This window comes from Carettochelys insculpta, chromosome 14, assembly GCF_033958435.1.
Source record: "Carettochelys insculpta isolate YL-2023 chromosome 14, ASM3395843v1, whole genome shotgun sequence".
Lineage (NCBI taxonomy): Eukaryota > Metazoa > Chordata > Testudines > Carettochelyidae > Carettochelys > Carettochelys insculpta.
Genome location: NC_134150.1, coordinates 32,335,503 through 32,451,314, shown reverse-complemented (window position 1 = coordinate 32,451,314; position 115,812 = coordinate 32,335,503). Strand labels below are relative to the sequence as shown.

At 43.1% G+C, this 115,812-nt stretch overlaps 1 protein-coding gene across 2 annotated transcripts; it reads right to left on the bottom strand.

Annotated features, from left to right (window-relative positions):
* Positions 1-14,995: 14,995 nt before the first annotated feature.
* VAT1L (vesicle amine transport 1 like) lies at positions 14,996-106,210 on the bottom strand. 2 transcript variants are annotated; one of them, XM_075008545.1, is made up of 9 exons: positions 105,971-106,210; positions 95,620-95,749; positions 88,423-88,638; positions 72,528-72,670; positions 65,556-65,659; positions 64,426-64,481; positions 62,349-62,543; positions 22,227-22,310; positions 14,996-18,071 (listed from the first exon to the last, which is right to left on the bottom strand). In XM_075008545.1, exons 1-9 carry the CDS (start codon positions 106,192-106,194, stop codon positions 17,973-17,975), a joined length of 1,251 nt encoding a protein of 416 aa, XP_074864646.1. In that variant the 5' UTR covers positions 106,195-106,210; the 3' UTR covers positions 14,996-17,972. The 2 variants fall into 2 exon arrangements, with proteins under 2 accessions (XP_074864646.1, XP_074864647.1); XM_075008546.1 differs by lacking the exons at positions 14,996-18,071; positions 22,227-22,310 and adding an exon at positions 29,428-29,551.
* Positions 106,211-115,812: the final 9,602 nt, after the last annotated feature.

Below are 115,812 nucleotides of genomic sequence, written 5' to 3'. Positions count from 1 at the left end.
TGAGAGTCACCGTTTAGACCTTTATGTCAGGGGCAAACTGCAGTCTGAAATGGTCACCTGTCACTGGCAACGGAATGTGGATCTGCTGCCTTAGCCTGCCCTGGCTGCCTCCCTGCAGCCCTAATACCTAATCACTAGGCCTCAGTCTGGGATAATTCAAGCTAGGGGTTCCCTGGCTGAACCTATCTTTCCCCAGCACTGATCTGTCCATGGTACCTCTCTCTAGCAAGCAGCTAGGTCCCTCTCCTTCCAGACCAGGAGCAAGAATGTGCGCAACCTGGCCACGCATATCATTTATAGAGTCCTTCTGAGCTCTGATTGGCTGCCACAAGCCCTCTCCCAACTGGCTCCCAGGACAGCACTCTCTCAGAGCTATTTTAGCCCCTTTTATGCAACTGCCCCATCGCAACACCCAAAACTAGTGAAGAAAGAGAACAGAGAAGTTACTCACTGTAGTAACGGTGGTTCTTCGAGATGTGTCCCCGTGGGTGCTCCACGTTAGGTGTCGGGCTCGCCCGGCGCCGCAGGTCGGATCTTTCCAGCAGTTTTTGCCGGCGCGCGCCGCTCCCTTGCGCGCTCCCAGCCACGTGCACAATCCAGTCCCCGCCAGTTCCTTGACCAACCGCCTCAGATGCTCCTGCAAAACACTAAACAGAGATCCGAAGCGGGGAGGATGGGCGGGTGGTGGAGCACCAACGGGGACATATCTCGAAGAACCACCGTTACTACGGTGAGTAACTTCTCTTTCTTCTACGAGTGTCCCCGTGGTGCTCCACGTTAGGTGACTACCCATCAGTAACCCAAGATAGGAGGTGGGTAATCGGATTATGTGCAGCTTGTCCCCGAGAGGACCGCTGTCGAGAGATGGGTATCCTCTTGGAATACCCTGTGAAGGGCGTAATGTTTGGCGAAGGTGTCATAGGATGACCAGGTCGCCGCTCTGCAAATGTCTTTTAGCGCAACACCCTTGAAAAAGGCTGTTGATGCCGCCACGGCCCTAGTGGAGTGACCCCTGGGCGGGGCCAGTAAAGGAGTCCTTTTGAGTTTGTAGCACATTTTTATGCAGGATACGATGTGCTTCGATATTCTCTGCGAAGAGAGACCTTCTCCTTTTGATTTGGGAGCGAGAGAGACTAGGAGTCTATCCGTTTTCTGGAAGGACTTAGTCCTGTCTATATAGAAAGCCAGCGCCCTCCTCACGTCCAGGAGGTGTAGGCGCGCCTCTTTGTTAGAGTTATGAGGCTTTGGATAAAACGAGGGTAAAACTATAGGTTTGTTAATATGAAACTCTGAAGAAACTTTGGGAACAAAGGCTGGATGCAGCTGTAAGGTTACCGCCTCCTTGGAAAATACTGTGCAGGGTGGCGTTGCCATAACTGCTGCAAGCTCGCTCACCCTGCGAGCTGACGTGATTGCGAGAAGAAAGGTTGTCTTTATCGTAAGGAGACGGAGGGAAACCGTGGCTAAAGGTTCAAACGGTGGTCCCGTTAGCGCACTAAGCACCAGGTCCAAGCTCCACGAAGGTGGAAGCGGTTTCCGAGGGGGGTATAGGTTTACCAGCCCTTTGAGGAACCTGGTAACCATGGGATGGGCAAACACCGTGTGCCCTTCCTCTTCATGTCTGAAAGCCGAAATAGCGGCAAGGTGGACCTTTAACGAGGATAGGGAGAGTCCTCCTCTCTTGAGGTCCAGTAAATACTCTAATATTACAGGTATAGGCACCGAAAGGGGGGCTAGCTGTTTGGTAGAACACCATGCAGTGAAGCGAGTCCATTTCTGCTTGTAGGTCTTCCTGGTGGAAGTCCTCCTGCTACTTTCTAGGACTTGTTGCACTTCCTCTGTACATGTGCTCTCTAGGGAGCTGAGCCATGGATTAACCATGCCTGTAGTCGTAGGCCTCGGGGGTGTGGATGCACTATGGACCCCTGAGCTTGCGTGAGCAGATCCGGTGCCACCGGGAGGGGCATCGGTGGATGGTCCGACATGCGTAGGAATAAGGGGAACCATTGCTGTCGATCCCACTTTGGGACTACTAGGATCATTCGGGCTCCCTCTCTCCTGGCTTTCTGCAAGACTTTGTGGATAAGCACTGTGGGAGGAAATGTGTAAAACAGGGGGCCCCTCCACGAGATCGCAAATGCGTCCCCCAGGGACCCCCATCCCAGTCCTGCCCTGGAGCAGTATCGTGGGCACTTCTTGTTGTGTTGAGTGGCAAACAGGTCTATCTGGGGAAAACCCCATGCGTGAAAGATCGGTCGTAGCAGATCGGAACGGATCTGCCACTCGTGCGTGAGTGTGAAGCGCCTGCTCTGCTGGTCTGCCTTCACATTGTGAGTGCCTGGTAAGTACGAGGCTTTCAAGGTTATATTGTTGGCAATGCACCAGTTCCACAATCGGACTGCTGCCGCACATAAGGCACGGGACCGAGCTCCTCCTTGCCGATTTATATAAAACATGGTGGAGGTATTGTCTGTACTGATCCCGACTACTTTGCCTTGTATATGGTCTCAAAAGTGTCTGCAGGCGTTGAACACTGCTCTGAGCTCCAGTATATTTATGAGCAGTGACTGTTCCGTGGAGGACCACAGTCCTTGAGTCACCCCTTCACCCATGTGTGCTCCCCACCCTATGTGGGAGGCGTCTGTAGTGAGGAAAACCGATATTTGTGGTTGGTGAAAGGGCACCCCTGTTAGCATGTTCTTGGGGTTCACTCACCATTGCAGGGATCTGCGCACCTCCATCGTGGGTGACACCACCCTGTGAACGGTGTGTGCTGCCGGTTTGTAGATGCTCGCCAGCCAGTGCTGCATGCTGTGCATGTGTAACCTGGCGTTTTGTACTACAAATGTCGCTGCTGCCATGTGGCCCAGCAGCTGTAAGCACGTCAGAACCGGCACCATAGGGCTGAAGGTGATGACCTGCACGAGGGAACTGATGGCTTGAAAGCGTGTCTTTGGTAGATAAACCCTTGCTGTGATAGAATTTATACTTGCCCCTATGAACTCTATGTCCTGTGTGGGGGTCTATCTTTGATTTTGCCAGATCGATGACCAGGCCCAGCGAAGAGAACGTGCCTGCTGTGATGCGTATCATGCAAAGTACCTCCTCCTTCGAGGCCCCTTTCAGTAGGCAGTCGTCCAGATATGGGAATATAAACACCCCCTGTCTGTGCAGGTAGGCTGACACCACTGCCAAGGTCTTGGTGAAGACGCTGGGGGCCGAGGAGAGGCTGAACGGCAGAACCTTGTATTGAAAATGTTCTTTGCCTACCATAAACTGGAGAAAGCGTCTGTGAGCCGGGTGGATAGTTATGTGGAAATACGCGTCCTGTAAGTCGAGGGCTGCGAACCAATCTCCATCGTCCAGTGCCGTAAGTATAGAGGCGACTGTAATCATCCGAAAGCGTTGCTTGTGCAGGTACCGGTTGAGGCCCCGAAGATCTAGGATGGGCCTCCAGCCTCCTGTCTTTTTTTTCCGTGAGGAAATATCTGGAGTAGAACCTTTTCCCTCGAAGTTGCTCCGGCACTCTTTCCACTGCCCCTGTGAGTATGAGATGGTCTACCTCCTGCTTGAGTCTCGCTTCGTGGGAGGCATCCTTTAGGTGGGGCCTGGGTGGAGGTCGTGGTGGTGGGAGCAACTGGAAAGGGATCGCGTACCCCGTGGCTATGATCTCTAGTACCCATTTGTCTGTGGTGATCCTTTGCCACTGGTCGTAGAATGGTCGGAGGCGATGGTGGAATAATAGCTTCGGATGACATCGCGCGATGGTAGTGATGGTGCAGCCCTGGATCTGTGTGTCAAACTTGTGGCCTTTGGGCCTGCCCCGAGGACGCACGGCTCTGATGGGAATGTCGCCTGGGAGTTCTGTATTGCTGGTGCTGTTGATGTCGCCCTTGCTCGTAACCCCTGTGGTACTGGTACCGTCTTTGCTGAGGGTAATACTTTTTCTTCCTGTATGGAGGGATGTAAATCCCCAAGGTCCTAAGAATAGCACTTGAATCTTTACTGGAATGAAGGAACGAGTCGGTTGATTCAGCAAACAGCTTCTGCATGTCAAAGGGGAGATCGACGATCTTCGCCTGCAAATCCCTCGGGATATCCGATGTTTGGAGCCAGGACTCCCTGCGCATGACCACTGCCGTAGCTGTTGAGCGTGCTGCCGTGTCCACTACGTCTAGGGCGATCTGAACTCCCGTCCTCGAGGCTGTGTAGCCTTCCTGCACGATGGCCTTGAGCACCGGCTTCTTGTCCTCTGGAAGCGAGTCCATGAGGGAAGTCAGCCTGGAGTAGTTGTCAAAATTATGGTTCGCTAGATGCGCCGCGTAATTCGCCATTCTCAACAGTAGGGTAGAGGAGGAGTAGACCTTTCTGCCGAACAACTCTAGTTTCTTGGCGTCTTTGTCCGTTCCACCTGTCTTGAACTGAGAAGTTGTTGACCTCTGTTGAGACGATTCCACCACCAGAGAATTTGGTTGCGGGTGGCTGAACAGGAACTCCATGCCCTTCGCCGGGATGAAGTATTTCTTGTCCGCTCTCTTGTTTATAGGCAGAATGGACGCAGGGGTCTGCCATATCGTGGTGGCGGACTCCATGATTGCTTCGTCGAGCGGTATAGCTGTTTTGGAGGAGGCCGGAGGTCTCAAGTTTTTGAAGAGCTTATGGTGCTTCTCCTGCACCTCTGCTGTTTGGATGCCTTGCGTAAAGGCCACCCTTTTAAACAGCTCTTGGAACTGTTTGAGACTGTCCGGAGGATGGACGTCCCCTGGGGCCGTGGCCTCGTCAGGGGAAGATAGCGAGGAACCGCTAGGGTAAGCCTCTCTGGACCCCTCTGGGTCCTGTTGACGGTGATACATCCGCTCGCTGGAGGCTTGCGAGGGAAAAATCTCGGGGTTCCAGAATCACCTCCCCTTGAGATGTCTGTGTCTCTGTCCCCATTCGCGATTGCCCTCGGGGATATGGAACTGTCTGGGGGGATCTGTCCCTGGGAGTATGCCTATGGTGTCTATGCCCCGCGTGATAGGGGCGACCATGGCAACACAGGCGCTGCTCCTGAGATGGGGACCTGGACCACTCTCGAGGCACATACCCCCTGCGCCTGGGGGAGCGAGATCATCTGGATAAGTGAGATACTGGAGAGACTGACTTTTGGTAGTACTCCAAAGGTTCAAAGCCCAAAAAGGGCTAAGGTGGTCCGAGCCATGGTGAGGCTGGCTGTAGGAATGGGGATGGGGGCTCAGGATAGGCTGGGGGTGACCCCTGCCTTCTTGTTGGGGTCCGCAGCATGAGCGGAGGGCTCAGAGCGAGCAGCCCTGCAGCCCTGTCTGGAGAAGGGCTGCGGTGCCGGGTTTTCTGTGCTGACTTTCCCCTCCCCTGCGGGGCTGGCTCCGCCCCCTTTCGCATCGGGGATCTCGGCCCTGTTGTCTGCGCCGCGCTCGGCACGCTCCGCTGCGGTGCTGTGCGGGTGGTCTCCCCCGGTGCCTGCAGGCTGCGTGCCTGCGCGTTCTGCACCGCCGGTTCCCTGGGCATCAGTGCCGCTGCCTGCGGTGCTGCCGGTTCCGGCACTTGCCTGGCCGCCGCCCTGCCTGCGGTGCGGGGCGGCTGTTTGATTATCAGAGGCTCAGCCTCTGCCACGTGCGTCTCCGCGCCGCTGCCGCTCAGCTGTAACTGCGGCTGGGGGCTATGCGCTCCACCCGTCCCGCTTGCTGTGGCTGCCGGCAGGGATCAGGTTGGTGAGAACTTCCTCCGTTTTTGCGCTGACGGGGTGAGGGAGGCAGCTTTCCTTTTATGGGCCCCTGCGGGTCCCTCCTGCTGCGGCCGCTCCGGCACATCTGGCTGGAGGGCCTTGTCAAAGAGCAGCATTTTGAGCCGCATCTCCCTGTCCTTCCTTGCTCTGGGTGTGAGCTTAGCGCAGAAGGAACATTTCTGGGTGACATGAGATTCCCCAAGGAACCTTATACACTGACTGTGCCTGTCGGAGGCCGGCATCGCTTTGCGACATGACTCACACTTTTTGAATCCTGAAGAGGACATTATGGTGAGTCTTTGAGATGTTAATAGGGTACTTAGCACCTTCTCTGTGCCTGTTCCCCTCTCTGACTCAGCCTGCCACGGCAGGAGGCCTAATGGCCCTACGTCCCCGGGCCTCCAGTGCTCCGCTTGTTACTAAGACTGGAAGCTTTACTCCTTCCTTTTTTTTTTTTTTTTGGAAAACAATAACAAGCTAACTTAATCTAAAAGACTGAAAAAGAAACTCTAAAACACTTTAAGAACGTTAAATACGCTGACTCTGGCCGTAGCCTGAGCAGATTCCGTCTGCAGCCGATGGCGGTTAAAGAGGAACTGGCGGGGACCGGATCGGGCACATGGCCGGGAGTGCGCAAGGGAGCGGCGCGCGCTGGCGCATGCACGCGCCGGCAGAAACTGCTGGAAAGATCCAACCTGCAGCGCCGGGGCGAGCCCGACACCTAACGTGGAGCACCCACAGGGGCACTTGTAGAAGAACATGTCTTTAATTCTAGGCATCCAAGGGAATTCTCTTCCTTCCTTGGAGTTTTCTTTCTCCAAATACCCACAGAGGAATATATCCCTCCTTAGCAGAGGTGGGTGAACTTATTCATCAAGTAATTCACCCAAGGAATAATGGCATCATTTATGAAATAATTCAACTAATAACAGACAAATAGGTCCTCTCCTCAGATGTTGCTCAGCCAGAACACACACAATTTAATCTTTTCTCCTAAATCACACTCTTTCACCTCTTTATCATCTGTGTTTTTCTCTTGCAGTATTTCTGGCGATGAGGAACTGATCACAATATTGCCACAATTGGCAGGGATCCAGCCAGAAATACAGGGAACCACACAATTTGTAACAAAAGTAAATTGATAGAGAAATGGCAGATAAACACGAGGTGCATGACTTATTTAAGATCAGTCAGATGGGCTCAATCAACATCACAACTGTGGAAACCATCTTGTATAAGAAGCCATTTCACATCCCTTACTTCTGCACGCACACAGGAGCCTGTACTTTCCTTGACCTGTTTGGGAATGGCAGGGAGGATGAGCTCTATGGAATGCATTAATGGACTGTTTGGAGTTAAGGCTTCAGCTCCCCGGTACCTGTTTCTCTTTGTTGATAATGGTTTCTCTTGGAGAAGCGATTTACGATTCTCTGACTAATTACCTCTGACACTGGGCTTTGTTTGTGTAAGGGTATAAAATACTAGAGTTAGCTGCATCAAGCAGCCTTGCTGAACCTGGTTTGACTAGTGTCCAGTTTGGCTCATCTGTTGCCCTATTGAATTCAATAAAGCTGAATGTTAGCTGCCTAAACACAGAGAAGTCTTGTGCTTCAACACAACTCAGACTACAAAGGTAAAATTGCATTCACTTTTAAGCTCCAACTCTGAGAGATGTCATCCAGGACGTTAAAAATGACTTGGAACATAAATGTCTTGTTTGAATAATGGGGATGCAGATGTCAATTATAGCTGGATGATTATCTCTGCTCTCACCTTTTTGAAACCACAGATAAGGCTGTGGCACTAATAGGCTGCCAATGGAAGAAATATCCCCATTGATTGCCTTGGTGTTTGAAGTGTTTTGTACATAGTTTGTGTTGGCAATTATGTTAATAAACAGGAGAATCTATTCTTGGAATGACCACCAGAAATAATTAGTAAACTCATAGGCTATGTCTGCACTACAGAGTTTTGTTGACAAAACTCACTGCACATCCATGCACAAAATTCATTTTGTCGACAGTCTGTCGACAAAACTTGGCATTTCTGCTGACAGCCTTCTGCCACTCTGCAATGAGGAGTAACACCTTTGTCGACAGATGCTGTTGACAAAAAAAACATGTAGATGCTCTGGGCCCCCCTCTGCCTACAGACAGGGGTTCCGGTTCACCAGGCAGCCCTGCTTGCTGAGTTTCTGGCTGACCATTCTGTTGAGAGCAGCGGGACATTCCGGCTGCTCTCTCGATGGAGTGGGTTGCTGTTTTGATCAGCTTTTGTGTTTGGACATGATCTGTCAACAGAAGTATTGCTGGAAGATCTCTTCCAACAGTAACTTCTGTCAACAGATTGTTGTAGTGTAGATGTAGCCCTAAAGAACGAGGATGTTAGGGGAAAATATTAAAACAATTCAATCTACTTTAACTACTGCAAGATAAATTTTGAATTTACTTTGGCTTGATGGGATAAACTACAATTCTGTTACCAGTGTAGCAACCTGTCTGTTACAGAATAAGCTGAGTACAGAAGGCCAGCAGGAAAGCCTCCAAGAGACAGCACTTTGCTGGTAATCACAAGAATTGACAAAGGGCTAAGGTTGCTTGCTTTTGGCCTGATCTTGGCCCTGTGATTAGCTATGGACTGTTTGCTGGCTCCTTATTAAGGCTGGAAATCAGAGAGCAGAAATTTGATATGCTTGCCATCACAGCTGGCATGTGTGCTTTTGGATTATGGGATTTATCCAAAGCTTATTGAAGTCAACAGACATTCTTCCAATGCCTTTAATGTGTTTTGGATCAACCCCTGTGTGACTAAAATTAAACAAAATGGCTCTACTGCTTTGATTATACATCCAAGTCAACATAATTCAGCTATTTACTCCCACCATGCACTAAAGAAGAAAACTTTAAGGATTCTTTCCAAATGATAAGTCATCCCAGTATGAATTTGACAAGCCCACTAGAGTTACTTTCTGATAAGAATATTTGTGGGTTCCTCATAGAACAAGGTTCAAGGCCACTTTTGATCCCCAGGGAATTTCCTTTGAGGTAGCTAAAGGAGAGCCCTCCAGGGTTCGGCTGACTGAACCAGTGCACTAAAAGAGAGAGTGAAGGCAGAGCTTGTTACTCACCTTTGAATAAACTCCATTTTCATGAATAGACATTGGAGCCTTTCGCTGATCAATGCTATACGAGAACGGAAAATTAACAGCATGGAATCCTGAGGTTACTTCTATCTTCAGAAGCATTTTTCATGCTCTTTGGAATAATATGTGTGATATTTCCTTTTGTAAAGTATTCCATGTTCCTTATAGAACATTTGGTGATCATCATTTGGTATGGGCCATTTCATTTTGTCTGTTTTTGTAGTGAGTTTTCACAACAATAAAACTACATATGTTAGTTGAAATGTACCACAAATCGATATATAAAATTGGAAGGTCTACATACTCGTACATAAACTTATCCCACATAAATTACATATTTCAGAACACCAGATTGCTCATTCATTAAAATATTCTTCTACTCCACCCACACCTATTAAGATAAAAATTATAGAATTCTGACATTACGAACTGTGATTTTCTTTTCCAAAGCTTTATAACACATATTAAACTAGACATAAAATCTAAAGCATAGAGTCCCAGTGGATTATTTTTATTACAGAACAGAATGAGGAAACAGAGTTGAGGTTCGACATAATGAGAGCTCTTATATTGTAAAGAAATCTGGAAATATCCATTTTTAAAACGAATTCAATCAGAATGACTTCGTGCACCTTTGGTGTTTAAATTCGAGGAAAACTCCAGAAAATGACTTTACTGGCAGGACTATTCATGAAAATAGAGAATTTTAGACCAAGATGAGAGAAGCATTATGAAAAATTAATTTTGAATTAGTGGGCATGAGTATTCCCAGGCTTTTTAGAGATAATGCTAACACATTCGCAGAGTGGAAACATTCATGTGACGTGTATGTCTAGTCAAAACTAACTAACTGCAAATTTTTTTTGCAAATACTTAGTGCAAAATGCTGACACATAATCAACAGACCAAGGCTATTCAGCCAAAATTTTTTGGCAAATAATTTAGAATGATGAATGATTGTTTTGTAAATACAGAAAACCAAAACCAAAGAGAAGTGAAGTTCACTAAATAATTAATTTACCACCATGGATTAATTAAACTCTAAGTCTCATAAGTGCCACTTTCATGGCTTCACAGTATGCATAGACTGCTTCCTTTGAAGTAAATATGAATTCTGCCTACACCAGGTCCACAGGATTGGCTCTTCTATATGTGCCTAGATCCAGGATCAGCAGCCACCGTCATGGGTGCCAAGAGTAACATGCGAGCTGATTTTCACTGGCAAGGGAAGTAGGAGCTCAGCCCCGTCCCTCCTCCTCCATGAAGCTGGGAGCTTGCTCAAAGCCATGCTGCCTGTCGATTAGCAAAAGACCAGCTAATGCTACCAACCACCACCTATGTAGTAAAGCTCTGCATCTTAGTTTATTTATTAATGAAACTGTTGCGAGTAGGACTGGCACTCGGACCATACCTAGAAGTCACAATGTCAAATTTGGCACTCCGCCTCAGAAAGGATGCTGACCCCTGGCTTAGATATTAATAATCTCCTCAGAAATACCTCCAAGCTTCAGTAATTAAAGTAGCAAAAGATGAAACGGAGTTCCTTCTCTTTCCCCTTGTCCTTCAAATGTTAGCTGTCTCTGAAATAAGGCAGTATCCTGCTTAGCCTTTTAGTATTCCACTTAACTGATCTCGAGATGTGTCCTTCATTATCACATATATTTGTTGTTGCTCTCATTTTCATTTCTGAGTGTATGTCTGCACTTACCACAGTGTCAGCGCTGAGGAGATTGATCTACCATGGTTCCATTTAGCACGTGTAGTAGGGATGTGCTAAACTGAATGCTTAGAGTGTCCCTGTGGTAAGGTGACCATATTTCCATAGGCCAAACATGGGACACCCTGGGAGGCTCCCTGGCTGCCCCACACCTTAGGTCACTGGGAATGGGGCTACTGCCCCATGGGGGTCTTCCCCATCTGCTCCAAGCCTCAGGGTGCCAGGAACAGGGCTGCTACCCCACGGGGGGCCTCCCTGGCTGCCCCATGCCTTGGGGTACCAGAAATGGGCTTGCTGCCCTGCAGAGGACCTCCCTGGTTGCCCCATGCCTTCGAGTGCCCAAAATGGGGCTGCTGCTCCTTCAGGGGACCTCCCTGGCTACCCCTCACCTTGAGGCACTGGGAATGGGGCAGCAGCTGTGCCAGTGTTCCTCTCAGCTCCCCTAAGCTGTGGGGACCTGGGAAACAGGTAGCAGCCACACCAGTGCTCCTCCTGGCTCCCCCTAATTGCAGGTAGCTGGTAACTAGGTGGCAGCTATGCTGGTTCGCTCCTGGGTTCCCTGGGCTGTGGGGAGCCAGGAACTGGGCTGCAGTCACGCCAGTGGCAGCTCCTGGCTTCCCTGAGCTGTGGGTATCAGGGAACTGGGGGGCAGCTGCGCCCCAATGACCAGGCCTCCTGCTGGCTCTCTCCCCCATGTGGCTGGAGAGTACTCACATGCTCTCCAAACAGCAGCTGTGCCTGCACTAGTGGGGGCAGGGGCAGCTCAGCAGGGGTCCTGAATATAGGGCAATTAGCCCCTTTGTTAAAATAAATCAGGATGACTTCCTGGCACCCAAAATACAGATCTGGGCCGGATGGTCACCCTACCCTGTTGACTCGAGTAACCCTTGCAGTTGCTCATTTTCTCCTGTCAACCTCCTGCTATGGGATGACAAAAAAGTCAACCTAAGATATGTCAACTCCAGCTATGCTGTCCTCTTAGCTGGAGTTTCACATCTTAGGTCAGCTTTCTCCCATAATTTAGACCAAACCTAATCTGCCTTTACTCCCTGCTCACATGTACTTATGCCAGTCACTGCCTTTGTACTCGGTCCCTCATCCCCCATCTGATTCTGTTATGGGTTACGTACCAGCCCTAGCAGTATAACTCTTTTTTCAGAAGAGTTAACAACACTTTTCTGCCATAATGCTCTGGCATTGGTAATATATGGTTTGATCAGAGAATGTGCATTTTGGATCTTTAGAATATCCTCACACCTAGGTGAGTGAGTGCTGATATTTTATAAAATGTAACTTGCAATGTGAGGATGAGCAACTCTACTCCAGTGGCCTGTGCTCCAAGACATAGGAGTGGAAGAGGCTTACTACTACTCATGATGGGACAACACACCAAGGCATGTGGGAAACAATCTTATATTGGCATGGAGATGGACAGGATGGTCTAACAGGTATTTTTCATTGAACTTCAGTTATTCATAGAAATGGCTGGTGGCTGTGCTGGTACCTGATAAGCAATCAAAGATGACCTTAGGGCTGGAAACCACATTATTTTTTCAGGCAAAAACCTGATGAAAAAACTAAGTAAGGAATGTACAAACCCTGTCTATGCTACTGGCACTCAGAAGCGTGGCATGGATACCATGGCACACTATAGACAGCTTTCAGTTTTATCTGAAATCTAAGCAGCCAGGTGAAAATGCCAGGCATTCATTATTTCAAAGCAGCTCATTTTAAGCAACTCGGTAGATAGAGGTATGCCTGACTTCGTACAATCCTTGAGCAAGATATTTATCCTCAAATGTCAAGTCATTTGGATTAGATGTGGAAATTTTCTGTGGGAAAAAGATGGGAGTAAGAAGTAATGGTTCAGAAAAAGTTAAGCAGTTAAAATGGGTACCTTAGACATGAACTCAATGGAGAACCGGAAATTCACACGAGAGACTTTTTATGGAGTCACTAAATCAAAAATATCAATTTAAATACAACCTAATAGGCGTCCTGAGAGTTTCTATATACATACAGAGACTGTGTCTATACTACAAAAATAACTTCTAAGTTGCTTACTTCAAAGTGCAGCTTCAAAGCTGAGTGTCTACCTACACCCTCCTTTGAAGTTAAACTTTGAAGTGAGGGGAAATGTGTGTAGACTCTCTGTTGGCTATTTCGCTGTCATTATCACTGTTTTTAACACATAGATAAGCAAATTTGATATGAAATAAGCACATTCCACACACATTCCATTATCCTGGCACAACCAAACCCTCAACTGGCTTTAAATTATGAGACGAGGAAGCTACATACCAAATATGGTGGTTCTAACTCCTGCCTTTTAGGAGGAGTTCTTGAACAAATGGACTCACAGATGGACAGACAGTCGGATGCACATTTCTAAAATACATGACATGTACCCCAATTATTAAAAAAGCACATCCCATATTTAGGATGTGAGTCAAGAACATATTGACAAAACTCAACGTTGCATTCAGAAGACTATATAATCTAATCAACTCACATGAAATAAACACTTGGATGCAAGAGGTTTCATGTTCTTAGGGACACTGCATTTATGAAAATAATTATTAGCACTTATATAGCCCTTTTTCATAAAAGCACTCTACAGACATTGACTAGTTAATACTCACAACACTCCTGTGAGGCAAAAGATGCAGCAACTATGAGCATACCTTTGTGACTTAAAGCAGCAAAAGACAGGAAACTGAAAGCTCAAGTAACCACACACTTTTAACAATGAGAAGTCCTGTGGCACCTGAGAGACTAACAGCTATATTGGAGAGTAACAGAGAGGTAGCCATGTTAGTCTGTATTCTAACAAAACAAAAACAGCAGTCATGTAGTACCTCGCTATATCCGAGTATAAGCTTTCATGGGCAAAGACTCACTTTCTCAGATGCACACGCAGTTTTAGTTCATTGGCTATGCCTACACTAGTCCATATCTTCTAAATGGCCATTTTGAAGATTACTAATGAGGCACTGAAATGCATATTCAATGCCTCATTAGCATGCCACCGGCCACGGCTCTTCAAAATTGCTGCTTTTCGCTGCCACGAGGCTCATCCAGATGGGGGTCCTTCTCGAAAGGACCCTTCCTACTTTCAAGTCCCCTTATTCCTATCTGCTGATAGGAATAAGGGGATTTCAAAGATCCTGGGATCCTTTCGAAAAGGACCCCCATCTGGAGGAGCCTCATGGCAGCGAAAAGCAGCAATTTTGAAGAGCCGCGGTCAGCGGCATGCTAATGAGGCGCTGAATATGCATTTCAGTGCCTCATTAGAAATCTTTGAAATGGACGTTTAGAAGATTTGGGCTAGTGTAGACACGATCGTTGTGTTGAATCCATGTACTGGCCTCAAAGTGGTGACCATAGTATGCAGAAGGGGGCCTCAATTCTGAAAGGTGCTGAGTGCAACACCCTCAGCTTCCATTAGATTGAACACAAGATGATCAGCACCTGAGTTAGGACTTTATCGCCACCTTTTTAAAGGTATTACAGCATTGAAAGATGCAGGTAAGAGCTTGCATAGTTTTTAAAAAGCACCTCTGTATCTAAGTCCCACTGGGAGTCTCTTGAGTAACCACCTTTGTAAATCTCAGCCTAAATGCCTAGACAGCTGGTTGAGATGTGAAAGGCAGAATTCAGCCTTCTGTCAATATCAGTATATGGGATCGCTCCCTTAGAGATTTACTGGTTATTTGTCTAAGTCAGAATCAGTTGAGGAAACTGAGAAAGGGAGCTAGTAAGTGACTTGGTTAAGGTCGCAGAGAAGTTAGTGCTAAGAATAGGAGTCAGGTTTACTTATTCCCAACCCAATACTGTGCACACTTACATGACCCTTTCTCTAACTAACCCCATCTGATTGTTTCATATCACAACCACATATGTAGCTCTTTTATTTACACATATTGGCTCGAATGACTTGGTGAGAGCTCCAGTGTTTAAATGAGGAAGAAAAGGGGAAAACCCCAGCCTCTTAGCAACGAATATCTTATTACTTTCTCAGGGCAAAACCACGGAATTTTACATAAATGCGTATGCCCAGATTTATCTCAGTGAAATCGCAGACAGCACATTCTGAAAGTTGGTGTTTATATGCTGGGAAAGCCACTAAATATTTTCCTTAACACTTGAGGAAAATGCTACTGTGGTAGTCTGATTTTTCTCAAATAAAGTGTTAAAATTACCAATTCCTGGTAATCTCAGAGAACATATTATATTTAAGTTGTTAATGTCCTGTAAGACTGTGTTTTCAACTGGGTTTCATCACATTGGTCCAGTGTATTTTGCAATAAAAATGTTCATTTTCTTAACCTATCTTAAATTACTCCCAAAGAGAAGCACTGCACTGGAATCAGACACTAGTCCAGGGTAATGCTATGCGTAATATTTTATTTATATTTTTATGTAAACAATTTGCTTTATAGGCACAATATAACAAAAGCTCTAAAGCAACAAGACAAACAATGTTTTTGTTCACTTTGATCAGGCTTAAGTTAAAGAGGTTTCACAGTTCCTTAAGGCAAAATTGAGAAATAATTTATTTCAAACCAATCAATTATCTAGACAGAAGTTGTTCAAATGAAAGAAATAGTAAGTGGTAAATGCAAATATTTGCTTTGACTGTGAGCAGGTTTTGTTCAGTAATAACAGACAAACTACTATAATTTTCTTCTGAGTGGCCTGTAACACACCAGACAAGAGAGATGCCACTTTTTGTGAAGTTGCAGTAAACTCTCAGGGCTAGCGGGTCAACTTCTGCTCTCCAGCCCAATCCTGCTTCCACTGAAGCTAACCGCAAAACTCCCATTGATTTCAATGGAAGCAGGACAAGACTGAATTTACTCCAGATTTATATCCGTGTAATGGAGAGTGGGTCCAGAAGAAATTAATTGTATCCAGTGGAGAAATTAATTTCTCCAGCTCTTTAAGGTGGTGTTTTGGAGCTCAGAAACTGGTCCTAAATTGGCATGAGTTGCATCATAAATATTTTTGCCTCACTAGAATAATCAGCGAGAACCAGAAAAAAATGGTTTATTTTGATCATTGTCTTCTACCATTTCTACAGATACTCTGGGAAAGATCATCTTTATTTGACTTTAAAGGAAATTTAAGCATAGTCCTACCAATACTGTGGTATAAATACAAGAACTGGTTTGTTCCTCAGCTTGCCCTAGTTACCTAGGGCCTTGAGAATGCTACTTTACTGCCAGCTCAGGGTTACTAGCAATAGTACTTAGTTTGGCGTAAAATGAAAACTCATAAATTATGTTTTAGGTTGCAGGACAAGACTGCCACCGTAACTTTTAAACAAACACAAACAACCATTTTTCTTATGTTTGTCACCTCATATATGACAAAAACTAAATGGCGATTCTGTCGAAAGCCCAATTTAGCAGTCTTAGTGCATGTTAAACTCTCAATGAATTAATTTTTTCTGCATATTGATGTCAATCTTGGGCCCAGTGTGGTACTAATACCTTAGATAATCATTAGTATGATAAGATGATGTAATTTGCTGAAGTTCTGCATTAAATTATATTAAAAAACCCTCTAAACTTTGGTTTTGAATTTCAACATCAGCTTTTTCGTGGCATTTTTCCTCTTTAAACTATTTGGGTTTTTTCATTATTTGTAATTTTTTTTTCAACCCATGGTAAACTCATTTAAAATGAACATTCTGCGCAATTAACTACTATTACAGCAGCAACTTCATGAACACAGAGTAAAGAGATGGACATTAATATTCAGGCACCATTGATTAAACAGGAAATAGAGGAAAGGAAAAAAAGAAGACAATCTAATACCACATACAAAAAAGTCATCCAGACCTATCTTTCCCATCACACTGAGGAAAGCCTGAGAAACCCATTTTTCACTTCAATCACTATATAATGCTGATAGGTTTAGGAGATCAACTAACTTGGATTTTGGGAGAAGTGTTTTCTTTTATGGAAATGATATTAAATCCAAAAAAGAGCTGTCAGAACATGAAGTCTTGGGGACATTCCTTTACTCCGTCTATTGTGAGTGGCTGCAGTCATAAAAAATAAGACAAAAGAGTTACTGCAGAAGAATTGACTAGCTGCTGTTTGAGTAAATGGAAGAGAGGGACAAGCGTATTTGTTTCATGCTTTGTGTTCATTTCCATTACTGGGAGGTAGATAGTCTACATATTTTTAAGGGCTTGATCTTGCAGACATTTCCACATGTGAGTAACGTTACGCAAGGGAACAGATCTTCAATGGGATTCCTCACCCGTGTAAAGTTATTTATGTGCACAAGTGCTGGCGGAATTGAGGCCGTAGAATTGTGTGCACACTGATTTACACATTGTAGGAGTTCAGCACCGTCACTCAGCTTATTAGTCCACCAGTGATTTCAGAAGTGCAAACTCAGCCAACAAATAACATCTATTGCATGTGCCGGACAATGATCTCCCCCCACCCCAGTGTTAGGCAGCTTTTAAATATTTGAAATAATTCATCTGCTTTGGCTTTTGGACACAGCCAATTCAAATTAAACCTTGCGAGGAGGTGCTGTTGAACCAACAGTACGTTTGTAACAGTGTCATGTGGTTAAGAAGCACTAGGCAGGAAAAGTGGCCCATTGACTGTTCTTTGCAAGTAATTTAAGGGACTTGCACATAGGTTATCAATAGGAAATGTGACAATTGGCACCATGGATCAATTTTCATTTAATTTGTAGTGCTGATGACTATTGTGTTTATTCAATATTAATAAAAGCCACTTGATAATGACTTCTTATGTATTTTCTTTCACACTCTACTATATATTATCTAGATTTACAATGAGGTATTTTTAAAAACTTAAGATAGAACTTATGAGATGAAGTAGTACAATTCAGGAAAACAATTTGTTTTTGCAGCTTCTTTTCTGTGGTTCACAAAGAAATGTTATGTTTTGGCCTTCTTTACTGTAAATCCACTGAAAGCCATTCTTCTCATTACTGGAGCATATCAAACAAAGGGCAGAGAATTAAAAAATAAAGCAAAACAACAATAAAACCATGATGAAAATTCACGTGAGGAAAGATGCCCATCTAAAATTATGCAGTACAGTAATAAGGCTTTTAGATAGGAAAAGAAAATCAATGGGACTCCTACGGACTGGCTGTCACACTATGGAATGTGATAATACTGCACTGGATGGGAATGGCACTTGAGTTCAAAACAACAATGATCAACGACTTATAGCTCAGCTGGCTGCAGACAAATACAACACACACTGTACTACAGCATTTGTTCACCGATGCACAGAATAGATTTCCCAGTCTTGTTCCCTTCTACTCGATCAATCTTTCTGGTTTTCCCCACCTCACCCCATTCTGAGGGGTTACTGGATGAATGGCATGCGTTCTTTATTCTCATTGTCCCCTTCGTGGTCCTCCTCTTCCTCTCCTGCTTCACTTGTCTCTGTGCTGTCATTGGCCATCTGTAGTATATATAAAAAAAAAAGTGAAGGAAATCGGGATGTTTATGGTATTGTTTCAGATATTTTTATTTTAAAGTTGGCTGCACAGCAAAGGGCGCTTTTTTAAAAAAATACAATTTGTTAAAAATGGAAAATGAACATTTGATCTGTGCTATAGGTTTGTCTGCTGCACAATGTCAGTATAAAATCATATACCATTCCTCCAAAGGATTACCCAGCTAAATTATTTAGCAGGAGCTGCTGTGTATGATAATTGTGCAAAAGTGTTCGATGAGTGTATTGGTAGCAAAAGAATATCAAGGCTCCCATGTACGAAAGAAAAATGTGTGGGAGGGTCACAACGTGCATTCGTTATCCATTTTTATGAATCCTTTAGTACAAAGTTGTCTCACAAAAGCAAACAGAAAGATACTTCGGTGAGTGTTAATAGGTGGCATGCAGTCCTACAAATATTCAAGGATGAGCTGTGCCTTGGGACCCACAGAATGGCTATTTGATTAGTACAAATATAAATACAGGACAAATTTTAAAGGACCACTGGGCATGGGACTGTGATTATACTTGCTGTTATAGGATAAGTAGGTGCAGAAGGCACATGATTACCATGGAAACACAATGTAAGATTTCTATGGTATAGAGCAGAGACTTCTCCAGGTTGTAGCTATCCATGCAACATATTAATACATAGAACAGCACAGCATGTTTTTCAGGTTATTATATGTTGAGTACATAACAAAGACGCAACAGACATTTGTACTGCATCTTTCCAATTTGATCGAGGATGACAGGCACAAACAGAACTGCACTAATTTGAAATGTTTCATGAGACATCCTTGTTACAGTCATCTTCAAAGACCACAGATACTGAATTTTCTTGCTAGCTAAAACTATCCTACTTATGACATGCTGAAATCCTCATTTGACTTTTCTAAACCTGCACAAAATAAGGAATTAAAAACCAAACAATATCTTCAAGCTTTGATTTAGTTTTCTACATACAGGATTACAATAATCCATGACTGATGTCAGCCTCAGAGGGTGTATTGAGTGATGGCCCCAATACATTAATCATGCATACCCTACAATGGCTTAACACAGTAAAAAACCTGACTCCTGATTTCACAACAAACAGCTTACCTGGAAACATATATGCGGAAAGAAGACAGTTTTACTACTCACTCTTCTTCCACTCTTTGAAAACCAGAAGAATAAGGTAAAAATGATTACAAGCACATTTCTCCTCGTGCTCCGTGTATATTAATAGGTTATTGTTTCCCTACACAGCAGCCTTATTTCAAAAAAAGCTGTTCTGGAAGACCTATTCTGAAAGATTGCATTTCAAATTAACACAGCTGCACACAAAATGCATTTTGAAATAGCACTTAGCTATACAGCATCTATACACATAGGCTATGTCTACGCTAGAGAGTTTTGTAGACAAAACTGGCATTTTGCAGACAAAACTTGCAGAGCATCTACACATAAAATGGGTTTTGTCAACAGAAATTGTCAGCAAAAAAGCTGTGTAGATGCTCCACGGGGGCCCTTTTGTCGACAGAGCAGATCAAAAGATCAATCTGCTTTTATGTGCAGATGCAATCTGTCGACAGAAGTTTTGTTGGAACATCTCTTCTGACAGTATCTTCTGTAGACAGATGCTTCTAGTGTAGCCATAGACCCTATTTCAAAATAGAGCCATTGGACACACTTTGGCTTATTTCAAAATAGCCACTATTCCCTGCCTTAACAGCACCTACTTTGAAATATTTATTTTAAAATTGGTAAACTTCATTGCACGAGGAATACTGCCTATTTCAAATTAAGTCAACTGCTATTTTTAAATAGCAGTTGCATTGTGTAAACACTAGGGCCGTGTTTACACTAGCCAAAAAATTCGAAATGGCCATGCAAATGGCCATTTCGAAGTTTACTAATGAAGCGCTGAAATACATATTCAGTGCTTCATTAGCATACGGGTGGCCGCGGCACTTGGAAATTAATGTGCCTTGCTGCTGTGCGGCTTGTCCCGACAGGGCTCCTTTTCGAAAGGACCCCACCTACTTCAAAGTCCCCTTATTCCCAACTGCTCATAGGAAAAAGGGGACTTCGAAATGGCCATGCAAATGGCCATTTCAAAGTTTACTAATGAAGCACTGAAATACATATTCAGTGCTTCATTAGCATACGGGTGGCCGCAGCACTTGGAAATTGATGCGCCTCGCCGCCGTGCGGCTTGTCCCGACGGGGCTCCTTTTCGAAAGGACCCCACCTACTTCGAAGTCCCCTTTTTCCTATGAGCAGTTGGGAATAAGGGGACTTCGAAGTAGGTGGGGTCCTTTCGAAAAGGAGCCCCGTCGGGACAAGCTGCGCGGCGGCGAGGCGCATCAATTTCCAAGTGCTGCGGCTGCCCACATGCTAATGAAGCACTGAATATGTATTTCAGTGCTTCATTAGTAAACTTTGGAATGGCCATTTGCATGGCCATTTCGAAGTTTTTAGCTAGTGTAGACATAGCCTAGGAGAGTTTGAATCTCTGCTGTTATTTTGAAATAACTTTGCTGCATTGACCTATCCTAACTCATTTCTTTCTTCCTGACGTTCCTGGGTCTGTTAGGAACTCTTCATCCCAAAGTTCAGTACAGCTAAATGCTTACCTCAGAGTCACAGATGAGTTTGCAATAGTATTTCTGTTTTATTATGAATTAGAACAGACTCATGAAATACTCTAATGTTCACACTGCAGTTTGGGTTCCCAAACTAAGGACAATGACTAAATAAAAACTCTGAGCCGGGGGGGAAGGACCCCAGCCAAAATTATAGATGCTCTGTTAGACTGTTGATAGATATTGAAACCCCATGGAAATGAAATGAAATAAACAAGCACAACCTTATTTTAATGAATACACAATTGACATTACGAAATTACTCATATTTCTGAATAAATTCCCTTCAGTGTTTATGAAAACAGATGACATATCCTCTCATTTTCTAAGTCTGCAGTTTCCACAGACACTAATGGCTGCTAGGCATGTGTGCTATTAGGACAATAAATGGCTTAGTACATATTTATGCAGTGTTGGAAACTCCTCCTCTTTTCTCACTCTATTGCTCTGTCTGTTTTACAGTTTTTGGACCCAGTTCAGTGTGTGGTACCAAATAGTGTCTGGCTTCCATGTGTGAGACTCCAATAGACTAAGTCAGGTTTCCTGGTGTCGCATGAGTGTTAAACACCCTATTAAGTGACTTGTTGTCAATTTTATACCAGGGCCCAAACTGCAATCCCACACCCAAATGTCCTCTGCCCAGCAGGGAAACACTTCAAATCTGAAGCCAAACCATTCATATTAGGCTCATCTCTAGTTAATTCATTCCTGCTTTTCTTCTATTACTCTTTCCAGTGTCAACAGACAAGATTTGAGCTTGATCCTTCTGATTTCTGCCCATCAAATAAGCTCTGTAACCTTTCAGTCTCAGCATCTTTATGTGCCAGGCTCAGTCTGAACACATTCTCTCCCAGGAGCCGTCCAGTAACAAGTACAGTTATTACTATATTATGGCATTATCCAAAATGGCAGCATACCTAGCATTTTCAACAGAATTGAAAGAAGTCACTACCTGGTTCCTAGCCAAGACACATCCTGTCCTTCATATGGCACTGGGAAGGCAATCCCTCAGATATGCAGGTGTAAGGAGAGAACTCTTCTTGTGTTTATAGGCTAAAGATAAGTTCATTTGGTCTGTTTGGCTTTAATCCAGTGCATTAATCTCCACTAATGTAGCAATTTAGTATTACATGGAACAGCTATTTGTTATCCACTGGAGACAAAAATAGATGCTGTGGGATTTTTTCCCCCAATCAAAATAATCCAGCAAGATTTTTCCAGAAGGAATACTGGCTTGTATTTTGAGAGACAGAGATGGCCATTTTACCTATCAAAGAGCTGCTGTCTATATATACTGCAAGTCTCTTTCAGAATAACTAAAATTTGTACTGTACCTTACAGGAATAATTTAAAATTGTGATTATTGGTTCTGGTGTTGTCTATTTAGGTGATATATACCTGTTAGAAAACAATAGTCAAAACAACTAAGTGTCGCAGACACCCTGTACTTTCTGTGATAACAGTTGTTATATATTCAATACTTTGCACTCACCAGTGGAGTGGGTGCCTTCTCCACATCCAGAATAAGTTTCCCTATATTGCCCCGGTCATGGATTCGCTGCATGGCTTCCTTCACCTGTAAGACAAAAAGTGTTAAATTCCAAGGACGTAATAATGCAGAAACCAAAATTTTATATTCATACTAATTTGACAGTATATCACATGGAAAATGCTATTCTCCACGACGCCTCAAGTTGTCCCTCAAAGAAAAATGAGTAGAACTAGACAGGAAATGGCTCTCATCCTGTGACTTCATAAACTGTTCCTGTTCTACATTGGAACAGAACAGAGACCTTTCAAATGTCCTTAGAAAACCACAGCCACACCTCTGCCAGAATAACAAATAGCCCAATGTTTGAGGCAGTCACCATGGATGTAGGATGGCTCTAATCCCATACCCAAATCAGTCAGAATAGGGATTTGAAACTAGGTCTCCTACAGCCCAGGCAAGTAGTTTGTCTAGTGGGCAATTAGTTCAGCTGTGACTTTTTCTTCTCCTTGACTGTCCCCTCTGATTTTAACCAGAAAGTCCTTCATGGACCTGAAAGGCTTGTCTGATAAAAGTTCCTTCAAACCCAGCACATTCTTATAAAAAGAGTCAATGAACTGATAGATTGGACAATAATAACCAGGTTTTAGTTTAACTAGTTCCTGTCAGCTCTAAAATTTATATATTTGGCACGATCTAGTAAAAGTAGACAGCAATTCTCTTCTGCATAGCAGCTAACACAGCAGGTGTCACTGTCTTGATCAGGGGCTAGAGATGCTACTCTAATACAAATAAATTATACTCTAGTCATCTGAATAGCAAACTAACATCTAGAAGAAGTGATCGGTCAGTAATTCCCCCCAGAACTCATTCAGCCTCTTTTTCTCTCCAGAATATTCTAAGCAGACTTCGTTCTCACTTAGGCTACATCTACACTACTGTGATCTGTTGACAGATGTTACTGTTAGAAGATATCTTCTGACAAAACTTCTGTTGACAGATTGTGGCCACACATGAAAGCACACTGCTCTGTCAATCTGCGCTGTCGACAGAGAGCAGCCAGACTGCCCGGCTGCTCTCTCGACAGAACGACCAACCAAAAGCACAGCCGGTGTCCTGGAAGCCCTGTCTGTTGACAGAGACCCCCCCAGAGTGTCCACACTGGCTTTCTGTTCAGTGATTATGCTGAGAAAGGTGTTCCACCTCCTGGGGGAACTACAGACTTCTGCCAACAGAAGTGCCACGGTCTATCAATTTACTGTTAACAGAATGCATTCGTAATGTGGATGCTCCATGAGTTTTGTCGACCAAACACCAGATTTGTTGACAAAAATCTCTAGTGTAGTCCTATCCTTACTGTATTCATTAAATTAATATTCAATAATATTCAAACTACCATATTTTCAATTAATACCTTTTATGCATGCAGAACCAATGCTGTATACACTAAACTTAATGCTTAACTGTGACTAATGCCATCATTTAAGACCTCAGTACAAAAGCCGTGTGAATTTCCAATTTTTCACGTATTTTAGATACCACTGAAAATAGACATTTAACAGCTGAATGTAATTAGTATATGTGAGAAAGGAACAAAAACTCCCTCAGCTCACCAGTGTATTGGAGGGGAGCTTATTTTGATGTATGAAGTTTCAGAACTCCTGGGAGCTGTGTGTTGATGACATGAAATACTGCGTTTGTGTGTGTTTTACTGGCTATCTGAGGCACAAAATATTGACATTATTTAATAGTCAAGTACTGGAAGAGGCGTAGATACTTTCTTCGCTTTAATGCTGGGAAACTTCAGTATCTGTGAACATTGAATATAAAGAGAGTGTTTCATATCACTGTAACTTCATTTTTTGCCAGACCCATGGGATGTGTTGAGGCAAGAAAGTAAAACGTGGAATTGTATATTAATAAGACCTACCACTTGTGACATAGCTTTATTACATTATTAAGCAGGCTAGCATGTAAATCTGAAACTAAGCACTGCTCTAGGAACAAAAAAACCTTGCACTAACATTTACGGGTATAAATCTAGACCTGGATAGCTAGGGAGGTCAGTTCGGGACAAAATGTGGATGTAGGTAGTTAACTTTAAACATCTTGGCTTCACTCTTGAAAAATACCTCAGATGGTAGACTACCAAGTTCTACAGAAATCCAATGAGAGTTGGATCCTTAAATTCCTTATTAAATGCCAATTCTATGTTTGAAAGTTGGAACCAATAAACTCAGTTCTGCAACCCAAGTATTGTCCAATGGAGCCTGACATTGGAAAAGGTGGGACTTTAAAAATCAGTGAGAACATGAATGAACAGGTACATTTCTAATGTAAACAAACGTACTACAAATATTAAAGGTTTTCCAATTAGTGACACTATTGTAACTTAATGTTGTAAATCTTCAGTTTCCTTAGCAATCTCAGATGCTTTCCCCAGAAAGTAGTGTGTTTCACTTTTAATGGTGTGCATGGAACCCATACTAGCATCTATGAAATAACTGTATAGTGATCAGTAAGCTCAATTACCCTCTTCAGCTTTCTGTACTGAGCAGGACACACTGTGAGCCTAGGAATTCTTTCTAGAACCACCAATGGTCTCCCTACAAAAAGAAGCAGTTTCATATTTTTTTAAATCCCTTTAATCTAAATCTAGCTCTGAGGTGTCCAATACACTATCTGTTTGCTGCATGTGGCGAACTAGACACCGCAGTGTGGTGAAGCTACTCATCAGAACCTCACATGAGGAGCGTCCTCCTCCCACTCCACACACATGCCCCACATGTGGTGGGACAAACGCATGGTGGCAGTGGCAGAGGCAGTTCCTCCTGCAGCTCTGGCAGTCCTTTAGGGCTCACGGTGCTGCACCAGGTTTGACCTCCAGGTGCCATAGCAGCTCCAGTGGTGGGGTAACTCAAGCCACGGTGGCTCCAGGGAGTCACCAGCAGTTTGCACAGTGTATGTGTGTGCCTGGCTTTGAGGCAGGGGTGCACCTGCATTTGGGGGAGAGGCAGCACCTGGCTCGGGGTGGGGAGCTGGGGCGATTGTTATATTTCATTTGGACACCACTGATTTAGTCTTTAAAAAGGTGACAGAACAATATCAATAATCCAAATGAAAAATACGGAACTGAAGGAACCAGAAAACCCAGCAGTTGAAACTTATCCCCAGAAAGGCCACATAAAACACAAGGGCACACAACATCTGTTTATCATCTGCACGACCTCACAAATCAGTGAAACAAATTTGGAAAAAAAAAAAAAAGTGCTCTCCCAGCATATTTTCTGATGCCCAGTATCAGGTTTAAGACTCTGGAGACAGGCTCAGGAGTGTTTCTAGGATACCCTTAAGTAGCTTGCAAATATAAACAGCAGGTGGGAGGAGATTTCTAAAAACAACTCTGGATATGGGAGCCAGGTAGAGCAATTCAGAATATTAAAAAAGGAAAAAAAAAAAGCTTGACTGAAAGTTTGGAAGAGTTGCAACAATATCACATTGTGCATGAGAATGTCATTTATAACTTGCTTGCCTAGCCAATGGGCTGATGCTGCCCTTAGCTGTATCAATGCAACTCCTTCTGCTACTCAGTATCTAAATCAAGATGCTGCATAATTCATGCAAGTCGAAGACTCTCCCATGTATGGCTACCAAATGTTCGTATTTGTCAAATAAGGTTGTGACAACTTATTTTCTCAAAATAGGAAAAGAGAAAACAAACCATTTTGTGCCATTTGATCTCTCTGCTGTTGATATTTGTTATAACTGTTATAAGAGCAACCTGTGTGGTTGCCTCTCTACTGCATATCAGGGCACCCTGGGGACATTCACTCCAAAAGAGAGGCCCTCTGTAAACTCTTATTTATCACACTACCCCATTTAAGTTGAGTCCACTGATCTCAAGTCATAAAGAGAGCCCAATGCAGACTTGCTGAACTCTGGTTGAGTTTCATCCAGCATGGGCTCCATTAACTCCATCAAGGAACCGCTGGAGTTGTGTAGCCAGGAGAGGCTGAGTCGACTTTCTTGTCCACAAATTAGTGGTCAGTGATCATGCTGTGAGTTTTGCCTCTGCATTTGTCAACCCAGACAGTCAAAACAGATAAGTGAGGGTCACTTTACTTTCTGTAGTTCAGTCAATCTCACTTTCTGCTTGTTGCACATTAGCATTGTGAGAGAATGTTTGGGTTGCAGATGCTGCTAGGGAATGTTTACTAAATTAAAAAATGCTGTCCATGCTGATCGACATGCTTCTATACACCCTAACCTTGAACCTGATGGGGCTTTGTTTTTCAGCCACCATGTATTGATTTGAGTCCCAAGAGGTTCACCAAAGACACAATGGCCCTCACAGAGGCATTACACTGAGCGCTGGCACCAGATAAACATCTGCCGGCACTCAAGGACAACAAGGAAAGGCTGCTTTTGCCAATGTGCTTGTGAAGAAGCACAATGTGAAGCATCTCCTCCTGCGTAGCTACGCAGGAGGAGATACCAATGAGTAGGATACCTCAATAAAATGAATCCCTGGAGTTCTCTCGTATCAATTGAATCTGATTGAGACCTATTTCCCTCTGGCTCCCCAATCTGAGATGAAAGCTGGGGGAAGTAGCAGCAATTGGAGAAACATGCACGGTGGGATGGTAAATGTAGATGAGGTATTGAAGGTTAAATTATGATTGTAGTGGGCCAGGGCTCTATTGGCAGTCTATGTCCACAAGCAAACACAGCTGCTTTTAACAAGGATTTGATTTACTTACAGAAAACACATTCATGACACATCACATACCATCCATTTTAAAGCAGGATTCCTTAATGAGGCCTAGAACGGAACCATTAAAAACAAATCCACAAAGCTGCTCAAGAGATGGCCTAGGGCATGAGAGCCTATCCCAGGACATTATCCTGTGGGGGGTGTTATGGTTGGGAGTTTAGAACTGTTGCTGTTGGATCAAAGCCATTTCTGTCCAGCTGTATTGTGCAGCATGCTGAGAGGAGCAATACCTACAGTCAATGGACCTTGGTAGAAGAGGCAGTTCAGAAATGCATTTGCATTAAAGGTCAGAAGAAGTTCTGAAATAGGTTTTTTGACAGCTGTGTTTTTTGGAGGTGGAGGGTTTGACAGCTGTGTCAAATCTTCTCCAGGAACACCATGCTGAATCTGTTGGGATACTCCATAAAAAACACAGGGATTTTTCATTTGCTATCTTTACTGCTTGTTGTTATCCTTTTTTTAAAAAATATATACTCACATTCCCCTATCCCCCAAATATTTTCACTGTGAATTATACCCACAATAGCTGAACAATCAATCTGGAATGTGGAACCTTTCTAGTCATCCAAGCAAAGCCAATTATCTTAATTAACAACTGCAGTTTGTGGAAAACTGCCTGATTTAATACTCTCATCTCCTGCCAAATTAGATTTCCTCATTCTTTTTATGAACATGTAATATCACTGAGTCCTCAGATCATATTTCGACAAAGAAGCTCTCAAAAAAAAAAATGACGAGACACTATGTAAACTGAAAGCAGAAAATTGAATAGGAAATCCAGGTTGGCTAGAGGTCTTAGGTGCTGGAGTTTTGGGATTGACCAGTACACAGTGTTTGTGTGTTTGAATATCTCAAATATCTATATTTGAATATCTATATTTCTTCAGGGAGAACCTGGGTGGCACTACATTTTAAAAATGCGATTCCTAAATTAGAAAATCCACTAGGCTAGGTTTGGTCTATGAGGCATTTGAAAACTAGAGTTCACAAAGGGCTCGACAAATGTTCTTTAGTGAAGAATCAAGCATGGTGGAAGGTTAGATTAGATCAGCAGCTTGCTCTTTTGTGGTCCTTATATGCCCTGGGACTCAGTGGCTGGGTTAAATATCACTCTCAGCTGCCACCTTCATATACCACCCCAGTTCAGCACCCTGTCCCCAATCCCCACTTTCACAGCACAATCATTCTACAAGTAAGCCACTCAATGTGCAAACCCCACAGGATTTCTGGGCAATACAAGGATGTTTAGCATAAGCACAAGAACTGTTGTTGCAGAGTGAATGGGGAAGCCAAAACAACATCCCCGAGGCAGTGTGAGCCAGAGAGAAAGAAAAAGAGAGAAGCAACTTGTTTAACAATGAAAGTTATTTATTTCTGGGTAGTGAATCTCACCAATCTCTGGAGCTTGCACTGATCAGGGTTCCCAGATGGTGGTGGTAGCTGGAAGTCCAGAGGGCAGGAGACAAGCAGAGCCCCCGGCACAATTAGGCAGAAGATGAAGGACTCTCAATGGAACTGATGTAGAGTTTACATTCAGGCATCAGAACAGTTTCTTGAGCAAAGATTGGTGTTTTTGTAGGGACAGGACAATAGTTCAAGAAGAACACTGGATTTGATTATGGATAAACAGAGGCAAGATCATAGAGATTGACCATGCCTGGCTATGGGTAATGTTCCTTGAAGGAACTCACAGTGCAACTAGGCCATTTTAGTATTTTGGTTATCAATATGATCTATCACTAGAATAGGGTTATACTGACTAATTTGGGTGTGAGCAGGCCTGGGTACATTAACATCTGGAGCAAAGATTTTCCATCAGATTTCCCATTTCTCTGCTTTCGGTATCCCATAGTTCAGTGTGGTTCCTGCTTTGGAAAAGCTGCTCTCCATTCATATGCTAATGGAGGTGTCTTTCTGTTCAATCTTCAATGCAGATGAGGCTAGGGGTATTTCCTTAATCCAATCACCCTTGTTGGGGGGATTTAGCTGTGTCTACCCCTGCCAGTTTCAGTGCTTTGCCTTTGAGTCAAGCAGAGGCCTAGGGGAAGGGGATTTGTTTTCCATGAGTATCACTCCCTGGCTTCCCAAGAGCACAGGACTGAAGGTGGTCATGCTCTGGTTCCCCAAAAACACAGAGCTGGTGGGTAACAAATTTTACTTCATTTTGCTTCCCGTCCCCTCAGGCAAGGCTGTTAGTACTAATGAGAATTCTGATACTAATTGATTGTGTCAACACCCGCATGCAAGCACAGAAGCTATCCTGCACCACATGGTGACTGGGAGCAGGATGCTGCTCTGCTTCACTGTGTTAAAAAACAAAACCATTTAATTCATAAAACCATTATACTGCACAGGATGGCCATCCCCGGTTCCTTACATGCACAATAAAAAGAATCATCATACACAGATCCACTGTATCTCAGGCCACATCCCTTGTGCAGGCCTTTATGTGGTTGATTTTTTGGATGAACCTAGGCCAGTCAATTCTGCAGTTTTAGCATGTAGTATTCCAGAGATCCAGAGAAGCCGGGGCCACTTCCAGCTTTTGAGGCCCCTAGTCATAATAAAAATAAAATATGATGACAAACGAAAACAAAATAGTGAGACATAATGAATTATTTTAATGTAAGAAATACTTTTCTAGCTTTTTTCTGTGCAAATGCACTACTTATTGAAGAAAAATCTAGCTTAGATGCCCTCTTTGAGCTTGAAGCTAAGGGGCCTTGTATCCCCTTATTCCCCATATCAGTCCTGCTCTGAAGTTGTAGGGAAAAGCTTAGTATGAATCAAAGAATTACTCCAACACTTGACTACATTATGAAAATCTAAATGGAGCATGGGCTGTTGCTTTAAATTTTGAGGAACTTGTGTTAATTATGGAGTAATTAATGATACTGATAGAAATAACGTATCCATGGTAGTGAATGCTGGAACGTAACAAAGTGGAAGTCGAAGTACTTAAACATTAATTAAACAGCTCTCCAATCATCTCCACAGGAGGTTTTAAAAGTATATATGTTAAAACAGTTATAATTACAATAGCTGTGCCAAGTTGTCTAATGAAAATAAATACACGTGCTTAACTGGCATATTATTACACCATTTTAAGATGTAGAGTAAAGCAGTAGAAATTCAAAGTATTGTTACTGTACATTTCCCTCTAACAAGGATACTTTGAATCTGTTGGATTATCTATTAGAGCAAAGGGAGTGTTCTTGTGTCACATTAGCTATGCTAAAGCCCAGTAGGAAAGTGGTTCTTTGGAATTGCAATACTTTTTCTATTAAAAATGCTCAATATCACAGAATAACCAAACATGATTTTTCTCCAGCGACTAGCATAGTGAAGCATATTATGGAGTCAGGATGTAATTACTCTTAAATGAAGGCCCTGAAAGCAATTATACATGAAAACAAATTAAGAATTTAGAGAAAAAAATTAACATTAAAAGTAAAATGTCAGAATTTAGCAGGTTATGGACAACAATCTACTCCCATGAATAAGCAACTTGAGTACGATCATTTATGGTCCCTATGCTTAACTGTTTCTTTATCTATTTGAACATGAATATAAATATGGAATCCATTTCTGATTAGAAATAATGACTTTTTAAAAGGCTGCTGAAGTAATTACCTTGGTCTACGTTATTGCTATCAGTTCTAAAATGAGACTGTAATGCAACTAAGGAGCCAATTTCCTTGTAATCATTCCATCTCTTTCAGTAATCACACTATATCATTGTTGCTACCCACATAGTATCCATCCATCAGCTGTCTATCTATCATTAGTAAGGCCTGCAAAACTGCAGCTCCTGATTCATTTGGAATATCTATCGTCAGGAGAAGTGGTACAAGGTTAAATACAATGTTTGCTTAGCTGCAGCCACTCAAATTAGACATAATTAGTAATTTCATTTTCTGATTTTCAAGATGTAGTTGTAGCTGTATAAATTTCAGCAACTCTACAATCCTGGAAAACCAGAAATGTTACCAATGGAAGAATAATTTTTTAAATATACTGTCAAATTATGAGAATTATCAATTTGGTGATTAATTTGTAAATTAAATTTAGTTTTAATCTTGCTTTCTCAGGTATGTTTGATGGGCTGGTTTAAAACGTTCCCTTGAAATACACAGAAAATTGAAAGGCTGGATATGAGTAAACAGTGTGCCCTTGTAGCCAAGAAGGCTAATGGCATATTGAGGTGCATTAGGAGGAGCATTTTGAGCAGATCTAGAGAAGTTGTTGTTCCCCTGTATTCAGCACTTGTGAGGCCACATATGGAGTACTGTGTCCAGTTTTGGGCCCCCCAGAATAGAAAGGATGTGGATGTGCTGGAGTAGGCTCAACCGTGGCCAATGAAAATGATTACAGGCTGGAGCACGCGACCTATGAGGAGAGGCTGAGGGATTTGGGATTAGTTAGTTTGCAGAAGAGAGGAAGATTGAAGAGTGATTTAATAGCAGCCTTCAACTTTGTGAAGGGGAGCGATGAAGAAAATGGAGAGAAACTCTTCTCAGTGATGACAGACAGCAGATCAAGAAGCAATGGTCTGAAGTTACAAAAGGAGAGGAGTAAGTTGGACATTAGGAAAAACTACTTCACCAGGAGGGTGGTGAAGCATTGGACTGCGTTGACTAAATATGTGGTTGAATCTCCATCCCTAGAGGTTTTTAAGCCTGGCTTGATAAAGTCCTGGCTAGAATGACTTAGTTGGGTTGAGCTGGCTTGAAGCAGGGGGGCTGGACTCGATGACTTCCTGAGGTCCCCTCTAGTCCTATGATTCTATTAAATGGGTTTTTGCTGAAACAAAAACATTTTGCAGAACTTGTCTGCTCTCCCTACTTTCTGGAAAATGTTTGCATTAATTTTTTGTTGTTAATTTTCACCTGCAAAATTTCAGTTTTTTGTTTCCTCACAGTAGTGAGGAAATTTTCCACTGACAAATCTGACACTAAGTAGGATTTTTCCTTATCTTTTTTTCTTCCATAACGCACCATGTGCCCTAATCCCACACTTTCTATCAGCTCTAGATTTTAGTACTTTCCTTTTACTTATGGATCAATCCTTCAATGTGCTGAGCACTTTCAACTGTTACTAAACCAGGAGGAACTGAAGGTGCTGTGTTTCTTGCAGGTGGTGCTTCATTAATGAACTTCAATACGATACCAATTCAGAAAAGTAACAGAGGGGTAGCTGTGTTAGTCTGTATCCATGCAAAAAAAAAAAAATTCAATTCAGGAAAGTGCTTTAGTGCCTGCTTAAATCTCAACTTGATATGCTTAAGCAGCCTTTCTGAATAGGGATGCTTTCCTTAATCTGGTTCGGATACCCTAAGGACATCTTATACCTGGAGCTAATAATCCAAAATCATTGCTCCATCTCTGCTTCTTTATTTTCTGTCCCCACAAACCCATCAGTTGTTCCGCATTTTAAAACAGGATTCAGCTGTATATTCAGTTGAGGTGCTCATTGATGCTTGCTAATATTCAGTTTCCTTTGGAATTTCATTATATGCACACCATCATTACAGTAACGAAGGGTCCTGTGGCACCTTATAGACTAACAGAAAAGTTTAGAGCATGAGCTTTCGTGAGTTAACTCACTTCTTCAGATGCTGCATCTGAAAAAGTGAGTTAACTCACAAAAGCTCATGCTCTAAACTTTTCTGTTAGTCCATAAGGTGCCACAGGACCCTTCATTGCTGCTACAGATCCAGACTAACACAGCTACCCCTCTGATACTTGACATCATTACAGTATAACCAAAGTAATTTACTTGCTATAAATATACAGTAAGTGTTTAATAATTTGCTATCCAAATGGAAAAAAATGTATTTCTAATTATCTCTGGTATCATTTGGCAGTGTGGAAATTAAATGCAGCTTTCCTGTGAAACAATGAGTAACGCAGCATAATTATGAAGTGCCTCTTGCAAAATCCTCTTTTGAATATTATTGGCATCAATAGGCTCCATCTCCGTCACATGGCTCAAATTATGAAACAAGCCTTTGGGAGGTTCAAACAAAAATCAGCCTCAGTGTAGCTGAATGCAGAAACATATTCAAGTCAAAGTAGTTATCAGGCACCATTTGAACATTAAATTGCTCCCTGTGACAACACACCACGACAGAGGCTTTATATCCCTGTTACTAATGTGGACGTTTGGTACAAAGACAACAAATACAACATACCATGGGAGAAAACTTCTTTGTAGGAATGTCAAAATAAAATTGTTCCATCATCTGAAGAAAAGCTGATCAGCTCAATAGTAACAAATACTTCATAAAGCTTATTTTGGGGGAATCACTACACTGTGTCCTGGAACTCAGCCTCTGAAGCCTGGGAGTGAGTTTGAGACCCTAAGTTCCAACCCAAGATACAACGGTAAAGAACTGACTAAACGGTACTAGTGCAAGGTCTGCTAGCACAAATTTGTGGATCCAGGCTATGAGGCTTGTTCCCAGATTCAGTGTAGACATGCCCAGTAAGACTGTATATATCCTTTATGAAAACAGAAACTGGGATAGAAGGTTATTGGCACAGAGGAATGATTCAGTATGTTTTTCCTACACTGGGAAAACTGACATCTACAGGTTGTAAGTTTCCATCTTTAAAACTTTCAGGTCCTCCTCCATCCACATACACCTCCTTTTATAAGAAGATTTTTTGGACGAATTTTGTACTGATGATTTATATTATTGATTTTGTCCCTTGGGTCACCCTAGTGTAAGTGATTCTTCAGGTGGTAGATGAAGAGAAACCAAGAAGAGGACATGAATCCCTCTTTCCAGCCTTAAGTGATAGGATGAATAACCCAGCAGCCCCTTCCTTAACTCTTCAATGCAGCTACATCAGGACTAGTGCACCAGTGTGAACTAGAAGCCTGTCAAGGAGCTGCTTGATACCAGCACCTATCTGCTGCTACCTCCCTTCCATTCCTTAAGGTAGTCCTATTGAAAGGAGGAACAGATTAGACATTCAGCCACAAAAAATAACCTTCCACCAAGAAAGAGTGCAAGCTTCCCAGAGAGATGATTTTATCAAAGGGTGGTGATTTTTGCTCCTCTCCCTCTCAGCGATTCAAGACCCACAGAAAGTGGGTACATATTAAGCAGTGAGGGGCCAGGGAGGACTGGGGTGAGATTCTCTAAACTCTTCCTGAATCCGAACAAAATTGTCTTTGGATCACATGTGTGAAGGTTTGGCCAGTTCTAGATGTTTCTCAACATGTTTGTCCATTTCCTAGTTTGAGTTTGGCTTAGCCAGCAAGTGGAATTAGTTAAGAACACAGGTCTGGAATTACACTTTTGGTCTCGCATCATATAATCCCTTCCATGAATCAATAAAGCTCTACCATAAAAATCTGTCAGGTTCCTTGTGCTCACTACTAATGGGAGACTATTCCAGAACCTCTCTCCTCTGATTTTCAGAAACCATCTACTCCCTCCTAAATGTACTCTTAACCTGTTCAGTAATCTCCAAATAGTTATGGATGCTGGACAAGCTTTCTGCTATTTAAGCGCTGATCTCACATTTCAGTGAGGTGTCAGGCAACACCACTGGCAGGACATAAGCAAATGCAAAATTTGCGCAGTTGTCTCCATCCTTTGCAGGGGTAACTGTGGAACACACCACAATTTTGTAACCCAGCTCCCTAACCTGGCCCTCTTTTTAGACCCACACATCTAGGAAGCATCTAAATGTTGCTGCTTCTCTAAGATCCAGCCTTTTCCCTCTTTTTTCCCCCACAGTGAAAATTCTCATCCAAACCCTCATCCTGTCCTGTCTTGATTACTACAACACCTGCCTGTCAGGCCTTGATAAACACCATGTTGATTCACCCTCCTCTTGTAATCCTTCTAAACTTTCTTGCAAAGAGAATCTTCACTTCACTTCTCTGGTTGGTTTTCCTTCCACCACCTCCCCTGACTCCTTGCTTCAAACACAAACAATTTGTCCTCACTTTTAAGGAATTTTACCATTCAGTCCTAAATTACTTATAACTTCTGACACAGTAATGAGCCATCAACTGCCACCTCTTCTTTGACAAGGCCAGCCTTTATCACCTAGCAGTCCAGTCTTCCTTTAAACACTTTTTCCTTGCTGCCACTTTTGTGGAAGTGGAGCTCCCCCTAAAAACACACACACACACACACAAATCACTAATTTAGTGACCATTAACACTGGCTGTCATAACAGTTTTCAAATTTCTCTTTCAGTCACGTCTGTTGTTATGTCTACAAGATATTTAACAATGGCTAAACAGCTATGAGCCAGAACTGTTGCTTGGTACAACAAGCATAATCATCACACCCTTACAGAGTGCTCTCCCATCTGCTTGTTGCTGTCTCCTTTCTTATGGTAAACTTGTACACTTCTTGAGGCATAGACTTTATTTTTGTTTTATTTCCTCAGAGGGGTCACTGTATCAGTCTGTAGCTTCACAGAAAACAAGTAGTCCTGTAGCACCTTAGAGACCAACAAAATTATTTAATATGTAACACCCACTTCAAATTTGGAGCAGATAATAAGAATCCAGGATTTATATAGCAGGGTGTGGGGAGGGAAGTAAGGAAGGAGAAGGAAAAAAAGGAGGGGTGGAGTCATTAACAGATTGACAATTATTGTCATTAACAAGGGAGTCAATGACTCCCTTGTTTTATATCTTAATGGTGTCATGGAACCCTCATCCATTCCTAAATATAGCTGTTAAGACACTACTGCTATACAAATAAACACTGAAGAGCAACACCACTATTTTATATCCCACATTAGTTACAGCTTCTTACACAGAAAATGATGAGACACTAAGCTTTGTACAACTGTTAATGTTTGTCTTGAGACTCCCTTTCTACCAGCCATACACCCTTGAAAACCATGGCAGGAAATCAGCAAGAATAAACACAACCTTTGGAATTACAACAGTATAATCCTAAACCATGTAACCATCTAAGGCAGAACCATGGTTTTGCTCCAAAACTAAATGGTTCTCTCCGATTATTACCAGCAGATGCTTGGCTGCTTCAGGATCCCAGGAGAGAGGGCAAGAGCAGCAATATTTTAAAATATTATACATAATATATGGTCTGGCCAAGAGACAAATGAATTTTGCTAAAAGTACCAGATTCATTATAGACTATCATAGAACTGTACATTTTCAATTCTGCTTGTTATTAAAAAATAAATCAACAAAACCCAATCCCAAATGCCAGAGCCCACAATAAGCGAAGGATAGTTTTGTGGTTAAAATACAGGTTGTAACTCCCTCAGCCAGCACCCTTGAGACCTGAGTGGTCATGAATGAGGGGATTTGCTGGAAGAGGGGCGGTTTGGCCTCCAGGCTGCCTGGGAGGGGGCCCACTACTGCAGCGCTTCCACCAAAAGTCTGCTGGGCTCGCCTGGCTCTGGCCAAGGTCCCCACAGCTGCAGGGCTGCTGATGGGGCTCTGTGCCCCATCTGGCTCCATGACTCAGGGCTACTGGGCTCCCCCAGACCCAGCAGGGGTCCCTGCAGTTGAAGTGCTGCAGGTGGGGCTCCATGCCACATCCCAGCTCCCTACTGAGTCCATGCCCTGGGGTTCGTGGCAGGACTTCCCCCTGTGGGGTTCCCACACCTCAGCTGGCTCCCTGTAGTGAGGATCCCTGACCTGGCTCCCTGCCATTGGGCTCCCCAGAGCAGGCTGCCTGCAGGGCTCCCCGACACCAGCAGGGCTCCTTTGCACCCTGCACAGCTGGAGCTCTCTGGTCCAGATAGTCTATGGTCCAACAACATCCATGGTCCTCCCAGATGAGGGATGTTGCTGGATGAGAGAGTTTCAACCTGTACTAAAAAACTCCAGAAATCTGAGTTCTTTTCCTGGTTCTAGCACAAGCTTCTTGGGTGATCCTGGCCAAATCATTTAACATTGTCTTTCCTCAATTCCTCATCAGCAAATGAAGAATAGGAGTCCTCTGTCCTCAGTGGCTCTCAACTTTTCCAGACTCTTGTACGCCCTTCAGGAATCTGATTTGTCTCATGTACTCCCAAGTTTCACTGAACTTAAAAACTACTTGTTTACAATGTACTCAGACATAAAAAATTGAAAGGTGTCCCAGACACATTATTACTGAAAAAAACCTCTCATTTTTACCATATAATTATAAAATATCTCAATAGGAATATAAATATTGTACTTATGTTCGTGTATAATATATACAGCCACAAACAAGCCGTTGTCTGTATGAAATTTTAGTTTGTACTGGTTGAACCTCTCTAATCCAAAATTCTCTCATCCAGTAACAGCCATAATATGGCATGATTTTAGTCAGTCAGATGACCGTTTACCTTGAGTGTGGTTAAGTTTCCTGCAGACCCATAAAGTTTGTTTGCAGCCCACAGTCCTGGCTCTCAATGTTCTGTGCTGTTATTATCTGTAACTTGCAGTAAACTCTATCTGGCAGTCCTGCAAATGGGAGGTAGCCGGGTATGCAAATATTCTGAATTGCCAGCTGCTTCACTAGGGGAGGTCCATATATTTAGGAAATGGGGACAAACTCTGCTCTTAGGCTGTCTACACAAGGCAAAGTAAATTGACTGCAGATATGCAATTCTAGCTACGACAATTGCATGTCTAGAATCAACATATCTGCACTTGGCTTACCTAGCCATCCTTAGTGAAGAAGCTCTACAGGAGAGTTTCTCCCATTGATCTCCCTTATTCCTTATACCTCCTGAGGCATACAGGGGTCAACTGAGAACTGAGAGGTCTACCATGCAAAATTGAACCCTGGAAGACTGACCCTGAGCAAGTCACTCTTCCGGGCTAGCGCAGACATAGCCTCAGTTACACCCATCCAATGTTACTGACCTTAGTCAGGTTCCAAGGGTGTGGAAGATGGAAAAGAAGTAGGAGAGGGGGTAATAAGTCCACACGTCTCTGGACTGATACAAAGTTTACCATCTGGCGTGTTTAGATTAAACAGGTTGAACCTCTTTTATCTGGCACTCTCGGGACCTGACTAGTGCTGGGAGACAAAATCTGCTGGATGATGGGGAGTGAAGATTTTCTAGCACATTACCAACACTTCCACTGCTTACTGTGCTCTTAGAAGACATTTAGTGGGTAAATAACAGCTAAACAACAGTACAGGACACTCAGAGCCAGGACTGGTGGCCGTAAACAAGTTTTATGGGACCATAGGAAATTTGGCCACACTTATAAGTAGATGTCTGGCTAACTAAAATCATGCCAGATTAGAGTTTGCCAGGTGAGAGAGTTTTGAATTAGAGAGATTTAAGCTGTACTAGCTGGGCTATGAGGCTAATATTAATACATATTATGCCTTAAAGGTACCTCTCTTATAGGACATACATTGCAATGTTTGCTTGCCTCTCCTGAAATCCCAGTAAGACAGATGATATTCACTGGGAGAATTTTAAAAACTTCTCTATTAATCTCTTCCTCATCCTCTGTCTGCAGTAAAACAGTAAGGCAGTGCAAGTTCATGCTTCTGTCATAGGAGTCAATGCAGGCTCTTTGTACCACAGAATAAAAGAGCTGGAAGAGCATTCCTTCCTCATAATTAATTCCTCTGCCTACCCTGGTGTGGTGCGCCTGACGAGCCAGCAGCTTAATCATGCCTGCAAATCACATGGCTAGATCTCCATGGTGACAGAATCATGTGGTATGTAAATAGGAGCTGGATGACCGAGGTTACTTTGGCAACCGGAGTGGCACAGGTAATGATCCAGAGCTGGTTCAGATTTATAGAGAGATAATCTGAATAAAATTTGTCCGTTTTGTATTCTGGGGCTGGTCGTATTTTACTGCTAATAATATCAGCCACCATGTGAACCAGACCAGAGCTACCACTGTTAGAATTACACCAATATCAATAATATTTGGTTAAGCATCATTTATAAGCAGCAGTGAAGAAAAAGCCTGCTGCATATTTTATTTAATGGCTGTGCCATTTACGCAAAAGGTACAGAATTACAGCATTCAGTTGCACCATAAAACACCCTGATTTTTATGATCAGAGAAGCCTCCCTTGTCTATTGCAGACTTGTGTCGCCCTTAATGAGAGATGCAGGTTGCTTTATGAAACTGCAGATGCTCTGCTCAGGCCAGAAAGGGAGTTTTATCCTCACTTCATTTCCTTGGAAAAGAGTCTAAGGGTTTTAACATAAAGGATAATGTTCCAGTGTTTTGACAGGCATTGGGAGTCATGGACCGTGTTTTAACAAGTAGCTACTGTGAGTAACAGAAAGGAACCAGCACTTAATGGTTCTGCTTAGAGGGCTGGGGCAGGACCCTGGCCTCTTTGAATGAGTGCTGCCCTCCATGGGATGCTCAGGGCAATTAGTTACTATATGCCTTGAAGTACAAGACTGATTTTCTTGTAACCTTCTCCTCTCCTCCCAAAGCTCCTACTATAGCTTTTTGGTTTTGTGTATTTTGATGGTCGCCTTCTGCATTTGGGCAACAAGATGCATCAGATTAATACTCCTTTGGGGAGCTTTTTGGCTTAATTTAAAAAATGCTTTTCATTTCTCTGGGGAGTTCACTTGAATGCTTGACTTCCTGAGGCCAGGGCTTCACAACAAACATGTACTGGCAGAGCTTGGTTGAGCACGGCTGTGATCTCTGAGCAGAACAACTACAACAGCCCAAGCCCCTACTGCAGAAGCAGTTATTCTGGCAGCATTGTGCTTTTTGCTTATTTTGCTCATGGGATGCCATGAGCAATACTGGTAAAAACAGGTGTGTTGGGATAAGCTGCATTCACACTAGGAGCCCTTGCTTATGGAGCACAGTGGGACACATCTACTGACAAAGTACCGCTCTTATAGACCTGGCGATATTAATAGCTAAGTAACTGAAATACTGTGTGTGGTGTCTGGGGATCAGGGTTGGGTGAGCATCCCACAACCATAGTTGCTTTAGCTGGTTCACTTCCTTTCTAGAAAGACTTCTCAACCACTGCACTGGTTCTAATGAACAACCTCCTATCCCATTAACTCTAATGGGAGACTGATGGAAAAGCAGGAGGGTGTGAAAAAGATGCAGGGCAACATTTTCAACAATGCACACTGCCAACTGGGGCCTACGCAATCTGTGGCTTTGACATGTAAATCAAAGATCTGGGCACCCTCACGGGTGCTTTCACTTGTTCAAAAATTCTTGGGGACTAAGAACATATGCCCTGAAAGCACAAAGATTAATTTTTTTAAAAGTTCAGGCACATTAACCCAGTCAAAAGTATTGGACAAAAAAGCACAAGGAAACGGCTGCAGTAAGGGTTCTTTTCTAGTTGACATGAGTAGGTTTCATTTATATAAAAATGATTCTGCAAGGCATTTATAAGATCCATTTTATCTGCTCAATAGTAGCCTACCCTGCACCCCTTGTTTGAAGTAGTCATAGAATTAAAGAGATCTGTTACACTGAACTTTCACATGGATGGCTGGGCCTGAGTATGTGCAAATAGAATATAATTTAAAAAACACCTACACTCACATATCACCATTCATAGCTCCAGCGAGCAGCTCTGGCCCCTTCTCCTCGTGCCTGTCAGAAAGGGGAGTGCGTTGTTCTCAGTACTGGGGGAACGGCTTTCTATCTCAGTGTTCCACTGCTGTGACAAGGACTAAAAATGGGCCCAAGATGAGAAAACTGTCAAAGCACAAGAGACTGCTGGGCCTGTTAATTTCTGACTCTCCAACTCTTCCCTCAGTTGCAATAGCCATCTACTGAGTGACATGTCTTCCAGCTGCTGGCTACATCCTGAGCTTTACTCTGCTTTTAATCTCTCCTACCTCCTCTAAGGAAGTGGGAATTTGCTTGAGAAAATCCAGAGGAAACAGAGATTAAAGGGTTTTAATTATGTAATGACTATATTTACCCAGCGTCACTTGGATCCTTAACAATTAGGTTGTTTTTTTTTTAAATAAAATGGACATGCTTCATTTAAATCATTGCTCTGGGTGCAGCTGGGGAAGACAGGTTAAGAAGGCAGGCTGCTCCAGGGAGATAGGACTACCCCATCCCTCTATTACCGCAGCAGCTTGGGGCCAGGAGAGAAGTGCCTGCTCATGGTCACTGCAGCTCCAGCAGACAACTGCGTGGGGATGAATGTCCAGGTTCGTCTGCCCTCTGTGCTCCCCAGACAGAGGAATGCATCAAACTATGCACTTTCCCTTTGCTTGATGACAAGGTGGGAACAGCCAGCAAAGTTCCCATAGGAATCGGGGGGGGGAGGGGTGTGGAGTGGAGCTTCAGCCCTCTCCCACCCTAGAAGACACCTAGAAGGTGGGAGTTCCCAAGGAAATTATACTAATTTTAACCCAAAATGAAAATCAAATGAGTTGCCCTTTTTGGTTTGTGTCAGGGTTTTCCATGCTGGGAAGCTGAGATAACACATGTGGTCTCATACAAGAGTGCTCTCTAAATACTAGTCAAGGTAGGTCTGTATTAGAGCTAGAGGTGTACTCTACAGCATGGGTAAACATGCTGACACGAGTTCTGCTCAGCCTAGCACACTAAAAATAACAGAGTGTTTGCAGCAGCATGGTTGGCAGGATGGGCCACAGCAAATATCAACCCATCAAAATCCTACTTATGTAGTTCAGGCAGTTAATTACTCCTTCCTGACACTCCTACCACCATGGCTACACTGCTGTTCTTTGTGTGATAACTCAATCAGAGCTAACGTGGATATGTCTGTCTAAACTGGTAACTAAACTCAAGCTCCAGTGAAGACAGATGCTAAGAAATCTACTAAATTGGTCGGACTTAACTCCAAGGTGCTGAAAGCCTTCTGAAGGATGGTACTCTGTCACTGAAGTCTACAAAACTTGAGATCCTTTCCCATTTTTCCTGGGTACTATTCAGGCAAATTCCCTTTGAATTAATGAACCAAACGGCTAACTAGATGCCAAATCCTACCACCCTTAATACCTTATTCACACAGGTTATCCCATTGACTTCAAGTAAATATCCTGTTGCCTGACCAAATATCTGCAGGTTTGGGTCCTACGACAGCTCTATTATATATTTCAGAAAGATTGTCCATCTGTCTGTCCAAGAACTCCTCCTAAATGATAAGTGCTAGGGCCATCAAATTTGGCATACAGCTTCCTCTGGTCGTAACTGAAAGCAAGATAAAGGTTTGGTTGTGGCAGGAAAATGAGATATGCCAGAATGGGATTGTCTTTCATAAAACCATACAAAAAAACAATCACCAGTCAGATGAAAGGGGCTGGTTTGCAAGTCATCTAATGCATATATGACTCAAATGCATTTAGACTCTTCCTATGGAACTTACATCACACTTGTTTGGAGAACTTACACCAAGAAGTAAAGTTCATGGTGTTCTACATGCGAAGTATAAGATGATGATACAGTGTAATTAAAATAAGACACTTTTGACTGTTTTTGACTAGCAAAACCCATTATATCAGTTTTTCAAAAATCTTGCCTAAACAATGCATCCTTGTGATCATGCAAAAAGCATCATGCCACAAACGTGTCACTTTCATACTGTCTCACGTAAGTGTGTTCTAATAGTTAAAGTTCTTAAATAACAAACAAAAAAATCCTACTCAGACTAAACCAAACCAAACCTTCCATTTAAGAGTAATCATGCTTTGTTTTTCTTACTGGTCTGATTCTTTTGGATCACCCTACAGATCACAACAGCTAATTAAATTGCTCAGATGGTAGAAGACGAATGCTGTTGATATGCCCTTTTCCCCTCCATCTCATGACTATTCAAATGTGAAAATTAAAGAAAACAAAAAGCACCAGCCACATTTCTTATTGTAGGAATTGGGCATGGAACTTCCTATAAGTTTCAAATTTGGAATTAACAATGACGATGGGTTTTAAGGCAGTTTGTTCAGTTCTACCCCCTTTGTCACCATCTCTGAAGCACTTGTAGTACAGGTTGTACCTACCTGGTCTGGCACCTTCAAGATCTGAGTGGTCTTGAACAAGGGAAATTTTGTTGCAACAGGGGAGGTCAGATGCTTGGTCTCTCCTGGAGGGCTGCCAACTTGCTGGCTGGGCTCCCCTCCTGGTCAGTGGCCGCTCCTTGCCTCCAGGCTGCCTGGAGGACTCTGCTGATGGTGGGACTCCCTGGTGCAAGGATGATGATAGGGCTTTCTGGCCTGGACCCAGTTCCCTACCACAGGGTGATGGCAGCACTTCCTGCCCCAGCCAGGCTCCATGGGGCTAATGGCAGGGCTCCTTGCTATCAGCATGGCTCCACTCGCAGTCTGCCAGCCAGACTGGCTCCAGGTAGCCGGGGGTCTCTTGTCCAGGCACTCTCTGGTCCTGCTGGACCATGGATGTTGCTGGACCAGACAGATTTAACCTGTATATGCTTTTGCATTTTAAGAAGAAAGGACAGGAATTAGTTTGGGTTGGTCCTGCTTTGAGCAGGGGGATCAACTAGATGACCTCCTGAGGTCTCTTTTATGATTCTATGAAAGCTCAATGGGATGGGAGCCAACAGCCATATGGGCAAGTGGTCTGTTTAGTCAAGGTGGCCATGGATCCCGCATTGGGCGGGACAGTCCCGTATTTCAGGAGCCAAAAAGACTTCCCTACTTATTTTTAAAAAGGGGCTAAATGTCCCGTATTTGGCTCCCCCATCCCGCCAGCTGACCTTTTCCCTCACCTGTTGCGCAGGTGCAGCTGCTGCCCAGAGAGCACTTACTGTACATGTGCTCTCCAGCCACAGGAAGAGGGATCCAGAAGGGGGCCCTAAAAAGACTGGAGCTCTTCCTTGCCTCCCCAGGCTCAGGGAAGCTGCCGCCTCCTTGCTGGACCCCTGAGGCTCGGATAAGCCGGGAGGAGAACTGGTGCCTACCACCTGCTACTTAGCTCCCCGAGGCTTGGGGAAGCCGGGGTAGCACTGGCAGCTGCCATATGCTTCTCGGCTTCCCAGGGCTTAAGGAAGCTGAGAGGAGCACTGGCAGCTGCTGCCAGGTTCCCAGCTCCTGCACCTTGGTGGAGCCAGGAGAAACTGCCTCTCCCCATCCCCCCGCCACATCTCCCCATCCCGTATTTGGGATAGGGTGATATGGTCACTCTATCTTCAGTAGTTGTTCGGTCTCAAACATTTCCACTGTAAATATGCAACCATTTAATAACCTAAAGAAAGAAACTAGAGGGAAGGTCAGACAGCTTTAAAATATACTGTATAAGTAACTAAGTAAATCCGAATGCAAGTTCTCCACCTGAAACTGGACTAGACTAACTGATACCCTATAGAAGGCTGATCACCTTGGGGTCTGGCTTTGTTACCAAAGTAACTCAGGACAAACAAAACATTCAAGTCACAGCCTAAGCCTCCCTTTAGTTTGACTGTCCTTGGAGCTCCTACCTTCAGCTGTGATCCAGCAGAGCATTGGAGCACATGACTCACTTTAAGCATATAAACAGTAGTTGAACTGAGTGGGAGTACTCACATACGTGAAGTAAACACAGGATGGCACATCAGTGCTCATTGGTATCAAAATCCTTACTATTCTGCCAGAGTGCTGTACTTATTTTCCCGATCTCTAGAGTAGGGTTTATTGAGTTACTCTAGCACAATGAGGTAGAAGTTAACAAGCAGCTTCTTACAGGGTTCCAACATCTATTAGCAACATAGACAACAGCAGAATCTTTCCATCTTACTACACCAAATGCACATACGGACTCATACCCAATCTCAGTAGGAATGGATGAGTGGCCCTATGGTACATTTGTATTCCTATGGATCTTGCAACATAGATTAAAAACAGACCAGAGTTAAACACCATTGCTTAGAATTCCCAGTGGGGCCATTGAATGTTTCCATTGTATTTTGTCCAAACAGTCTTTTTCCTGTGATAATTCCTGTTTGTCAGGAAGAGGAGTGAAAAGGAGAGAGGAGAGAAACTGTGAGTGATGCACTGGGCACAGAAATCTGAAAACCCAATGCTGATGAGGTGTCTGTAAGAAAGGGATTTTCCAGGTGAAGAAATGCAGACAGACCATTATGTTACTAAATCCAAAGAAGTGATGCATAGTTTACTGAAGTCTGCCACAATGTTGTCTTACTTCTGCCGCAGAACTCCAGGGGCTGCACCTGCTAAGCGATGCTATAGCAATGATTTGTCTAAGCAATCATCACCCTTTCCTAAAACTCATTGTTCCACCCAAGCTTTACTGTGAGCTCTTATTTATTCCTGTACAGAAGAATCTTGAGGCCCTTTTCCCTGATTCAAGCAAAGCTCCCACTGAAGTTGATGGAAATGGTGAGGCCATTAGGATTCAGCCCAGACTCACATACAGGTGAGCAGAGCACACAGTGGTTATTGAAAGATTTTCTCAGTAGTCTAATGTAATCTTCATTTCAAAAAACAAAATACATATGAGCAGGGACTTGGAATGGTCTCTGCTGAATTAGGCTTAAACTTCTTAATGCTATCACTCATATTTCTAAATTTCTAATGGTTTAATAGCATGTCCAAATCCCCTACCACCGAATGCTCAAACTGGCATTGGGAGCAAATCTACCGAGCAGGGATTTGCACATCTTACATTACAGACCATTTGAGGGAGGTCAGTCTTGTGTTTTACAGGGCATACATTAGTCTGGACACAGGTAGAGAACTTGCATTTGGATTTACTCGGCTTTACAGTACTGTATCTGATAAGTAACTATCTGACATTTCCTCTAGTTTCTTTAGTTTATTAAATAATAAGATTTTAGATATCTTATTAGAACTCTCCAGTCTGAAATTGTGCATTGTGCATGAGTGTCCATTCTAAAACATGACCTTTTAGAATCAGTTTAAAACTATTTACATTTCCATTTCTGCAGTTTTCGCTGCATAAGCACAATATTGATTTGCCCCATAAAATATCTTCACTTGTGCTCTGTCAAAGCAAAATATACATACAGAAACCGTTTAGAATTGACACTGCCTCAAATGCTATTTTCTATCTTTATTTGGAATGAACAATAATGTCATTCCAACTTTATGGCACCATGTAAAAACTCAGTCATCTACGTCTGATTATGTTAGACAGAGATGATCAAAACCATGGGTGATGGGTGTAAGAGGTAGAGGAAGGAAATGCCTTCCCAAACTGCCAGCCGCCTGACCTCTCTCTCCCCAGTACTCTGGCCAGGGTTGAGGAAAGCTGGAACTGTGCTCTCTCCACTGCTCTTAGGCTCAGGGAGGGTGGGGCGGGAAAGGAAACTGGGGCTGTGCCCTGGTTGTTGGGGGGCGGGTGGCCTGCCCTACATTGGGAGCACTTGGGTCCCACGGAACACTGGGGGGTAGGGGTGGGGCTGGGGGCTTACCTCCCCAACTCCTATGTTCACCTATTCACATGCTCAAAACTGTTCTTTGCACAAAACTGGGGCAATGGTATGAACCATTTCATGAGGTGAGGATACTGATCTTGATAAACAGTTGTTATACAACACTAGAAAACTTTCTTCTGTTGAGTAGACTCAAAAGAGATTCTAGTATGTGGCAAAAATATGACTAAAAAGGAAAAAAAAATCAGTGTCCCAACTGCTGATCTACAATCTTCTTAGAAAAGAAGAATTTACTCAATGTATTTTACTAGGATCAAAATGAAATAATCTTAAAAGCTTTTAACATTTGGACTTTCAAACCTCATGTCAGAAGGAACTTCGGTTAATTAAACAAACCAACCAACCCAGCAACACCTATACCAGCCTTGGACTTCAAAAGGCATTAGGATGCAATGGAGCACAGCACATCTTGTTGCTGAGCACAAACCACTGGACACACATGGACTGCTATAACAGCCTATGGAGACAACACGCACACCTAAATCACTGGGTGTATTTGGACAGATGCCAGAGGATGGGCAAGGGGGGTATTCAGACTCTGTCATACCCCTGACAGCAGGGTGGGTGAGCTTCTTACTGGTGGACGTTTTGTGACCTGCCAGCCAGGGAATACTGAGTTTGCTTTATTATGACTGGTTTCATGTTAGTATTTTGATTTCTGTCAAATTTGTTCCTATCCCTCTGCTTTTGGCAGTAGGTCACGAAACAGACTTTCTTTGCACAAATGGTGTATTCAAGCAGCATAATCTGTGCCCATTACTGACCACCAAAGGGAGGAGCAGATTGCAGCTGAATGTCAGGGTAGATGATGTATGACAGCACAGGCATGAAGGGAACACCCTGAGATTGGTTGCTACTGGGGCTCTGCTCCACAGAGCACAGATAGTGTTCCCCACATACATTAGCGATGCACCTTGGAGAGCATGGTGTCTCTTCCTGAACTTCCGCGTTTAGTAATTTGGAGGTGCCTTACCTGCAGGAGGCATTCCCCTGCTCCCTGGTTAGGATGGTCTGTGTAATGGGGTAGACTCACCACCACAGCTGGCTGTTCTGGGAATTAACTCACAACTGTCGGCATGCCTTGGTCTACTGCAGATTCCCTCTCATCACTTCTGCGGTCTCTATCATTCTCACAGTCTGGACCCATGTCACTTCTGGATGGCATCATCCTCTTCAGGGCACAGGCCACTGTCTCTCCTCCCTTCCAGGAGACCAGTGGTCCTATTGCTCCACTAACCTGGCCAGCATTGCAGTATTCACTATGACCCAGTCCCTCCCATGTCTAAAGAGAGACTGCCTTTTGCTCTGCCAAGCAGCTCTTTATATATGGGCTGCTCCAGCAAGCCTTCTGTTGATTGGATCTCCCAATAAGCCCTTACCCAATTGTCCAGGGTTCTGCACAGCCTCTCTAAGATTACCCTAACCCTTTGCCTGCTTATGTGTGGGAGTCATCCCAACATAGTCTGGCTTGCCCCTAAAAAAACATAGTGCAAGCGCCACAAGACAGGCTGGGATTGATTTGGAGCTGCAAGGTTTAACCTGCATCTGTTCTTCCCAATTACATCATCAGTGTAGCTGATGAAAAAATTAATGTAATAATTCTGGGTTAAAACAATAAGCAGCCAAGTGGCACCTTAAAGACAAACATATTTACATGGGCACAAGCCTTTGTGAATAAAAACCACTATGCCAGATGCATGAAATCTTATGCCCAAATAGATCTGTTAGTCTTTAAGGTGCCAAAGAATGCCTCTTTGTTGCACATATGGACTAACATAGATACCCCACTGAGACTTCTGGTTTAAGTATTATTGATCAAGTATTCAAGCTTGCATTGCTATTTAGGAGTGTAATTTTCGCAAGCATTAGGATAACAACATGGAACAGAAATCTGTCCCTTTCTACAACAAAAATAAGTCTACGTAATTGAGCCAGTCTTAAAGTCCAAAGAGCAGAGGAAAAATTTTGCACTTTTGGTCTAGAGTCTTCCCTCTAGTTCCACCAGCCTGCCTAAACCAGTCATCAGTGTGATTGCTGTTGAGAGACAGCAATTCATTCTTGCTGATGTAGCTAGTAACACACTTCTGCTTTTACTGTTGTTGCCCAGAAATACTGATAACTGATCCCAGGAGAACTGCTAGTTTCTGCTGGAGTTATTATTTTAGACAGACACATCTTAAAGGGTCTGATCCCTTTTCTTTATCAGGCACCTATATTTCTGCTGACAAAAACGTCTCTGTACAGTTTCTCAGAATGAGTGAGACTCTCACTTCTGAAGTACCTGAACAAATGAGATTCAGATGGCACAAATTGTGACCCAGACAGAAACTCATAAAATGTACCATCTGGTATTTTTTCCCATCACAGCCATTTTACTTCCTCTTGCATTTTGTTCTGCTTTATTAATTTTCTGTCACACAACACTCATTTAAGATACCTCTCTTTTTCAGACATGCTTGAAGCCTTATCTGATATTGACCTGACTTCGCTGCCTGTCAGTCACTTAAATGGCCATCAAGAACATGAATTATAGCTTGTCATGTTCTAGGTCAAGTACGACTCACCACATATCGGTAGAAACATGGTATCTTTTCCTCTCATTCAAATCTCCCAAAGCCTTTGGGTCTATCAGAACCTCCTTAGAATGCTTGATGAATACAAAAAACCCCACACTATTATCATATATGTATTACATTTTAAAAAAGCATAGATTTTATGGCCATAGAAACAATTACGATAATCTAGTTTGACTTTCCACATAACACAAACCAAAGAACTTCACCCAATAATCCCAAAGTCAATTAACTAGTGACCTAAGTGACTCAATGGAGTAATACCCAATTATATCAACAGTGAATTTTGCCATTAAACTAGAAAAGGAAATACAGGGTCTTGACAAAACTAGATTATTTCAGTGACTACTGGGTATCTTAATACTTCAAGGTTGCTTTTGCTATCTGTTCTTTCCAGCACTCCAGTGAGACTCCACCATTACTACTTTAATTTATTAAGCACTAAGTGCACAATCTTCTGACGTGCTGAACATCTTTTAAGGTCAGTGGCAGGTAAGGGCACCACCAAGGTTGGAATAAGTAATTTTGAAATAATTTATGCAATTTGGGTAGCATAAATTATTTCAAAACCAACTTGCTGTGTAGACATGGCCATGATGACAAAATGCATTTGCTTATCTCTAAATAACTTAAAAACTAAATAATTCATCTTAGTTTACTGGAGCATAAAAGTGCAGATATATAGCTGAGGGCACATGGAGAGTCACGGCAGTCTCCCCGCTGTATGTGGGGTGGGGGGCAACACCCCAGATTGTGGCACACCTACGAGATGGTTGCAGACTGTTAGTAGTCTGCAGACACACTTTGAGAACCACTGCCAGACACAAGCCTGACTTCTCTGCTTCATGACACACTGAGGGGAAAAAACTGGATTTGTTGCTTTGAAAATCCCTGCCAGTCCAGCCTGAACAATCAAGGGCTTTCTTTCTGAGCCAGTCAACTAATTAACAAAGAAGCATGGGTGGACTTTTTTGGACACAAAGGGAACCCTAGCATTTCATTTACAGGCTGTGAGTCTTAGAGAGAGAAAATAAGTGTGTGATAGCACAGGAGTCGAAATACATCCTTGCCCCTCATCACGCATATTCCTGCATTCAAGTCCACATTTTCACCTAAATTATCAGGTCTGCCTTGGCAATGTTCTCCCAAAGCAGGGTCTCTCTTTGATTTTACCCAGACGGCCATCTCTCAGATGCACCTTCATCATTCTCCATTGACAAACAAACAGAGCAAACATACCAATTTATTACATAAAGATTTTTCACTCATCTTAGTGCCCTGGTTCGTTTTGTTAAATGTTGTTTCCTCACAGGAATTTATCAGCAGCTCAGATCATACAACAGGTTTGTTCTGATTTTCTAATACATTACAAATTGGTTTAATTTATCCGCCTGAGCTTGATTTGCTATTTCATTAACTGGCAGGTTTCCCTTTCACACAGCTCATTTTTTTCCAGTGGAATCTACGAGTTCTTCCCTATGTTTCTTATTCTCCTTCACATTATCAATCCAGACACCACGTTTGTACGCTGCTTTAACCCAGCCTACAGTAACCAGAAACTGATATTTGCATGGCAACCCAAAGTGACAGTCAGCACTGACCCCGATAATGTGTAACAATTCACTGATTGCCTTCTGTTGGCTTATCTTTGTAATTAATTAATCCTGAGCAGTCTGCTTACCAAATGGCTACAGGCTATATCTTGGTAACTGGGAGAGTTCAGCTGATCTACCTTCTAAGCTTTCCAACAACACTTTAGCGCAGAACTGACACTCATCAGTATAACGGACAGCATACATTTCAAAGCCCCACGCACTCATTACTACTTCTTCAGGTTTTGCTCCTTCCTAACCCTTCCTGAAATGCACCCAGACTAAAACTCTATTCCCAAAGAGCGTGCGACTCCCAGCACGTATCTACAATGGCAGGACCCGATTTTCAGAACTGCTGAGACGCAACTCAATGGCTCCTCACTGCAGCCATGTCTACACTAGGAGATAAAATTCATTTTCGATATGCAAATGCTGCTGTGAGAATTGAGTAGCTGAAGTCAACTTATCTAAAATCAAATTTTGTCACCATTCATGCAGCAGGTGGTCAATGGGAGAGGTCAACTTCCCTTACTCCTTGCAACCGCAAGGAGCACAGGGTCCACGGTGGCATCGGGACAGTTTGATTTAGTGTGCCCCCACTAGGCCCACTAAATCAAATCCTGGAAGATCCAACATCAGCAGGTCAATCTTCCCATAAGTGTTGACATACCCTGCGAAGACAGAACTGAAAAAACAGAGGTTTTATTCCTGACTCCTCCATTAACTGGCTTTGTGACAGTAGGCAAAACATCTACCTCTGCCTTCTCCTTACACATCTGGGGCAAAATGTGCTTTGAAACCCTGCAAATGACACTTTACATATGCTTAAGGTGTTATTTTTATATTTAACACAAAGACATTTCAAAAGCTGCTAGTAGTAGGAAAGAAATGAATTGATTTGGAATAGGTCATTTGTTTGATTACATCCCACTTCCACAAACTGAAAGAAATGTTTTGATCAGAAATAAGTCATTTCTCTAATTACACCCCACATCCCTAAATTATAGTTCACACACTATATGAAAACAACTTCAAATAGCAGATCACTTAAGCAAATACTTTCCCACCTGTTTATAAAGATACAAAATCAGAACCCCTTTGTCTCTTTAATAGATCACCCAACATCCTGTCCTTGCAGGAATATTAACTAATGTCAAAATGCATCATAACAATCAGGTATCTGAGGTCTTAGACAGATGCTGACAGTGCCTTTGCTTAGTTTGGCCTTGCCCCATTCTTGAATATCACAATTCTATTACAGCTCAGTTCAACAGTAAATGAAGCTGAAACACAAAGCCTTTGGACAGTACCTTCACTTAATGAATCAGATAGAGGAGCAGTTGGTTTATAAATGAGGTAACTTCTCATTAGATTCAGATTTGGCAAACAACAAGAGAAGACAAAAAAATGTAAAGAAAATGAGAGTACAGTGAAAATAGGGCAGGTGAGATAATAGAAACTTAATAGCATGCACGAAAGCAGCAAGGCACTGAAATGGGATATGAACCATATTTTAGATGGAAGGCCTTTCAGAAAATTGCATCGTTTCATTATTTAAAGTTATTGCTTATTTTTAAGTGTATAATGCTTGAATTTTTAACTTAAGGTAATTAGTTTTTAACATTGTTTCCTAGAGGGGCATAGACAATCTCTTGCCAAGTCCTTTAAAATAAAGAAATAAATAACCTTGCCTCATGTTCTGTTTTCATTCACTTAGAATTTATGCTTTTATTCCAAAACATCAAAGTTGCATCTACACTAGCTCCTGCCTTTTGAAAAGGGGCACAGTAATGAGTATTGTACATGGGGGAAGAAGAGGAGGGGAAACAAGGCTGAAAAACAGCCAAAGCCAAAACATAAGCATGAAAATAAGCTGTTAAGAAGCAGTCTTCTAATCTTACGTGTACCTAAAGAACCATTTCTTTTTTAGATGTGTGGAGCATAGATACACAGTTTGTATCCCATTTGGGCTACATCTACACTAGCCCCTTCCTTTCGAAAGGAGCATGGTAATGAGTGAGGTTGGAAGATGCTAATGAGGCACTGCTATGAATATGCAGTGCCTCATTAACATAATGAGGGCCACAGTGATTCAATAGTGTCACTTTCAAATTGTACTCTGCCCGTGAAGACCAGGGACTTTCAAAAGGACCTCCCAGTATTTGAAAGCTCCTTACTCCCTATTTGGTTTTAGGAATAAGGGGCTTTCAAAAACTGGGGGGTCCTTTTGAAAGTCCCTGGTCTACACGGGCAGAGTACAATTTGAAAGCGGCACTTTCGAATCACCGTGGCCACCATTATGCTAATGAGACACTGCATATTCATGGAATCACCTCATTAGCATCTTCCCAGCTTGCTCATTACCATGCTCCTTTCAAAAGGTAGGGGCTAGTGTAGATGTAGCCCAAGCTGTGTATCTATTCTCCACATATCCAAAAAAGAAATGGTTCTTTAGGTACATGTAAGATTAGAAGACTGCTTCTTAGCAGCTTATTTTCATACTTATGTTTTGGTTGTTTTTCAGTCTGGTTTCCCCTCCTGTCCTTCCCCCACATACAATGCATTACCAAAACATATTCAGATGATGGACTGTCACTTCTTGGAATTTTGTTAGCTTTGATACCTGAAAATGATGTACCTTGTTATTTTAACCAGTGTCTGTGTCACCAGCAGTGATTTACAGGATAAACAAGTTAAATAGATTTTGAACTGCTGATTTTTATTTTATGCAGTCAAAGCAAGCAGAACATTCCACTTCAAGAAAACAGGCACCTCCCTGGCAGAACACTGAAAACCAGCGTCTTACAATTTTGGAGTAGGAGGTCTATGTGTCTGACCTACTGCATACCATCAGAGCAATGTTACCAGTGACAGAATAGCAGTGATAGAGAGATGGACATTAGGAAAGGAGGCTTTTATATTATAATTAACTGAAATATTTTCCTGTTCTTTAAATGTAATACTGCAGTGTGATTTTCTTAAAAATCAGGAAAAGATAAATGATTCTATTTTAATATCTGCTATATTGTAAGCAATCTGAAGAGACAAGTTGTGGTCTCATTTTAAGTCTTTCATTTTAAAGTCTTTAGTATCTTTCTTTCTTTAGTCCCACGACATGCCATAAGGGCATACCCAGTGTTCCAACTGCTTTTAGTGAAAGTAGCAGCAAAACTCTCATGAATTTCAAATGTTAGCAGGAAAGTTTTGTTGCATCTTCAACTGGGAAGGACGCTTCCATGCAGCAGGAAGCCACATCACCTGCACTGAAATATACAAGTTTTTTTGTAAATCTTCATGAACTGAACAACAAATGTTCATCCTCACCTCAAAGCTAAAGGTTGATGAATGAGACAGAATTTTGTTCAGATTGTAGCTTTCCTCTTTGGAGGTTTCCCTCTTTCATTATGCTCTTACATCAATTGCAGAAGCTTTTCCCTTAGAACAGTTTGGTATCTAACAACCTGATCTGATAAGGTCATTTACGCCAGAGGATTTTTTCAGTGGATTAACAACAGGGTTATTTCAGCCAGATTAATAACAGGGTTCTTCGAAGCCACACAAAAGTGCCTGAAACACTAAATATACTTTGATACCTTTAACCTCTCTCCCATCAGTTTAAATTCCTGCATCAATGTTGCTGGTTTAGGTGGAAAGTGATCTCCATTTCTGATCCCACCAGCACCACTGGGATACAGATGACTTCTGAGGGCAGAAGGTTTGTACTGTGTGCTATTGTAGCTAGCCACAAAGAATAAAAACTGGTAAAGAGAAGGGAAAGGGACTAAAAGCAGGACTATACAATCAACTGAGTAGATGATTAAAGTAATGGAGGAGCTAACAGAGATACTCGAGCATTTAGTTATGCCACAGACTGAGCACATCCAGGCAGCGTGTTTACAATTTTTCATTTTCCTCCCCCAATTCTACTCACATATTTTTTTTCACTTTCTGGCACGCCTCCCTTTCCTCTTCACTCTGTCCCACTGGACAACCACTAGATAATGGCAGTTTTACACTTTGATGTGAAGGTCTGCCCCTTTTCCAGCTCTTCATTTCCAGCAAGCAGCTCTGTCTTGGCAAGTCTCAGTGTGTTGTTTCTTGTTCAATAAATGCAAAGTTTTATAATGGTGCTTCTTGTCTATTTTGTTTTCTACAAATTCAGACTGCAAGCATTACCAATGCATGCATAGGTATCTTAATCATTGTCTTACTGATATGCGGCCTCAAACTTCTCTGTACTCTCCTAGAAAAACTATATGAAATGTGCTGTTGAAGCACCTCTGACACAGATCTATATGACTGCTCCTCATTGTCAAAGTACATCCTCCAAACCTCCCTGATTTGAATTGGCTGCCCTCTGGGGTCGTCTGACAGCCCTGGTATCTGACTATGCTGGGCAGCCAAGTACTCTTCTCCAGCCATGAGCAAACATTTCACCCTTAGATTCACAGAGATTATACAAAATAGAGCATGGGGCTGAAACCATGGCAATATTATCCTCATTAAGGTCTGATCTGCCATAAAGGCACCACCAGTGTGCCTTTAATCTGCCAAAGGCACATTCAACTCTCATCTGGCATCTACTCAGCCTATTGGTGAAATGCTCCTTACTGCTGTCCGGGTGTCCCATGTAAGGTTTCATGAACCAGAGCTGTAAGGGGTAAGATGGACACTCAGGATCACTATGCACTTTTCCACATCCCCCGCTGTAATCTTGTGGCCTGGCAAGTAAGTACCTCCTTGCAGCTTTCTGTACAGGCTGATGTTGCTGAAGTCGCATGCACTGTACACCTTTTCAGACCATCCTGTGTTGATGTCCACAGTGATCCAAAAATACATGGAAAATTACCCCTTCCTTTTGATGTCCTCTGTTACAAGGCAGCTTAGTGCTAAAATTGGAAAGTGTGCGCCATTTATTGCCCCTTTATAAATCCATTTGTGCAAAGACATATACTATTCCATGTACATTTCACAGCATGATGATCTTTCTTGCCAAAATATAATTTGCTGCCCTGCACATTTGTATGAACACAACCCAATGGTCAATTTCCCCACTAAAAATTGATTTGTGACAGATTAGTAGTAGTCTAGAGTTGCCAGTTTCCAGACAGCAGTTGCCATAGGCTTCTCTGCCAAGAGGGCAGCCCTCATTCCAGCGTCCTTGAGCTGAACGATGGGGTCCAGCTCTGCACACAGTTCTAGGAAAGCAGCTTTCCACATCCAGAAATTCTGCAGCCACTGCTTTTCATCCCATACCTGAATGATGATGTGATCCACCATTCAGTGCTTGTTTCCCTAGCCCTAAAGCAACAGTCTACCCAATGTAGCTGCTCTGGAATGCCAAAAGCAATGTGAAGTTGTTCCAACCTGTATCACACAGCATGTTCGATGCCTGCAAGTCTTCCTGTTAGGGACATCATGATTAAGTGCCCTGCCATGCCCAATTCCCCCATGATACTTAACAGAGCCTAGGAGAGAGGTGTGGGACCCATGCCTTCTCAGGAAAGATGGAAGCAGTCACATCAAAGAAAAGACACTAAAAATATGGCACAACACAAAGTCAGAAGCCCAAGGAGGACTGGGAGAGAAAGCAATGCATCATGGGACATGTAACAGTCTCAAGTTGCACTGCAATCCACTCAACTTTCTCACAATACCTAGCAAGACAAAAGGTTGACCTGTACTGTAGGATACATACCCACAGTATGATGTGGGTCCCTAATGTTGTTGATTATGACTGTCGATGGTGGTGTCCCCAATATTGACATGAGCTGGTGCCAGAGGGAGCTAGTGTGAATAATATATTTTGATTTTATTATGTTGACTTTTGGAGTTCAACATAAATTTGGTTGACAAAACTTATTAATAGGGACTCTGATCTATGATTTACAGTTTACAGTAGAATGTCATGTTGCCGCACAATCAGATTTTTCTACAACACTATTTTAAGGATGTACCAACAACAAATTACCTGCTCTCTTAAATATTCCACTGCATAGGCAAATAACTGCAAAGTACTTGAGGCTCTCAACAGGAACTAATTCATCATTGGCTCTGCACCATTAGCTGTTAATTCCAACTAAAGTTCCATTTTATAGTAACTGTAGGTTTTGGGTTGTCTCTCTTGGCTAATCCTTTGTGTATAAATCATAAAATGCTGCTAATCTGAACCACTTGAGAACAGGCTTTTAAACTTGGATTTATGGATGGGGATTTGCAATAAAAAAAATACATCTTCATGAGTCAGCATCAGATAGCACATCACTAAAAATATTCTCCTATAGTCACTAGACACTGTTTGATACTCACATCTGTATAAATCTAGTAGAATTCCACTGGGGAAAAAAAAAGGGTCACTCCAGATTTATTCATTTAAATAGCCTGTATTGAATTCATGCTAGGCCTCTGATCCAACGACCCTTGAAACCACAGGTAAAATTCCTTAGCATTGTCATTCCATTGACTTGGACCATAAAACCAAGGGCTGACAACAATGGAAAGTCATCCATCAGACCTAGGAAGTGAATGCAGGGGTCCCAATCCTGCTCCCATTCAAGACAGTGACAAACACACCCATAATGTCAATATGAGAAGTTAGGTTAACCAGTTTTATAGAGGAAGTCCCAATATGTGGAGATTTGTCTCATATAGGCCGTGTCTACACTAGCCAAAAACTTCGAAATGGCCATGCAAATGGCCATTTTGAAGTTTCCTAATGAAGTGCTGAAATACATATTCAGCACCTCATTAGCATGCAGGCAGCCACGGCACTTCGAAATTGATGCGGCTCGTCCAGACGGGGCTCCTTTTTGAAAGGACCCCGGCTACTTTGAAATCCCCTTATTCTTATGAGCAGATGGGAATAAGGGCACTTCGAAGTAGGCGGCGTCCTTTCGAAAAGGAGCCCCATCTGGACGAGCCGCACGGCGGCGAGCTGCATCAATTTCGAAGTGCCGCGGCCGCCCGCATGCTAATGAGGTGCTGAATATGTATTTCAGCGCTTCATTAGTAAACTTTGAAATGGCCATTTGCATGGCCATTTCGAAGTTTTTGGCTAGTGCAGACGTAGCCATAGGTATCTATTACCTCCTTTCCTTGCCCCAGTTTTTTAAACACTTGCTACCTGGTCACCCTAGAATGAATCAGGGCAAATGTTTGTCTAGCTAAAGAGCTGGTATCCTGCAAGTCATTTAGCAACCATCTAGAAAGGATTGCATTCATTCAACCACACAAAGGAGTTATATAGATAATACCTGCTAAAATGCACTCTGCTTCCTATATTGCTAGGCTGAATTTGGAGAGAGGATGGAGGTGCATACATAATCTAGTCATTTTTAGATTCATATCTGGTAAATGAAGGAAGCTATGAGGACAAAGGTGTATATAGAGGAGGCCAAATTATTATAAAAGTTACTATAAGGGGAGATGGAGGAGCTCAGTGAATCTGAAAAAAAAAAAAATCAAGATGCTTAGGCTCCTGAATATAGATTTAAATAGCTGACTGGAGGAACTGGAGATTGAAAAATTCAGTTTCTGTTAGGAAGAAATGAACAGAATTGTGTTAGCATAGGCTGCACTGAGTACTTAGATTAAAACCACTTTTGTGTTTCTGATTTTATCAGCTGAATTTAGTTTCCAACTTGAAGACAGTTACTGGCTAGTGAATTTTCTAGGAGAATTTGGAGATTCCTAAGGTTTTCCAGAGAGAACTACTCAGATTGTTTTAAAATGTGATCCAGAAAGTCCTGCCTTTGTTTTTTCATCTCTCCACTTAAAAAGCCAGTCACCACTAACTCAGGGTTTCATTCATACACCCCTGGTCTCATCATCATGATCTCAACATCTAATGTTACAGTTAAACAGGAGGCGGAGTCATTTTCCTTAAGGGTCACAACCTTATTCTCATAAGTTAGGGAAAAGCCAAGCTCTATGTCAATACTCATCATGAACTACTGGTACCTGAGGCTACCCAGCTTGCCTCAAGTTCTCTTCAGCTCCACTTCTCTGCTGTCCTTATGCCCAGCACAAATACAGTTTCTCTAGGTTTCCTCCTTATTCCTCCTCAACTGCTACTGCACTCCTTTGGCTTGCTGCTAGGCGGCTGCTCATATAAGTAGAAAGTCATCACCTTAACTTTATTCCTTCCATGCTGCATGAGTTTGCACCCCATGGCTCTGTGGACCAAGAAGTTTCACCCATACGAGTCTTAATTTTCTTAGAGTAGGGCTGCTCATTGAAAAACATCATGAAAGTTGCCAGATGGAGGAAGTACTTTCATAGTGAAGCTCAAGTACTGCTTAACCAATAGCTCTGCCTGCAAGTCAGTCTTCTCCTTGGCCCCCATAGCTCTTAAAAGCTTGCCACAGCACCAGAGGGGACAATGATAGAGATCTTTTCCACACCACTCTGAGAACCTACAATAAAATGAACATGTTTTCATACAAAAGACGAGCAGTGGATAAATATATATTTTAAAATGATGACTGATTTCAATGCAGCTTCCGAATTCAGCCAGTGAGTTTCCACAACAAGATCATCAATGCTGATGGGAAACAAGAAGCCATCACAATAAGTTCATGATGCATTCAGGGAAGGGCCAGATCAATGACGTTCAGAGACCAAAAAAACAAAAACCAACAACCTTCCCATGGTTCAAGGTTGTTGGAGCTAGGACACTAGCTCTGGCCTTTCAAAGTCAGGTTGATTTTGCTCTGGAAAACTTCTCTGGGCATATTTCCTAATGCTCTGAATGAAGAGTAACTCTTTACAATTAATTAAAATCTCCAAACAACTCCCAAAACAACAGGATCATTATATTCCTCAAGATGCCAGCCTGTAACACATTTTGTAAATTGCCTGCTAGATCATGCAAACTGAGCAGGATTGATAAATGAGCTATATTTTGCCAGGCTGCAGTCTTCAACAGATGGATTTACATATTCCTCAAATGAATGTCAGAGTGATAGTTCACATACTGCCAAATGTCATATGAAATGTTACCAAACAAATGAAAGTATATTGCTTAAAGTCTCCCACGAAACTCCCATCATGCTGACTAGAAGATTACACTGATTATATATATCATTTTTTCTTGGTCCACAGTTGCATAGGTTCATAATTAGCATTTTTAAATACCTCCTTACTTTAATGCCTGCATAACACAAATTAAACTACAAGGAAACAGCAGCATGCTCAGTTCCACCACTTACATCCATGTCACTTAAAGATTTTAAAATATCATGAGGTGCCATTTAATAAAAAACAAAATCAGACCCTGCATGTACTGATCTTAGTGTTCTATATCATTGTCGATTGCTGCAGTCTCTGATTACTTGTCCTATAAAATCAACTGCAAAGAAAGTCTCTGGCACTTCTCCCTTTTTAGGGTCAGAATTCTGTATGAGATAGGTTTCTCTTTGGGGAGAGTTAGGGAGAGGTTTAGGAATAAAAGGCCGTGTCTACACTAGCCCCAAACTTCGAAATGGCCATGGAAATGGCCATTTCAAAGTTTACTAATGAAGCGCTAAAATGCATATTCAGAGCTTCATTAGCATGCGGGTGGCCGCGGCGCCTCGAAATTGATGCGGCTCGCCGCCACGTGGCTCGTCCCGACAGGACTCCTTTTTGAAAGGACCCCGCCTACTTCGAAGTCCCCTTATTCCCATGAGCAGATGGGAATAAGGGGACTTCGAAACAGGTGGGGTCCTTTCGAAAAGGAGCCCCACTGGGATGAGCCGCATGGCGGCGAGCTGCATCAATTTTGAAGCGCCGCGGCCACCTGCATGCTAATGAAGCGCTGAATATGCATTTTAGCGCTTCACTAGTAAACTTCGAAATGGCCATTCGAAGTTTGGAGCTAGTGTAGACGTAGCCAAAGAGGGCTGTTTCCTTTATGATGGGAGGTTCTTTTGAAGAGAAAAGCTTTGCATTATTTCCCAAATAGGGTTAGATTCTGGATTTGCCTGATCTCCTGCAGAAAAGATTGCTCCATGGCTGGATCCCCTCACAAGAGCGTGCTTTGTCCTCAGTTTTTACAGGCTTTGCCATGGGCCTTGTGAGCAGCAGGTCACAAAGGAGTGCTGTTGTTGTGGAAGTTCATAGGCTGAAATCTGATTCAGGTGTGGCTGGGACTTGCTTAGAACATTAGGACGGAGGCCTTAAACTGGCATAAAAATGAATGGGGAAGAGAAACCTGAGCACAGGCCTGATGTGCTCCTGGCACCCTGTGCCATGGAAAAGGTGGGCAACTGCAGTCTTTACCACTTGGATCCTGTGTATCATCTTCACAGCCAGCTTCAGATACATCGACTGACAGTAATCCAGCCTAGTGTGAAAAATGCACAGATCACTGTGGCTAGGTCCTCATCCAGGAGGAAAGGTTAATGCTTCCCATGAGCTACAGGTAGAAACCTCAGGATGATCAGGCTGTCCTTCGGCACGTGCAGCTGCATAGGACACTACTAAAGTGGAGTTTTACAGCAGTGGTGCTCCAAATTTAGTAATGTCCTGTGCTGTTTATGCCTAGGGCCACCACCAGCCATGGACTGCACTGGCCCTGGCCCCCGATGTGATATCATACACTGATAGAGTTAGTTGGTTACTAATTTCTTGCTTCTCCAAGGTAGTAACAGCTCAACTGCAGCCAAAACGTGCCATAAATAGCAACTGTGCTACCTCAAGTCACATTCAAGAGAGTTGGGAAAATAAACCTTCTTAGCTGTGTGTGAAACTTGCTACATTTCACAAATAAATTTAGGGTAAAACAATTAAACCACCAGATATTACTGTAATATAAAATAAACAAACAACAAATGTCTGTTCAGACCACAAAGAAGACCACATTTATTTTTTCTATTAATGTTTTAAGGACAGCAGAATTTTCAGAAGGCAGTGGCTTGGATAAGAAAGGGTGTGAAATGATCTACTTATCAACAGACTAGATTGATCACAATCCTTTAAAGAGAGCTGAACAAGCAATAGAACAAAAACAGTCCCTGAATATTCATTCAAATCAAAAGAAAATTTTGATTTGCCCAGATCAGTGACATCTCCATTCATGACTAGTTGGACTGATCTGGCAAATCTAGCACAAACATAGGCAAGAAATGTGTCTCATTCCAATGCATTCAGCCATACATGGGAGGCAGATCTGGAGATGTACTCAACTGTAACATCTGCAGTTCATGCTTCATTGGTTAGACAGACAAGTCAGCCAATCACAAAACAGAAAGACTTGTATGAGACTACCCAACATATTATGGCTATGTCTATGCTACATCAATCTATCAACAGAAGTTACTGTTGGAAGATATCTGCTAACAAAACTTCTGTCAACAGATTGTGGCCACACATGAAAGCGGTTCACTCTGTCAATCTTCTCTGTTGACAGAGGGCAGCCAGACTGCCCGGCTGCTCTCTTGACAGAAGGGCCAACTGGAAGCACATGAGTCATTAAGCCCGTTGGGGATGAGGCAGAAGACTGTGAACAAAAGTGCCTTAAAAACAGAACGCATTTTTAGTGTGGACACTCTGTGGGTTTTGTCGACAAAAATGTCAGTTTTATCAACAAAATGCTTCAGTGCAGACAAAGCTGATGAGTATTTATAACGAACTATGATCCAATCATCTGCAAAAATTATTAATTGTAGAAATTTCTGCATAACTCTCAACAAAGAAGTGTGAGGCTGTCAGGGTTTTGTTTTTTGTTTTGCAAACAATTCAGTCAGAGAAATAAAAGAAAATGTGTTGGATAAAGTAACCATTGTAAATCATTTAGTCTAACTTCATATTTCAAAATAACCATTAACTTCATGAATTTAATGGAGGACGTAATTTTCCTACCTCTTCCAGGGCCCATAATGAATCAACCAGAGGCTTTATCTTCTTCTTATTGTACAATGTTATGAGTTTGTCCATTATACGCTTAATTAGGCCACCTCGGGCCTGTTTGAAAAGTAGATTTAGCAGAGAAAATCCAGCAATGACTTTATTCTCTTCATATAGCTTGATAGGGTTCACTTTCTCAACCTGCCACCACTGGAGAGGAACAAACGGCATGAAGATTAGAACAAACTAACACATAGGCAAAAGGGCTCACACTATTTCAATGTATGCCAACATCTTAGTGGTGATCTAGATGATATCACATCTCTCATCGGAGAATAAGCAAATGTAGCATAAGGGTTCTTTACAAACAGGGCACAGCACTTGATGAAAAGCCCATTAATTTCAAAGATTTTGAAAGAAAAAAACCAAAGCAAAAATACAGAGGCATTGTTGTTTTGTTGGCAGCTCAAGGGTAGGGTGAAAGAGGATTCATGCAAGGAAAGTGTGAACAATAGCAGCAGAGAGGCACAGAATGAGACAATATCTGCATGGAAAATTGAACTGTGCTGTAACGGCCATAAAATACACTCAGCTGTTTTTGTGGTAAAATTCCAACATTTCCAGAGCAGTCTTGCCTTAGCAACAAAGTTTGCACAGAGAAATGGGGTTGACATGTAGCTCCCTGATTTGCATATGAAGGCCAAACACAAGTTGTTTGCTGGGCTAATGCAGGCAATTGGGAGGATCTAATGGAAAGTCCTTGACCAAGGGGCAGAATTTAGGAGTCTTAAATTCTATTTGTGGCTCTGCCATAGTCTTCCTTTGCTACCTCAGGGAAATCTAAGGTACTACCCCTTAGCCCTGTTTCCACCCAGTAACCCAACCCATCAAGCGTACAATGGAAACCCTACTGCTGCTCGTGCCTCTCCAGCTAGCTCCTGCTGAAGTCACGTATATTGCTACATTTTGGAGTCTTGTATTATTACTATTTTTTTTTATGTAGCCCCAAAGCAGCCTTGTGAATGAGATCCCACATTTTAGTGAGTTGGATTCTAGTGGGCATAATTTTAATTAAAAAACTCTTAGGGCTTGTGGTAAGAATTTTCACCAAGTTAATTAGATTAGTGTAAGAAAGGAGTTTACATTTTTATGAATGACTCGACATGCTACTTAAAACTTTGATTAAATATTCCCTTTGATTGCTTTTTCAACTTTAGAGGTGGCATTATTCCCTCAAGAATCCATTACAAAGCAGCTATTGACTCCTTCTGGTTTAAGGCTTTTTAACATAGGCCTGGGCATGCTGATCAAGGCTTTTGTTTGAACCTACAACTTCTATACAGTTTGTCATCATAGCAGCTCCAGGGAACCTGGTTTCAAATAAATGTAATGCATGGCACTGCACTTGACACCAAGGCTCTAATCTGATTATGAAACAGTTATAGCCCCGCCTAGTGGTTTACATTGGTATCCTTCAACAATTCACATTCTCTTGGCTTCTCTTGGTTTCAGATGAACAATGAGTAGCTCAAGGAATAGTTGGTAACTGTTGCTTTCTTCAAAACCTACAGTAGCTGCTCTGGACCAGTGGGAGCCAATTTCAACATCACTTTCCACCAGCGCTATCCATACAATCAATTGCAAAACAAGAACACCACTTGAGCCATGTACCAACAAGTTTTCAGAGAAGGAAACTCTGATGTATAGTGATGCATAAGTGAATGACATGCTATAAGAGAAGATGTATAGTGAACAACATGCGATGACCTGATTAGGGAATAAACCTAGGGCTTCATTTTGTCTAAGATGTAAAATGACTTTCCACAGCTTATTGGCAACTCCAATTTTTATTGCATATGGAGCAGTCTCCTGTCTAGCTGTTGTACCAAAAGAAAAACACTGCAGGCCGTACTACATTTAACATTCTTCATTTGCACTACTGTGTTGATAAATATTGGAGTTATTAAACAATGGAATAGAGATATATTAGGTTGGTGCTGGTAAAGATTAAAAAAACTGCTGAAAGGAATGGGTTTCAGATATAAGTGCTAATAAGTATGGCATAACAAAACCCCAGCAGTACTATACTTACTGACTTTGCAAAGCTAAAGAAACTTTTTGTTTCCCCAGTAACCATGTTAGATGAACCTAAAAAAGAAAGGAGCACATACATATAAACATCCCTTGTAGCACGCCAACCAATCAATCAATGAGGCCATTTAACAGTCTGCATTAAAAAAAAAATCAATCAAAAACATTTCTTTGAGTACTTTAGAAAAAAATCTATTTTTTAAAAATAGCATATGGTTTAATAAGGCCCTTCCTTTTATCACTGGTACAGCAATCAAAAGAAGTCAACTTGATTGCATCCTACACATTTCAAGAACAGAAGAAAAATTTGTTCATATCAATGACAGACAAGCATTCATTATTTCAGAGATCAGTAAAACCAAATCAGCCTCTCAGAAAGATGTTCATAGACAAGCAGACTAGATAATATTAGGTATTTTGATAGCAAATCTCTTCCTCCTGATTACAGTTTCCTCTCTGCCACTATAGTTCGGCAGCTAGGTGATAGACTCATATAGACCTCCCTTCTCTCTCAGTAGTCAGAGCTATGTAATCTTTTAATTGTCCTCTCACAGAAGTGGGGAAGATTACGGTTTCAATAGCAGCAAGTTATGTGGCAAGCAGGCAGAATTGCAGGGAAGTAATTTCTATTATTAAACATGCTGAATGGCCAGAGACAGATGATGAAGCTTTAAAGTGCAGGATTTAGAATTCTGGATTCAGCTTGCATGGCTTGCTGTCATTCCTGAATGACACATTTTACAGTTCTATGCATCATACTACGAAATCTTCAGCCAAACTGCTAGTCTCTTGTGGCCTGAAGAATAAAAGATACAAAGTCACTTCCCAAGCACAGTCCTTCTAGTGGGTGTACTTTCTGCACCATACAACCAGTTCTACCTCTGAATTTTTGGAAAAAAAACCCAAGCAGCTTTGCAGTAAGTTAGTTCTCCTAATTTTTGGCCTACAGTTCAGCTCCTCAGAAACTCTTGGACAGGATTGCACTAAGTGTAAAATGGCAGACATGTACTCTTCATACTCCCCAGTAAGACTTTAGACATTTGAACGTTTTAAAGGGTGTCCCCATGCTGCTAGAAGGAGGTTGGCAAATTGGTTAGCTTTGAAGTAAGCTTGTTTTATGCTTTTACTCACCGTACAAAATGTAAGTCCCAAGTGGTTTGAGAAGACTGAGGCCTTTTCCAGTATTTTCTCCGCACAGACAATCCAGAACGATATCTACGCCTTCTGCTGAGATTCTAAGACACAAGTAGTGCAAATCTCATATTGCTACAAAATTCAAGACTTCATTTCTTTTAACTGGACTACTATAGGATTATTACTTACATAGCACACAGTTTCCAAGGCATTGGAGAGAGGAGTCCGAACAGTTTATCTAATGTTAAAATTTTCAAAAGCAACCAGTGATTCTGAGCATCTCAGTTACAAAGTTCAGGTAGATGCTCTCTAATCGGGCACACACTCATCCAGCAACATCCATAATCTGGCATAATTTTAGCTAGCTGGATGATGATTTATCATGGTTGGGGCCAAGTTTCCTATGGTCCCATAACATTTGTTTTCAGCCACCAGTCCTGGTTCTCAGTGTTCTGTGCTGTTATTTAGCTCTAATCTCCCCATATGTCTTCTAAGAGCCCAGTAAGCAGTGGAAGTGTTGGTAATGCTGCTAGACAATATTGATCTCCAGTGGTCTGGCAAACTTTCTTGTTTGGCACTAGTCAGGTCCCGAGGGTGCTGGATTAGTGAGGTTCAACCTGTATGCAACTTCAGCCATTTTAAGTATACCTGCTTCTCCAAAAATACTTAGCACTCACCCTCTGAAAACCAGACATCTCCACTTAGGTGTGCAACAATGGAGACACCCAAGATCAATGGTCACATTTCAAAACCTGGCCCTGCCACACACAATCATAGTAACCAGAGATTCTAGAGTAAAATAATCTCATTGACATTAATGGACTATTTGTGGCATAACATAACTAAATGTGAGTAAAGATGTCAGGATCTGGCCTGAACCAAACATACATATGTGAGATGGGGAGCAACCTGCAGCAAAACCAGCAGTGTTTAGCAAGTGATTTCTTAGCTGCACTATGTTTACTTCTTCTGGAATAATGAACGCAGAAGAGTATTGTGGAGTGTCAGAAAGCTATAGGTGGTACAGATAATTATGAAGTAGGACAACCATCTGGCCTGTTTTAATCGGGAAAGTCCCATATTTTAGATTTTAGGCAGGTGTCCCTCCTTTTAAAAAACAAAACACAAAACAAGAAACAAAAAACTGATTGTCCCGTATATTCACTCCCCCTGCTGAATTGTCCTTTCCCCCAAGTCAGCGCAGCTGCAGGTAAAATCAATCAGGAGCTGGCTGGACAGCATGTGCACCACATACTGACCAGCCAGTACGGGCAGCAGCAGGAGTGGGAGCCAGGGGCACTGCCATAGAGGTAAGGCAGATTATGTTGGGGGGTAGGGTAGTGTGTTTTGTCCTCCTCCTATGATTTTAATGTGGACTTGGTGCCCCAGCAGTGCTGGGCAGCCCCTCTGTGGGGTAGCTTCCCCTGCAGCTGGGGAGACTGCTGGGGGGAGGTAGCCCAATCCCCACGGAAGGATAGCCTCCCGTGAGCCATCCCCACCCCCCTCCATGGGGCAGCCACCTTCAGAGATAGGGAGCCCCCACAGCCAGGGTGGTCCTCTGTGGGGCAGCAGCCCCATTGACAAAACCCAGAGGCATAGAGGCTGCAGGTCCCACTCCGCCGCCCCTCAGGTGTCCCATATCTGGCACAGAGATATATGGTCACCTTATTATGAAGAGGAGTGAAATTTGGCCTAATTGAGATTCCATTGAGATAGTATATTACCGGGTGATAAAAATAAGTATATCTCAGCAATAGAGTTGTAACCAGAACAACTGAGAGAAAGAAGCAGACAATGAGATGGTAGAAAGTGTGATGTTAATCTCCGGCAGCGACTATGCATGGAGAGAAAATCCTTATTTATCACTAGCACTATTTGCCAGGACAAGATGAGAATCTAAAAGTGAGAGGTTGTGAACATAATTCAGGAAGCGTTTATGCAGATCAGAGAGGCTTGCAAAGGACTAGAGTACGACACCTGGGAATGATCATGGAAGTGGACAACTGGCTAATAATGGCATTGGTTTACTTCATAGAAGATACGCAACAGAAGTGCTGTGGGACTGTCTGATCACAGTTCCACTCCAGTCCTCTTTACATGTCATCAAGTCAACCATCTCAATTTTCTCCTCATACCAGTGTAGAATTAACAGTAACTTCACTGAGGTTAAAAGTTACCTTAGTGGGAAACCAATATGAGGTGAAAATCCAGTCCAAAAACCATTATCTGTCTGAATCTATCCACAGACACATGTGGATGTATTGGTGCTTATAAAACAGCTGCTAGGTGTGAATTTCTTGAGGGAAGCAAATAATTCTACATGACCTATACTGGTTCATCCACCATGTTGGTTTCAATGCAAAACTGAAATCTGCAGTTTCCACAGTAGAAACGGACACTAAATCTGTAACCCCTGTCACAGATCGCAGGAACCCTCAGATGTTGTAAGAACCGCAACAGGTTACAGTACAGAGATATTTACAGGGTTGGTGCCAGACAGCAACTTCACTTGGAGACAAATTCTATACAATTGACCAGCGTTTACGGAGGGAATCACCGCTGGATGGGTCTCCTCTTTTCTCTGGGTGGGGGGGATGCCACAGCCATGTTCAAGGTACTATGGCTCCTGCCCTCAGCTCTGAGGTGACCCCTCCATGGGTTTGGTATCCATGAATAGACTGCTGGAATATTCCCTGTCCCCACAACACCATGGGGAATCTTTATAGTAAATAGCCCTGAGCATCACAGGGGACTCAGAGGCTCATGTGGGAAGACTAAGGAGCCCCCATTGGGTTTGGAAGCAGCCTAGCTGCACAGACAGTAATGGAGCATCCTGGGCTTCATGCTAGTGTGAATGATTCTAAGGTGAGTGTGAGTGTGACACATTCTGCTTATATCCCTTTAAACCCAAACACTCAGAATAATTCAAAAGAAACTCAGTGGGGAATCATGCTCATTCTGACTGCATAGGCAGTGTCTCTCGCAGAGGCACAATCTAGCCCTGACTCCTTAAAACAAATGTACTATAGAAACTACTGTACTAATTATTTCCTCATCAAATTCCACAGGGGCTGCAATTTAACTATCTTGGAACCTGCCTAAACAGATCTTAAGACAACTGGGGATTCAACCTGGCCTTATGGGAGCCTAAAATAATTTTGCCAGCCAGTACAGATGGCTATAACAACCATATTCTAACCTGGATCTGAATTTAGATTGAAACTGGGCTTTTTAAAACGGTGGATCTAATGTCATACTCTAGTCTATGTAACATCCTTATCAAACTAAATAATGTTTGCTCAAACATGGCTCAACCTATACCCCACTGTCACAGTCACATTAGAACCCCATTTAGCAAAAACCAACTTTAAAAGAGACTTGTTCATTTCATAGAAGAACAATTGACCTCCTCACCAAAAGGCAAATCTGAGCCCTTGTGTTTGCACCCCTTGGGACTTTGCTCTACAGACTTGAACAGTATATGCTCTTCAGCCTGGCAGGGTCTGAACAGTCAAACTTCTCTGCAAGGGCCTACAGAAAAACTGCAGCATATCAAACTGATTTGTAAGTACAGATTTATGAGAGCGAAAGAGAAAGGAGAGGGCATTTTTACTACTCCTCTTTCTTGACATGCTGATTCTGCATTCATTGTACAACTAAAAAAAGAAGGGGGACGTCCTTTTCAATTTCACTTTTCCTCATTTTGTTTATAAGTCTTGGAACCTGGACAAACACATAATTTAAAAAAAAAATATTCTAACATAGCCAATAATAAAGTCCGAGTTCACATTTCCGCATACTAACTAAACTTGTGAACTCTTGAACTCAGTTTGACTAAAACCTGCTATTTTACTCTATAACCAAGTAAATAATCCTCACAGCAGCAAATTATTTATCAGTTCTCTTTAATTAAATAATTACACAAACCCTGGTACCTTATTCTAGGATAATTATACCCTTGGGACTATCAAAGGCATAAGGTGCAGTCAACAATTTCTAATCCCCTAAAGCAACTATTAGCTTGTGATGGCCATGCCTCTTGCAACTGCCTAACTGCAATTAGACAAAGCCAGAGAACCTATAAAGAATCTTTCATTTTCCTCCGAAAGCAGAGAGAGAGAGAGAGAGAGAGAGAGAACACAAGCTCTCAAATATCTGCCAGAAACACATTGCAAAGCACCGTAAAACTTGACTTTTTCCATTAGTAGCGTAACCCTTAGGCCCGGCTGATTTGCGTGGGCCAATATTTTCTCCAGGTGGGTCAAGTAATATCTTATATTTGGCTATCTTCTATTGAGATTAAAAAAAAGAGGCTATTGAGCTACAGAGAGTTCTTCTTCAGCTCTGCTGAGTACTGTGTAGCTCAAAAACTTGTCTCTCTCACCAAACAGACAATAAAAGAGAATACCTCACACATCTTGCCTCTATCTTTGGACCAGCACTTACTACAATAGTGTACAAAACTCTCTGTGCAGTTTGGCAGTTTGATGAGCATCCATTTGTAAACATGTGATACTTAACATTCCCTTTCAGAATGCAATCAGGGCAGTGAATGTATCTTTACTGTAAACATCACCCCAGTTATTGTTACTGATGTAGAACAGGCTTGAAGTAGAACCAACACCTTCTGACAACCTAGCCATCTATTAGTCTTAGCTAGGAATTTTCCATCAGAATGTTTTTTTCCAAATGGAAATTCCATTTTCTACAAGATCATTTTCCATTTCCTAATTAGGGACAAGACCAAATTCAAAAGATTGGAAGTTCCCATGGGTTGGGCATTTGATTTTTCCCAGCTCTGTCACCCACATTTGAGTGAAACACCCATCATGCTGTCACCACATCACAGTTACGGCAAACCTAAAAAGGAAATATACCATTTTGCATGTATGTTTTACCTTTCTTTCCAAATGGTCCCAAATCACACACACTGATCATAGGGGACAATACTCTGGTAACAAACTGCAGTGAAAGCCTCTAATTATGACTGTACAATCTGTAACAAGATTCCACTCTAATAATCCCTTTGGAATATAGTAGTGATCACCTAACCACCATTAGAAGTTGGGCATTCCAAGGAGATTGTATCTTCCTCTGGCAGAGCACAGGAGAAATCAATGCCCCAGGAGTGAAGATCAGGGGTTTGTTTTCAATTCTGATGAAAATGTGCTTCAAAATGACAAATATTGAACAGGGGAAAACTTCTGTGACATCCCCCCTCACCCTCAGTACAGTGGGAGGTAGCTGACTCCTCATCTGCTGCAGCTGCTCCCAGAGGCAAGGGAAGTGGAATCAGAACATCCTGAGACAGCAGCTCCTCACTAGCTGTGAAAATTCACCTCCAGCAGCTTCCTTCCAGTGGAGTGAACTGAGGCCCTGCCAACAGTTCAGGCCTGAAGAGGTATGTCTATGCAGGGCAGGGTTAGGGTGGGAACATCTCTTGATCTATTTAAAACTTCATGCAGAGTGAAATTTTCTTCTGATGTAAAAAGGCCTTTGTTAGGTCCCTGCTACAACTCCCCTTGAAGTCATGGGCTGTCTTGTCACTGAACTTAGTGGTAGCTGAAAAGGCGTTAAAGGGATGATAGAGCATTCACGTGCATACTTCAGAGGATTACAAATAGCTGCTGCAGGGGTATTTAACACTGAACAGTGTCTACTCATCCCACAGTCTCAGAGGGATGTGTTAGTCTGTATCTTTGCAAAACAAAGCAAGCAGTCCTGTAGCACCTTAAAGAATAACACTTGTGCTACAGGACTACTTGCTTCGTTTTACTCATCCCATGTATGACAAAAGAGTGAGGAACACAGTCACCAGCTGATAATGCAGAGAATGCTTGTTGGAGGAACAGTGTGAATACTCACATTAAAATTATGTCACTATGGGGACTGAACACTGATCCTAGGAATGTCACAGGATCTTCAACAGCTGTAAATGAGGAAGACTCCTCCAAGAATTCCCCTGGTTTCCACCCCACCAGAAAGCTGGTGCAGCAATGACTGAGAGAGAAGCATGCCACCAGCTAGATGCCCAAACACCACTGCCTGCAGCCTATCTACACATGGAGCCCGATTAGCTTATGAAACCTACTCTGATCCCAAACCAAGGTGCTGTAAGATAAAAGTGCTGCATATATTTTGCTGCAGCATTGATTATGGAGAATAGTCACAAAACACTATGTGATGGACATAGACATTTCTGTTGCTACCACCAGCAGATTGAGTTAGTACACCAGTGCATTCAAGACATCTGAAACAATTGCCTTTATTTTTAAAGTAGAATTAGAAAACAACTGACATAAAATATTTTAATAGAGTTAGAAAAGAGCTACTTTACTTTTCCTGCCAAATACATCCCTTCGCAGCCAAGACTAATCAGACTAACCCAAAAAACTGCAAGCATTGGTGAAGAAACTGAATCCTAGGTGGCAACTTCAGGAGGCTATGAATTACTCTAACTTTAAAGCAAACACAAAACCTAAGTAGTCACAATTCAGTCAGATCCCATGGAACTCAAGATACTAGTGATTTGCACAGTATAAGAACCTAGACAGACAGAACCACAGCAGAGAATTCCCACAAAATTTTAAAAAATTGCACCAAATCAATTTTAAAAGGACTTTGTGAACAGCAAAAATGAAAGATTATCAGGAAAATAACTGAGGGAATTTTTTCTTCAATTCTTCTATTAATTTCTTTGTTCTCTTTCATTTAATTCCTTTGTGCTGTGGCAGACGTCTAAGAGTGAACATGATCAATAAAGCCAATGTTGATTGTAAAGGAAAAGGGAGATACTGACTTGCTATCGTTATGTTTTCATTGGAAAGGCTAAAAATATCTAAATTTGATGAGAGTGATTGTTCCAAACCCAACCTGTGTAATCAGTCCTCATAGATGTGCTTACCTCACCATTTTCTCAGTAATCTGCTAGTTACTTCCAACCCTTGATCATCAGAATAAAATCCTTACCTCTTTACCTCTTGGACATAGTCTGCATTTCTGTCAAACAGGTGAGTTACGGAATCTTTGATTGCTTCATGCTTGAAAGAGGAAGCCGTTCCAAAAACAGTAACACTGGGAATTGTTGAACAGAGCTGAGCAACAGCTTGACCCTGCAAATATATTGCAACATGAGTTCCACTGAAAAAGTCAGTTCCTTGATTTCTCCCTGCCACTTCACTCATAATACCATAAAATCCAGGCTGGCCATATGCAGTTTTCAAAACTTCCTTTCTATCAGATATTTTATAGTCACACAATGAAACAGCTGTAAACCCATGCATATCCAGAAAAAATATTGTTTGGGGATAAAATTGGATTGATGAGTAATAAATTATACTCTGAAAACTACCACTCATTTATCCCTTTCACAATGGCATTTTGAGGTGAATATAGCTAGTGCAAACTATTCAAATTAAGGGGACAGTATCCACCTAAAATGATACTTTTGCATGACCGATATTAATACAGTTGTTATGGGTAACACCTAAAATTATTATTACTGAGGGATTACCAGAAAAATATTTCTATTTTTTCTTCAGTTTGTTTACTTCTTCCGACATGGGGGGGTGTTGGTCTTTGCCCATGAAAGCTTATACTCCAGAAAAATCTGTTCGTCTATAAGGTGCCACAGGACTTCTTGTTTCTGAGGATACAAACCAACACGGCTACCCTCGGATACTTGTTTATCTGAAAACAACTGCTTAATGTTGAATGGCAACCAAAAAAGCTAACAGAAGGTAAGGAACCATTAGGAAGGTGATGGATAAGACAATAAATATCATAATACTACTATATAAAAATCCATAGCATTCAAGTTATGGAAGTGCCATGGCAGTTCTAATCACCTCATCTGAAAAGAGATACGTTAGAAATGGCAAAGGGCAACAAAAATGCTTAAAAATATGGAATAGCTTCTGTATGAAGAGAGATTAAAAAGGCTGGGACTTTTCAGCTTGGAAAGGAGACAAGTAGGGCTATGACAGAGTTTTATAAAATTATGAATGGTGAAGAAAAAGTGTGTGCTAATTAGCACTTACTATACCACAAGATCTAAGGGTCACCCAATTAAATTAATAGGCAGCACGTTTAAAACAAACAAAAGGAAATACTACTTTACACAGTGCAGTCAATCTATGGAACTTGTTGCCAGGGAATACTCTGAAGCCCAAAACTATAACTGGATTTAAAAAAGAATTAGATAAATTTATGAAGGAAAGGTCCAGCAATGGCTGTTAGACTCGCCACTCTACTCACACCTCTTCAGTCACCCATCAGTTCACCTGCCTTTTAGATGCTCTCTATGGTCACTTATGCCACCACAGGACATGATGGACTCTGGGTGGCCTAATGAGTGGACAGCAACAGTCATTGGTCACTGTCTTGTCACCCACCCAAACATCTGCCCACAAGCTTTTGACCTGCCAAAGTTCCTGTGTTCATCCTCGAACTAGTTTGGAACAGGACAGGGCAATTGTGCAGCCACTCACTTCAAACGGGGTTTCTCTAATGACCTGCAATGTAGATTCAGTCAGCTTCAGACTATACCCGTGATGAGTGCCCACGAATTTACGTTGCCAGGGGGCTATCTTCTTTTCATTAGGCTGATGATGTTGCTACCAAATGGCTATACACACTGTACATCTGCTCAAAAGCCAAGATGATCAGGACAGGCGGGGCCGACAGCCACTGTGTGCCCTGGGGCAGGTGTGAGGGGGCCCAACTCTGCACATCCCAAACAGGCAGGGCCAAGGGTGGAAGGGGTGGGTGCTAGGGCAGTCAGCCCTTCATGCTGCCCAGACTGCAGCACTGCATCCCCCCCACCCTCCCCACTTCACAGCTATGCAGACTGGCAGAGCAGCTACTGTGGCACTTCAGAGGGGCCAAGACCTCTGGCCACTGCCAAAGTAACAGTAGTAGCAGCCAGAGCTTTGGGCCCCTTTGAAACACCAGGCCTAGAGTAACTGCTCCCTTTGCCCCCTCATCCCCAACATCAGCAGGCCTGGTCAGGGATACAACCTCACACTCTGGGTGCCCCTAAGCCTCTGATTGGTGCAGAGCTAGTCTATAGAAACGAAGCCACTCTGCACTGGACAGGGAAAAATGGAAGGAAATAGTGAGAGAGACATTGGACACCAATGGGCGCTGAGCCCACGATTGTTGATGATTATGATGAAGTCTCTGACTGCCAGATGCTGGGATTGGATGACAGGGAAAGGATCACTTGACAACTGCCCTGTTCTGTTCCTTTCCTCTGAAGCATCTGCCATTCTCCTCTGTCAGAAGGCAGGACTAGATGGACCATTTATCAGACCCAGCATTGCCATTCTCATGGCCACCATCATTCCTCTTACCCAGGCTGCAGTACCTATTTCCCTTTCAGTTTCACCATTTCCAATTTAAAGGAGAACTGACAATGGCATCAATCTAATCTGACAAGCCGTGGTATGTGACCCTGAAGTTCAATGAAAAACACATGCTTCCAGCAATGGAAGGCTTGAGCTTGGAGATTTTGTGTCCCTAAGCACACTTTTGTCTCTGATAAGCAAACCTACACCCACTATATGATTACCCTTACCAGTCCTTCCAGAGAAACACTGGAGTAACGTTGACAATCATCTTTGTCCTCCATCCTTTAGAACATAACTTTGGCACACGGAACACAAAAATAAATGCCATATTGAAAAAAAACTAGATTAGCACACTGCTTCTTGCAGTTGACATCATTCTCCAGGAGGGACATAGCCTGTGAATTCTGGACAACGTTGATTTTATTACATATGATCTGGGAGTCCAGCATTAAAATCGGCGTATCTTTCCTAAAAAGACTTTGAAAATGTTTGGCAATGGCTTGGGCTTATGTATTTCTTCTTCTCCAGGGAAAGTTCCGTAGCATGTTCTGCCTACCTTTAAAAATATGGTAGCTTGCAAATATGTGATCTGGATAAACAACCAGGGTAGTTTAGTGTTGCTACATCTGGGTTTTGTAGCTCTAATGAGGAAGTAGGGGGCATACAAAATACACTATCTGGTCTAGTGTACTACAATAGCCACAGCATCTTGCTTTGCCTACTCTGCCTGATTTATTAGTAGCACTGGGGTTGAGACCCTTCAAATGAGGGATGAGGAAGGACTTTTAAGTATATTTCACAACTGAGGTGAGTTTATGCCATTTACTCAAAAGCCTTTCTATGGTAATTCTCCCATTTTACAGCAGAGAGGTTGAACCCCTGTAATCTCAAATCTCTGTACTGCTTTTAAGATGATCCAGCAAGAAGTATGAAATATCCTGCAGTATTTTGAACTTGTCAAATTGTTTAAGCTTTCCCGAACTATGAAATACAATTGCAGCTGCTGCTTCATGCTGAAATTCACAATGCGATAGGCTGAATTTAAGAAAGAAAAGTCACATTCCTCTTCGCTAGTGCCTGAAACGAGGCACAAGAGCGGCACAAAATGAACCCTGAGTCTCCCTCCACTTAAATTGAGGCTAATTCAATCAAGCTGCTCCTGGTCTGACGGAAAACAAGATCTGGTTGGAAAAATTATTTTTGTCAGTCTGCCGATTCCTCACAATTGAAACATTCTGTGGAGACAGCTCATTTTTTTAAGTGAGATCCTGTGAATCCCCAGCTTTCACAATTAGGGACACCAGGTACTGCTCAGTTATGGCCCCTGAGATAGCTAGATTCAGGACACCTTCTCATCCCCTGTGGCAGAATTTGTTTTGAAGTTACCTAAATGAGCCATTTCAATTTTTTTCTGTTTCACCGAGAATTTTGGGGGAAAAATGTTTTGTTTGCAACTGTAGGAAAACCAAACATGTGGAAGTCTTGAAATCCTCTGAGAAATGCTAGTACTGTTCTTCACCCAGAGCCACGGGAAGCAGAATAATTAGGCTAAAAACTGAGCTCTGCAAAACTTCCGAACCAAAATCAACTTTTGATGGGTTTCATTACAGTCTCTGCTCCTGGTTAGATGAGCTGTTTGTAAGTGTTTCTAATCAGCTATGACAACCTTTGGGTGAATGCATTGTGTGTATATATAATAAACAATCTTAGTAAACACTACACTTAGTTGTGCCTGCTTTCTTGTTACAACCATCTGATGGAAGTGAACATCAAACTCGTTCCCTCTCCATAGATAGATCTACTTACAGTAGGCAAGGAAACAGGTAGGGGAGTTTGGTGGATATTCACTTCCATCAGGAGGCTGTGACAAGAAAGCAGGCACAACTATAGCATTCACTACAATTGCTCATTATTATCATTCATGGGCATGATGTGGAGAGTGAGCTCAAACAAATTAACTACCCAGACCTGCAAGGTCTCTGCATGTAGAGCTACCATGGAAACCAAAAGGCTCATTGGCCTTTGATACATGATCCTTTGCATTGCTAAGGTCCAGATCCTGCAAACAGCTCCTTCATCAATGGAGCTCTATGTGGGTGCAGGAATCTGCTTGTGGGGAGCAGTTTGCAGGATCTGTGCCTGACGCTGAGTTTTACATCTGTCATCACAGGGGCTTTGAAAGTTATGAATCAACAGAAAATGTGAATTTTCTTGAGGCTGAGAGAAGGCAATATTGCATCAACACCGAGAAGCTTACATTAGAATAAAATATACAGTTATTACTACACTCAGTTTAGTAAAACAGGTGCACAGAAGAAATGTTTATAAGCCACGTTCAGCCTTTGATTGCACTTGTGTAATCTCACTGAGACCTGGAGGAAAGAACTGTCTCCATGGCTGAAATAGTGGTATCTGGCTGAATTTAGCAAACCCTGGCTATATTTCCAGCCAAAGGTTGGCATTTGTAAACTGCCTGCATGGTTAGTAAGATCATTCATGGATAGACACATTATTGTTCATTCTTACCAGAGCTCCTGGTGACACATTTGTAAATATTGATAATCTGTGCTTTTATTTACACAAGGATAACTAGATAACCCTGTGACCCTTGGCATCCTGTCACATAACGATGAATGTAATTTGCACTGGAAGTCTTTGCAGTGATGTTTTTCCAGGAAAGGATGTCATTACTACTTATGCTGTTTTGCTGTATATTTCTACAGTTTCTCACACAAGACAGCCCTGGTCTTAAAGAGCTTACAGTGAAGTAGGCAGTGCAGCAACAGATAGGAGAAATGGAGGATGAGATTGAAACATTGAATCATTAAATTATATGCCTTAATGTAATACAGGAAACTGGAATTGAACCCAGATAGGCTGAATCCCAGCCCAGCATCTCAAAGCACAGGCCATGCTCGTTTTCTGTCATCTATCATTTTTGCTTGAAAGGCAAATCCTCATCCCTCAGAAATCACAGGGAACCAAATTCTTTTACTAGTTTCTCACTCACTTCCACCTTCAATTGTCTATTTTGTTCTGAATCCAATTAATCCCTCCCCTGAAGGAAAATTACACCATTACCTTACAGTGGAATCAGGACTTGGCTTTTGTACCTCTTTCTTGTAGCTGCACTTCTACTATGGGACCAGTTTCATTTGGTACCAGTTTTGATGCCTCCTAACCAAACTGGACCAGTATGAATCATCATGATCTCAGTGGTTTCCAACCTTCTCAGTAACATGGCACACTTCAAGGAGACAATTCCACGGTGCACCCACCTTTTTCAGCTGAATCAATTGCTCATAAACATCATATTTACTTACATTTAGTATGATTACAGTCTAACGAAATGAAGCTTACAACACAGCAGTGCATACAACAAGCTGAACAAGGATCAAAATGCATTAATGTTTCAAATCTACCACAGAATACACCATCCCCGACAGCAAGCACAGACACATTTTCAAAATCTGCTCAACTCAACTATTTCTAACTATTCATAGCCCTAAATCGGTTCTACATGCAGCATTCAGTTCAGGCATCTGACATTTTGCCTTTTCACGTTATGAATTTCATATTTGTAACAACATTTTAAAAGTATAAATTGTTTACTAAACTGAACTGATAAATAATTGAAATCCTATGGATCAGAGCAAAATGCAAAGTAAACAGCGACTTACTGGGCTGGTAGGAAACCTGGGCCTGCTGGCATTCAAAAAGATGGGCAAGTGCCTGGGAAAGGCAAGGCCAGAGAGCAGGCTCCCCTCCTCACCAGCCTTTTGAAGCTGGGATGCGGTTTTTAAACCACATGTCCCAGCTCCAAGAGACTCACACCCTCCCTCCATCCATCCTCCCACTACAGCAGGGAGGGCAGGCTCCCCACCAGCCTATCCAGGCCAGGAAGCAGCATTTTTGCTGCCTCACAGTGTGGAAGGGCAGCATTGCCCCTTGCAGTGCCTCTGAAAAGAGCCACCATGGAGAGAAACTGACCAATCCCATGTCAGCTGGGACTCAGACAGCCTTGCCGCTTGATCCTGCACTAGTGTGGGGTCACCAATTCCCCCTCCTGTGCCCCACAGTGGCTCTGCAAAGAGCTGCAGCAAGGAGAAACTGATGAAATTTCATGGCACACTTGGACAGTTCTCACAGCACACTGGTTGAAAACCACTGATCTAGTTAAGTGGATATTTTGTGAAAGATGCTAGTGAAGAATAAACCCGACCTCATTGTTCTACCATAAATTAGTTTTCTGTTTACAGTCCCTCTAACTCAGGGGGCAAGTACAGCACAATAAATGTTCCCTGAATCAAAAACACTGAATACTGAAATGGGTGGACAGTTGTAGTAGAAAGCCATTTTATGCAAGGCATACAGATGATGTAAATATTCCCAGAGTTTCACATTTCCAAAAGAGTGCCAGGCCAATAGGAAAATGCTCAGGAGGAAATGTGTGTAAAACCTGCTGAAGACTGAGTGGTGCACCCATAGAAAATACCAGACTGACCAAACCCCAGACTAAATCATCCCTTTGTGGATGTTCAAAGTCCAAACTAGACCCAGGTCACGTTTACCTTTATAGTGGGCTGAAAACACAATCCCAAAGAGTCGGGAGACAATTCTAAGGTGGATTCTTGTTTAGATTTCTTTTATGCCCCAGTTCTCCATCCTCAGGCCAATGGGTCTCAATTTAACATCCCTTTTCTCTTCTTTTAGTGAAGATGTAATTATCATGTACCTCTGCAACACTTGCATATCAACACACCGGGCCAGATCCTGATAGGAGATCCTTACAGGCTCCCAATGGAATCATTACCTGTGGACTCAGATCCTTAACTAAAGTTATGTGGACTTTGGTTGTATGCCAGAACAGTGCTGCGGCTATGCAAATCTCTCTTAAGTCTCTGTTCTAATCTCTTAGCTTTCAACATAGTTCAGATAAGGAGTTCATATTTATGAGGTTACACATTTTAATTACAAATACCTGCGGGACCAGTCCTGAGCTCCTTGCAGAATCTGTGTAAATTGGGTTAACATGGAGGACTTCTGCAGAGACTGGAGAGAACAAATGACACAACTTTGAAACTAAACTGGTGACTAACTGCTGCACAGTCTCTACAAGAAGCACCAGAGGAGTCACCCATCTGAAGATATGCCAACCACAGCACATAGCTCCTACTTGCTAGACGGAGTTCCCTCTAATTTTTAACATCCATGGGCAGAATAAATGTTGTTATGTGCACCCAGGCATATGAGGATGTGCACCAATAAACATGCTGCCAGCTGTGAGTGCTCTGTTAATCATTTGGACAGCATGTGGATCTTTCCTGGGCATTCGCTTAAGTGTTCAGCTTACAGATAACACTGTTGCTAGGATAGTTTCACTGGGGAGAACAGCTTTGTAGTTGATGTAGATCTGACAGGGCTTCCAATGTGCTGTCCACTCCTTCCACAGCAGAACCCTATCAGTGGCTCCTTTGCTAGGCAGCCTTCTGCTTTCACCCTGGATGTTGCTGGATGTGGTCTAGTGGGTAGGATTTTGCCAAAAGTAATCACTTATGCAATGCTAAACCAGCCTAGCAGTGCAATACAGCCCATATTAAACAAAAGACCAATCCAGCAACAAAAGACCAAACCCACCAGCCACTCTTTTCTCCCACAGCATATTTAATATTTGGAAACGCATTTCCAAGCATAACTACAAAATAGGTTCTTGCTTTCTGAACATGAAAAATAAAACATGGAAATCCAAGTCTACCAGACAACTAATTTTACTTTTAATAGGACTTAGCCTTTGGAGAAAGCGATCAGCTATTTCATTGAAACAATCAGGGTTGGGAAGAAGTATTTTCTTGAAACAGAATTCATCTTATTTCCATAACCTGTAATTTTTATATTGCTTACCATGCAGAACACCACAGTAAGAGTCTTCAGAGAAATCAATGACTCAGACTGAAGTGCTTCTATGGAAATATAAGGCATCTTTCATAATATTGTACTTGGCATACAAGCAAGTTTCAAAGACGGTTTGATGTTTAATTTACAGGAACATAAGCAATGTGTTGGATCCCTACATAAGCTCATAGAAATAGAAATATTTTTTGTGAATATTTCCAGTTTTAAAAAACTCAGTTTTTTTTAAAGTTCATCTATTCACCTGCAGAGCTGGGAACCTTACAGTATTTTAATATTCATCCAGGAGAACCAAACAAGTGAAATTTAAGAGACAAAGAAGAAATTGACTGGTCTAGTTCCATTGTTTATGAATTTCACTCAATTTAGAGAAAAAGCATTGCTGATGAAAAATAAATTATATTTTAAGTAGGTTTGTTTTAACAATCTGAAGTGTTACTGGGAACATATGAAAGTTGAAGGGTTTTTTTTAAAATAAAATACATTTTTATCTCGACAGTCTCCCTTTTGATGAAAATGGGCCATATATGCAGTTTGTATTAACTGGCAGGGTTACTCTGACTTGCTAACTTGCCCAAGCTGTGACTCTGACCAAAAATATCTTCAATGAGGTTTCTGTGTATGAAATTTGCTTATTTGATAAAATATAAATTGAGTCCAGCTATCAACTGAGTGAATAAACCATCCAAAAAGACAGGCGCTGCACAGTACAACTAATACTTCAGAATGAGCAACATCAAAAAAGAAATTACCCTTCAAGTAATCTAATTTGTGTCAAGTCTAGAGACATTGCTAGTTAAAAAACACATTCAGGTTCAACCTTGTATTAGACTCCTATTTGGGACTGAATGCGAGCAGAACTTATTCTTTCATTATCAGATTTCCCCCCCGGTAGATTTTAATATAAAGGTAGACATGCAGCATATGCTGTGGGATCTGCATGTTAAACTTACTTAGGAGGGCAACAATGGGTGAGGACTGTGTAATTGCTTCTCAGCATCTGATTCTAAGATGAGATATTTGAGGTGCGAGGAGACATCAACCTACACAGTAACCCATTTCCTGAAGGTGTCATTTTCTAATTAAAATGGGGAAATTGGAAGCCAGAAGAAAAGGTGAACATTGCTGACTAGTGATGTGGAATAAGAGAAGTTCAAGCCCTTGAACAGATCTGGGATAAAAGTCTAATTTTAGTTATACCAGAAGGAAGTATTTTGATCAAAAATAAAACATGGAATTCCAAGTCTCATTTGACTACTAATTTTTCCTTAAATATGACTTCATTGAGAGCAAATGGCCTTTTAGTCCAAAGGAGGCCTATCTTTGAGTAGAAATTGGCAAAACGCCCCCCGCACCCCTACCCCCACCCCCAACCAAAACTGGACAGTTGTGTTACATTTGAAACAAAGCATATAAGTCAGCACTACTATATTAACATCAAGGCAACTATACCAATTTACTCCAGCTCAGGATGAGAGAAAAATGCAAGTGCCTGTGAGACAGGATACAAATAATAATAATGGCTGCCTGCCTTTCGTGTGACTCAGCAGGGGATTTAAGGAAGGGACTTCTGCTCTGGGGAGGCCTGGCTGAGAAGGGATTTCTTCTGTGTTTGAATAATCCATGCACTAAGGCGAGGGACTCACATCGACTTTGGAATGACACTGGTTCTTTCCTCGGATGGAAACAGAGCCCATATCCTCATACTTAAAGAAAATTTGCCATTTCTTCATGAATATTTTGCACTGTCTGTTGCTAAAAATACGACACTGCTTCCATTTGCCCTATGCCCCTCATTCTACTTATCTCCTCTCACTTATTTTAGAAAAAAAAATTGTCTCCCTACTCCAAAAATAAAACCTTGCAGATCTGTACTTAAGTTATGGAAGAGCAGTTATCAATAACCAAACCAAAAAGATGCCATCATCACTCAGTTAGATTAGTTCATTTGGCAAACGTATGCTGCAAAGTCTACAAATTAAAATAAAGAGCAACAAAACAGTATTGTCCTTATGACCTAAAAGGGCTTTCTTATAGGTTTCATTCTTCAAGTTCAAACATAGGAGCTCCCATCTGGAGCCTACTGATGCTGCTTGCATTTCCTCTGATGCTGAACCTGAAAGGTAAGGTCACATCACAGCTATAGGTTCGTAATCAATGCCTCTGCATGAGCAGAGGTTTAATTTTAGCTAATGTGAAACTGAAATTCTAGTACAAGAGAGTTACTGAATATTAACTCTTACTGGTGTCTGGAGATTAAGTCATGAAGTGGTACAATTCAGACCTTTATGATGTTTAAGAGGTGTGCAAAACTGGGCAACATATATAGGAGATGAAATAGGAGAATAAAAACACAGAAAAATAATACTATAGGGTAAAAAGAGTGGTCTAACCTTTCGTTTCCTTCTCCCTCCCCTCCCCAGATTCTTTGTATACCAGTTACACCAGTTTTGTATACAGTAAATCCTCAAAAAGTACAATTTTGAGTTGTGCTTAAGTCGCATTAATGCAAGTTAAGTGTAACTCAAAATTCTGCTCCTCCTGGCCCTGGCTCAATCCCCACCCCCCAGACCCTGTGCAAAACCGGTTCAGTCCCCACCCCCCAACCCCATCTCACAACCCAAGCATGGCTCCCGCTCACCCTGCCCGCACGTGGCTCTGACTCACCCCCCCAGCTCCAGTTCAACGCCCCCCCGGCCCCCCAGCGTGCAGCTCTGGCTCAACTCCACCCTCTGCCTCTCCTGCAGCTGTGACCCACTGCCAGGCTTAACCCTCCCCCCCCGACCCCTCCCATGGACCCAATCCACCGCCAGGTTTAACCCTCCCCAACTGCCCCCCGCCAACCCCAGGACTTACCTTTCAAAGGGAGCTCCAGGGGCTCCTGTTGCTCCCCAGCTGGAGAATGTGCGTTCCACCACGGAAAAAGCCACCCCCCCGACTTATATGAAATTCGAGTTATGAGAGGGTGCATGGGACTGTACCTCCCACATACCTAGAGGGACTACTGTGTTTACTGAATGCCAAATTACAGACAGCTTAACTCTGTCACCATTAATACTATGCTAGTCCTGGGCTCAACAGGGGATCATGATGAAATATTTTTAAAGCTGTCTTCCAGCATCATGCAGGTCTCTACCAGACTCCTTTTCCAGGTTTGCTCTGTTCCAGAAGTCTCTTCCCCCTGGATTCACTGCAAGTAAGTCTCAGGCTGGCATAGGAGGGTCCCATGCTCAGGGAAAAGCAGAGACAGCCTGGGACAGAGGCCTGAAAGCCCAGCAGCTGAGTCAGGTCTCTTTTCTCAATAGACTGGGAGAGGAGATGGGGGAAAAAAAACCCCACAAGCTGCTTGCCAATAGACCTTGACCCCCTGCTCCACCATAGCCTATGAGAATTTTGTCATTGACTTCAGTGGAAGTAGGGCCAACCCCAAAAGAAAGGGTCCGCAGTCACCTGTTGGCAGCCACAGCAGAAGACACCTGCTGCTCCCCTTTCCTGCCCTCTGAAGAAGGGTGGAAAAGATCCCTTAGCCTGACTAGAGAATAGAATCAACAGAGAGAATGTGGAGAGCAGGGGAGCATGAATGGGCTGTAAACTGGAGCAGATGTGGCATTAAGATGGTGTATGATGTCCAATTCAGCAAGCACTTGCCTTCCTTTACATTAAGCCTTTCCCTTGAATTCAACAGGATTTCTCATGTGCTATAAGCTAGTCACCTACCTACGTAGCTCTTTGAATGGGGGCCTAAAAGAGGGAGATAACAAACCTTCTCCTTGAAGTTTCTTCATTGTGTTGAAAGTTGTTGATCCCAACATGCCCGATACACACACAGTTTTTCCCTTTGAGTTTTTGCTCCTCAGCTAGGCAGCAGCCCTCAGCAAGCTTCATCAAGCTGGCCCATTACGTTCCTCACCCAACCCCAGCCCTGCCCAGACTAGAAGCAAACTGAATTCTCTCAACAAAAAAATCCGCAACAAAAATTCTGCAGCATTTGTCCCTCCTCCCCTGCCCCTCAGGAGTTCCTGGCCTGGGTGAGGTTTTCGTTTTTCCATGCTCCCCTCAAATTTTAGAGAAGAACTAGCAAGCAAGCTGCTGTCTTCTAACCCATGTCCTAAAACCTTCCCATGAGGTAAGAACAGTAAATTATATATTGGCCTCCTTCCCAGAGTGTGTCCTTATTGGCTGAGAGAAGAGAGTGCTGGCTCTGGTCTACGCTACAAGACTCCTGGTTTCTGACCCTGGAAAGATTAGTGTTCTAAGACTTTTCAAGACAATAAATTTTACCCGGGGACCACTTATTGTCACTCGGTATCTGCCTGTCTTCCCTGGCACTCCTGGAGTTGGGGTTACCTGTCCCCGCAGCCATCCTTCTCCGACTTTAAAGAGATACAGTAGTGTATCCAATCACAATGAACAAGCCCCCAAACATACTAGCAGAGGGACCACTACTATATGAATCAGAAGCACTTCTTTACCAAAAAATCAGACAGTACATACACAGAGGTCAGTGGGAATTTTCTCTGTCTCATGTCTATGAAAAGGCTGCAGAACTTCTCCCAGAAGGAATTCCAAAAATAACCAGACAAGAAATTAACGAGCAACATGTTTTCTTACACAAAGTGCCAGAAGTATCTAGAATAATGAACTAGCACTGCTGAGAGAGGAACAACTGCAAAGCTCCTGTACCACCAGGGCCCTATTGTCTTATTAAATTATTCAGGAATTTATATGACATTTAGATACCAACTGGCCAATCTTTCTACTTGCTGTCAATGTTAATGAGCTTTGCATCTACTAACACAAAGGCCTAGAAAATATCTCATCATAAAGTGATTTGAAAGCTGGATTTTCTTTTATTATTAAATGAGGAACTTCCTGTGACTCATTTGTTCAGTGTATCTGATCACATGTTCAGTGGTCTAAAAACATGGAGTATTAGAATTGGGCCCTCTAGCATAATATAATTCTGGGCCCGTTAGCACATTAATTGTAAGACTCAGCTTCAGTTAGTGATGTGGAAAAAGCACCAGTGACTTCCAACGGTGAAGTTTTACCTCAAATGTCTGGAGAGACAACATGGTCTGGAGGCAGGACTGGGAAACAGGCATATTGATTATTTCCTGGCTGTAGTCCTCCATGCTCTGTCACCGATCCTCCATGCCCTGTCAGAGCTGCTGGTTACAGGGAGAATGCACAACAAAGGACCTCTGCAGGTCCACCTCCCAAAGCCCTTCCCTACAGACGAGATAACTGTAGAAATTACTGTGTGCCTTGGAGGTGCAATATCTCCTGGAGCTCCCACTTGCCCAGTGTAGATCTGCAAAATCATGCTTAACCTCTGGTCTCCCTGTTTGTATGCCTAGGTAATTTCACCAGAGTGGGCAAAGCGGGCGAGGGCCTCCTTCCCTCACCTCATGACAACCAGTCAGCAACTTCCCTGCCCTCAGCTACTCTACTGACAGACCTAAGGGAAACTGAAAGGGGCATTAAGTAACTGTCTGGAGAGGGACAAGGAAGCAGTCACCTGCCCAAACATCAACAGGCACTCAGAGAGGGAACCCAGCATGTGAGGAGCAGAGGAGAGTTAATGGAGTAACGATGACGGGGGGGGGGGGGCGGGAGGGGCAGAAATCGATGGATGGGGAATGGAGAAGGCAAGGAGAAAATGGAGAACTGACGACATGTAGGAGAAAGGAATTATATATATGCACTGGACTAACTGATGGGCACAGGAGAGAATAATGGATTTGTTTCAGAAAGACCACACTTTGGGATTCTATGCTAATTTGCATATTAATGTCTACAGAAGTAACTGCATGGAAATTCATTTCAGACTTTTTGCTGCACCCCAGTAGGCAGCTCTGGTTCTATTCCCTGACCCCACCCCAATACAATCTAGTGCCTTAAATAAAAAACCGAGCCATAAGTTATTACAGTGATGGCAAAGTGCATAGCTTCCCTTAATATGCAGCTCTGTGTTATTTTAACATGGCTCCAAATTCCACACTGAAGATTAATATTAAACAAAGTAGGCCATAATTCCCTAGTCTGTACTGCACTGAACTGTAATAAGATTATAAATTCCAGTCATTTACTGGAGTATTCCAAGAGGGTTGTTCATTGCAAGTAGGATTACTTTTGGCTACAAACATTTTGTGTGGAGAAGTGATGAATTTATTCCTTTAATTACAGCCTAACTTTCAGAAAACTCTGGAAGAAGAGGTAAGGGCATACAATCAAGAATAAGGTGTTTGAGGGCTGCCAGCCACTGGAAGACTATGAAATATTAATTAGAACAAAAACCATGAAATAATTTTGAAGGATAAAAGAGAGGAGCTCCAGTTGAGAAGGCAGAGATCTATTGAAATCCTTAAGTGGATAAATTTTGTGGAGAAAGTTCACTTGGTTTACAGATACAGAAATTCTACTGTATCTTCATGTTAAGCACACACTTAGGTGCTTTCCTGAAGCAGAGCCTACATGATTTGTAATACAGACTGGCTGGTTCCTTCTTTGCTAATTGGCTAGCGTCCTGTTCCCCTGAACCCATGCAGCTGGTGCTTTGCTCAAGCAATGTAATTTGCTGCAGGTGCCAGACTGTAATATCTAGTAGTCATTGCTCACTTCAACTCTGCTTGTCTTTTTACTTCAGGCCTGGCCCTGGAAAATCCTGCAATGTTTTCCTTAGTTGTGGAAGATACAGAATCCCTTTCCAGGTTTTCTCAGAAGCACAGAGAATGTTCCAAGCATATCATCTGCTCCCTACACACAGATTCAAATTTCTATCCCATAATCACTGAATCCAATCATAGGATTGGATGTGACCTTGAGAGGTCATGTCGTCCAGTCCCCTGCACTTATGACAATATTAATATCTGCTCTTTGAACTCTGCCTTCCCACTTCATTATTCATAGGTAGCAGATTTAAAACAGACAAAAGGAAGTATTTCTTCACACAACACAGTTGACCTGTGGAACTCCTTGCCAGGGGATGTTGTGAAGGTCAGCACTTTAACAGGGCTCAAAAGAGAGCTAGATAAATTCATGGAGGATAGGTCCATCAATGGCTGTTAGCCAGGATGGACAGGAATGGTGTCCCAAGCTTTTGTCAGAAGTTGGGAATGGGTGACAAGAGAAGGATCACTTGATCATAACAACAAGAAGTCCTGTGGCACCTTATAGACTGACAGATATTTTGGAGCATAAGCTTTCGTGGGCAAAGACCCACTTCATCAGCATGGCTATGTCTCTGATACTTGATCATAACACATTTTCTTCAGTCCTCTTGGCATTGGCCGTGGTTGGAAGACAGGATACTGGGCTTGATGGCCCTTTGGCCTGACCCAGTATGGCCATTCTTATATTCTTATATGTGTGTTTAAGTTCACTGGGATTGCTGCTTCTTTGGCTGAGAACTATCCAATAAATCCTTGGATATATTTAACATTTGGATAGAGATAAGAAACCCGATATAACCCTTCCAGCATATGGGGGACGAGTTTAGAGCTGAATTCAAATGTTGAGACTTGCGTCTCTTTTGAGTTTTAACATACAACAAACCATTTCAGCAACTCCTATGACAAGAAGAGTTAAATGCACCAACTTACCACCCCACCCCCTGCAGAGTGGACCAGCACAGACATGCCTTCTCTTAGGTTGGCCACTTCAAAGAGCATCATGTAGGCAGTTACAAAGTTCATAGGAAAGGCCGCAGCTTCAGAAAAACTCATGTCATCAGGAATCTTGTAGACAAACTCTGCTGGGGTACATACAACTTCAGCCCATGCATTATAGTTTACGAAAGCCATTACTCTGTCTCCAATCTGCAGTAATAGAAAGAATGACATTGGGATTATCAGAATAATAAGAATGCACATCAGAATCAAGGTGGAATCCATGAATAACTATTAGAACATAAGTGACACGATCAGAGGTTCTCCTACCGGCCTCTATGGATGACGGGTTGCCCACAAAACTTCTGCTGCAAAAATTATCAGGAAGCAGCAAAGTTGCACCCCAGTCTTGGGCTCTTTAGGACTTCCAGAGGGTTTCTGGATCATATAACTTTTACTCAAACAAAACACAAAAGCTCCGCTCCAGATCTTTCTTTGCTGGTTTGCTTCTTTGGTGAAAATTCAGTCAGGATTAAATTTGCAGACATCACTAACACTAGAAGGACTGGAGGAAAAAGTGGCATCAAACAATCTGAGCAGTGGAGTGTCCAACCTGCGAGGGAAGCTTTGTTACCATCAAATGTTAAGTCCTGCCTGTAGGAGCAGGACTAGGACAACACAAACACTGTGGCTGTGTCTACGCTGAGCCCTAGTGCCAACAGTTTGATGCAAATAAGCAGTCTCAAAAATGCAAAATGGTGATTTATTTGCATAGTTATCTGGCTAACGTGTATCTTCCTGAGGCTAATTTGCATAATGCAGCAGAAATCAAGCCACGTAGATGTGTTCTGCTGGCAAAAACCCCTTTTGTCAGCAGCCCCTTATGCCTGGAAAAAAAAATCAGGGCTCAGTGTAGACACAACTAATATTATTTAGTAACAACATCTAAAAGGGAGTTTATTTTCATCCTACTGATCTAATTGTAACCATCCACAAGCGTGAGCCAGTGACCTCTGGAGCTCAGGGCAGGAGCTTTTACAGTTTGAGCTAAAAGCCAGCTCCCTCTCAGCTAGGGCTGTACAGAAGTCTCATTATTTCTCTCTGCGAGTGATCTAGGTGTTACTACCTGAGACAGTAAACTACATCCAGTAGGTGCGTGGCATAGATAATCTTTAGATATTTTCACCAGCTATTTTTCTGGGCTTCAGAGGAGGTGTGAACATAGGAATAGGAGGCTTATTTCAAGAAATAAACCACAATAGGAAAGTTTGGGAAATCCAGTGATTTAGCCTGTTACTTTAATGCTAGCATTACCTGTTTAAATAACTGCTTAGAATAATATAACTTCAAAGTAAACTGTCTTTGGCTGATGGAAATAAACAATAGGTGACAAGAGTTTCAACTATGGGGGATACATTCAGCTCTGAACTTCATCCACTTATTGCCAGAATTACTCACTTCAGGTGAGTCTAACTCTCATTGAGTAACTGCACAGAACTGTTCCTACAACTTTAAAATAGGACTTCAAAACATCAACCTCTCTGTCCTTCAATTCTTATGCTAACTACTAAATCTATCAGCTCCTATCTGCAGGAATTAGAGGTGCCAGGCAATCTTCTTTTCCCCTGCAAATGAAGACTCAATTATGGTAGAAAAATATAGACATACTAGTGAAAAATTGCTCCATCAAATACAAAATGGAGCTAAGATAAGTTTGAAGATGGAGTGAGTTTATATTAGCCACATTAAGTGACTGTTGGGGATCACACTAAGGTGGCAGACATCAATTTCATATATTTATATAGCGGCTTTTGTTGCTGTTTCAGATACAGAGAATTCAGACAGCAATTCCCCATAGACAGCGAAGAATACTAATATGATTACCTGAAAATGTAAGGCAAATCCGCTTCACGTGCATGGGTACAGGAAAACTTCTAGACAATTACACTGTGGTAAGTAAGAGCAGAAATGGGTTCAACGGGACCACTCGTGAGTAAGGAGGGTAAAATTTTGCTCCTATGCATTTAATTGTTCTATTCTATCATGCTTATGAAAAAAAATTGACAACGGTTAGGCAGCTGGTATGCTGGGACAACTGCCTGAGAGAATCTGTTTCCAGTGCAAAAGCATTTTGGCCTCTCAAGATGTTTTCATCTCTTTGGCCTTGGGAAACATTAGGTTTGTTAACATTTAAAGAGCTGGTGACAGGTGGGAAAGGTTTATTTTGTGTAGGATGAAGTTGGCGAACACAACTGTCATTCCAGTTTCACTGAAATGCCTCCTCATTTTGAAAAGGTCCTTCATATTAACACACTGTGCAGAAAATTAATTGGAACAAGGCTTTAGCATTTTACAGCATTCACTCTGTTAAAAAAAAGTTAATGGATTGAAAGTGTGGAGCACTAAGGTCCCTCCTGCCAGTTACTGAGGATGCTTTTACTTTATTTTACAGTGCTCAACCAGCATGTCAGTTCACATCTTTGCAACTGAGCACTGCCACAAGAATTAAGAGCTTCTTAACTGGTGAGGGCCCAATCCTATTTCCTGTGAAGTTCAATAGTTAAATTCGTATTGATTTCAGCAGCAAGCAGGAACAGGTGCTCAAATGGCTATGCTGGAATGATGGATTTATTCAACTTGAAGAACATTTTTAGAAACCTCTATCAATAAAGAGTTACCATGAGAAGCCTGGATTTGTCATATCCTTGCGCAGTGAAGAGACCCCTTAAAATCCAGGGCTGCCAGTTTGGCTATGCCAGCGATAAAACACTCAGTTCAATTGAAGACTAATGATCATGGACTGAATCCTGATCACATTAATCCTGCACCATATGGAGTCTCAATTACTTCAGTGGGGCTTCACATGCAAGCAGTCCACTTATAGTGAGTGGTGCACAAGATTTGGGTTTTAACCTCTGGCCTTTCGGACCCTGGAAACCAGGATATCAGGTTGTGCTGTTTGGTGCAAACATCAGCTCCCTCTAATTTACACATACTGATTTTGAGCTGATTGTGCATTTCCTGACCAGTGTATTCGTACACATGCCTCAGCTTTCTCTTCCATCCCAGGGCTCTTAACACAACCATTGCTTTGGTTATGTAGTCATGTAAAATATGTCTAAAAATTAAAGACTTGTTTTAATTAGAGGATGGTTCTACCAGGGCAAACATGATTTACTTTGTCCATATCATCACCCTTGATCCTGGCTTTTAAAGGAGACCCAGTATAATCAGGCAGGCTTAATGGTATTCAAGCAAACATTCATATCCTATAGCTGTAGGATTTCCATTTCAAAGCGATTAGAGAACTCGAGGCCACAAATGCAGGCAAAAATTTAATCCAGACCAGAAACATTATACTAGTTTTATAAACTGGATTATGTTTCCTTGGCATTATACAAAATCTAGCCATTAAAGAGAAAAAAAAACATTCAGAATGCTATATCTGCACATATGAGAGTAGAAGTTTCAGACAATGAAATTATTGTTAATAGAAAAATGGACAGATGATAAATTTTGATTCCTTGAAGAAACAGTTCCAAGCAACATGATTCTCATTCCTAAGGAAACCTTATTAGAAACCAAATGGGCCATGGTCTTTCACCTAACTGAGCACTGTTCACAAAGCTGTTGTGGAAGAACAATAATGCTGCCTAATAAAGCTCTCTTTATGCAATACCTAGTTAAATGAGAAACAAAAATACATTAATATAAAAAAGGAGTGATTATTTCATTACATTAATCCAACATGTTGCAGAGATATGATTAAAATAATCCATGTATATCCAGCCGTGCTAGTTCAGGAGATTCAGACCTCTGTGTTGCATTAGTTCAGCAGAACGCACATATAAATCAAGAAAGTACCACTGGAAGTTGAAACAGAAGGTTTCCGCTAAGAGGGGGGCTTAACATAAATGACAGAAAACAGAATGGGGTGCAGTACAGAATACAGGTGCTTTAAAATACCTGGTGCCAGCTACTTATGAGATCTCTGGTGTTTTAATTGTCATTTAACACTGTACAAGTAGGGTGCAATTTGCCTTTCCCTGCAGGAGGGAGCGAGTAAATTATTATTTGCCCCATTGTAGTGCTTAGATACTCAAAGCAGAATGACAGGTCTGCTATTTTAAGCATTGTACAAACACAGTGTAAGAGATGCTGTGAGTTTACAATCTAATTTCAACAACTGGGACTACGCACCAGTGGGAGTGTACAGGGGAAGGTGGAAGAAGGGAGCAGTGATAGCAAATATGCTTACACAGATTGACTCTGTGTAAAATTAGCAGATTTATAGGCAAAGTATTTTGACTTTTTCAACATATAAATAAAAAGCGAATATAAATGATTTCAGCCGTGCCTGCTGGCTTCCTGCCTACTCCTCATCAGTTGGCAGAATATCATAAGCATAATGGCAGAAGCAAGCCTTTAAGAGGAATTTGGAGGAGGTAGTAGCAGTGGCTTTATGGACTAATCAGGCAGGACATTCTCATGCATAACAGGCATTAAGGAAGCAAACACAAACTTACCAGTGGGAGGAACAGACACAGGGGTAATGAAAGAGACTATCACTGTCAGAGTAAAAGTTGGCAGGGCAGGATGATTACATGAGTAACTAAGGAGGGAGTGGCTGAATTGTGAGGACTGCTCTGCCCACAGCCTCCATAACACTATGACACCACCCTACATGGGGGCTGCACATGAATTTCACCCCGAGAGCATTTGATCAGCAGCATGACTTTTTTTCCTTTTTCTAGGGAGAATCTCCACTCAATGATAGTCTGCAATGGCAATCTCATGTTAGTGTTTGTCACACTCAGTGCATTATACCCACAGCAGGCCCAATATAAGAATCAGAAAATTCCTGAAGGCCTGTGATCATCTTATTAACTAACTCTGGCAAGTCGACCTGTAAGGAAATCTAAAATTCCAGTTGCTAGGATGCAAAAATGGTAATTAGCAGCACTGCTAGAAGCTGTTCCTCTTCAAGATGCTGGGCAAATATCAAAGTCAGTTTTCTTTGCAACAGAACTTCCAGAACAAGAAACCAGATGATACACTAAAATGTATTTAAACTTCTGCCTGTTAAAAGAATACTTGCCACTAAATGTCACTCTACAGAGGTCTTTAGACAACAATCTAGCAGACTAAGAAATTTTTAGAGGAATTTCTGGAAATGCAATAAACAAATTAAAAGTGAAGAGACTCTCGGTACACTAAAAGCAACAAGTAATACAATTCTTCCCCGTTAAGGCACACTGCAGTGAGATCTTGTTGAACAGAACATATACATAAAGTTTTGGATGATCTGGGGGACTTTTTCCACAAATTTAAATGTCCCTCTGGAGAAGATGATCTCATTTTGATTAAACACAGCTCTTTGCTAAGCAAGGCTCCGATAAGCATGGTTTCATCTTAGGCAAGAAAACTGTTCTTTTAGGAGGTGTCTGCTGCTAGCCAAATGGCCCAGGTCTGTTCCTTCCCTTCATGGTTAGGTGGATGGTTTCTTACCCTGCATTTTCAGTCACGTTACTTGCAGATAAAGACTTGCCTATGCTGTAAGTTAGCATGAAACAAGGACAAGGTATTAATCTAGAGCACACTGGCTCGCGACATTCTAGGGGCCTGTCTACACTTGATGGTGGATCGGTGATTCAGTGATCGAACCCAGTGATCAGTTCATCATGTCTTCTTAGAGGCAATAAATCGACTTCCAGGAGCTTTCCTGTAGACCATGGTGCTCAATGAGGAAAGTTGCCAGAGTTGATGGGAAAGCAACCCCCAGCTGCTTTTACTGTTTTGAAGATACTGTGGTAAGTACGTCAACTTCAGCCACACTATTCAAGTAGTTGAAGTTGTGTAGGTTAGATCAACAGGAGATGGAGGGCCTGAAGAGAGGTGTAGTGTAGACCTGGCCTAACTGCTCAAGCACACTAAGAGTTTCCTGGGAGTCTGTAACTGGGTGGCACTCACCACCACAGCACCTCCTATTGATCTTGAGGGAATTAGTCAGCCAGCCTCTGCAGCACCCTCTTCTGGCCAGTGTCTCACTAGCTGTTACCTGTCTGTTCTCCAACACCTGCATCCCTCCCACACCACGGTGCCCTTCCCTCAGGGAACTGCTCTGCCCCAGTACCCCATACTCTGGCTTCCTCCCCTTTCAGGGAGCCTCAAACCCTCTATACCCACTGCCAAGCATTGTCCAGCCCCGTGTTTCTTAAATTTTTTGAGACCATGGAACACCAAACAATAATATTTTTGTATGGAACCCCTATGAAAATTTTCTTCAAAAATAAAAAATTGTCAGACCAGAAAAACCCAAAAGACAAACAGCAACATATACAGAAAAAAACAAACTGAAGTAATTTGATCAGGTATCATGGCAATGAAGTAGTAACATTGTTCTGGTTTTAATGACAAAAACTTTATAATATGAATTATTTTTCCAAACACTATGGGACATGGACCTATGTTCCATGAAACATAGTTTAAGAAACACTGATCTAGCCCCTTATGTCAGGGGCAAACACAGCATAGTCTAAAATGGACCCTTATCATTGTCAAGGGGTTACAAACCTGCTGCCTTCCCCTACCTTGGCTGCCTCCATAGTACCCTGCCCCCAGATGCAGTCACTCAGCCTCAGCCTGGACTTACTCAGGCCAGGGCTTCCCTAGCTCACCCTGCCTGTCCAAAGCATTGTACCCCACTCTAGCAGGCAGCTAGGCCCCTCTCCCTCCAAGGCTAGAGCAACAGTATGCTCAACCTGGCCAGCCACATCTTTTATACAACCCTCCTGGACTCCGACTGGGTGCCACAAGCCTTACCCCGATTGGCTCCCAGAGCTGTTTTTAACCCTTTCTATACCAGTGTAGGGCAACTGCTCCATCACAGGGGCTCTGACACATCCCTATTCCAAGCTCCTTTTAATCAACATCAAACAGGAATACGGCAAAGCCCACTGCAGAACTTTCAGTTTCCATAGAAGGATCTACAGGGCCAGACAGCATGCAGCAAGCTAGTGTGCAGTAGAATCCTACCCCAGCTTGCTGAGCACTGACTCACTGGACATACAAGTTTTCAGATACTAGACAATGCAAGCCAGAGAGGTAAGTTCTGGCCTTAAATCCTTCCTTCTACAGTCCTAGTCAAATGCGGCTTCCTTGATCACACTGTGAGAAAAAAGGTAATGTTACCTCAAATCCCATTACATTGTCTCCCAGAGCTTCTACGATCCCAGAGCACTCAAATCCAGGAACCAGTGGTGTCTTGGGTGGGTTGTCGATATTCCCCTGCCGCACCATCAGATCAATGAAGTTTAAACCACTATAAACACAAGAAAAAATAAAATCAAAACACTAGCATGGGTGCAGGAAGGAGAGAAACTCAGCCAGGCAACAAAAGATGACAAAGGCTCACACTGAATGCTGCCTTGTTCTACTACACATGGATAGGCAGGTGGGGAGCCAGTGTGCAGGGGGAAATCACATCCCTCATGGAAGAACTTAGCTTTACCCCAACTCTGCACAGGTTGCTCTGGTGATGGGGCAAGCCACAAGGCTATTAGATCTGTGATTACAGAGAATGCCTGTACTTAGAGGTTGCACTGATGTTGTAGGTTTTCTATTGCTCTACAATTACTGCCAGCCAGAAGAGATGTATGCTGAGGCCCTGTTTTCTGCAAAGTTATGCACATGAGTCATCTCACACACGCAAGTAGAGCCACTCCTGGCTCCCACACAGAGTCACTGGTGCATAAGTGTTTCCAAGATCAGGACTTTCATCTGGATACCAACAAAGCCATGGACAGACCTGATAAACACAAAGCAGCATACAGACAACATGACACCATGAAAACAAGAAAATTCATGGTGAGTTCTAGATCCCTGGGAACGTCAGTGCAAATGCCACCTATTTTGAAAGGGGCTTCAAGCTGTCCTCAATTTGTGCATTAGCAAGATGATGGGCCACTGTTGGAAAAATATGACTTTCAAAACCTAAACTGCAGAATTATTATGAGCATCCCACGACTGACACAGTCACGGGATACATTTTCATGACACATGGGCAGGTTTTTATTTCAGCTGTGCTCATATCTGGGGAGCAGGGGATCAAACTGGGCAGACCTCTGTGCAAGGGTAGTGGGGGAGGGAGAGCACTCCATGCTTCCAGAAGGGGCAGGGCCTCCAGTGGAAGGAGTGAGGCTGGGGTCAGCCAGCCCTCAGAGCTACAGTGCAAGGCACTTTGGCGGTGATTTAAAGGGATGGGGCTCTGACTCCATTAGCTGCAGCAGCATCAGGAGCTCCAGGTCCTTTTGAATCACCAAGCCCTGGGGCAATCACCCCCTTTGTTTTTCCCTCCCCCACCCCAGTCAGTTGGTCTGCTCATGTCCTCTCTTGGACCTCTATGGGAAGCATTATTATATCCTTTGTACTGAAGGGGAAATTGAGCTAATCAGCTTGCTCAAAATTTCATACGAAACCTACAGTAGAGGAAGCAAAGTGGACCTGGGTCCTTCAATACACTAAGCCCATAACCACACACCTGGGCCATTTGTCCTCCCTAAAGACTCAAGGGAAACACAACAAGGCACTCATACACATTGAATGAATTAAAAACAGAGTGTGAATGACTAGGAGGGACACAGCATATCACAGCTTCAAGGCTTAAAAAGTAATCGTGGAATGGCTGTATCCTATCAGAAAGCTATCAAGACAATTCCCCTTCTGTAATGTTATGCACAGGGTAGGGAAATGTTAAATGATGAAGAGCTTTGGGTACTAGTCATGAGAAACTGAATCACATATATACACAATGATCATCATTTACAAACAATATTTACACACATTGCTCACAAATGTTGACTCCATTGAAGACCACTGTCTACAAGTTAACTAATGAACCTCTCCTGTGTTCTTCTTCCTCTGGGGAACTAGGTGTGGAGATGTGATGCAAGAGCAAGGAGAGGAATTGGGATCAGGACGTTAGAGCAGATAGGAGGCACAAGGGCAACAGTGACTACGACTGTGACAGAGGAATTGGGTTTCTGACATTAGGAGAAGTAGGGAACACAGGGACAGCAGTGGCTATGTCTGTGCCTATTAAAGACATATGATTTTCTGTGTATATCATATACACCTTAATATGCCAGCTCTTATACAACCACTCGTTCTGATGGAACTACCTGGCAGAAATAATTTTAAAGGGCATGTTTTCAATTATGAACCTGACAACATAACTCTAGCAATCCAATCTTTTACGTCTTGCCTTATCCTCAGGAAACAGCAGTAGCAATGACATAAAAATTGCTCTCTATTAAAATAAAACTATTACGTGAACAGGATTGGTAAGGAACACAAAGAATTGGGAGTGTCAATTACTACTCATAACAATTAATGCAAAACAAGGTAGATTACAACAGTCGTGATTTGCTATTTAACAATGCAATTAAAACAGCAATTGAAGAGTACCAACTTGCATTTATTATCAGTTTTGGATGTTTTCACACATCTTAAAATATATCAATATTAATTACTATGCAGAATATCAAGTGTATATATTATGTATTTTATATTATTTTATTACTGTTATTTGCAGTGTAAAAGATAAAACAAAATCAACAGCAGGAGGTGAACTGGCAAATGTAAGTAATGTGGCGCATAGTTCTCCCTAAGCTGTGCAGCCACATGGCCAGGCAGCTTCCCATTAAACCCCAGCCAGGAACTGTTAAGCCCTGCACAGGGGCTCAAAGGTTGCAGTGGGAAGAGAGGGCTTTCCCCAAGCCCTGAATATGCTGAGGTCAACAGGGAGGGGCTCTTTCCCACCAGCCGCAGCAGGGAGCCCCTCCTCCCACACCATGAGCACTCTCCTGCACCCCAAAGCCCTCATATTTATCTATCATGAAAGTGAATCTTACAAATGTAGAATCTGTGTTTTTCATATAACTGCACTCAAAACCAAAGCAACAAAAGACTTTAGACCCGCAGTGTCCTATACAGTCACCACATGTGATGACCAGGACACTGCTGTGTGGTGATTCCCGGGCTCTGGAGCTGCATGCAGCTCTTGGAGCTTTTAAATGCAGTTCCTCAGAGCCACACATGTGGAGTACCCTCCACCCACGCCGCACCTCACTGTTGGCAGCAGTGGCGACAGCAACCTTTGTGGCTCCAGCCCCAGCATGGCACCTGCACAGCTCTGGCGGCCACAGCTCCAGCAGCGGTGGGTTTGGTAAGTCGCCAGAAATCACTTGACTCGGGGACTGGGGGCACCTGGCTCTGGGGAAAGGGCAGCGGTGGTAGGGCTGCGGATGCCTGGCACAGGGGGAGGGGGCCTGTGGTAAATACACCAGGATGACAAGCACAAGAGTGGTGCACCTTGACTTACTATTGGACTCCACTGCTTTAGACCCTATAAATCCACATAGTCCTAGCTCTTGTTCAGCCAACTGCTGAGACAAACAGGTTTGTTCGATTTACGCTATAGCCATGTAGCTAAAGTGTAACCATATGCAATCCCTCAGCGTACCCTGCCAGCCACCCTTTCTGACTAGCAGGAAGGAACAGCCTAGTCTTGTTAATACAGGTGCATTAAGCAGGCTGTCTGTTTGTTCTTAATGTTTAGGCAGGAACAGACCAAAAGACTCCTCCTGACTCACTAGGGTCACCTGTTTACCCTTAGCACTGCTCTTTTCTTTAGGAGTGTAAGAATGTTATGGAAGAATTTATAACAGCAGTTGTTACCTTAATCTTAGAGTGTTCTGTCTTTACAAAGCACCCCAGTACTTTGTGTGAGTGAGGAATGTCAGTGTTTAAAGAGAGAGAAGCCTGATGGCTACCTGGGCATCCAAATGGCCAGAAGAGGTGCTGGAGACTCAGGAGCACTAAGCAGCTATCACATGCACCCATTGTGTTTGATGACTGAGGAGGGGCAGATTGAGGGCCCTGAAGTCAGACACAAGCACTCCCAATGTGTGAAAACAACAAATCCCACCAAAACCAGGGTGGGGCAACACCTAGAAAAGTGTTCACCAGGCTGATGCTAAACAACAATGAAAACAACCTCCAGATAAGTTGCAAAGTGACTGATTACAACCCAATGAGGCAAAATTCATTGACTTGCATGAGAAAAGATTTCTTTTAAAAATGGGGCCGTCTTGCCAGGAAGCTTTGGGTTTGTCCTGCCAACAACCTAAGAGTAGCAGAATCACAACCAACAGTGCCCAGACTCCCTACTCAGGTCCAATTTAACTGGCATTAGATTGGTCCAAGCCAGAGACTGGTAACTATAACAACAGCTGCAGTACTGGTAGGTGTGTATGTGAATGAATGCATATAATTCTTGCTTTGTAATATCTATACTCAGTGTATTGCTTTTTCCCCTTATAAACATAATAATGGGAGAGAATGGTGTCTGCTTCTTATTTAAAATGCCACCTGAAAGTAAGAACAGGCATTCCCATGGCAGTATTATAGCTGGCATCACAAGGTACTTATGTGCCAGCCATGCTAAACATTCATATGCCCCTTTGTGCTTTGACTTGAAGGTCTTTATTTTCTTTTTACATATACAGTGAAAATGTTTGTAAAAATAAGAGAAAGTGAAAAAAAATTGTATTCTATGTTGTAACTGAAATGAATATTTGAGAATGTAGACCATGCAAAATATTTATAAATTTAGTGTTCACATATTGTTTAACAGTGCAATTAAACATGTAAAATTTCATTATTATTGGCAATTATTTTAATTGTGTGGCAGCCTTAAGATAATTGTGATATCGGGAGATAATTATAATTAAATAGCGGAGCAATCAAGCTTGATTTTGACCCTGATATTTAAAACTCAGTCCCACTCTGTATAGTTCCTTTCGCCTGGCATCACATTTTTATTCTCCTGTATGTGACTTGTTCCTGTGTATTTTTTGAATGTTTCCTTTATTGTGTCAGGAGAAATACTTGGCTACATGCCTTTTATCAAAAAGGGCATGTATAATATATGTTCAAACAAAGGAATCTTGGCAGTGTCATTCCTTTGAATTATCCCTGGTCTGATTTGAAACTCAATTTTTTAAAAGGCATTTCATTAAGCCACATGTACAACCCCCATCAGCATCAATGATGTAACTCAGAGCAAATCAGGGCTGTATGATGAGGCCAGCAAACTCATCACTCTGGCCCCTCTCCCAGCTCTGGGCCCTCTCCCCCACCTCCCTGCCACCAGCATATGTGGTGGGGGAAGGTGACTCCCAGGCCCAAACTCCAGCTGTTGCTAACTCCCTACACCTTCTGTCTGAGCAACAGGCTGCAGCTCCCATCTGGGTGGCAGATGGAGCTTGGCTCTGAGCAGGCCCTCCTGCCTCCTCTGCTGGGGAGGGAGGGGTGCCACTTCCTACTCCCTGACCCAAGGGCAGCAGAGAGTCAGTAGTGGCAGCCAGAACTTGGCTCTGAGCTGCACCTTCCTGACCCACCACAATGTTGGTGGTAGCTGCTCCCAACTTCTCCCCTTGCCCACCACCAGAGCTGCCCACAGCAACCTCCCATGAGCCTTCCCAGGCAGCAGACAGATGGGGGGTAGGGGGCTGGGGAGAGGGGGCCAGGGCAGGGGTGGGAGAGATGTCCCAGAAAGGCCAGGGTTACACATGCAGATCCCCACCCCCTAGGTAGAGAGGGGTGTTGGTGAGCATAGCAAGCAGGGTGCCTATCCCTTACAAACTTTAGGTAAATTTGAACTTGAGATTGCAGATATAAACTGCTCGTATATTAATTATCTGTGCAACATTAGGCCTTACGGAATCCCTCATCAATATTCATTATGCCAACTGTGATCTGAAAGGGACAGGTTGACCTCATTATCTGGCATAAGGGAACAACTTCATCACTCTTTTCAAGTTGTGGTCTAGTGTACATGCTACAACCTTCTGATATTTCAAAGCTGTGGCCTCCATTTTATTACATGTAGATGCCTTTGCTGTAATTTGGACAATGACTAAGGAACATATTAAGAATAACCACACAAATACATAATCACTTTCCATTTTTTGAACCATGGATACAAGTACTGTTCTATATTGCTATATTGCCAGGCATATGACAATCCCTGCTTATGATCTATGTAGGAAGGAGAGGTTGTCTGGCACAGGGGGACAAGGGAGGTATTACTTTAGAGCTACACAGTTCAGATCCAAACTTCCTCTAAGCTTGGGAAATGCAAAATACTGGGCTTTGGGAGCGGACCATAGGGTGGAATTTCTTTGGTTGAAAATCTCAGGTAAGAGAAAAATTAGCATAGCTTTAGAGGATTTTGAGGAGACTGAAGACTGAAAGTTTGCAGGGACAATTCATTCTCAGCAATTTCATATTTCCCAGTGAACTAACTGAGTGGCACGTGGGGGAAATAGCTTGAAGATGGACTATTGATAAATAAATGATTGCTTTGATGTCATTCAGGAAGGACAGGACTCCTGAGTTTGACTTAACTAAGTGTAGTTTTGATTATAAATCAAAGTTTGTATGCAAGAGGAGTCAGAGGAGGAAGGCGCACAATGACTCAAGTGACTAATCCCCAGGAACAGAGTATTGCAGCGGGGGTTCTGTGGGCATATTCCCTGAAATAGCAGTGACATTAACAAGCATGTCAAGTAACCTGAACTTCATGGGCTCGATCACCTCCTCCTTGACTGTTGCATCAATGGAACAGGAGTTCCCCCTCTCCCCTGAGCAAGAGGTGTATCTGAATTCCTAATGCAGTGCCACTGCAACCGTTCTGGAGCTCCTCCCTTCATCTACTCTTCTATAGTGGCGTAGCATTTCTCAGCTCCCTAGCATGGGGGGTTTGTGGCTGTGTTTCTGCTCCCTGGTCATGTCTGCAGGTCTGCGGGTGGAGACAGATGACAATTTCTTTACCCTTCCCCATCCAGTGCAGGGCTGCACACTAGAGCACTCTGTTGTCATCCAGTCCTGTCTAAACGTAATGCCAACACTGCAGAGTTCCCTCCATGCTCCTGCTTGGGGTGGTATGATCTTATGGCTCTGATTTTCTTCTTTACTCTGGTGTAACTCAGGCATAATCCCACTGAAATCACTGGATTTATGTCAGTGCAATAAGGAGACAGTCAGGCCATTAAGACCCAGATCCTCAAAAGACAGATGTGGGCTCCTAACTTCCATTGAACTCAGTGGAAGGGAGGTGCTTAAATTATCTAAAGTGACTTCTGAAAGCGTGACATCTCTCAATTTTTTTAAACAAGTAAAGCTCATTTTTTTTATTTAGTGAAACACATGAAATATGACTAAGACTGTATTCAAGAGTACATGTGATGCTGTGTGCTACTCTGTTACACATGGGATTTCTTTTGCTTGCCTCTAATTTAGGGGGCAGCTCTGTTCTTCCACAAATGCCAAGACAAAAAGGGTCACCTCTGCCCCTCCTCTACACATGTGCATCATGAGCAGCAGCAGCAAGAACAGCTACTACATCATGGATGAAAAATAAATACAGAGAGGTAATTTTATGAGATCATTACCTGTCTCCCACTCACTGGTGAATCTGAGACAGGTTGGTTCTAGCTATTCAGCTCACCTTGAAACAATATGATCTCAGGCATTTCATTAGACATAGACACTAAAGAAGTAAATATAGCAGCCCTGAGCTGCTCCATCATTACCAATCAAGAAATAATTATAGGGAATATGCAAAAGCTGTGATTCAGCGTGGGCACTGACTATTGCTCCATTTCTTAGTCACTGAATGAGGCTAACATATGACTCATCACAAATGAAAGACACTTTCAGGCAAATCATTGATATTTCAGGACTTCAAAAAAAAAGTTATCCTCTTGGTTTCGGGCTAATAGCAACACAATGGCAGGTCCCAAGTTTCTCCTATTTAGAGTGCCCTGAAACAGGAAAGTTAAATTTAACTTGATTTCTGCAATGACTATGTACAGACCATGCAGAGACTTGTGCCTCTTACAATGTTTTCTAACTAAGATTTAGCAAAATCTATGTGGTTGGTTCATTCTTTCCCTCCCCCCACATCACATCAATAAAACCCCATTTGCTGAAGGCAGCTATCTGCAGCATTGACGTAGCTGAATGCTTTACGCATAGCAGGCAACGCAAGGGAAGCTCATCCTAGATGCATTCTGAATCTTGTATGTCATAAAGAGCACACTACAGTGGCCACAACAGGCATTTTCATCATTTCCTCAGTCAGCCTCCCAACCAAACCCAGGCAGCCAGCACCATTTCTACTCTATCTTTGCCAGCTGGAAACACCAGGCTCACAATCTAATCCCTCCTCACTAGTTGCTCAAAACAAGCTTTGGCCATCTGATTCTCTCTCACCTCCTGTGCCCACGTCCAGCTAAGAACAGACCTTGATGAAAGGCCATGCAGCTTACCATAGCCAATCCGCATGTTCCTCCTCCTCCTTGAGCTATGCTACAGCTTCAGAAATACATAGTGTAGTAAGTGATCTGAGGTTAACTACAAAGCAGTAATTTGCACAACTGGCTCCACTGATAACCAGTGCATGCATGCTTCAGTTTATTCACAGTAACAAAACCCTTGGAAAGCTAATTATTATTATTTTACAGAAGATGTATTCACTACACAGGTAGCTACTTCTAGGGTCATGATGGAGAAGAAATTCATGTGCATACATTGAAGCAAGCCCTGCCAATTACTTATGTGTTTTAAAGGAACACACACACACACACACACACACACACACACACACATCGCATTCAACATTATAAATGTTAACTGCTAAATATTTAATGATTGAAACCCCTGGTGCAAAGAAGTTACAACTCTGCTCAATATTAACTAAGCCTTGATTTTACAGACATAAACCACCAAGCAGGTTTCATTATATTCAATATAGACTTGCTTTCATTTATTTCCCATCGTGCTCATAATCTGCAAGAGATATATACACAAAAACCCAGAGGCAAAATCCTGTCCTGCATGCGTATTAATCATTCAGGTTCCTGGATAGCTGACCATAATTTTCTGGAGAAAGCGAGGAGCAAAAAAACTCTCTCTTCATTAAGGGACCAGCTGATTCACAAAAAGCACAATATGGAAAATCAAGCGTCCACCTGACTGAGCTGTCTAGTCAAGGTTGTTGTTTTGCAATCCCTTCAGAATGCAGCAGGTTCAGTGATATTTTTTGGATATGCAGATTATAACAAATTCATAACCATAAACAGCATCATTTCTGGTGTCACTAGTTTTTAAACAAACACCAGCCTTCATGCTCACTGTCAGCAGATGCCAGAGCATTTACGTAGCAGCAAATTGCTACTATGTGATCATGCCACTCATACTACTCTGAGTCTGTGTAAATAGGGCTTCAGTCCCATGAACATCAGTGGAAAATTCTACGGCTTTTATTATGTAGGAATTTAGATTATATGATCACAATGGATCCCTCTGGCCTGAAAAGTCCAGGACTTCAAAGGAAATTCTGGGCATAATCAGATTCTAGGTTTGGGCCTCTGTTAATTATAAATATGCATTTCAAGGATAAAAAATCCTACTTAGATTGCCTGAAAACTGTTCTTAAAAACAACATTTAGACCAAACATTCCTGGAGTCTGGTTGGTCCTTAACCATCCACCAGTTTCTCTAAGAACTTGACCTGCTGTCAGTACTCAATGAGAAACACGAAAAATAGCATCTAGTGAGAAAAAAAACCCAACAGTGGCCAGTCTCAAAAGGAAAGGTCACAGTGCTCAGCAGTATAGCAACCAACTAGACACACACCAACATTTCTTGGATAAAAAATACAACCCCAAATGTAGTTGGCCAAGTATCCCCAATTCCTCCAATTGGATTGCGTAAACTCAGACATTAAAAGCAGTGTTATTCTCACTAACTGTTTGCAGCATAAATACCCATTGTTTCATCCTTGGCCTGTCTTAAACAAAAAAACAAAAGACAACATTTTGGGCATTGAAACCATTCTCAGTGCAGATTTCCTCTCTGGAGCTGTCAGACGGAAATAAAACGCAAGCTACCGAAGTGGGAGAGACACAGCACTGGAAGAGAGAAGCTGCCAAGGTAGCTCCAAAGGGGGCAGGGGGGAAGTTAATGGATGAATTAACCGCCTTTGCAATCAGATGGGGGAGACCAAACCCAAGAGCCACCCAGCTCTGCGGTTTCCGACAAAGGGGAACTTAAGACAGCCTGCAAAATAGTCTCCCCCGAAGATAAACTTGACCGAGAGAGCAGCGCAGCCAGCGGCCACGCTCCACGCCCGCGGGTGGCTAAGCGGCTCCAGAGCAATCACAGCCGTGGCCTGTTCTCGCCGGGGGGGAGGGCGCGGGGCGATGCAGAAAGCACGACACAGAACCGCAGGCGCGTGGCAGGTGACACGGCGCTGGGGGCTGGAGTGGTGACAATACAGTGAAGTCTCGTGCACGGGGCTATCCCCCCCCCGCTTCCCCATTGCCCTGCGAGGGCAGAGCCCGCCCCCCCCGCTCCGCGCCGGCCCGGCCCCAACCACGAGCACAAGATGCGGGGGGACGAGACGATACTGGACCAGGCTTTGACTCGGATTTTGAGCTCCCCTTCCTGAGGCTCCGGCATGACTTTCTTGGCCACCCGGAGCTTGCTGAGCCCGCCGAAGCCCGCCAGCAGCACGGCTCGCATCTCCTTGGCGTCCCCGGGCCGCGGGCTACCGCTGCCCCCGGCCGCTTCCCGGCCGCCCTCCTTCCCGATCATCTGCTCCGTCTCCTCCGCCTTCTCCGCGCCTTCCTTGGCCATGGCGGGGCTGCGCGGCGCCGTCTTCTCCTGTTGAATGGGGCCGATGCGGGGCTGGGCAATGGCTGCAGCTGGGGGAGCGGAGCGCTCCGGTCCTTCCAGCCCTACTGCAATGCACAGAGTAGCTGCGCAGCACAAATCACAGCTCAGCTGGTGGCCCCCCCCGAGCGAGCGCCTCTCTCCGTTAATCCATGACGACGAGCGGGAGCAGCCCTCCCCACGGCTAGGACGGGGCCAGGTACCCGCGGAGCTTGACAGCTCCCGGGCTGAGGGTGTGGGGGGACGGGCTTTGCTGGGGGTTTACGGCTGGAGAGTCTCTACCCATGAAGACGGACCTCCGCCCGGTATGTAGGGGCTTTCTGCGCATTCCCCAGGTAGCCTGAGCCTGCAGAGAAACTGGGGGCTGCCGTCAGGGCCCCCTGCCCAGAGCGCCTCAGCCAGGGGCAGCAAGTGGGCTCACACCATTCCGCACCGGGATCAGAGTGGAATGATGAAGGTCCCCCACAAGAGCCCCTTGCAATGAATATCCCCCCACCCCATTTAGCACCTTCGGCTTTTGTGGCATTTCTCTGGCTACTCTCCGCTTCAGAGCTCTTTCCACAGAAGCCCTTCTGGGGCTGCGTCTACACTTGCATTTCTCTTTTGAAAGAGGTATGCAAATAAGGGAAAGCGAAAATGCAAATAAGGTGCAGATTTGCATATCTGCCACTTATTTGCATATTCTTATTTCAAAAGAGCTTTTTTCAAAAAGGCTGGGTCTACACATGCCCTTTCCTTTTGAAAGGGGCATGTTAATGAGCAGGTTTGAAAGATGTTAATGAGGTGCTGCATATGCATTGAATATGCAGCACCTCATTAACATAATGGCAGCTACTGTGATTCAAAAGTGCAGCTTTTCGAATTGCACCGCCCATGGAGACGGGACCTTCTGAAAGGACACCCCCAGTTTTTGAAAGCCCTTCTTCCGATCATCTGGTGCAGCACCTCATTAGCATATTTTGAACCCACTCATTAGCATGCCCCTTTCGAAAGGAAGGAGCACATATAGACAGAAGCTGTGTCTACACTAGCCAAAATCTTCAAAATTGCCATGCCAATGGCCATTTCAAAGTTCACTAATGAAGCGCTGAAATACATATTCAGCACCTTATTAGCATGCCGGTGGCCACGGCACTTCGAAATTGACGCAGCTTGCCGCCGCGCAACTCATCCAGATAGGGCTCCTTTTTGAAAGGACCCCGCCTACTTAGAAGTCCCCTTATTCCAACGAACAGATGGGAATAAGGGGACTTCGAAGTAGCTGGGGTCCTTTCGAAAAGGAGCACTGTCTGGACAAGCCGCGCGGCGGTGAGCCATGTCAATTTCGAAGTGCTGCAGCTGCCCGCATGCTAATGAGGCACTGAATATGTATTTCAGTGCTTCATTAGTAAACTTCAAAATGGCCATTTGCATAGCCATTTTGAAGTTTTTGGCTAGTGTAGACATAGCCAGAGGGAAGAAGAAAACCACTGGAGACACTGCTCTGTAGAAAGTAAACCCCATCTTTGAAAGAACCCTTCTTCCTCCAGCATTTGGGCAGGGTAGCTCCCAAAGCCAGATTAACTCTGCTGGGGTCCTTGGGCTATTAGAGTTTGTGCCCCCCTTAGGCTCTGGGGTGGGGTCAGAAATGAGGGGTTCAGTGTGTGGAAGGGGGCTGTGGGCTGTGGTAGGATAATGGGAGTTGGAGGGGGTGAGCACTCCAATTGGGAGTGTGGGATCTGAGATGGGGCTGGGATGAGACATTTGATGTCAGGGAGAGGGTGCGGGTTGAGGCCAAGGGCTTTGGAGTAAGGGAGCGAGCTCAGGGCAAGAGGTTGTGGATGTGGGGTCTTGGTGGGAGTTAGGGTGCAGGGGGAAGCTCAGGGTTGTGATGTGTGGTTTGGGTGGGAGCTAGGGTGCTGGAGCAGACTCAGGACTGGGGCTCTGGGTTGGGTGCAGGGTCTGGGAGGGAGTTAGGGATTTAAGGTGCTCGAGGGGCTCAGAGTTCAGGCCGGGGGTTTGAATGCAGGGTCTGGGTGGGAGGTAGGATGTGTTCAGTTCTTGGGGCTGAGGCAGGGCATTGGCAGGCAGGGTGCTTAACTGGGGCAGCTCCCATTTGGTGTTTGGGAGGGGGACAGGTGGGTCTCTGGGCTGCCTGCCCAATATTCAGCTGAAGGCACTGCCCCCCACACCTTCCACTGGCTGTGATTCTCAGCCAATGGGAACTGCTGGGACAGAGCCTCCAGGCAATGGCAGTATGGGGACAGCACTTCTAGCACTCCCAGCCAGGGGAGGAGTGAATGACTGTGCATAGAGTCTCTTCCCCTGCCCTCCCCTTGGCTATAGCTTTTAAAGCTCCCATTTTAATCTGTCCCTGGCTCTGTAAACACACTTTCTTTCTGACACACACAGGTGCATAAATATTTAAATAAGGAATCATAACATCATAAAATACTAGAACTGGAAGGGGCCTCAAGAGGTCAAGTCCAGTCCCCTGCCCTTACCACAGGACTTAGCACCATCTAGATCAGGCCTGTCAGGTGCTTATGTAAACTACTCTTAACTATCTCCAATGATGGAGACTCCACAACCTTCCTGGGCAAATTATTCTAATTCTTAAGCACCCTGACAGAAAGTTTTTCTGAATGTCCAACCTAAACCTCCCTTGGTGCAGTTTAAGCCCAGTGCTTCTTGTCCTATCCTCAGAGGTTAAGGAGAATAATTTTCTCCTTCTTTTTTGTAACACCCTTTGGGTATTTGAAAGCTGTTATCATGTCCCCCCTCAGTCTTCTCTTTTCCAAAATAAAACAAAGGCAATTCTTTCAGTTGTCCCACCTAGGTTATATTTTCTAGACCTTTAATCATTTTTGTTGCTCTTCTCTGGACCTCATTTAAAGAAAAAATATGACAAAAGAAACCAGTTGTAGTAGACCAATGAGTTTTGCATGTTTTTTTAATGAAAGCTCACCAGCCACTAATGGAAAAAAAATTCAAAAATGCATAAGTGACTTAGTAACCTGAGTCCCATTTTCAAAAGCAACCCAGGCATACTGGTGCAGCTCTTCAAAGGCATTTTCTCAATGAAAGTTAGAAGCCTAAATACGTTTGAGGCTCTTCCTGACTGTACCCAACATGAGAACTCCACTGGTCACATACTTAAAGTTATGCACATTTAAATGCTTGCAGAGCCTAAAGCAACGTCATGCTGATGATCATTGTAGATCTCCCAATGTACTGCAAATAGAAAAACACCCATGCTTTAGTAGCAAGCACTATTAATTTTGTTCTGTTAGCTTCGGAATATCTCAATTCATACCGGTGGTGGGGATAGTACAGTGTTCATACTGTGCTGCTGAACGTGTCAGGGCTCTGGCTTGTGCATTCAAGGTACATTCATATTCCTTAATTTCTCAAATGCACGTGTGTGTTTATGACTGTATTTGGCATACTGTACTTCAAGGAAGCAAAACAGCCTTATGAACTCTAAGCATCAAAACATAATTACTAATGGGTTGGTATAAGATATTGGCACTCACATATTAAAGCAATGGGTGACAATATAGACAGTACAGGGTCCTATTCCAGTTATTCCTTTCAGAAAATGGTAATTTGGTAGCTAAGGCTGTGTTTAGAAAATCTCTGAAAGCTGGACTTTGTCTCACACTACAATAGATGGATTTTAGTCTTCAAGTCTACCTTGATAACTCTTCAAATAATAATGTTCAGATAAAGTATTTACTAAAGTTTGCAGAGGACCTATTTAAAAATGTTCCTTTTAGAAATTCTGATCTCAAAGTATGTTAGAGGTGGTGAATTAAAAGGAGCTGTAATTGCAATTGATTATGAATTATGGAGTAATCAATTGTACTCAATGCAAACGCAAAGATTAACAAATGGTTACACATGATGGAAGCATGACAGTAGTCCAGATATTTCGAGGTATTTAGGCATCTACCCTCTTTGACTTCCACAGGAATTAGGTGCCTAAATACCGCTGAGGATATGATGAGGCTTCATTTCCATGTCTGGACTATTATTGTGCACTGGTCCAATTGAGAGCACAGCTTGCTCCATTTTTTAATCTATCATGTATTCCTCTGTATGAATATTTTGTAGTAGGCATCCTTCAGTCTGCATAGACTATGGATCGCGCCCTTTAAAGTTTCAATTGAGGACTTCATTTACAGCGTCTATTGTGACTATGAAGACCCACACGAGAGTGACAGTCCTTGCTGCATCTCTTGCAGATGTAGTGGGTGTCTGGCAAGTCCTTATTGTGCTTTCTGTGTGCTCGCTTCTCCTCTGCTAGCTGTCTGATCTTCAACTCGCCCTTCTGAAGGCCCTTGTGTAACCCCTGCCTCCATCTGCTGCGGTCGTCTGCTAGTTCTTCCCAGTTGTCCAGCTCGATGTCTACCTCTCTGAGGTCTCTCTTGCAGACGTCTTTGTAGCGCAACTGGGGGCCTCCAGGAGGTCTTTTGCCAGAGGCTAGCTCACAATACAGGATGTCTTTTGGAATCCTTCCATTATGCATCCTGTGGACGTGGCCAAGCCAGCAGAGTCGACGCTGCCTGAGGAGGGTGTGCATGGTTGGGATTCCAGCTTGCTCGAGGACGGCGGTGTTGGTCACTCTGTCCTTCCATGGTATTCCAAGGATGCGCCTGAGGCAGCGCAAGTGGAAGACGTTCAGCCTCTTTTCCTGACGGGCATACAGGGTTCAAGTCTCGCTGCCATAAAGGAGGGTGCTGAGGATGCAGGCTCTGTAGACTTGCATTTTGGTGTGAGTGTACAGCTTGTTGTTATTCCACAATCTCTTGCTGAGTCTGGACAGAGTTGTGGCTGCTTTTCCGATCCTCCTATTTAGCTCAGTGTCCAATGACAGGGTGTCAGTGATGGTGGACGCGAGGTAAACGAACTCGTGGACGACCTCTAATGTATAGTTGTCAATGCGGATTGATGGGGATTCAGCAACATCCTGACCGAGTACATTTGTCTTCTTTAGGCTGATGGTAAGCCCAAAGTTCTTGCACGCTTTGGAGAACCGATCCAGCAGTTTTTGAAGCGGGTCTTCTGTGTGAGACACTACAGCAGCATCGTCTGCAAACAGCATGTCTCTGATGAGGACTTCTCGCACCTTAGACTTAGCTTTCAGCCTTGCAAGGTTAAATGGTTTTCCATCAGATCTTGTGTGCAGCAAGATGCCCTCTGTTGAAGATCCAAAGGCATGCTTCAGGAGGAGTGCAAAGAAGATCCCGAACAATGTCGGAGCAAGCACGCATCCTTGTTTGATGCCGCTCCTGATTCTGAAAGCATCCGATAATGCGCCATCATATTGGATGGTTCCTCTCATGTCTTCGTGGAACGACTGGATCATCTTGAGTAACTGTGGAGGACAGCCTATCTTGTGGAGCAGTTTGAACAGATCATCCCTGCTCACCGAGTCCAAGGCCTTGGTCAGGTCGATGAAGGCTATGTAGAGTGGCTTTCTCTGCTCCCTGCACTTCTCCTGCAGCTGCCTTAGAGAGAAGACCATGTCAATGATAGACCTCTCTGCGCGGAATCCGCACTGCAATTCGGGGTACACACCCTCTCAGCAATCTTCTGGAGTCTGCCAAGGATGACGCGAGGGAACAGTTTACCAGTGACGCTTGGGAGGGAGATTCCATGGTAGTTGTTGCAGTCACTTCTGTCTCCTTTGTTCTTTTACAACATTACAATGTTAGCGTCGCGCATATCCTGTGGAACCTCACCCTCTTTCCAGCACAGGCACAGTAGCTCATGTAGTGGTTCCAGGAGTGTGTCTGCGGCACACTTGATTACCTGTGGTGGTATACCATCCTGGCCAGGGGCCTTTCCTGCTGCAATGCTGTCGATGGCTCTCTTCACTTCATCCACAGTGGGTTCTTGATCCAGTTCGTCCATTACTGGTAGGAGCTCGATGGCATCGAGGGCTGCGTCAACCACAACGTTCTCGCGTGAGTACAGCTCGGAGTAGTGCTCAGCCTAGCGCTCCATCTGTTTGGCTTTGTCAGCAATGACTTCACCAGATTTGGATTTCAGAGGGGCCATCTTGTTCTGGGTGGGTCCTAATGCCTTCCTCATACCCTCGTACATTCCTCTGAGATTACCAAACTCGGCACAGGTCTGGATGCTGCTGCATAGCTGGAGCCAGTGGTTGTTGGCACAGCGCCTGGCTGTCTGCTTTACTGTTCTTCTGGCCGCTCTAAGTGCTTGCTGGGTACTCTGGCTCGGTGAGCGTTTGTACGCCAGGAGTGCAGCGCGCTTCTTTTCAATGACTGGAATCATCTCATCAGAATTAGCTTCGAACCAGTCATTCATGTTTCTAGCTCTTCTTCCAAACACCGACAAGGCCGTGTTGTAAACTGTATCCCTCAGATGTTGCCATTTGGATGTCGCATCGGTGCCCCCAGGGCCGCTGCACAGATTTTCCTGGAGGGTCTCTCTGAACTTTTCAGCTTTCTCCGAGTTTGCCGTCTTTCTGGCATCAATGTGGGGCCTTCCAGCAGGTTTAGAGCGGTACAGCTTCTTGGGTCTCAGCTTGAGCTTGGAGCAAACTAGCGAGTGATCTGTATCACAGTCAGCACTATGATAGCTGCGTGTCAGAAGGACTTTTTGAGGTTATTACGTCTAGTGATGACAACATCTAGTTGATGCCAGTGCTTCGAGTGTGGGTGTCTCCACGACACTCTGTGCTGTGGCTTCGTTCGGAAGAATGTGTTTGTGATGCACAGATTGTGGTACGTGCACAGTTCAAGGAGACACTGTCCATTGTCATTCTTTTTCCCACACCGAAGTGTCCTAAGCAGGAAGGCCATGAGGCCCACGCAGCTCCAACTCTTGCATTGAAGTCACCCAAGATGTACAGTTGTTCACGAGTAGGTATTTGCGCTACAGCAGCACTAAGCACGTCATAGAACTTGTCTTTTACTTCTGGTGTGGCGTACAGGGTTGGAGCATAAGCGCTGATCAGGTGGACAGGACCGCCGCAAGTTTGAAGCGTGATCCGAAGTCTTTCTGATCCGCCCATGACTAAATCAACCATTTGTAGAAGGGTGTTTCTGACAGCAAAGCCAACACCATGCTCTCTGGGTTCTTCTTGGACTTTACCCTGCCAGAAAAAGGTGTAGTCCTTTTCCTTTAGAGATCCCGAAACTGCGAGTCGCGTCTCTTGCAGTGCAGCGATATTAACTCTGAGCCTCTTCAGTTCCTCGTTGATGACAGCGGTCTTGTGGGTGTCACTGATGGCCTGAAGATCTTCAGTCAAGCCGGTCAGCATGGTCTGAACATTCCAGGAAGCAAGCTTAAATTGTTGATGTTTCTCATTTCTTGTTGATTTTCTTATTGGTTTGCCTGGTCCCCAAATTTCAGTCACTTGTCAGGTTCAGGAACCTTCAGCCTCACGCACCCAGCGAGGCAGGTGAACTGTGGCGGGACAGTACCCTATTGGCTGGGGGCTGCCCAGCTTGAGGCAGGCGGTGACTGTCCAGTGAGATGCGAGGATCTCTCCCACCGTCGAAGGGAACCCCTGGCGCTCGTTCTCTATGCCAATCGAGCAAGAGCTTATAACAGGTATCTGTTGCCTCCCGTGTTGATGCAACGCTGTTCAGCGATGCCGGAGTACCTCTCCAGGCGCGAGCCTGGGCACTTATTATGGAGACTCTGGGCTGCCCAGACACCAGTGTCCCCCTCTCAGCTTTACTGATATAGTCCAAAGGAGAGGATAACCTCCACGTCTGGTACCAGCTCAGCTGCAGGAGTTGCCGGGACAGTGCCAGAAGTTGACACTGAACCGCCTTTGGACTCCACTCCGGATTTTCTGTCAGGGTTTACTCCCTTAGCCTTTCTCCTTCCCAGGATAACCAGGAATATTTTGTGCAGACATTTTAAATGTAGCCATATTTTTACAAGTCAGTGTAATGGTATCCAAGCAGGTGTGTGTTTATCCACATACTCGAGAGACCAGGAAAGGCAATATTACCGAGGGATGACAAAGTGACAGAGCACAGGAAAGGAAATCTGCTCCTCCTGAACATCAGCAGAGAAAGCTCTCCTAGCTCCTTTCCGCACCCTTCGGTATAATGTGAATACTTCCTTTTCTGTGCTAGCTATACTTGGCTGACTAGATGCTACCAAATAGAATACCAGGTTCTGCTGCTTTAAATCTGGCCATTTCAATGAATGACAAGACAACTAGCAGCTAAATAAGTAACCTACATTATATTCCAACTGCTTCACCGAGCTGACATTTTAATACAATTCTAACTCAAATGGAAAAGTGTAGGATGATTGGAGGCATAGGGCAGATGGTATATGTCAGCACAGTGAAATCCTGCATAATGAACAGACTTTGCGGGCAATTTCAGCTTCTTTGAATCACTCTGGTCATCTGTTTCAGCCACACAGCAAAGAGATCTGACTCCTCTGGGGATTGCCCTTACCAGAAGGAATCCTCTGGTTGGGTAGTGCTGCAGTGCAGCTTTAATTTATGCTGGGAACTAGTTTGGTCCCTGGTTTTTCCAAATAATCATAGAATTATAGAATAATAGGGCTGGAATGGACCTCAAGAGGTCATCGAGTCCAGCCCCCTGCCCTCATGGCTGGACCAAGTACTGTCTAGACCACCCCGATAGACATCTATCTAACCTGTTCTTAAGTATCTCCAGGGATGGAGATTCCACAGCCTTCCTAGGCAATTTATTTCAGTGTTTGACCACCCTGACAGTTAGGAACTTTTTCCTAATGTCCAACCCAAATCTCCCTTACTGCAGTTTGAGCCCATTGCTCCTTGTTCTATCCTCAGAGGCCAAGAAGAACAAGTTTTCTCCCTCCTCTTTATGACCACCCTCTTAGATACCTGAAAACTGCTATCATGCCCCCCACCCCAGTCTTCTCTTTTCCAAACTAAACAAGCCCAATTGTTTCAGCCTTCCTTCATAAGTCATGTTCTCTAGACATTTGATCATTCATGTTGCTCTTTTCCGAACCCTCTCCAATTTGGAAATGGAAAAACAAAGTTTCCTTCTGGTCCTGTACCAACAGCAGCTTGTCCAGACTGATGGGTCTAGCCCTGTACTGTTTGCATCTCAAAATACATTAAGGGATATCTTATAGTATGGCCATGTTACAGCATTATTATGTCTGGCTGACAATAGAACGTTTTCCCAATATCAGTTACAAAAATCTATGTGTTCTTCTATCTTAATATAATATAAAGTTAAATAGATATTCTTAAATTATATGACAAGTATCAGAGCGGTAGCTGAGTTAGTCTGTATCTTCAAAAGCAACAAGAAGACCTGTGGCACCTTATAGACTAACAGAAAAGCTTATGCTCCAAAATATCTGTTAGTCTACAAGGTGCCACAGGTCTTCTTCTTAAATTATATGATATTTTCTATTCTCTGTTCCTCTTTGATTCATACCAGTTTGGTAACAATATTAGATTGTATTGTACACAATTGAGGTTTACACTAGGAAGTGATATGAATAATATTCTGTCATATGTTAATTTACCTGTGCTGCTCCAAACTAGGTTACACTTGTTTCATATCGGTTCTGCAAAGTGCCTATGTAAATCATCAAAGG

What these genes read in the sequence shown, in the direction of transcription:
- VAT1L (XM_075008545.1), bottom strand. Translation starts at nt 106,194, where the DNA reads ATGGCCAAGGAAGGCGCGGAGAAGGCGGAGGAGACGGAGCAGATGATC. An exon ending in CATTATGGGCCCTGGAAGAG is followed by an intron (nt 22,311 to 62,348) that starts GTAGGAAAATTA and finishes TTTGTCTTACAG; the next exon opens with GTGAAGGAAGCCATGCAGCG. An exon ending in AGAAGGCACCCACTCCACTG is followed by an intron (nt 18,072 to 22,226) that starts GTGAGTGCAAAG and finishes TATATACTACAG; the next exon opens with ATGGCCAATGACAGCACAGA.